This window comes from Uloborus diversus, chromosome 2 (assembly GCF_026930045.1).
Source record: "Uloborus diversus isolate 005 chromosome 2, Udiv.v.3.1, whole genome shotgun sequence".
Classification (NCBI taxonomy): Eukaryota; Metazoa; Arthropoda; class Arachnida; order Araneae; family Uloboridae; genus Uloborus; species Uloborus diversus.
In genome coordinates this window covers 53,423,880-53,557,312 of record NC_072732.1, presented here as the reverse complement: position 1 = coordinate 53,557,312, position 133,433 = coordinate 53,423,880, and the positions used below count along the sequence as shown (strand labels likewise).

Genomic DNA, 133,433 nt, shown 5'->3' with positions numbered 1-133,433 from the left:
AATCTTTCCAATGCTGTCAAAAAGAAAACTGTGGGACAATTCCTTCACTTCTTATTGATGGATTTAATAAAGAAAGTAGTGCTTAAATTTCAGCTAAGCCTAAAAAAATTCGAGCTAAAAACGTAAAAAACTCCCGCCGCAATTAAGTTAGAGCATTGGAACAAATTGCGTAGAACGCGGAAAACTCCTCCCTTTCCAACGATATATAATATTACTATTTGCGAGTAATTTTTCACCCCCATATTCGAAAATTTGTGTGAAAATTGGGCCTAAATTAGAATAAAAAAAGAACTGTTCATCGAATTGTTTTCGAACTGTTCTGCAAACCTTCTCAGGACTTAAAGGAAAAAACTGAAAATTTCAGCAAAATCGGCCGCGTAGTTCCTGAGTTTTGCGAGTTCAAACAAACAGACGCTGTTGGGAGACTTCATTTTATACTATGTAGAGATGAGTTTTAACAATTCTTCCAACTCTGAAATTTTGTAAGTTCCGATAGATTACATCTTACAGGAAAACGAAAAATAGATCATAGATTCACACAGGTTGCTTATGGTATAGAGTAATATTTGCAGGAAAGGCGTTATTGATAATGTTGTACACTGTGCAGTAATAAATTTAAACCTGCTCACAAACAATATTGTTATTGAAGAATGTGTTTCCACTATTATATAATCAAGTGTCCACTATTATACCATCAACCCTCCCCCACACTTTTTTTTTTTTTTGGCCTTTTTTTAAGTCTTTCTTTAGGTGTAATATTATTGATGTGAAAAATATAAATCTTAATCTCTCTCTCTCAAACATTTTCGAATGATAGTTCTAGTAATAATTTTATTCATGCTATTTAAGTGCAATTACCTTAACTAAAATGAAATATCAAACTAAAGAATAAAATTGAGTTTGAAAATACAATATTACCTAACACAAAAATATGTTCCAAAACATAATTTTGCTATCAGATTATCACATTTAAATTTCAACTGTTTAATATAAAAGTCAATGTTTTTAAACTTATATCAACTTAGCAAACAAGAGCACGTGCTAGGAAGGATATTTGCATTAATAGTTGCTTGAAATAAACGAATCAGGAAATACAGAACTGGATATGGAGATCTACAAAATTTTTATTTATAAATATTCCGCTGTTTATTTGAAACGAATGAAACAATATGTCTTCTCATGCTTTTTACATTTATTTAGCAAGTCTAATCTTTTATTAAAAAGGTTAGAATAAAATAAGCAACTGTCTACATCAAGATTTCTTAAAATTGCTCTCCTTTTAAGATTTCTTCCTTGATTTTCTCTTCCTTGAAAACTATTTAGAGATATGTGACTTAACTTGTGGAGCAGGAACAAGATCTAAACCTGAAAAGATAAAATAGGAGGTTTAGGTTAGGGGTGCGACATCGATGTCGATGTTTCGGAAACATCGATGTTTTACTTTCGATGTATTTGGAACATCGATGTTTTGGGTTCGATGTTTTTTCGATGTTGATGTTTCTGTATTTTAATTAAAAATAAGAATAAAATTTCTCACAGAGAAGTGACATCGATTGAAAAACATCCATTAAAATCAATAGAACCAACCAAAAAATCGATGTTTTAAAACATCGATATTTGAAAACATCGATGTTTTTTCGTCGATGTATCAATACCATCGATGTTTTAATTTCTTACATCGATGTTTTGCCACCGATGTCGCACCTCTAGTTTAGATGTTAGCAATTGGCAATTGTACGTTAAAAATCAAGGTCGTGTTATTATTTGTGTGGTAGTTTACTCAACTAAAAGATAAAGGGTCACGTGATTGGTTTGATCAATCAGAAATACGATAGAAAAACATGAAATATTAACGTCCGGTTAGGTTGAAGTGAGGTCAAAAAGCAATGTAACTGATTGCTCAAAAAAGAAAAAAGGAAGAATAGCAATTTTGAAGTCTTATAAACATATGAAGGAAATAACTCAAAATTGATCATTTTCATTAACTAATCAGATATTGATGTAGACTACTGTGCAGCTGAGTCAGTCTGTGAAATGTAAGACAAATATACTAAAAGTAAAATGTACCACGTCGAAAAATTTCGAACTTTTAAAATGACAATAATATTGTTTATAAACCTTTGAATTTTACGTCTGCCTTAAAATTACAAAAGTCGTGTATGCAGCTTTCATGACAAATTTGTGCCAGGTAGCTTTAAATTTTCTAGTATGTGCTTCTCACAGAACCCTAAAATGCACCGAAGTAAATAATCAGATTAATTATTTCTTGAAATGAGTTGCATAGTTTTTCAATTCCCTAGAAATTTCTAATAGTTCCAAAAATATATCAAAAAATATATCGATTGATCCAGAAAACATCTCTTTTGATGTATCCGAAAAATGGCTTTTTAGTTTTTAGTCGAGAATAATTATGAAGGCAGCTCTTTTTAGAAATAACATCTTTTTTCCGATTGTGTAAAAAACTAACATTGCTGGCATAGAATGTAGAATAGGGTACATATTGGCGATATAATGGGTTGATCGCTTTTAGAAACTCATATTTGGCAGCAAGTTGGCAACATGGCTATGGCTGCCCTAGTATTAGGCGCCACGTTCGACCAAAATTACATGGTAACCTCATTCGGCGATATCACATATTATTATTTAATTATTTTTAAATAAAACAAGACATTAAATAAGGTTAATAGTTCTATTAAACTATTTTTTTAAAAATCTCATAAATAAATGGTTTTTTCCCAGTTTCGCCGACATTTCCTCCCCCCCCTTTAATATATTAAAAGGTAAGATTGAAACTGAACGAGCTGATGTGTGCATCACATGACTTCCTTTTACACCAATTTAAAGATAATAGTGTACCTTTTATACAGATAAATTTTCCCAATATTGGCAGTTTTAATGTGATTCAATGGTTAACTTTCTAAATATGGCCAAATTGAAACCAGATTTAATAAAAAAACCCGCCAAATTCGTCATTAAGTTGGCGATAAAACTTGGCGACCAAAAGCTTGGCGATATATTTGCCAAGTGTTTGCCAAATTATAGCACCGCTTGAGTTTACATTGAAATCAACATTGATTTTACCACAAAAAGGTGTAAAAGACCCACTCTGGAACATCCGAAAGCAACCAAAAAAGAAGATGCACAACTAGACCCTACTTGGAGACTATGAGCCAAATTTCAACTTTCTAGGACATACCGTTCTTGAGTTATGCGAGATACATACACACATACACACATGCGCAAATACATACGTACATACAGACTCACGAGAAAACTCGTTGTAATTAACTTGGGGATCGTCAAAATGGATTCTTCAAGTGTCTGTATGTTCTTAGGCATGTATCCACGTGTGGTCGGGTTGAAAAAAAAAATCAATATTCATTCGGGGGCGAGCAATATAGAAATTAAGGCCGATTTTTGAGTGAAATTTTTTTTGCGAATACAATACTTCCTTTTTTGTAAAAAAAAGTAAAAACGGGTATGGGGTGAGTTTACGTCGGCGGAAATGGAGAGACACCAAATAAACAAGTTAAGTCTTTACAATATGTAAAATATTCTACCAAATAATAAAATCTAGGCATTAAATAGCATTAAAATTTGCATTAGAATAAAGTATTCCGTCAATTAAATGAAACAGCATCAAAAGCTCCGTAAAAAGAAGAATAAATAAGCCGCCTAAAATTTAAAATGAAAGCATGAAGAATAATCATGGGGCCAGTGTTGCCAGATTGGGGGAAATTTCCCCATTTTGGGGAAATCTGATGCTCTCTGGGAAAATTTTGGGGAAATGGGTTTTGAAGGGAATTCTTTGGAGGAAAATTTTTTCCTTGGGGAAAACCTGGGGAAAAAATATTTTTTTTCGTATTTAAATTCGCGTCTTGACATCTGGTAGTTACATTGTTTGTATCAAACAGCGTTGATTTAGCTTTGCTCAACTTTATGGAATTCGCATTTCGCATTATGTGGAATATTATGCTGCGGAATTCGCATTAATAGTTCTGCGTGAGTAACTAGTTGATATGTGAAACAGGCAAAAATAAGTGTGATGAAGAAATTCTTAGATAAATATATACAAAAATCGTAGTTTAAATGTACATACAGAAGCAGAGTAAATAAATGCGAGTAGAAAAAAAATATTTGGTTATTTCTTATGTCTCGGTCAAGCGCTTGTATTTATGACTAGTGGCACTCGCACAGCTTTGGCCGTAGTAGAAAATTAAAAGTTATTTTGGTTCCCCTATATATTTACAAATAATGCATGATGAATTTCTCGCCAATTGGTTTGCCCACGTCACGGTTCCGCATTATGATAACTTGGTAATTTAGTCGTCCATCTTTTGATAATTTTGCTCGGGAAAATGTTGTTAAAATTGGAATAGAAAAAGAACAAAATCAAATTTTCGAAAAATCGCTTAAAGGTCCACACCCCCGTGCTACAAACTAATTCTTTGCAAAATTTCATGAAAATCGGTCGAACGGTATAGGTGATATGCGCGTCACAGAGATCCTGACAGAGAGAGAGAGAGAGATCCGGACAGAGAGACTTTCAGCTTTATTATTAGTAAAAATAAAAAAAGATAAAGATAAAGAAGACAAAAAAAAATATATAGCGAAAATGGGAAAAAAAAAATGTTGGGGAATTTTATAAGAAAATTTGGCTATTTGGGGGGAAAAAAATTTCAAGAGACAAAAATATCAGAGGAAGTCGACTCCTTTTATGAAAATATTAGTGGAAAAATAATTTTTGAATTTGGGAAATTTTGATAGAAAACATCGCATTTTGGGGAAAAGTTGGAAGGGAATTGGGGAAATTTGGATTTGACCATCTGGCAACACTGCATGGGGCGACATAAACGATATTTTCTAGTTTTCTCCCAGGTGGAAATAAACAAGTGGCCAATCTCCAATGTACCCATATCCTTCACTCTTATCCCATTGCTACATGCAGCAATAAAATTCACAAGTCAAGAATCGAATGCAGCTATAGTTAAAAAATAAATCTACCTGATCCTGAGATGACGCAGAAGGGCAGACGTGGGGTCCATTGGCCGGTAATTTTGCATTGATACCTCTGCTTGGCTACGGGTTGCTTGTCTTCATGTTGGTCACATGTGACGTTGCATGCCGGTGATTCAGTCGTTGTAGCTGTTATACAATCCACTGCCCCAGTACTCACTAATGATAAATTGCAGTCTATAAAAGCTGAGGAGAGGAAAAAAATATTTTTGGTGAAACTCGATATAATATGTCTGTTGTTATTTATCCTGTATTATTCTCAGTTAGTTGCAAGTAAATAAATTTTCCTACTCAGAAATATACTGTTTATCAAATTTACGAAAGTATTCCAACTCAAACCCTTGCCAATAACACGTCTTTTTTCTGAAGAACTCCCGAAAAAAATTGCAACTTTCACGAATGTTGTTGCTGATGCCCCCTTGTGTGAATTTGAGATGTAGTAAAAATAGCACCTACACACACACATACATTTATCCAACAATCCTTCATACATTAATCCTTCGATAAAAAAAAGCTATGGCATTAAGTTTCGAAACTATCAAATAACTAAAAAAAAACACCCGTCAAGGTATGATGGGTGAAAATTGCTTCTACATTTGAACGAAACAATGGGGTCGTTTCCAAGATTTGAAAAGTATTTTTTTTCTGAAAGAGCATGCTTCAAAACATAGGATCTGACCATTTTTTAAATAATTTGTTTAAGTTAAAAAAAAAAAATTACTTAAATCGGGGCGCTTTCATTGTTTACATTTCTTACCGATGACATGACAAATGATGAAATGCCTTTCAGTATTGCCATTCACACTGCAAAATATTTAATTCGCATCTTTACTCACGTGTATTGGCAACGATATGGTTGATAGCAAGCGTAGAGCGCAATATTTAATTCGCTTCTTGATTATCATAACGTGGAAATGCGGTGGAAAGATGGGACAAAAAGCATCATTTGTGACGTCATCTAGACCAAGCCTTGTTTGAAAAATCGGACATTTAAAAAAAAAATAATCAAAAAATAACTGTTGGGAAAATGAAAGAATTTTCTCATTCTATCAATTTCAGTGACTAAAAGTAGTTCTTTTGACTGAAGGGAACAACCCCATTGGCCTGTTTGGTGATATTTGATTGTTGAAATTTTAACTCTCATTCCAGTACAGTAGATTAACTCTAAACTCCAGTGGATAGCGTTAATTTTGACCACGTTTTTTAGTCTTTATTCCCCTAAAATTACAGTCTTAGCAGCAAAACAGTTAAGTGACCGGATCCAGTTCAGCTTTGTAAAAATAAAGCATTTCCCTGCATGTCAAACATTACCAAAAAATATTATATCAAATTATCATGCCGTGGCGCGAGTTTCATTGTTGGTGACGTCAGAAGCGTTGCTCGATCATTCGCTATTATGTGTATGGGAATAAGCCAGGATGCTAATTTTCCCATTCAGAGACTGCAGTTCCGTCCTTGTTATGGACTCATCGTTGTTGATATCCCATTTTAGCCTACGTTCCCAGTAAAAGTTGGAAAAAGAAGAAAAAAGCATGATAGACGGCTTAATGCATTTTAAAATATGGCGAAAAAAATAGAAAGTCAAAAATAAAAAAAAAGAAATATTTGAATAAATATTGAAAAATTTAAAATTGCAAAGTAGGGTATTGAGATGGGGAAAATGTGTACGTCGGTCTGTCCGTTCTCTCTGTCAGTCTGTCTGTGTTGCCTCCCCCCCCCCCTTAATAACTTTTGAGTGAGTCGCCCGATTCGAACCAACTTTTTTTCGGTTGAAAGATCTCAGCGAGGACACCTCATTCCATTTTTCACTTATCGATTTGAACAATTTTTCAGTCAATTTTGAACATTTCAAAAAAAAAAAAAAAAACTAACATTAGCGCTTACGGGGAAATTTAAGGCTAATATCAAACACAAACTTAGAGGCGAATATGCTTCAAAAAAACTTTGTTAGAAAAAGATCTTGATAAAGAACATGTATAGAAAATATCTTTTACATTTGAACAACGTTCCGTTCAATTCTGAACAGTTCAAATCCGTTAACATTAGTCCTTACGGTGAAACTGAAAGTCAGTATAGATCTCGAACTTATAGGCGGATTTGCTTCAGACAAATTTCGTTAGAACCAGCACTTGATGACCAACTCCCAACTCTGACTTCTAGAATTTTAGAGCCCCCGACTCCGACTCCTGTAACCGAAAATTAGCCGAGCTCTGACCAAGGCCGTAGCCAGGACATTTTTTCGGGGAGGGACATGATCGAGGCAAAGGTGGTTCCAAGACATGTAATCAAGTGGGAAAATAGCATTTAAAAATTATGTTTTATTATGTTGTTTGAAAAAATTAAACAACAATATGTATAAAAAATGTATCAAAAAATTAATTTAATTAATTACTTCATTAATATTTGATAACTAATTTATATTCCATCGGAATTATTTATTAGGGAGTTCACAGAATAAGAGGACGCTTTTACGGTATATAACACTTGATACAGTGTTTATTACATGTTTGCAATTACAAATGCATGCGTCGGGGGCTTTTAGAATGATTATTAAAATCTACAAAATTAAGCATGTAATCAAAAGTATAATAGGATTAAAAATGATAGTTTTGATCATGTAAATCTGTTACGTCTCTTGTTGAAGTGTATTTAAAGGATTGTTTTTAAAATGTTATCCGTAACAAGAGTCATTAGCAATCAGTAATGCACCAAAGTGTGAAAAAATGAGGAATTTGTATGGTGGTGTGGAGGGAGGGGCGAAAAGAAGAAGAGGTCTGAATGAAAGAAGGTTTGTATAACAAGGTCAAGTGATAGTGAAGGAGGAATCGAAGGAAGAGTTTTGATTAGATTGTCTTCGTTTCTTTATTTTTTGGAGAGAATTTAAAATTTCGGGGAGGATTTGTCCCGACGGTCCCCGCCCTTTTTACGGCCCTGGCTCTGACTCTCCGACTCCGACTCTGGTTCCGTAGCTTTGACAAAAATTTAAACACGGCGGGAAACTGACTCCGACTCTTGGAATTTTAAAGTCTCCGACTCCTCTATCCCAAAATAACTTCGACTCCGATTCCGCAAGCATTGGCAGAGTTGCGAACTTTGAGAGAAAGTGACCGATTCCAACTCCTAGTCTTTGAATTAAAAACCTTCGACCCCCGACTCTGACTTCTTAACCCCAAAATGAGATTGACTCCGACTCTGACTCCGCTGCTGTTTCTTATCTTTACAGTGAAATAATTAAAAATTTGATATGATTTTTTAAAATTTCCGCTCTAAAGTTTTGATGTATGTATTCAGTTTTTGGCGAAGAAATTCGAAGTCCTTAAGAAATTCGAAGTTCTTAATTTTTTAATGTAAAGATAAGAGCAAACGATTTTTTTTTAAATAAAAGTTATTTTTTTAAATTGACATTTTATTGTTGTTAAATTATTTTTGAAAGTTCATTTACTCTTTTTTAAATTATTTTTTGTCAGCAGTGGAAAAACAAAGGAGTTTATATATATATATATATATATATATATATAAAGTATTTGCTGTAACGAACTTATTATTTTGAATTCTTTTTGCCAAGCGATTTTAAAGATGTTTTTAATGGTAAAAAATATATTAGCTTCTTTGTTTAAAAGGTGCTACTGTTTTATTTGATCTTTTATTAATTTTTTAAGCATCTACGTCTTTAGATGAGCAAAGCATATTTTATTTCCAGAAATCAACTTAAAAGGTTAATAAGTTATGTTAGAAATAATTTGAAATTTTTGCTAGTTTTGAGAATGTTAATCAGATTCTAGAAAGTCGATATTGGTGTACAGTAGGGTGGAACGAAAAAAACAAAGTTTTTATTTTCGAATCGTAATAGTGCGGAAAAGTTGCGATTGGTGAAGACTTTCAAAACAAAAGAAAAATTTTAAAAATCGGATAATATCTTCCGATCCTGCAACGAGCCTGAATATTTGAAAAAATGGAAAATTTCGTGTTTTCTTAGTGATTTTTCAAAAATTTTGTTATAATGTTTCTTTTTAAGGCTCTAAGACGGAAAAGTTACGATTGGTAAAGCCTTCAGAAATAAAAAAAATTGAAATCGAATAATACCTTCTGATCCAGAAACAAGCCTAAAAATTCGAAAAAGTTGAGAATTTCAGGTTTTTTTCCGAATTTTTAACATTTTTGATTCAATGTACTTTTTCAGGCAACAGAACGGAGAAGTTACGTTTAGTGAAGACTTCAAAACAAAAAAAAATATCTTTTTGAAATAAAACAATATCTTCCGATCGTGCAACGAACCTACATGTTTGAAAAAATGTAAACTTTAAGCCCTTTTTCAGCTTTTTTTTTATTTTAGTTTAACGATCCTCATAAGTTCGGTATGAAATACTAATGGAAGAACGTTTGTTTATAAAAGAAATGTGATATTTTAGTATTAGCCTGCCTGTGAAATTGTCCACATGGCCCTTTAATCACGCGAGATTTATATTTGTTTATGCCGCTCAGTACAGTGTATGCATCTAATACGCCCCATTAGCGCCTCACGATCTTGAATTTATGAGTTTTACTTCCTTTTACAAAAAAGGAAGTATTGTATTCGCGAAAAAATTTTCACTCAAAAATCGCCCTTAATTTCCATTTTGCTCACCCCCAAATGAATGTTGAGTTTTTTTTTCGATTCGACCACATGCGGAAAAGTGCCTAAGAATGTATAGACACGCGAAATATCCATTTTGACCATCACCGAGGTAATTACAACGACTTTTCTCGTAACGTCTGTATGTATGTGCGTATGTGTGTATGTGCGTATGTGCGTATGTGCGTATGTGCGTATGTATCTCGCATAACTCAAAAATGGTATGTCCTAGAAAGTTGAAATTTGGTACATAGACTCGTAGTGGGGTCTAGTTGTGCACCTCCTATTTTGGTTGCATTCGGGTGTTTCTAAAGGGGTCTTTTGCACCTTTTTGGGGGGAAATCATTGTTAATTTCGATGCAAACTCAAGTGGTGTTATAATTTGGCGGTCACTTGGCGATATATCGCCAGTCTTTTGGTTGCCAAGTTTTGTCGCCAACTTGGCGAAAAATTTGGCGATTTTTTTTTTTTTTTTTAAATCTGCTTTCAATGTGGCCATTGCTAGTGATATTTAAAGAGTTAGAGAGAGAATCCCATTAAAATTGCAATAATAGGGAAATAGCATTAAATTGGTGTAAAAGGAAGTCATGTGATGCACACATCAGCTCGTTTTAGTTGGCTTGTGCCTATAGATATCTTACTTAAATGAATAAAGCAGTCGTGCTGGCATCAGTATTTCTCATTCTTTCTAATGTGCGTGTGAAGTCGATTTGCTCTGCTAAACGTGTTTCAAACATGAATCCATCTTCGCAGAAAAGAATTATGAGAAAGTCCTTTGAGTGCCCTATATTTGGCTACCCGAGAGATTTGCCAACAAATAAGCTCCCTACTTATGAAAATGTACTTCAAAGTTGCTTTCAAGAGAGATTTGAGTTACCTAGAAAAGTCAATAACACGAAAGTGAGTTTTTCCATTGTTAAGGACATAGTGGCGCAAAAAGTTAAATGTATCTTTGATAAGACCTCGATTCCTACAGTTTCCCTGAAAGGAATTGCTCAGCTCATTGATATCTTCTACAAAAAATATCTCAATTTCATGAGATCTTACAACCGAGACAAGGATAAACCAAAGTTTAAAGAAAGGATTGATGAATTTAAAAGTGAAGCAAGGAAACTCTTTGACGTCTCTGCGTGTAAGTGCGTAATGAATGTTATTTGCACTTGTAAAAAGACCCTAGACATTTGTGAATGTCCAATTTACATGAAATGTACGTGTGAAAAATCTAAAAAAATACCGATCTCTGAACAAAGATTTCTCTACCTTCAGAGGAAACATGGCATAGGAAAAATTGGAACTTTGGACCAAAAGGAAACAAAAAGGTCGAAAAAAAGATTTCAAAGAAAAGCCTATGCCTTAAAACGAAAAGTTACTGAGTGCGTTTCAGTCATGAAAGATGAATCTGATCTTTCAAATGAAGAACAACCAAGTTGTTCAGTCAAGGGAGAACCTGATAATGATTACAAGTCAACCGACCCAGAGAAGAAAACCCGGTGGCAGATGAGGATTAAGCTGAAAACTACGGCACTAAGTAGCGATCGTTACGGTGTATCTGATCGTGCAACTGCTGCCATAGCATACAGTGTGCTTCAAGACGTTGACTTAGTGACTGAAACAGATACTTCTAAAGTTGTTGGTAAACAAAAAATTTGGAAAGAAAGGAGCCAATTAGAATAGATCTGCAAAGTGGCATTAAACAAGACTCCGTTCGTGGTATTTATTTTGACGGAAGAAAAGATGATACTTTATATATAGATAAGATTGAATCAAAGCAATTTCGGCGAACAGTGAAAGAAGAGCATTATTCTATTATCAAAGAACCTGATTCCGTTTATATTGGCCACGTGTCTCCAAACTCTGGATCAGCCAAAGACATAGTGAATAGCATTGTTTCATATCTAAATGAACAAAGAATTTCACTGGATGATTTAGCCATCGTAGGTTGCGATGGTACTAAAATCAATACTGGGTGGAAAAGTGGCGCGATTCGTCAATTTGAAATTTATATTGGACGACCATTGCAATGGGCTATTTGTTTATTACATTTCATTGAGTTGCCTTTTCGCCATCTTTTTCGGTATTTGGATGGTGGAACAACTGGCCCAAATTCGTTTTCTGGACCAATAGGAGAACAACTCAGAGGTTGCGAAAAACTGCCAGTAATAGATTTTCAAGCAATTGACTGTACAATTCCAGATGTAAACAGAAAGTGCTTGAGCAAGGATCAAAGATATCTTTTAGATATATCTCAGGCAATAAAGGGTGGCAATTGCCTAAATGATTTGTCAAATCGTGACCCCGGCCCATTCTCACATTCCAGATGGCTCACTTGTGCAAATAGAGTCCTTAGACTGTACGTAAGTGTATCGATCCCATCAGGTGACTTAAAAGACATAGTGACTTTTATTTTGAGATGTTACATGCCGGTCTGGTTTGAAATAAAGAACCGCAAAAATTTCACTGACGGTGCCATTCATGTTTACAGAACAATTCAAACCTGTCGATACTTACCTGACAATCTAAAACAAGTTGTTTACCCTGTCATTGAAAGAAACTCTTTCTTTGTAAAGAATGGTAGTTTTGCATGTTTAGAAGATAACTTAAAAGTCAAGAAATAAATTAATGTTTACGTGTAATATAGTGTTTTTTAAAAGGCTTTTCCCTGTAACACCGGGGAAAAAAACAAGAACAATTTACTTTTTAATCACTATGAAATTCTCCCTTTTTTTCTACTTTTCATGCTTGTTTCTGGATCAGAAGGTATTATTTGATTTCAATATGTTTTTTTAAATTTCTGAAGGCTTCAGCAATCGTAACTTTTCCGTCTTAGAGTATTAAAAAGAAACGTTGGAGCAAAATTTTTAAAAAATCGATAAAAACACATGAAATTTTCCATTTTTTCAAATATTTAGGCTCGTTGCGAGATCGGAAGATATTATCCGATTTTAAAAATTTTTGTTTTGTTTTGAAAGTCTTAACCAATCGCAACTTTTCTGCACTATTACAATTCCAAAATAAAAACTTTGTTTTTTTTCGTTCCCCCCTAGTGTACAGGATAGCAGGCTCGGTTATTTCTGGACGGAACTTCTAGTTATTTTTTTTTCTTCTTGGCATGATCTCAAACATGGGATAGCCTTTGATCTGTATTTAAAGTTGGACGAAATTTGTTGAAATATTCTGGTGGATTTAAATGTTAATCGCTAAAAACGTCTCGAAATTCAAAATGCTGCTTAAAATCCTCTACGGTGCAGCATTACGTGCTGTAACTAAAGAGGTTCGTTGCTTTTGAATCATATTTTTGCATAAAATGTATTAGATTAATATCCCTGTACTTTTGTAAAGAGCTACTTACGATGGCATTCTTCAAAACCGATCGGCTTCCAAACATTTTCCTCACTTTTACAGCTCATTTCTCTTTTGATTCCATCTCTGAAGGTGTGTCCGAAAATACATCGCTGCTTGCATGTTCTAAAATAAAAAATTAAGTACGGAGTGTATAGATGTTTTCTAAAGCAAAAAATTGCATTAACATATTTGCCTCAAATCAAATCATTTACAGATCATATATTAAATAAATAAGCTTAAGTGATTTTTTTCGTGTTATTTTTGTGTACGATGACCCTCAATTTGACCGCTTAGTTTAGAACAAAGCCCAAATTTTATATGTTGCTAAAATATGTACTGAACCTCGTAGCTTTGTTTTTGTACTAAATGTGGACAATTTATTTTTAACTATCGGTACCCACACCCCGCACGGCTTTGTCCGTAGTAGAAAATTAAAAGGTCATTTTTTTCGCCTGTATATTTACAGATAATGGATGATGAATTTCTCTCCAATATGCTATGGTAATTTGCTCGTCCACGTTATGGTAATTTACCCGTCCATGTTATGATAACTTTCTCGTCCACGCTATGATAACTTTTTCTTCCACGTTATGATAACTTGTTCGTCGGTGCAAAGGAATTAAATCCAAAATATTATCATAGTGGAAGAACAAAATAGAGTTTTCGAAAAATCGCTTCGAGGTGCACACCCCTCATGCTACAAACTAATTTTTGGCCAAATTTCATAAAAATCGGCCGAACGGTCTAGGCGCTATGCGCGTCACAGAGATCCAGACATCCAGAGATCTAGACTTTCCGCTTTAATTTTAGTACTAGTGGTACCCCCACGACTTTGCCCGTAATAGAAAAATTAAAAGGTCTTTTGATTCGCCTGTATATTTACAAATAATGTATGGTGAATTTTCTCGCCAATTGGCTTGTATCCATGTTACGGTTTCACGTTATGATAATTTCATATCTCGCCAATTGGCTTGCGCCCATGTTACGGTTCCACGTTATGATCATTTCGTAATTTACTCGTCCATCTTATGATATTTTTGTTCATAAAATTGGAACAGAAAAAGAACCACATCGAATTTTCGAAAAATCGCTTCGAGGTGTACACCCCCATACTACAAACTAACTTTGTGCCGAATTTCATGAAAATCGGCAGAACGGTCTAGGCGCTATGCGCGTCACAGAGATCCAGACATCCAGACATCCTACAGACATCCAGACATCCTCCGGACAGAGAGACTTTCAGCTTTATAGTAAAGATAAAGAAGACGTGGCACCAGTTAAGGCCCCAATATATACGAGCCGGCGCATCAGCTTAAGACCACCCATTTTGGATCGGAGCGCGTGTTTGAATGGTTGTCTTTTCTGGCGAGTTATCGAGTTTGGTGGTTGCTCACTGCGAGCGATTATTAGCTGCACACACACGTGAATTGTTTATTAAATAAAATATTATTTACGGCAAATTTGGCGAAACACGAAACTTTGCTGTGGTATCCCTAGCTCCGGAACAATGAAAAATCCGATCCAAAATGGCTAAACTTATGCTGATGCGTCGGCCTATCTTTATAGCGGTTGTAGCACCAGTTATTCAGCAACATTTACGTTACATTAAAACTTTTTTTGTTGTCGGGCGTGTTTTAGCTCATGTTTTCACTCGTTTAAATTAACTTAGAAGCTATAAGCTTCGATCTTCCGAACAGTTTTTCTCGTGGATAGAAATATTAGTGCTTTATTATAGTATACAAAGACGGAAACTGTTTTTTGTCAATGAATTTTAAGGAAAAAAGCTGATCAGTGATTATAATTGAAGGAAGGCTTGAAAATTCCATCTAAAAACGCTCCTAACTGCTGTTTAATTAAAGTAGAAAGTTGGAACATATTTCATTGTGTGCAGAGAGCGATCTACTGGAATAGAATTTAAAAGCACAAAAAGAAAAAAAATTCATCCTCATATTAAATAATTTATGCGAGTGAAGTTGAAATATTTTTTTAATGAGTGTATAATCCTTCCATAGAAGCAAACTGAAGATTTCGGCGGAATCCATCGGGTAGTTTTCGAGTTTACCCCGAATACATACGTTTTACAAGTTCATTTTTATTTATTTTTAAAAAAATGTCCATTTCATAATATTATCAGTTGAAAAAATGTCTGCATGCACAGTTTACGTGGTCAATTGATAGCTTTATAATCATTAGATTTGATTCAAATGATTTTTTTTTCTTTTGGAATCTTGAACCTAATTTAGGTACGGATAAGCTATATTTTACCTGACTAATAATTTTCACTAAACTAAATTAGTCACAGTAGTTCATGCATTAAACTTTCTGTTAAAAGAAAAACTCAAGTGTTAAAAAGATTTCGAGTTCTTACGTGTACAAAAGAGAAAACGTAACCATATCAATATCTCAAGTGATAAACAAACTCAATAAGGTACGGCAGAGATAGCAACCGTGAGTTCATTCTATTATCCTTTGAAATATTCAAACACCTGTTCGAATTCCCGCCATTTTGTGGCACAATGTCATTTTGGACATGTATCGCTGGTTTAAACAGTTTTAGAATCCCTTGCATAATAATTAATTATTGTGCCGAGTCTAAAAACATTGCGTAGCAAGGGCGCTCACCCCCCCCCCCCCCCAAGAAAAAAAGCGCTCCCCTTTAAAAAGTGAAAATTACCCCTCAACCTCCCCCCTAAAAATTTCAATGGCTCAGTCTGCGCCATGACTCCCCCCCCCATAGGTGCGCCCCCTGTGCATAGTAATATTCATTCTCACCTAAGTCTCGAAAAACGCGTGATAAATCTCGCTATTCTAAACCGTCACAAAATGATTAAATGCAATTTGGGAGTATCAATAAATCTTGTGGAAAGCTCTCATAGACTTCAGCTGCAAATGATATTAAAAATGCGTGTTGCATGGTTGCATGGGGCTCAATCGGAGATGCTTTCTCAACTCAAGCATAATTTATTGAGTTGGTATCAATTGGAGTATTCAGTTGGAAATTTATTGAGAGAAAGTTAAACAAGGCTTGGAGGGAGGAATATACCATGTATTAAGAAAAAAAGGTTCACATAAGTGACAAAAGAGAACGTCCCAGAGGCGATTTAATTGAACTGCAGAAATCTATCTCTATTTTTTTTTTTCCTTTTTAGCCTACTTTCCCAGTAAAAGTCAGAGAAAGAAGAAAAAAGCATGAAAGAAAGCTTGATGCATCTGAAAGTATTACAAAAAACAAAAAAGAAAGTCAAAAAAAAAATTAAATAAATATCGAAAAATTGAAATTTGGAAAGTAGGGTATTGAGATGGGGGAAACTGTCTGTCGGTCAGTCTGTCTGTCCCCCCCCCCCGCCTAATAACATTTGAGTGAATAGTCCGATTTGAACAACAATTTTTTGTTCGAAAGATCTCGGCGAGAACATCTCATTCCTATATTTTACTTTTTGAATTGAACTATTTTTTGTTCAGTTTTGAACAGTTCAAAAAAACTTAACATTAGTGTCTACGGGGAAATTCAAGGCAATTCTGAACTGTGTGGCGAATTTGCTTCAAACAAACTTTGTAGGAAAAAACTTTTGATGAAAAACTTTTATATAAAATATCTTTTTGATTTGAACAATTTTCCTTTCAATTTTGAACAGTTCAAATCCCTTTACATTAGTGCCTACGGGGAAACAGAAAGTTAATGTAGATTCCGTACTTGAAGGCGGATTTACTTCAAACAAATTTTGTTGGAAATATCTGTTGACGACAAACTCCAGACTCCAATTCCGAGAATTTAGGGGCACCTGACTCCGACTCCTGTGCCTGATAATTAGTCGGACTACGACTTCCTGACTTCGACTCTGATTTCGTAGCTTTGGCAAAAATTTATACGCGGAGGAAAAATGACAAAATGACTGACTCTGATTCTTGGATATTCGACTCCTACTCCTTTATCCCAAAATGAGATTGACTCCTACTCCGGCTCTGCAGCCATGGTTTTAACTGTGAAATAATTATTGTTAATATGACTTGTTTTTATTTTCACTCTAAAGTTTTAATTTAGGTATTCAGTTTTCGGCGGATAAACTCGAAGTCATTTATGTTTCTACATAAAGACATACGAAAACGATTTTTTTTTCAATGAAAATTATTTCTTTAAGTTGACATGTTATTGTTATTATTCATTTTGGTAAGTGAATTAATTCATTTAAAAAATTATTTTTGGAAACAAGGGAAAGAGAAACGATTTTTTTTTTTTTGATATGATGTATTTATTTTAAAGAGCTTATTAATTTTAATTATTATTTTTTCGTATTGAAAGCGGTTAAAAAAAAATTTTAATGGAAAAAAGTGTGTTAGCTGCTTTGTTTAAAAGGTGCTGCTGTTTTATTTGTTCGCTTATTTATTTTTTTTTCCCGCATCTAATTTTTTAGATGAGTGAGGCATATTTTATCCCTAGAAATCAGCTTAAAATATTTAAAAAATTATGTTTGAAACAATTTGCGATTTTAGCTATTTTTGAGAATATTGATCAGGTACTAGAAAGTAGTATGGGTATACCGAAAAGTAGGCTCGTTTAGTTCTAGACGGAACTTCTTGTTTTTAAACGGATTTCTGATGATTTTCATACTTGAGTACAAATTTTAGACTTAGAAATACATAATTCTCACTTTTGAATCGTTTTAATAATGATTGCACAACATCAATGATGATTTGATCCACCAATGATAAGTTATGATATGTAAAACAAAATGGCGAATGTGCATCGGCATAGTTTCGAAGGTGTTTCGATCTCAACACACGTGACTCAAACACAAGATAAATGAACGTGACAGTGGAAGGGTGTTACTGAAACACACTTTCTTGTTAATATAGAATCAGGGATCATAAGAAAATAAAATATTTCTGCTCTTCCAAAATTAAATAAAAATAAAGACTATTTGGTTTGTGTTTATATAACTAAATCAAGAAACTTTAAATAATTATGGATAAAACAAACCAAGCAGCAAATATTCAGGATGACAAGTAAGTTTTATAAAATTATTCTCAAATCTCTTTAAGCACTTTTATTATACTTGCCATGTTTGTCCCGGAAATCAAGAGGCCTGCTTTTGCTTATATCTCAGTAATTCGACCACTTATTTAGAGTTATGACTCTAGATTAGAGTATGTGACTAGACCACTTGATAATATTATGAAACAGACATTTTTTTTCGGGATTTCACTAAATGATTTGTTTAATCTTAAGGTGTAACTAAACACTAAAGAAAATAAATTCTAAAATAAAATTATTATTTCGGTGAGGATGGAAAACAGTAAATTTCATGTAATTTCCATATTAAATAACCGGAAAGTCGGCCTTCAAGGTATGACGGATGAAAATTCCTTCTCTTCTTCTACATTTTAACTAAGCAATTGCCTGTTTGGTGATGTTTTGATAGTTGAAATTTTAACCCTAACTCCAGTGGATTAACCCTAAACTCCAGTATATAGCGCTCATAGTTGACCACTTTTTCGTTTCTTCATTCCCTTGAAATGACACAGTCTTACCAGTAAAACAGTTAAGTTACCGAATCGAGTTCAGCCTTGTCACAACAAAGCCTTTCCCTGCATGTTAAACATTTCCAAAACACATTATCAAATTATTATGCCGCGGCGCGAGTTTCATTGTTGAAACACGCGCGTTACTCGATCATTGGCTATTATATATGTGAGGATTAAATTATGTCCCCACTGGATGGCGCTGACGGTTTCGGCCTTGGGGAATTTTTGACTTTATGACGTGTTAAACTGATGCAACTTATACATCCACCAGTCAAGGTCAACGTTTCAAATTTTGTTTATTTTTAATTGGACGTCGACCATTTTGACCGCAAGAGGCGCTGATAGGAACCCTTGCATCCATCAATCAATGACAACATAATGGAAACAGGGGTTCCCAGTCACGCCCTCTTTGTTGCCATTTCATCGACTGTCACGGCCTTTCAGAATAAGTGGGGCCATGATTAAATAAAAATCCAGTGTTGCAAAAATTCATTGCCTCACAACAGAAATATTAATGGTAATCATAATGAAATTTTTGAATCAAGGCCTCTGGAGCATGCATGAAATGTATTCACTATCATTGCACTCGTAGGATATTTATCCTCATCAATGTGTCTATCCCAGTAATAGAAAACAGGGATAAGTAAAGAGATAGCATCTTTATCACGAGTAACTCAGAGACTTTCACTAAAGGATTTGCTTCATCTTAAAGTACAACTTTATGCCACAAAAAAAAAAAAATGCCTAAAATAAGATTTTTTTTGAAAACCAAAAACTTTAAAATATTGTTTATGAGCTTTTTAAGAAATATTTTGGGGGTAGGAGGGGGGCAATGAGACAGTTTTCCTCTTTCCCGCTTCTCACCAACTGTCAAAATTTCATGTCCCCCAATCAAAGCGGGACATTATCTGTGGACGACCCTTTGTGGATTTGAGCTTGCTCAGCTCTATGTTAATTGGTTACAATAAGCAATTCAAAAAAAAAAGATTGAATCGAATGACTCGAAAAATGATGTACAGGCGTCCCTTGTATAACACACGCTACTTGTACAACACGGTTTCGATATTACACGGTACGAAACTTGAATTTAATACTTCATGGTTTTGATATAAAACGAAAGTTGTTTTTAAAAAAGATGGAATTTCATTTTTTTAATACATTCTGTTAACGTCTGATAATAACTGTGATAAGTTTTTACTTTGCTTTATGAAACTTGGTTTCGATATACCACGGTGCACATCCCTTGATTCACATTATTTCTAAGTCTCATATAACACTGTTCTGACATAACACTAAACAGGGTTTCGATACAACACGATACATATTGACATGACTTTTACTATGCACACGATTAATTAGTGTAAAAAATAAGTTAAAAAGTTGTTTTTAAAAAAGTTTCGTATAACACGGTTTCGATACTACACAGAACGAATTAATCGTGTTATACGAAGGACGCCTGTATTTTAATTGTTTCTTTAAACTTATTTACAAACTCTGGTTAAAAATTAACTTGGGAGGGAAAAGGAGGTGTCATACAATGCGTGCACAACGTCCTTTGTACGTTGAAATCATACCTTCATTCTAACGAGAAATTCATTGAAAATTTTGAATTTTAGAAGGATAACTTTTAACATGCGGACATAAGTACATGCACCCGTACCCCTTATCCTTCATTTTTAAAAATTATTTAACCATTTTTTCCCCCACACTAATTGTCCCCTTATTCAAAAGTTAACTTAACGTTTGTTTTTGTATTATGACGAGCTTCAGGTTCTTCAAGTATTTTCATTACTATTTTGAAGTTCTTCATTTAAAATGACTCCATTAAGTTGTTTTGTCCGGTTTTGTGGTTGTTCTAACTGTTTCGTGTGGTTTTTAAAATTTTATGATTATTCAATATTTGATTGGTGGTTACAAATTTCTAAAGTTAGTTTATTGTTAAAGATTAAATAATTTGACTGGTAAAGATAGTTAAAGTTAACGATTTCCGTATAAATTTTTAAACTTTTCCGGAAGTAAAATGTCTTGTTTGGAACAATGCGCATTTTCAGTGAAGTTTTTGTCCTCCTTGTTTTTTTCTTTGCAATAGTTACAAACTTTTTAACCGACTTCAAAAAGGAAGCGGTTATCAGTTCATACCGTATGTATGTTTTTTTTTTTTTTTTTTGTTTGTTTGTTTGTCCACTCACAGCGTCTCACCTAGTGAGCCGATTTTGATGATTCTTTTTTTAATAGATAGGGGATGGCTCAACTTAGGTCCCATTACTTTGTTTGAGCATATTTGTTCTTTCGAAAAAAAGTTATGGTCAAAAAACAGTAAATTTCAGGCAATTTCCATATAAAATGATTTAATATAAAACCCATTGTTACATAAAAAGTTTGGTGCCATACAACAGTTATTTTAATAGAAATTGTACTGATAATTTTGAATGGAGGCTTCTCTATTAAGCAAGCATTAAGTTTCTTCACTGTCAATGCCCTATAGTGGGGGCAAACCTACCTGGAAGCGAGGTAATGCAGTGATTAGGATCTGCTCAGCCTTCACAATGCTACCAGGTTAGGTTTGCTTCAACTATATAGTAGTATTTTTATCGTTACCATCTATGCCAATAACAAATGATCGTGGCTAAGTAAGGAGATACAGGATTGCATCACAAGCAACTTGTATGCTGTGAAATGTAAATTACTCAGGGACAGCGTAATATTTAAATGGCTATAAATAAATTAACACACAAATGAATTCCAGAAATTAACAAAGATAAATGTTTAGTGCCAAACGCTTAAAGTTTAAAGCGTGTTCATAATTCTTTTTTTTGTTTGGAATATTTTTATGAAAAAAATAAGGTGAAGTTTCGTGATGGTAACTTTTTACTATTTCTGAAATACATTTACACTAAAAAGAATGAAATAAAAAAATTTTGGAAAAAAAATAGAACCGACTTCAAAATTGCTCTAAAAAGTAAAACATAATTTTATTCTTTAAACTACTGCGATAATACTTTTAAACATAATTTTTGAAGTTGGCGCAAAAGCGAGCCATATACTACCACATACATTATGCATTGATTACAGCATATGTGAGTAACTATATGAATGCTTCGTTCCTAACTTTGGATGATTTTCTGAAAAAAATATGAACGAAGCATGGTTACATTGGATTTTACTTTTAGTTTTTGCTCCAACTTCAAAAATTATGTTTAAAAGTATTATCGCTGGTGTTTAAAGAATAAAATTATTTTTCACTTTTTAGAGTAATTTTGAAGTCGGTTCTATTTTTTTTCCAAAATTTTTTTATTATGGGAAACAGTAAACACGTTTTTTCGTTTTTATTTTTTTTGTTTTTTTGTTTTTTTTTATCATTTCAAACTGATTGTAGTTGGTTATTTTAAGTGGTTATTTAGCTTAATTTTGTGGAGTTATTCTTTCTCTAGTCTAAATTATATTTCCGAACGAACTTATTAATTTCCCATCAACGTCACTAATTAAGTTGCGCTAATCAAATTAATAATCAAATTAGCAGGAGCAGGTAAAAAATTAACAAGTGGATGGTCCCCCTATTTGGCAGCACTTTTTCACACAAAATGTATTTTTTTTTCCAAATGAATCATCAGTTTCATTCTAAGCAATGATTATGAGTAACTAAAATGCTTACATGAAGTTTGGATAAGACGTACAGGCAATATCGGCCGTTTTCAAAGTTGATGGATACGAACATGTACCTGGAAGAGAGCGCTCAGAGCGGGATGCAATTGAGCCAACTGAAAGAGAGAGAGAGACATGAAAATACAGTTGTCACGATTTTATAAACCTTTAACTTGAGAATGCTCTCGATATTACGTAAAATTTACTGATTATGTAAAGTTTATTGTCGAAAAAAAAGTAAAATATTTTATGAAAAAAGGGAGAAAAATAATTAGGTATTTTATAGTAAAAATAGTACTAGCTGAAATGTTTTCGAAGTTGATGTTGCTTGTATATGTATTCAGGGGTGGACTGGCCCGCTAGCTCATCGGCTCGTGGGCCAATGAGCGTCCCACCTATACGCCCTTGTGTTTCCCAGCCAGAACACCTTTTTTTTAATTTATTTTTTGTTAAATTTAAATAATTAATTATTTTATTTTTTGGTGTACATTTTCTTACTTTTTAAATTAAAAAAAATGTATCATATATTTTTTATTTTTTGATGCAACTTCCTTATTTATTATTATTGCTATTATTATTGTTATTTTTTATTATTTTATTATTATTTTTTTTTCCGCTCACAAACCTGTGATTTCATTTCGCTTTTTTTTTTCTTTTTTTAAACTCGTAAACGATTGTACCGTCTTTTTCCCCTTTTATTTATTTTAATTATTTATTTATTTTTTATTTATTTATTTATTTATTTATTTATTTATTTATTATTTATTTATTTATTTGCACTTTTTTTTGCGCATTTTGAAGGCCAAGGTGGCGTCCTCTTGCGGGACCCAGTCCACCCCTGTCTGTATTATAACGTTACCTTTAATCTAAAATTGTAAAGCAACAGTTTTTGTAATGGGTTTCTGGAATAAAACTAGGTTATACCATGAAAAACGTAATTTGAAAGACTATATTACTAACTTCAGCTTTGTATTTTGCTTTGAAAAGCAAAATACAAAGTTAGAAATTATAATTATCTATGTGCGTATAATAGGAAAAATCAAAATGTGACTTTTATTATTTTTCATACAGAATGCAGATTTATATGTTTGATGTACCATTAATTTTTTACAAACTATTGATAGTTAACACAATACTACTGCTAATGATTAAAGGACTTGTAAATACAGCCATGGTTTTATTGAAACATTAAATCAAAAAAAAAAAAAAAAAAAACATCAAAAAGGAAAATGTACTGTAGGTGGGAAGCTCTTAGCTTTAGGAACTGATTATATTCTTGTTTCCTACTTACGCGTTAAACAATCCATTTGATTTCTGCAGTTGGCCACCACTTGTTGTAGAAATTTTAATGACGTGAATTGAACTAGTAGCTAAACGTAACCAGGTCACAAACATTTTTTGTCCGTTGACAACTAGTGAGCTCAGATATCTTTGTTTCAAAATCAGCAAGGTAATGTTTATTCCTCCAACAAACCTCTAAAATATTGGATTCAAAGTAATGAAGAAGCCTATCCCGTATCGATCCATGTAGACGTGATTATTTAAAAAAGATATCCTTTTCAATTTTTTACCAGGTTGAAGAGAGCTCGCGTCCCATCCTTTGCATGCTCCAGAAAGAAGTTTTTCCTCTCTACAGTAAAATTATCATAGTGTGACTTACTTTCCTCTGGCTCTGAGGTACAGAAATTAGGATGATAATTCGAACTTAAAGACATTTTCAGAATCAGGAGAAACTGATAAAATCAGGAAGTCTAGGCATCCTATTGATAAAGTACTACCTTTCCATAAGAATAGACTCTAGCTTCCCGTACCTCAGCTCTTCCTGAACTTTTAAGGATGAATTTGGAAGAAGAAAATCACCAATGAAACACTTAACATGAATTTTTCTTTGTTAGTATCATTAACACTTTTGAATGGAACCTTTTAGTTTCTGGGCACATCTCTTCTAATTGTTTCATTAGAATTCACAAGCTTTTTATTAAGGGGTCTAAGGACCTTTAACCTTCAAAATTTTCGACTTTCTGGAAAAAATATTTGTTATGCATAATTTAATTCTGAACAATTTGATACCTTATTTATTACCATACGCAAAAAACTTTTCAAGTTATCGTAGAAATGCGTATTCTTTCCCCATAGATATTTACGTTAACAGCAGTTGTTTAAAAGACTCTTTTCCTCAGGTGCTGTTTTCGCTGGTTTCTCGTTTTGCGTGTGTGATACCTCAAAATGTTTCTTATATATATTTACTTAAAACTTTAAATGCATGTTTGTCTGGTTTATTTTTACGATCTGAACCTAAATTTATTTATTTATTTTAAATTATTTATTTATTTTTCTTTTTGAAGTGTTATAAGTTGATATCAAAATTTTCCAAAATTTTGGGCGAAAAAAAAAATATTTTTTTTTTACATTAACTTTTATTTTTAGTTAAAATTTGGGTTCAGATCATAAAAATAAACCGGACAAACATGCATGAAAAGTTTTATGGAAATATGTAAGAAACTCTTTGAGATATCACGCACGCAAAACAAGAAACCGGCACTTGAGAAAAAGAGGCTTAAACAGCTGCTGTTAACATAAATCTCTATGGGGAAAGTTTACGCATTTTTACGATAACTTAAAAAGGTTTTGCGTATTGTAATAAGGTGGGGTAAAATGGGTATAAAATAGCCTACTTTTGGATTTTGACTCAAATATTTTTGTCAAAATATTTTGTTCCTAATTTTTTTTTGTTTTATGTATACATTACATATGTTGAGAGTAGAATTAAATGATTTTCACACATAATTTGATACAAATTTATTTTTGAGAGGAGTGTTTATGACTATATGTTTTCCATACCCATTTTACCCCATGCAGGTGAAAATGGGTAGCCTGTGGGGTAAAATGGGTATTGAAGTCTAAGAAGTGATAAAAAAGAATACTATTGTTCAATACAGTGTGATAATATAGACTTAAGAGTCAGTTAACAAATTTTTACAATTTAATTTAAAAAATAGTGCAAACAGTAAATTTGACAAAATATTAATGAGGTTTCTTTTAATGCATGATAGCCATACTTGTCATTCTTTAAAAAAAGTAACGCCCTCTATTGTTAAATTGTGGCTTATTAATTTTTTTTATTATTTGATGTTTTTCAATGTAATCCATGTCTTCTATATCAGGAAAAATAAAAATCCCCCACCTCGGATTTTTTTTAAATATTTCATCTCATAATATTTCCCTCAACAGCCATATATTTGCCAATAAATTTTTTCTTGCTTGTTACCTCTAAGTATAATATTTATACCCAGGCACCTGTGGTTAAACTTTGCTTCATAAGCATATTTTTAGCAGTTTCTATTTCAGATACTTCCTCTGAATGGAAACTTTCTTTTTCCACTATTTTTTATTTTCTTGTTTTTTAATTCATTATTTTTTTCACTTTCAATTCTTAGCCTTCCTGAAACATCTGTGTCAATACTTCCTGTATTTGCCAGCATACATTTAAATTGTTTTAAATAACTCATGCAGGTAATTGTCAAATCTGAAGCTCTTGTTGAAACTGCAGACAATATTGCACTTTTCAAATCTTTATAAGGTGACGAAATCGTGCTTTGTGATGTAAAATTTTCGGATTGAAATGAGGATGTGTTCTGAGAATTTAAAGGTACATTAGAGAAATTGGTAGCATCTGATTGCAATCAAATACAAATATGACGACCAGCAACAGGCTGGGCCCAGCACATTCTGATGAAATTGTTATTTTGTGCGCAAGCGCACAAAAACTCTAAAATAAGTATACCGCTGGCTTCTTACTATTTGTTATGATGGAGCGAAATTTATTTTATAAAGTCATGGCATTGCATACTTTTATGTTTCAATCATTTTAAATTAACTACAAATGAATTAATATTCATTTAAAGGAAAATATGCTGTTGTATCTTTTAAAACAACTTGCTGGAATGATAAGCCTAACCATATACCCATTTTAACCCATTTTCAAAATATGAGATTAAAAATAGAAAAAAAAAAAATTTCTTCTCTGTAAGTGAAGCAGCAACAAAAATGTCCAACTAAAGATATTATGACACAGTAATAAAAATTTCTCAAAAATCAGGAGCTGGGGATAAAAGTTTAAGCAGACAACATGCGGCTTGAATTTATCTACTTCAATTTAAAGTGTCACCTCTCACTAAAAAATAATCTATTGGAAAAATATATTTTGTGAAACAGAATTCAGAACAGCCAAGTATAATGTCCCACTCAAAAAATGCAAATTTAATTTAAAATAATTTGTTTTTAAAACCATATATTTTGACTACCCATTTTACCCCACTACCCATTTTACCCCACTGACCCTATCAAATTGCTCAGAATTAAATTATGCATGATGTATATTTTTTCCAAAAAGACAAAAAAAATTGAAGGTTAAAGGTCCTTAGACCTCTTAAACTGAATCCATCTAGACTGAAGATCTCATTTAGTTGCCTATTAGGCAAACTAAACGTTCAATTTTACTTGTTTCAAACACGCGATAAAAATGAATGTCCTCTTTCTGAGAAGTAGGATGTAATGGTATGAAAATCTCCTCTTCCCCATGAGTTAAAAGTCGCGTAACGTTATTTTGTATTGAAAACAGAAGTGAAACATAACCCCTTTTTGATTTCATTTGACGGGTTCTTCCCTAAACTCAATATTTGCTTCTGATAGTAAGAATAACACAAAAGAGACAATGGCAGTTGACTATTTATTTTACTGAAATGTGTTGTAGATTACAATATGAGTTATTAATTCCTTAAAAAAATAATGGAACAAATTTAAAAGATTAAAATAAAAAATAAATATGTAAAATGAAATAAAATAATATTAAAAGCAAAAGCATCGGGAAAGAATGTCAGCTTATAGTTTTCTCAAATAAACGATTCAATTTCTTTGTGTCTTATTTTTGAAATAAAGACTCCAAAACTAGATATTTTATTTCATTAAATAGATAGACAGTTGGCAAGTACTAAAATCTAGGATATGTATTATAGACAGAAGGTTCCCATGGCTATGATGTGTACGTTTAAAGAAATATTTATGCATGAATATATATATCATAAAATCGTCAAAAAATATTGTGAAGTTATGATTAAGAAACGTGAATCAAAAAACGAAAGAAATTTTGTTTGTACATTTCAAGAAAACATTGCGTTTTAATTTTACAAATATGATAGAATCAAACAATAGCAAATAATTGAATAGAATACGTATGTTTTTTGCTAAGCGCTTCAAATGTTACAGAATCTAACCTTTTTTTTACAGCAATGAATGCCAGCAATTGAATTTCAGATAGAAATTACAACCTTTTTTTGATAGCAAAATACTGAAGCACATTTGCTTTTGAAATTTGAGCACCAACCAATAAGGTACAAAAAAGGAAGTACACTATACCTGATAGCTTTGGATGCGGGAGTTCGTTCGCTGGTTGAGCTTTAAAACTGAATGTACCTTAGAAGTAAATCATATAGGAATATAAGTAAAAGTCAATTAAAGTTGATTCAAACAAAATATAATTTCAAATTGTACAAGTGATAAAGGTATTTATCGAAATCAGGAATAATAGAATCTTACTATAAAAAATTTAAAATAGGTTTCATTTAAACCATTTAAGGGACCAACTTGAAACACCGTCTATCTCAGGTTGTTGATAAACCTAAATACGTTTTGCAAAATCTGTGGGGGGGGGGAACACATTTGGGGAAAAAAAGAATTGAGGTACCTACTTCTGCAGCTTCAGGCTTCCATCACAACCCATGCATGACAGTATTTGTTTCATCATTGTGTTATCAGTTTTATTTTTATACTAAACATATTTATAACTCTTTTCACAAATGTAAAAGTGAAAAAAAAGTTGTTAAATGAGATTAAACGTGTTATTTTCTCATATTATACTTGAAAAAAGTTCTGTCCTCTTGGAGACTTACCTCTTTTTTCCATTATTTGTATTTTTGAGCAATCACGAATTGCTAATTATCCTCACTTAACCTAAGTTGATGTCGTTCTGATTTTTCAGATTGCCATGACGATGGTTGTTTTTAGTAAAGCGAGAGAAATTTTCGTCGTAATAGCTACAAAAGGTCTGCGATTTACTTTTATTCATTTTTTTTTTCAGAGCTTGCTTAAACAGACTTTGCGTTAAAAAAGGGAGGGGGGGTGTAAAATTAAGTTTCTTCGGAGAAAAACACCGATGTAAATGAACTTAAGCAGCAAAACTTCATCGAAGTACAAAATTTCCAGATCACTAATTCCCATCATTTAAGTTTGATAAGAAAGAAAAATACATAACGTGAAACGTTGCAAATAATCTTTATGATAAGTAGTGGTGGTTATCGGACATAAAGTCTTTATCTTTATTACCGCATCATAACCACCATTTCTTTTTTTATGGATATGCCACGCATTGCCTATTCTAGAAAATCACCACTAATAATGTGAAAGTGGCAAGTTTCTTTGCCATTTCCATTCCATTCCAATTGCGGAAACAAGAAAACCAACGAGTAGGGTCCTATCGCAATTCATGATTGCGAAAAACATAATTTGAATACAAGACATTAAAATTCAAATGAATGTTTTGTAGATATGAGTTTTATTTCCAAAAATTCGTGACACTGAAGCTATAAAACAAAATTGTTGCAATGAAAAAATAGTGAGAGCAAGTTTTAAACCCTTCATACTAGTTTCATTTAGCTTTTCACTTATAATTTAATGAATGACATGCTTATTAATTTGAAACTATAAATATAAAAATCCCACTCCAAAGCTAAAAGTAATTGCTATTTATGGCAGAAATCCAGACAGAAGCGAGACGACATTATTAGTTCAGAGAAGGAAAAGCTGTACATTAAATCGATTTTTCTCGTTGACTAAAAGTTTTAAAGAGCTGTATGAAAAGAATGAAAAATCAATATATGCACTTTAAGTCTGTTCTCACAATGTTAACCAACTGCAGTTACGGTTTGCTGTTTCGTAGTTAAATGGCGTCGCATTTGTCAAAAGCTAGTAAATAAAGAGAAACGAAGCTCCTACCTAAGCAACGAATCACGTTAATGCCCTATTGTATTTAAAAATTTATTACAAAAGATTTTCGTCGGATGTCTTTTCATCCACAAGCTCATTTCTTTTGCATTGAAAACGGTGCTCCTTGAAACGGAAACACGTATCTGTAGTAATCTGCAATTTGTTCTTTTTGACGTTGTTATTTCTTACTTTAATTGTCAAGGTTTTAATTTATAACTCTAAAGATTAATTTCGAAACAATGGCAAACCTTTAAATTTGAACTACTTATGACACATTGTTTGAGCTTGTTTATTAATTGTTGCGCCAAATTGGTTCAATATATTTGGATGTAGGTGCGTGTGAAGGCTGGACTTTTATCATACGGCAAAGTGCGGAGTTTTATTCCGCAAATTGAGTATTTCCGTAATTTGAGGATTCTCTCCTCAACCAAATATAAAGTTCGAAGTGTTCCTGTGAGCAAAGTTATTCGCGTCCGAGCCACCCTTCAGTTACGCGGGCGTCAGTGGATGGTGCTAAATAATGGATAACGACTACAGACAAAAGTAATAGTCCTAAAAAAAATGACAATTTTAAAAAAAAAAACGAAAGAAAAGATAATTAAAAGAAAAAAAAATAACTTGAACTTTGACATCTTGAATTCAAATTATGTTTTTTGCAATCACGAGTGCGTGTGTGTATGTAGATGTGTGTGTTTGTGTGCGGGGGGATGTGTGTGTGTGTTGTTGTGTATATGTGTGGGGGTATGTTTATGTGTAGGTAGTTGTGTGTGTAGGCGTGTGTGTGTATGTGTACGTGTCTGTGCGTATGCGTGTGTGTAGGTGTATGTGGTTTATGTGTGTGTGGCTGGGTAGTTAAGTGTATATGTGTTTGTTGTGGGGGGGGTATGTGCTTGTGTGGGTAGTTGTGTGTATGTGTTTGTGTCTGTATGTATGCGTAGTAGTAGTGTAGGCAAGTAAGTGACGCAACCTGGAGACTGTTTTCGCTAGAGGAGCAGAATGGTGAGGCGGCCGGCCGACGGTGGTGCTGCAGAGGGAGGCGGGGGGGGGGGGGGAATAAAATCATAAGACGGTAAAAACAGTCAAGTGAGAGCAATAAGCAATCGTGATTGCTCAAAAATAAATTGAGGCCTAAGTCAGAGTGGAAAATATTTCGTGATTACAATACTTCCCTTATTTCGTACAAGGAAGTAAAAAGTTTTAAAACTCAGATGAAAAAATAATTGTTGTTGCTGTTGTCGTGTGCCAGTTGTTGGGGTGCGCTGCTGTACTTCTCCAACTGTACCATGATTTGGTGTGAAGTCCGACTTCTACAGTACGCACATGCCATAAGGACTCGTTTATAGGGCAGGCAACCATTCACAGCATAACAACACATTCACACAAAGAAAGGACAATGACAGGAGATAGAAAGCACGTCCATGCCCAAGCCGGGATTCAAACCCGGACCTTCCTGTCTCAATCAGACTTATCTGACCACTAGACAAAGCAAGCGGCAAAAATAGTTGTAAAAGTCACAAAACCCCAAAATGCATCACTATTTACATTGCAAGGGCAAATGAGGAAATTAAAATCATCTGAAGCAGCAATTATACAATGAGATCGTTTCCGAAATTTTCAAAGTATTTTTTCTGAAAGATCATGTTTAAAAACATAGGATTTGACCATTTTTAAAATAATTTGACAAAGTTTACATTTTTTTATAAATTATTTAAATTAGTGCGCAGACTCGATTTTATTTTTTACGCTTCTGTGCATGACATCACAAATGATGAACTGCCATTCACTGTTGCCATTAGCTCAGAGCGCAATATTTAAGTCACTTCTTTACTCATATGTAAGTGGCCACGATATGGTTGATAGCAAGCGTAGAGCTCAATATTTAAATCGCTTGTGAATTATCATAACGTGAAAACGCATTAGACAGCAAGGGTAAGCATTCAGTGCGCCAGTCGAATACACCAAAGTACATCATTTGTGACGTCACGCTTTGTTTGAAAAATCGGGCATTTAACAAAATTAATTTTAAAAAAATAACTGTTGGGGAAAATCAAAAAAATTCTGGATCCATGTTTTTTTTTTTTTTTTGGACTCATTCTATCAACTTCAGTGGCTAAAAGTAGTACTTTTGACTGAAGGAAACAACCCCATATTTTCAGATAAAATCATGTGGAATTTTCTTCGTTAACTTTAAAAAGAGTATAAAAAAGTAAACTTCCACTAACGGCACAACTACAAATCTTATTGAAGGTCATTTGGCGTTAGCATAAGCATGATTCCTATGAAAGGAAATAGTACAACAGTGCTATTATTTAAGGGGAACGTATGTGTTTATAGAAAATGTAAGAAAAGCGCAGCAGAACTTTTTTTTTTAAAGCAAGAACTTTTAGAAACTGATTGTTTGGGGGAAATGGAAGCAGTTGCCACCCCTGGAATGCCAATATTTCTGAACCTTTCTGCAATTATATGAAATTTAGAAGTGCCAGTTTTATGAAGGACGTCAAAAACATACTACATACCGAAAAATCTAAAACTGAGAACTCCTTACTTGATTTAGATTCTTTACTGTAAGAATAAAGTGAATTGAAGTGATTACTAATTTATAGAGAAATTAGTTTATCTTACTTACTTTTGACGCAAAATCCAGCTTTGTCACTTGCAGTGCATTGATTACTGTCAATTGTACACATTTCACAACTTTTCATCAAATCGCAAAATATTTTGTTTGTGCCAAGGTCACAGGTCGAATCAGCAAAATCAGAGATTATTTTGAAGTCTTTACTTACGACCCTATTCAATAAAACAAAAATCAGAACTGAAAAATTAACCAATTATAATTTATATGAAATATTTTTCACTACATATTTTAAGCTGCTAAAATTATCGATGAATACTAAGCTTGTTTAATTCAAAACAAGATTCCACAACTGAACAAGATCAAGATTGAGCAATCGTCAAGTTCACCCGCATGCTTAGAGGAGAATCTTTGTTTGTAACTACTATGTCTGAACAGAAGACGAAATTTTCTCCAGACAGTAAACTATAAAATTTCCTGATTTAGCTCAAGAAACAGTCAAGCACGAACATATGCACCTGTAATTTGTTCGTTCAAGACTCAGAGCAAAACAGTACCGGGGAATGAAAATCCAGAAGAATGGCGCTATAGTCTATCAAAACTCTAGGAACTGTCCAGATTACAAACTAAATCCAGAACATATTTTACCCTTCCCCAACATCCGGAGAAAGCTCCAGCAGAGCAACGAAAACTCACACACTGGTCTCTATCAAGACAACTGCATTGTGATTGCCGGAGTTGTATTTGGTCCAATTTAGACCACAAGAATAATAAAACAACAACATTGAAGCAGTAAGTTACAGCATTTAAGCCACAGCTACAGCTTACTCCCAATATACAGTGAATTCTCTTTGTTCTGAACACTCATGAGACCAAATAAAAGTGTTCAGATTAATGGGGGTGTCATTTTAGAGGGAGACCGCATCATTCGTGCATATGTGCGTAAATCTATTGCGTAATGGACTATGTTCAGTACTTTGCTTAGTGAGCTACACCAGTTACTGAGATAGAGGTGCTGAATTTTGGATTAGTGGCTAGTGCAATGTCTAATTCAAGTCAGTAGATCCTAATCCTCAAATGGAATTAATCACTATTTTTTTTAAATTATTGAGTAGGATTTTGTGAAATACATAAAAGCACGGAAAGGCATTATAACTGTAAAAGTGTATTGTAAGTTTTTGGAGGAAAGCGGCGAACAAAGCATAGTTGAAATAATAGGTAAAAATTCAGTTACTTTCTTCATAACTATTAGACCTTTTTACTACTTAGTGCTGACTAATATACTTTTAGCAGAAGATATGACACTTTAGTCAAAATTATTTGAAAATGAACATTGTTAGTAAATACATATTTATTCGCTCACTCTATTGTTGATAAAAGTTGGCACAGGGAATTCTAAACATTATTATAGTGTCATGATAAAAACATTATAATACTGTCATGTTCCATCCTTGGAAATCAAAATTTTGTTACTGTAACTAAGGGTATTATATTTTTTTTCCTCAAAATCAGGATTTAAGCTTCCTTATACAGTGGACTCTCTCTATTCTGAACACTCATGGGGCATAACAAAAGTGTTCAGATAATGGGGGTGTTCATTATAGAGGGAGACCGAATAATGCATGTATATGTATTTTATAGCGTTAATGGACTATTATACTACAGTATCTGAGATAAAAGTGCTAAATTTTGGATTGGTGGTTAGTGCAATGTCTAATTCAATGTCGGAAAGACCTAAACTCTTGCTTTTATTTATTTCTTCTTTAATTTAAAACATTTTTCATAAAATTCAACAATAAAATATTACAATACAGCTATCGGTACCATAACTGAAAAAAAGAAAATTTTAAATCTGTCTTTACACACTTTATTTTATTTTGCACTTTAAATCTGTCTTCACTCACGCCAGATACGTGTTATCATCCAAGTGAAAATGTTACCTGATGATCAGTGGCATTTTGCTTGAAGGTAATCATACTTTAAAAATCTTGAATACTACTTGATAGAATGGTTGCATTCTTAAAATGTAGTTCAATGGCAGAAGCTTTAGGTTCACATTGTTCAGCTGAGTTATTTTATGAGATGCAGTAATATCCAGGAAAAATTAATTTTTCTTCCTCTCTCCATCTTCCCTTTAATTCCCATCAATCATTGGGATAAAATTTTGAATGTATTTCAGGCTTTACAATTTGATTCATATGAATTCCTGCGTACAAATCGTGAACTGACATCCAAAGACGGCAGTTTCGTCTTTAGTATGGACCAGATGTCATCCAAGCTTCAATCAGATGACATCTATCTCTAAGTCGAATTCGGGTCAAATGGCAAAAAAAGCACATCCTCGGTGCATAAGGAATGTCTGTCAAGTTTCAGCTCGATCTCTTTTCTCGTCTTGGACTGTAGCCCTGTCAAAGAAGAACTCGAAAAAATCTGAAAAAATAGCGATTTTATAACTTTTATTACTCCTCTCCCTGATGATCCCGGGAATTGAATTTCAGTATTCGTCGGCAGGGATCACTGGAGATTGAGTTTACCAAAATACAGCCTCGGGGGTCTTTATGGGGCTGAGATACGGAGGGGTGAAAACCAAATTTGTTCTGTCGTGTAAACTATCCTCAGTCGCGTATTTCTTTTCTTTCGTTTTTCTTGGCGACAGACATTTGGTTTTCTTGGCGGCAGGCATTAGATGTTCTTGGCGGGTAGGTTGCTCCCGTGTCTTTGATCTATACCAGAGTTTCCCAAAGTGTGTTCTGCGTAACCCTTAGGTTCCGCCGAAGTATGAGAAGGGTTCCGCCGCAAGCTAGCCGTTGCATAAATTTATTTTCTACTAGTTTCAAGAAAAATGAAATAATCAATAGTAAGGACCTAAAATGTCGTTCCAGATTGCATAGCCACGCTAGCGTGATCAAGTAACTACCGTAGAAGGAAAGTTCTCGAAGTCTCAGAAATAGTTTATTTTGTTAAATATCGTTTTCTCCAGTCAAGACTATTTAGAAAAATTTATGAATACATGGGTAGGCAGCAAAAACCACTAATTTTCCGTAAGGTTGTATGAACTTCCAGATGAAATGAGGGTTTTTCATTGGAGCAGAAGGCATCAGAAAAGGTTGATTAATATTTTGTCGGCATTTTTAGTGAACTGAACGAAGTGGCTATTTTCACTCAAAGGGAAACAGTAACCATATTTGTTGTGAAAGAAAAAAATAACACCATTACAAAGAACGCACAAGTTTCGTGTTCACTTCCTAATCTCTATGGAGAAAATGCAAGACAACTATTTTGCGATACTAACACTAGAACGACTGAAGTTTGCCTTTTTTCTCGAAAGACTGAAGGGGCCAATGTGTCCCCTGCCTGATCTTCGAGTGAGTTCTTAATAAAATTGTTCCTGTGTGAGTCCACATGCCGCATGCATCTTCTCTAATGACTAAACAAGAACTGATTCCGTAATAATTTCTGTGACGTTATTTCTACGAGCCGAATTGTTCAGTGATAGTTTCTCTTTGGAAAAGTTATCCCTACAGTCTGCTGGTGAGCAGTCACCAGTAAATCGCTTTTGGAGTACCATACGACTGCTAGAATAGGAAGATAAACGAGAAACTAGAGTGAAAAACACCTTTTCATGCTACAGTAAGTTCCTTCATCTTCAGTGAGTTGGAAAAAGGAATAGTTCCTCTTTTTGGTTGTAAAATACCTCAGGGCCACTATAGCCCCTCTCGTAATTTACAAATTTGTGCTTCTACTTACGTTGTTTTGTCTTACTTTACTGTTCAGCACAAAGGTATTTATTTATCTTATAAGGTTCAATATTTGCACTTATATGAGGCCAACGACTAAGTGATCAAATAAGCACTCAAATAGGGTCATACAAATGAAAAGTCAGAAACTTCCATTGCGTTCAGTTGATCTTTTGATTTATTGAAAAGTAGTGGTACCCGCACGGCTTTGCCCGTAGTAGAAAATTAAAAGGTCTCTTGTTCCGCCTCAATTAATGAATGATGAGTTTCTCGCCAATTGGCTATGTTCATTTGCTCGCCCATGTTACGGTTCCACGTTATGATAATTTCGTAATCTACTCTTCCACGTTATGATAATTTGCTAGGTAAAATGTTCTTAAAATTGGAATTGAAAAAGAACAAAATCGAATTTTCGAAAAATCGCTTCGAATTGCACACCCCCATGCTACAAACTAACTTTGTGCCAAACTTCATGAAAATCAGCCGAACGGTCTAGGCGCTACGCGCGTCACAAAAATCCAGAGAGACAGACAGACAGAGATCCAGATATGCAGACAGAGAGACTTTCAGCTTTATCTTAAACTAGTGGTACCCGCACGCCTTTGCCCGTAATAGAAAATTAAAACGTCTTTTGGTTCGCCTGTATATTTACAAATAATGTATGGTGAATTTCCTCGCCAATTGGCTTGTGCCCATGTTACGGTTCCACGTTATAATAATTTCGTAATTTACTCGTCCATCTTAAAATAATTTTGTTCTTAAAATTGCAATAGAAAAAGAACCACATCGAATTTTCGAAAAATCGCTTCGAGGTGCACACCCCATGCTACAAACTAACTTTGTGCCAAATTTCATGAAAATCGGCCGAACGGTCTAGGCGCTATGCGCGTCACAGAGATCCTGATAGACAGAGATCCGGGCAGACAGAGAGACTTTCAGCTTTATTATTAGTAAAGAATATATAAAAATCTTCTGTGCGGACCTTTGTCACCATAAGGCTTTTAAACGGCTGGACCGATTTTGATCAAATTTTTTGTTTGTAATTAAGTTGTGGCAAGCGAAGCGCGATGGATCGAATCGGAAACGTTTTTGATAATTAATTTAAACATTGGATGGTTTTGGCAATTTCTTTCTGATATTTTCTGATAATAGATTTTTGAATTATGTTATTTAATTATATCGTTTTAAATGCTTAAATACGATCATCATTAAGAATATTTCTCCAAATAATTTTTATTTATTTTTTCCCCTTTTTCAATTTCTTTCCTATTCGTCATTGTTTTAACTTTAACTTTGAATATACTATACTTATGTGCAGTAACTCTTTGAGTTGAGAATTATCTAAACTAAACGTATTTAAATGAATCCATTTGCAAATGTTTTTTTATTTCGATTTTAGTATGAATGAAAAACCTTAAAGGATAGTCGAAATGCATGCAAAATTACAATTTTCAGAAACACGGATTAATATCGTTTATCTGTACTACTTGAATTCAAAAACTAATGTGCCCGAAGCAGATCTCAGTTATAATTCGTTTAAATAAATTTTGAAGCATAAACATTCGGTGACTCCAATTTATTTGCTATGTCCAAAGGTAAATGGAATGCTATACACCTTATCCACTGCAGACTGAAATGCATGTAAAACTTCTGGCGTTTCTTATGCTGACATCGAAAGTTATTTTCCCTCTCTCGTGTTTATATCCCTCATCATTCAACTCAAAGAAAACCTTTAGCAAACTGCTATTGCAAATGCAGTACAACCGGTGTTTGTTTTTACATTTATAAGAGATAAACGGTTTGAAACATAAACTGGTAGCGAAGACAAACTATTGTTTTAAAAAATTAGTATACATACATATATGCATAGATTATAGCCTATGTCACTCAGTAAGAAAAAGAATGCATCTTTCATGTAGTGAAAGAATTTTTCAAATAATTGCAATGATTCCGGAGATTAACTCGAAAATATAAACACACAAAATTCTGCTCTTTCTCTTTATAATATTAGTATAGATTTTATTTATTTATTTATTTATTTTTTGGTTAATTAATTTTTTGCAAAATAATCCTTCATTTTTGTAACATTTTACTATAAAGTTATTTAAGCCACTTCCGCATGTAGCGTTAAAATGAAAAATGCTCTACAATTTTGAGGAATTGATAACCCACATGGGATTGATCTCTAAATAATTCGAGTGATAGATTTTCCAACTTAATTAATATGAATTGAACGAAAAAAAAAACTTCACTATATATATTTTTTTCTTTTATTTTTTTTCAAAGAAGTATTAAAAACCCTCAGCTTTCAACTTGCCATATGATGGTTTAATACTGAATAGTTTATATACTACAAAAACATGTCAAAAGTTTTAAAAATGTACTTATCGATTTATTAAATGCTTTAAGACTGGTTTTATAGTTGCTGAAAATTTGAACATAATTCGACATTAAACACCAGAAAATATTGTTTTCAATAATTAAATTCAGGTTAGTTTACAAAAACATCCAAAATTGAGAAGAAATGAATATTTTAATTATTTACTCTCTTCAGAAACGTTGAAAAATGAATAAATACATAAAATGAAAAACAGAACAATAATTACATTTTTTGCATTCCAGCGCATTTGCAGGTCATGACAGTCATACTGCTATTTTCTTTTACTTGGACATCACGACGTACCACCGAATATATCCCCTTTTCTCCGCAAACAACGCCAAAGAATGCAATCAAAACACACGTAAATAAACCTACAAAAGGGAAGCAAAATATGAAACAGATTAAAATTGAAAACGGATCGTCCGTAAATATTGTCACGCTGTAAGGAGGAGGGGGTTTGTAAGATTGTAGCAGTTTGTGACTAGGCAGGAGGGGGTAGCAAGAAGTGTGGCATCAAATTTCCTTTATATAACAATTTACTTTTGAAAACCAATGTGGCCATGATCGTAGCCAGAGGGGGGTAGAGAGAGGCACGTGCCCCGCCCTAGAACAGAGTCTCTGAATCCCTGCTTCTTCCTAATTCCCGAAACGTAATTTAAAATTTCATTTCAAAGATTTCAATTTCGAAAAATGTTTTGGAGGAGAACCACATATTGTCTCTCCTGCTCTCAAATAGCGTAAAATATTTTAAGAGAGGGGGGAGGGGGCTTGAACTTCAAACAATTCCTGGGGTCCAGCAAGGGGGGGGGGTGCGGGGGCAACTAAAAACGACTATCTTGTGACACCTATACTTCTGTACTTGTCTTTCCCTAACGGGGATCTTGGTTAGCCCATGAGTGCGACTGTGACAGTGAGAGAAAGGGGTAAGGAGAAGTGTGACATTTTCTGACAAAGGGAGGGAGGAGGTCAAACTGATTGAAAAAAAGAGTGACATCATTTATGGACAGCTCCTTACGTAGCAATATATTAGCAAATTTGAGCAATCTTATATAATTAAAAACATTGCGTATGTACCTATGTATCTATGTATGTATGTATATCCAAGTTACTTCGCCTGAACGACAGTGAACTCACCATTGAACCAGATATCGATGGATTCGTAATCTTCCCGTTTTTGTGTTTGGCTATTTAACATAATCCTCCAATAATAAGTAGCGGAGATATCAATTAAAAACTATTAATTATGACACTTAGATTTCGACATAAATTCCCTATTTTTCGAAAGTTTTTCTCCATTCAAATTATTATTCAGTGCTTCATCTCAACTTTCCGTAACAATGCTTTTATTTAAATTTGCAGCGTGAAAAAAATCATTGAGAAAAAAGATCTGTTGCCATTTTTTTCCTCGTTTATGAACAAATACAATTCTGCGTTTTGTTTTGAGGCTTTTCCTGTAGTTGAGGGATTTAAAATGTTACCATTTTGAACATTTTTCCACAATCTGTTTAGAAATTTCACGATTTTCTCTTTTTTTTCTTTCAAGCCTGATTGTTGAACACCCGTCACTTGACATAACTTCTATTTTCGAGGTAGACCGTGCAAAGCCGGGCGACGCAGCTAGTTAGTATTATATTGCTTTAAGTATAAAATCTTTCATACTTTAAATATTGGCTGTATTAATAACATAGCCACAATAATTTTAATAATATGAGCTCTATTTGTCTCTTTTTTAAAGGGGGTTGGGGGCAAAATTTTCTAGAAAATACTATCACTTTAAAAGAAAACTCCTGTACTGGTTTTATAAACACCAATACAAAGCAACTTGGTTGCTGTTCGGAAAAAAATCCTTTCATTCTGACCATGAAGTGTAATTTTCAAAACCTCGGTTTGAATTCTTGAAAAATATAGAAGTTCCTTACATACTATATTTAAAATACTTTCGATCAGCTCCCCCTCTTCCTTCTTTTCGCACATTCAAAATATTGCATCATAGACGAAAAAAATAACTATTCAAATTATGAATTAAAATTTATTTGTAATTTTAAAAAACTAATATCTTACTTACATTGAAATCCAAGAAATATTTTCATCTTATAATCCACAAGTGACGCCTTAAGGTTCCAAATTCTGCTTTTAGCTATTGGCAGCCATGTATTGCGTAGAATAATTGTCGAAGATGAACCTATTATCACGGATCAGTTCATGTTTTTGACATCGTGCACAGTTCTAATTGGTTGATTTTTTACGTCGAAAATGAGCTCTTTGCTCCATAAAAGCACAAAACTTTTCAAAACATATTGGAATACGCAGTACTATTGTATAGTGAGTAATTTTTTTCCGCTGTGAAAGATTTGGCCTGAGTCGTGAAACAAAATTAACAATGTAAAATGACTCAAGAGCTTGGTTTGAAAAAAACGTTTTAACTGATTACACTTAATTGTGCTTCTTCCTTTTCCTTTAAAAAAAAAAAAAAAAAAATTGATCAATATAGCTATCGATCTGCTAGCTCTTCGACGTCATTCAAATAGCTCTATTTTTGTCCTTTTTTTTTTTATCAGTCACGAATTGCTTATTTATTTATTGCGTGTTTTTGTGTACATTCTAAGAGTGAACCAAGTTGAAAATCATTACCAAGTGTGTTACATTCTTTTTCAGAAGTGCACTTTTTAGCGTCGTTTTAAGTTCAGATAGAAATTTAACTGCTACAATGTCATTTTTCTTGTGTTTTAATCGCAGTTAAATATTACAGAATTTCTTATGAGCCTCGAATTACACAAGATCCACTTAAAGAAATCGTTGAGATCATCATTGTTCCAACATAATCTGATAATTTAGTCAATAATTATTGCAATTGAACTCAGTTAATACGAAACGCCAAAAATTCAAAAACTTGGTCGTATTAGCCGTTATTCGTCAATATCAATAAACACGTGAAAATGAGGGATGGAATGGCATACAAAAGTTTAAAGACGGATTAATACAACTTATTTACTATTATTACTATTACGTAGGGTTGGGTTTTTACCGGGGAAAACTGGTTTTTGCCAGAACATAGGAAAAATTACATTTTTACCGGTTAAAATCGTGGTAAAAACCTACGACATACTAATATAACTATTCCTTGCTTGCTGGTAGGAAGTGATACATTATTTTTAATAGTAGGCCGCCTTCTATATATTTGATACTATAGTTTACTATCATGCATTATTTTGCATATTAGCAAGCAGCCATTGGACCGATGGGCAAGTAATAAGATAACAGCTATCTCATGGAAAAAATTAATTAAAGGGAAGAATGGAAAGCAAGTTTTGTTTTACAAAAAACTTAAAACTTGTATTTTACTGCAGACTGTTAAGAGGACACAAAGATTTAGTAAATTCATGTTTTGTCTTTTAATTGGATTGGTAAATTTATACTTGTTTTTTTGTTTTAAAAACTTCATTCGGAAGAAAAAAAATTAATTGCGCTTATTTTACTGTGTGTGAATAAGCTCAAGGCCATAGTTTAAAAAAATTAATTATTTTAATGAAATTACCGAAAAAAAATTTTAAAGCATGAGAACTTATGCGATAATGTATTTATTATGAGTTGATGTAATAATTATTCCAAAAAATGTCTATACTATCCAGTCATAGGAAAAATTGTTTTGTTTTACCAAATCTTGGCAAAAATGTTCAATCATTCTTCAGTATATATATTATCAAAAATACATAGATGCAAAAAATTTTTAGAGTCAATTTTTTCCCTTTAAGATGATCATATCGTCGCCTTGCAAAAATCAGCTAAATAAGTTAAAAATTCACATTTCATTGTAACCAAGAAAAAAAATTGTTGCCCTTATTTACAAGTCCCCCGCCCCTCAAGTCCAAAACTCATTTTAAGGCCCGAGGAGTATAAAATTATATCGCTGTTGTAAATTATGTAATGACTTTTAAAATGAATAAGATACTGCCGCTGAAAATTGATTTCAATATAAATTAAAATAGTAGCTGTTCATGTTTACAACCTATAATAATAAAGTAATAACCTTAATTAACTTTAAAAAAATTATATTAATTTGAATTTTTGGCATCTTGAATTCAAATTATGTTTTTCGCAATCACGAGTGTGTGTGTGTGTGTATGAATGCGCGTGTGTGTTTGTGTAGGCACATGTGTGTGTGTTTGTGTAGGCGCATGTGTGTGGGTGCGTGTGTGTGTGTATGCATGTGTGTGCGTGTTGTGTATGTATGCATGTGTGTGCGTGTTGTGTATGCAGTGCTGTGTGTGTAGGCGCGTGTGTGTGTAGGCTTTCATGTGTATGTGTGTATGTAGGCATATGTTTGTGTCTGTGTGCAGGCATGAGTGTGTGTATGTGTGTGTGTGTGTAGGAGTGTGTGTTTGTGTCTGTGCGCAGGCATGAGTGTTTGTATGTGTGTGTAGGCGGTGGTGTGTATGCCTGTGGGTGTGTAGGATATGGACGCAACCTGGAGATGGTTTTCGCAAGAGGAGCAGCATCGTGAGGCCGGTCGACGCGACGGTGGTGCTGGCAGAGGGTGCTGGTGGGAAAATAAAATGATAGGAATTCAAAACAGTCAAATGAGAACAATAAGCTATCGTGATTGCTCAAAAAAAACATGTGTACAGAAATATTTATAACAACAAAAAATACCCTGTTTTTTTTCAGCTCCAAGATAGTAAAAACCATGGAGAAAACAGGTTTTTTCACTCGCGGTAAAAACCATAGTAAAAACCGGCAAACACCACAGACGGTAAAAAGCATGCCAACCCTGCACGCACACTGTAATCTGTTTACTACCTATACATGGAAGATTTTAACTTACTTCTTAGCGTCTTGGGAAAACATTTTTGGAAAAACAGGATAATGATCAATATTGGAGGGATAGGTGATAGGGAATCCATAATAACAAGATAGACCGTAACAAGAAAACTGAAAATTATCAATGGTAAATAAGAATGTGGGATTTATTCTTTACTAGTGGTAGCCGCACGGCTTTGCATGTACAGTGGCTCCCAAAAGTGTTCGTACACCTACGATTTTCAATGAAATAGGCCATTATCCATTGGTTAGAATTAATATTTCGGAATAGGTATTTTATTATAAGATCTATGATCTATATTTAACAAAACTACATGAAAATTTTTAATAAAACATTAAAACATAATTTTTAAAAAATCAAAAACCAAAAATTGCCGGACATTTTATCTCACAAAAGTTTTCGTACACTTTGAAAAAATGTCAAAAAATTAGTAAATAATCTAACTTTTTACAAAGTTATTATTTAATAGAACATCATGCAGTATCAACAAGAGCTTTTAAACGCCTGGGAATAGATTTCATTGTTTTTTCTTTCTGTTTTTGCGTAATTTCTGAGTAAGTGTTCAACCCCAGTTTGAGTCTTACTGTTTCTAGCTCTATTTTCGTTTCAAAGCTGTATTTTCGTAATCTAGCCCCCAGATATCTCTAAATATGTTACATTAAGTTCAAATCTGGAGATTGAGGGGGTATTTCTAAGATTAAGGACAATTTTTGAGGCACCAAACGCAAACGTGTGCTTCTTATCGTTATCTCGATAAAAAACAAAGTTGTTTCCGATTACCAAATTTTGGGCTAATAGTTTGAAATTGCTTTTTAAAATATTTAAATGAACAGCATTATTCATTATTTAATCAAAAAATTCCAAATTTCCAAGTCCTGATGTTGTAATGCACCCTCACATTAAAACACTTTCACCGTCCTGATTAACTGATCCAACTAAGTTCTTCAGATTAAATTCCTCATTTTTTCTTTTATTTACAATTATACAACAATTTAACCGAAAATGTTAAATTTATTTTCATCTATAAGTAAGACGTTGTTCCAAAACGTTTTGAGCTTATTTATCATTGATTTTGCGACGGAAAGCGTAAGCTTACTGTTATTCGCACGAACAAGAAAATTTCTGCAGGAAGAGGTCCCATTTAATCCAGTTAATCAGAGAACTTGGCGAACAATTTTAGGTGAAAATTAAACGTAAAATGTTTCATTCAATTCTGCAGAAATTTTTTCAGCACTCAAATGTGTATTTTTCATAATTTTTTTAACTGTAAACCTCCGATCACGCATTGTTAACTTTGCCAGTTGACCTTTTCTTACCGTGTTTTCGATCCTATTCTTGTCTTTAAAGCATTTTATCAAGCACTTCACTATATAATGGTGTAAATTACCTAATTTAGAGACATTTCAAACCAATTTACCGCTACTGTGAGTAAACAATTCAAATTTCGAATGGTGTTTGTGGTGTTTTTCAAATACCAGTCATTTTAAAGTAATAAGCACAATATTAAGGAATAAATAAACAAAAAATTAAAGCCAAATGACTTTTAAGGGTCAACACAATGCAAAAATAATAAAAAAATGACATATGATAGTTTTAATCATGAATTTATTCGAAAAAATTTGAGTGTACGACGACTTTTGTGGCGTATTATTTCTCTGTCTCTTCATTTTTTGACAAATTTCAAAAATAAAATCTGGCAATATTGAAAAAAACTACTGAGTTTTATTTAGAATGGCATTAGAATGGTGTGAAAAAAAAATTGGACTTCATATTCAAATTCAGTTTTGCGTTATTTTGGTTTTACTACAAAATTTCAAGGTGTACGAACACTTTTGGGAGCCACTGTATTAGAAAATTGAAAGGTCATTTGGTTAGCCTGTTTATTTACAAATAATGGATGACGAATTTCTCGCCAATTTGCTACGTTAAATGGCTCGCCCATGTTACGGTTCCACGTTATGACAATTTCGTAATTTACTATTCCACGTTGTGATAATTTGCTCCATAAAATTTTCTTAAAATTGGAATAAAAAGAGAACAAAATCGAATTTTCGAAAAATCGCTTCGAGATGCAGACCCCCATGCTACAAACTAACTTTGTGCCAGACTTCATGAAAATTAGTCGAACGGTCTAGACGCTGTGCGCGTCGCAGACAGACAGATATCCAGATATCCAGACAGAGAGACTTTCAGCTTTGTTATTAGTAAAGATATAAAGAGATTCAACATATGTTTATCGATACAGTGCAGGCACCATACAAAATGGTGAAACATTTCTGAAAGAGAAAGTTATAGTACTCAACTACAAAAATTTTCACTGAAGAGGTCTGAAATTATTGTTCATCTTTGCCGATACTTTGACTGCAATGAACGTATTGTGCGTGAGATTTCTACCGCAATTAAATAGCAAACCAAACTGAACCAACAAAATGCTCGTTTTAACCGTGATTTCGCATTAACCGTGGTCGTACTAAGAGAGCTCGATAGTACTTACTTATGACGAAAAATGGGATATTCATCTTCAGACTGATCAGTTGGAACTAATTCTTCTAGAGATATCCTATTCTGCTTCAACTTCGCAGTTAGAAATTGAAAGCTAAAAGCTCAGTAGCTGTAATAAAAGTCCCAAGGGAGAGCTTATAAATGCATATTTGTTTTCCCGTTATAAGCTATTCCAATGTCCCTTTTTTTTCATGTTAATTTCCTTCTAAAAATCTTACACTTGCAGGAAAACGTCACAATTTTCGGAATAAATTTATTTGACACTTAAAGTTATCAAGAAATTGAAAATCTGATGACTCGAAAAGTTTCATTTTTTAAATTTTGATTTAAAAGAAAAAAGTTCTGAGCAAAAGCATTAATTTTAGTTAAAAGAATGTATCATAACATTTCGAAATATTCTTGGAAATTATTGGTAATCCTTTATACGCAGTGTTCTTTATTTTCCTTTAAAAAAAAAACAGACGATTTATTTCTTGTTACGATGGGGTTGTTTCCAAAATTTTAAAAGTATTTTTTTTCTGAAAGAGCATGCTTAAAAACAGAGTAGTATCTGACCATTTTTTAAATAATTTGACTAAGTTTAATATTTTTAAAAAATCGGTGCGCATTTATTGTTTAACGCTTCTGCCGATGACATCACAAATGATGAAATGCCATTCAGTGTTGCCATTCACAGCTCAAAATATTTAATTCACATCTTTACTCACGTGTATTGGCAACGATATGGTTGATAGCAAGCGTAGAGCGCAATTTTAATTCGCTTCTTGATTATCATAACGTGGAAACGCAGTGAAAAATGCGCCAAAGGACATCATTTGTGACGTCATCAAGACCAGGCCTTGTTTTCAAAATCGGGCATTTTAAAAAATTAATTAAAGAATAGCTGTTGGGAAAATGAAAGTATTCTCTGGGTTCATGTTATTTTTTTTACTCATTCTATCAATTTCAGTGACTAACAGTGGTACTTTTGACTAAAGGAAACAACCCCATTGAAAACTAATACGCTATTTAAGATAATTAATTACCAATTCGCAACTCCAATAAACTATAGGGGGCGCTGCAGCCACTGTCTAACGGCGGATGAAAAAGGTAAAACAAACGCATGCCGTAACTTAAAACTTACTTTGACGCTTAGTGAATGACAGTAGTTTTTCATTGTGTTTGTGGGAAGCTTTCTTTTCTATTCTTCTGAAATTACATTACACCATAAACTGTCTGAAGTCTGTAATTTATCCCAAAGAAAACACGTGGAATGGAATGTTTTACCTTTTTCTTTAGTATTGTTAATCAGCGCAAGGTAGCGTGTTCGAGCTCTGGAGTTGCGAATGACTATACAAGGAAGTTTCATAAGCGTTGCATAGCTATATCTAGACTCATCGGGAGGGGACGCCACGTGTTAACAAACATCCACTCCGCTGCTGCTTTTTGTTTACCCTCGGTGGCCGGGACACAACATTGAAATATGAAATTTATACACGATATTTGAATGGGGTGTATCTCAAAAACAAGAAAACTACGAAATATTAGAACCCTACCATCGAATTCAGTGCCCTCGATAAGAACCACGTTTATTTTTTTTATTCTGGAAAACCAAATCCGTACTTTAACGGGGTAGCTAAAAGTCAAAAGTTGAGAATACGGGACAGGCTAACAGTAGCAATGGGGGGGGGGAGGAAAACACTTGTTTGTCATGAAACTCATAGCTGCGTAACCGTTTTGAGTATTTATACACACAGGCAATTGAGGGTTTATCAACTGAACAAAACTTATTTCTGGCCAATATTTTTTTTAAATGCTTAGTTTTGAATTTAATAATTGATAATCATTAGCTTTCAAGCTAACAAAGCTTAACGGTTAACAAAAATTTGAAAATTCAGAAAAACTTTGAATAATTCTTCTGTTACACTTTCCACGAATTCGTTAATTTGATAAATGGCCGAATGTTTTCTTTAATGCTCTGTGAGACTCAGAGTTCATGTTCGACAAAGCGACTGGGGCACGTTGTACCCCTTTGGTACAATGAATGTATGCTAGCGCCTCTTCACTATGAAAGAAAGCACGATATAAACACACAGAACAGTGAATTTGTCAGGGGTGCCCCCCCCATTCCTAAGATCAAGGGCGAACCCCCCCCCCGCCCCCCTAAATATCACGACCTCCCCAAAAGCAAGAACCCGGCTAAAAACGAGAAAAATACCAGTCAACCCCCCCCCCCCACATAAAATTTCAATGGCGCAATCTGCACCACGCCCCTCCCCCCTGCATTTGCACACCTGCATTTGCGCTCACTCCCCCTCCCCCGAATGTTTCAGCAAAAATACGGGACTTTTTCCGTCCCGTACCGAAATTCTCCGGGATACAGGACAATGTCACAAAATACGGGACTATAACTTAAAATTAGGGACGTTTAGCAACCCTGCTCGAAGTGTAAGATAATATAAGAATTTGTTCGTTATAATCGAGTGCTCGGAAAAAACGGATTCGTGAAAAAAATCAGAAAAATTTATACATATTGCTTTTATGTATACATATAAAAAAAATTCTGTACAGTTCGATAGAAGTAGACTGATATGCTTTGAACTATTTCATTGTCTCTCTCTCTCTTGAGTTTCTTGTGTTTCGCAGTCAAAAAAACATCGTCATTTACACCCCTGGGTTTGAAAGAAGTAAGGAGTTTTTATGCACATAAAAAGCTATTGAATCTATTGAGGTGCAGTTTCCTGTTTGCTGTTGGGGCATTCCAAGGTATTTTTGACATTTATGTAGAGTCCGTAACGTGACCTTTTTTGCCATAACTTTTTAATTTACTGTTTGATTAGCATATTATTTTATTTTGATCTTTTCCTACCAACACACCAGTTTAAATTAAAATAATTTGCAAATCAAACGGTAAATTAAAAAGTTATGGCAAAAAAAGGTCACGTTACGGACTCTACATAATTTTAAAAATACCGTGGAATGCCCCTGTTATAGTCATCGAGTTTTTTTTTTTTTTTTTTTTTTTCTCTCTCTCTTTTTCCATCTGCATTTGAGTTACAATATCCTCGGAAGTATCTCGGAAGTGATATCTTTGGGGTCAGCCAAAGTAATCTTCAAATATTTTTCTACTTCACAGTTCGTTAAAAAATATATATAGTTTTTAAAAAAAAAACGTTTCTGTAACTATATGAACAAAAACGTAAAGAAGAATCTTTGCATGTAAAGTATAATCAGCAGCTACAGAATGTCCCGCAACTAAGTATAACTTAATTTTTTGATCGAGCTTAAAATCTATATAAATAAAACAATGAATATATATGTGTGCATACATGTTTTCTATGTGTATGTTCCCCATACAAATCCCCAATTTATGTCGGATCTCGCCCAAATTTAGCAAGGAGGTACTTGGGCACCCGAGAAGGAACGTTAGGGGGATTTTTAAAGCCAAAAAAGAACCGAATAGTTCGATTTTTTATTTTAGAACCCGAAAGTGGCATTAAATTGCTTTTGCCCGAAATAAGTATCCGATTTTCTTGATTTAAGTCTCATCCGAAAGCTCGCAAAAAATACTTCTGAAGTCGATTTACTTCCTTCGGATTTCAAAAAACCCAAGGCTGTAAAATCGCCTGGAAAAAAGTTATAAGTATTTTTTAGCCAAATGGAACATCCAAATAAAATCGATTTTTTTTTTTTTTTTTTTTTTTTTGAAATCGATTGTGAACAAAAAAAAAATTCTTGCTCTTACTTTGAGCTATAATTTTACCCTGTTGATTATTTCTGGCTTTTTTTTCTTTTTTTGCCTACCAGTAGATGATAGTTAAGGATTTTAATTGCATCAATGGAGGGTTGCGTTTAATTTAGTCAGGACTTTTCCGTTGCAACAGTTAAGAAACATTATTTTGACGGTAAATTTTATGTTTTTTTCCCCCCTATTATTTAAGTCTGATTGTTGAACACACGTCACTTGACGTAATTTTCGTTTTTGAGGTAGAACACGCTACGCTGAGGCCTCTATATATACGGCTCTAGACCACGCGAAGTCGGGCGATGCAGTTAATGAGAATAAAATAATGGAGCAAATAAATAACTTTAATGAAAAAAAGCGTGGGGTGCGCTCTTTATTTATGTTTTCGCCCGGATTCATCATCAACGACTAGATAGCGATAATAAATTTAAGGCAACTGATATCAAGCGCACCACTCCTTTTTTTATGCATTAAAGTTAATTGTTTTGCCAATTATTTTATCCTTAGGCTTTTTACTTTCGTAGCCCGGATCTATAAATTTTATAGATTCGCCCCTAAACCTCTATCCAGACACCACCAGAGAAACGATTCACCGGTTACATCACGTAGTTAGACCGAGGGTTAAACCGGTGTGGTTATGACGTACAGTAAAACCTGTGAAGTTGACCACCCTTGTAAGTTGACCACCTGTCTAAGTTGACCGCTTTTTTCAGGCACGGATTTAGTCCTGATCATATAAATCAACCTCTGTGAGTTGACTACCTGCTTAAGATGACCACTAAAGTAGTGCACCGCAAGTGGTCAACTTACACAGGTTTCACTGTATTTGGAATTTCTCTAGGAAGCGTGGTAGGACAGCTGTGTTTCCGAACGCTCGTAGTTACACCGCGGTAGTTCTAGTTCAGCAGCAAACGAAGCTCCAATCAAAGTGTAACTTTCGTGATGGGGAAAGTCACGTGCGATACGATGAAAACATGAAACACGACCTGATTGACCTAAGGCCCCTATATATACGAGCCGAAGCATCAGCTTAAGATTAGCCATTTTGGATCGGAGCGCGTGTTTGAATGGTTGTCTTTTCTGTAGCATTTGGTGATTGCTCACTGCAGGCGATTATTAGTGGCACGTGAATTGTTTATTAAATAAAGTCAAATTTGGCGAAACCCGAAACTTTATCGTGGTAACCGTAACAGCGCAACAATGAAAAATCCGATCCAAAATGGCTAAACTTAAGCTGATGCGTCGGCTTATCTATATATCGGCTCTAGATTGGCCAACACAGACTTTTTGACGTTTGTTACCTCGCTAACCACTTCCATACTGCGGTACGACAGGTTGCCACCAAGTCGGCTGACAAAAAACGACCGCAGCGGTTCCGAACGCGGTTAAGCATTGGTTTCCTAGGAGGGAATCGCCGACTTTCGGCGTCGCTTCTCGCCGAGAGGAAAACTTGATTCTTCTGCGCATGCGCGCCCGAGCAAAATCGACGTTGTAAGTGGCACGCCGGAATCACTTGACTTTGATTTCAGCGTCACGCCGAGTTTCGACGCCAAAGCTCGGTGATTTGCAGGGCCGGATTTAGCTTTTGAACCACTCCGTGCAAAAGGGAAAAATTGCGCCCCTTTTGAACTGCATGTATAAAGAGCCTCCCCTCCCCCCCCCCCCCCAACAAATGAAAAAAACACATGATCTTTTTTACATTTTTTGGCAAACACATAAAATGTGTCAAAGTAACTTGGCAATTAATGTAAATTGTAAATAACAATTTTCAAATCGGTTGACAGATTTGATTCTGGTGATTTCAAACTCTACATTCATAAGACAGCGATCTGAGAGAGAGAGAGAGAGAGTAGATCTAACGTCTGTGGCTTAAGTGGGAGTAAAAAAGCCAAACGCTGCGGCACGACAGTCCATGAGGGCCGAGGCCTACTGTGCCCAACTCAGTTTTCCTGACCAGGGGCTCTGGGTTGCAAGGCATACGACCCGGTTAGGTGGTCAGCCTAACGCGGAACCCCCAGTGTTTGGTTTCCAAGTGCACTTGGTACTCATTTTATCGACCCACTGAAGGGATGAACGGCTGAGTTCAGCCATGCTCCACCCGGGAATAGAAATCCGGGCCTGTGGCGTGGGGGCGCGAAGCGCTATGAGCTCACAAATCAGGGGACTTGTGTTATCTATGTGGAATCTAGAATTAGTAGAATTATGCTTATGTGTTACATGCATATTACTAATCCTTTTTCTATGTGCAAATAAATAAATAAAACAGTTTGAATTTTGAGATTTTGAAATCAGATTATGTTTTCTGCGATCACGAATTGCGATAGGACTCTACTCCTTGGGTTCTACTAATGGCTCTTATCGCAACAAAAATTAGAATTTAAGACTTTAAAATTCAAATGAATGCCAGGGGCTGGTTGTTATGTGCTGAATGTTGTGTGCTGGATACTTTTTTCGCGAAAAAAAGATTGTGTACAATCGGCGGTCGTTTCTAAATAATTCGATTCCGAGGCACATGGACGCCTGCATTATAATAGAAAAATAAAATCAAGGGACGGGACGTCGTTCAACGGTCAAGTGAAAACAATAAGCAATTCGTGATTGCTCAAAAAACAAAGCAATGTGAACATTGCGTCATGGGTAAATTTTGCGCCTAAATAGGGAGTCTAGGGGTTACACCCTGGAAAGTTTTCTGAATAGTAGCTCTGAAAACGCTATTTTAGACAATCTTTGATGATTTGATGATGGAAGAGAAGGAATGTTAAGGGGACCTTAGTTTGGAATTTTTCGAACTTGAGGCTCAAAACAAAATTTTAAACGATTCAAAATTTTGATTCTGTACACAAAATTTGAAAAAGAGAAGGGAAGAAGAGGTTGTCAAAGTGTCTAGAGAGGAAAATTTTCCAAAAAAAAAAATGCAGTTGTTAGCAATCTTTGTCTTTTTTTATTTATTTCTAATGGGACTGTGTTAGAGGCTTTGACTTTTGTAGACCTAGTGCGATCTCCCGATGTAGCATCCGTATCAGATGGAGGTACCTGGGCTCTTACAATGCGAAACTGAGCTGGGAATTTAATTTTCCCGTGAGTACTTCAAGCCAAACGAATAATCGAAGGATCTTTCACATGCCGCAAAATCATACGACCCGGGCGCTGTCTATTTTATTCATCTTGAAAATCCATCGATTAAAGCCAGGTTTGAACCTTTGTCTTCAGGCGTAAGATGCCAACGCCTAACCATTACACCACTCGGTCGGCAGGCAACACTTGTTAAAGTAAGGGAACGGAATAGGATCTGGGATCATCCCCCATACATTTTTCGTCCAAAATACGTAATTGTAAGTAATTGTAAGAGAAGGGATGGGATTGGAGAAATCTACATTAGTAAATTGTCAGAAGTTTTAATTTCCAAAATTGCAGTTTTAGACGATCTTCGGGATGTTAGGAGGAGGAGAATTTAGTGCCTCTCCCCTCGGAATTTTTCGAAATTGAAATCGTTTAAACAAAAGTCGACCTTTAATGGTGGAAAGGGAAGGTTGCAAAAACTTCCGCGAAAACTTTTCAAAATTGAAATTATAATTACGCAAATTGTAAGCAATCTTTGATGACGTTAGGGTAAAGGGTAAGATTTGCGGAGACTTCCTCGGAAATTTTTCAAAATTAAAGTTTCGAAAACAACTTTAGACAATCTTTGATGATATTATAGGGATCAGGTTTTAGGGTTCTGGGGTTTCACCTAACCCTGGGAACTCTTTCAGAATACAGTCCTAAACCCGGAAATATTAAAACTTTTAATTTTCACCCTTACCTTACATTTTAACATGTTTGAATTCAAACGCTTACAGCCCCAGAAGTATATTTTATTGATTTGGACGGAGGTGTTTTTATTTATTTATTATTTTATTTTATTTTTGACTTTTGTGTGATAACTATGGTCATTTTTCTACTATGTTTCATTTTAAATATCGTGTCTCCTTAATCTCCTGCAGAGTTCTTGTTTTAACCTTCGTTTTTTCCCTTCAACCATTTAACAACTTCTAGTGCGACTTTTCATATCAATCGTTAAATCTCACTTCTCTCTATCTCTCTCTACTTTGATTTATCTGTTTAAACCATATTTTAACGCCATATACATTTTTCAGCATTCAGCTTTGAGATTTTCATGGTAAGAAAAAAATGAAAGTAAGAAAAACAGAAACAAAAAAACATCAGCACCCCAGACGCTATCTTGTTTATTTATAAATTTATATATTTTTTAGTCTAAAGCGTGCCATGAGTTTCCAAATTGCACTAAATACTGTAAGAGCATTTTTTTCGCGATAATTTTCGCAACCCCGTCATAATAAAAAATTTTAAACCTTGTAAAAAATCTTTTTACGTCGGATTTTTCAATTTTCGCTTCTGTTTGCAAAAAAAAAAAAAAAAAAACCCGCAAAATTTTGTTTTCCGATGGGAAGTCACTGTAATCTTCCAAAAATTTCATAATTCGGGACATTTTGCCTGATGATTCTGAAAATTTGGAGACATAATCTTTACTAATAATAAAGCTGAAAGTCTCTCTGTCTGGATATCCGGAGGATGTCTGGACCTCTGTGACGCGCAAAGCGCCTAGACCATTCGGCCGATTTTCATGAAATTTGGCACAAAGTTAGTTTGTAGCATGGAGGTGTGCACCTCAAAGCGATTTTTCGAAAATTCGATGTGGTCTTTTTCTATTCCAATTTTAAGAACAAAAGTATCATAAGATAGACGAGTAAATTTCGAAATTATCATAACGTGGAACCGTAACATGGACACAAGCCAATTGGCGAGATACTAAATTATAACGTGGAACCGTAACATGGGTGCAAGCCAAGTGGCGAGAAAATTCACCATACATTATTTGTAAATATACAGGCGAACCAAAATACCTTTTAATTTTTCTATTACAGGCAAAGCCGTGCGGGTACCACTAGTTGAAATAATAAAATGCCTAAATGTAATTATTTACTAAAGATGTAAGCACATGTGTGAATATCCATAATTTATCATTCTGCAAAGTTTAGAGCTCCGTTCGGCAGAAAAGTTCTCTCCTCTTAAAAATTTAAGTTCGAGGCGCCCCTGCTGGTGTTGATCCTACTTATGACAAAATGATTTTAAAGTCTCTGTAATTAGTATAAAAGAACTAACACCTTTTACTTCAAACTTGTGCAGACTACGGTTATAGAATATATAAAGGGATATCGCGATGCGCCCTCTTCATTTGTAGGTGGTGCCAGTATTTTTTTCCAGAGAACTTAGTTTTTTGTTTTTTTTCCAGCAGCTCAGTTGCAAATATTTTTCATATTTTGATTTGGCAATTTTGCGCCCCTCAAAAATCTTTACTCCGTGCCGGGGCACGGACTGACGGAGTATTAGTCCGGCCCTGCTTCTAGGAAACCAGGGCTTTAAGTGACGTCACCGGTTCGACCGCAAGCTTTTCCGAACGGTTGCGGTGATACCGACCGATCCTTGTTTCCGAATGCACCCTTTGTAACGTTAATAAGTCTTAATGCTATTTTTTTTTCTTTTTCAATTGCTTGGGCCGTTGTGCCCCTTAAGGACGAGGGATCCTGCACTGCTGGAAAAAAGTACGACAAATGTATATGTTTTGACTTCAAGCAGCTAGAAAAATAATCGAGTTAAATGCATCTTTTTGAACTGAATAAACTCATACGCAATCTGTGCGTTGAGTAACCACAGGATCTTTTCAAGTTTTTATCAACCAGCAGCTATTATAAGATTACGTTTGACGAGCTCAACCGGTAGCTACTGGTAGATTGATCACATGACAGCAAGTGACGTCAGCTAATGCTAAAGCATTGGAGGATACGTACATTGGAGGTGGCATTGGTTGTGACACCATTATTTGACGTCATTATTTTAACCGGTGAGCTACCGGTCGCTCATAAAACGCAACCTTAGTAGGGACTCTAAGTAAAACGCCCCTGGTTGATCAGCTGTTAACCGGTCAACTTCTTCGAACAAACCATGGTCTCAAAGCCTAAAATCTATTTTTCAGGAAGGAAACCACTCAACAGTACTCAGTTGCATTCTGCATTGCAATTTCCGCCTTTCCCCTTCCCCCTGCCTGTTCGTCAATCGTCATATCGGTCATTTGTTTTTGATTCGACGTATCATTCATACTCAGATGTTTTCATGTCAATTCGCGTGTACTTGACTTGTAAATTTTCATATTTGGTTCCTTGACTGTTTATAACTCAAAATATAGTATATAATTTGATTCTCACGTTTGACATCGCAATACTTCTTACAGCTTGTTATTTATCTTTTCTCGTTTGTGAAGGTAAAAATGTTTGACGCTTCAAATAAGCAATGTCAAAATTTAAAATCATGTTCATTTATTGCATACATTATGAAAAGAAAGTTTTTCAATTTGCTTTAAATACAATTTTTTATTCTAAAGATTTTATAATTCCTTTTTGCGTCGAGAATTAAAATGATCAATTTTCTATTTTACAGTCGTTCTCTTATTGACATTTATTGCATTTAGTGCTGTATTGAAGGGTCTATTTACTTGTACCTTATAGTTTGTTTCGAAAAGTGGCAGTATCCTCTGCTTTTGAGTAGGATATCATGTTTAAAAACATCATTAAAAAATATCTCCGCCCAGCAGGATTGGCAAGGTTTTGGGCACTACGGTAAAACCCCTTGGTTTTTACAGTTCTGTCCAAAACACTTGTGCCCGAAAGTGTCCAAAACTATATTTTTAGAAAACTTGTATTCTGTGAGAAAACATCAAAAACAGAATAAAATGTATCAAAGTAATGTCTAATATTGAACATTCATTCAATGAGAACATTCAACTTATTTAAACAGCCGATTTTAATCTAATTACATAGAAGTTGAATTCTTGATTAAAATTTCAATTTGTATGCATGAAGTTTATTTATTTTATTACTATTTTATTTATTTATTTATTTATTTTGAGAATAGTAACCAAACTTCTGTATGATTTTGCATAATGCAAATGAAAGCTCGGTTGAGAAATTTTTTACCATCCTGTTCGAAACTCTTGTGTCCGAAGGTGTCTAAAACTATTTATTGAGAAACTATATTTTGTGAGAAAATATCAAAAACAGAACAAAATGTGTAAAATAATTTTTTGGGGCCTTCTAATATACGTTCATTCAATGTGAACATTCAAGTGTAAATATATATGTAACTTATTTATGCAGCTGATTTTGACCCAGTTACGTAGAAATTAAATTATCCATTAAAAGTTTCAATTTGTATGCAGGATTTTTTTTTAAATCCATAATCCAATTTTTTTGACATTTATGCACGTTTGCAAAAGAAAGTGTTCAAAATATAGTGCAATAATTGACCTAAATACAATAAATTACAATTTTTTGTAGTTACAGAATGTATTAGGATTAAAAATATGAACTATAAAAAGAATAAACACAAGTTTTATATAAGTGTTTAATCAGGCATTTCTTGTTCTTTTATCTATTACTTAAAAAATAATTTTTGTCAAAACATTATGCAAAACTTATTTGCAAAAAAATTTAAAAAATTAAGCTTTTTTTTTTTTTTTTTTTTTTTTTTTTTTTTTTTGCACCTAAATATTGCATTTTATTACATTAATTCTTTTGAGTTATAATGTTATAAATGAAACTGAAATTAGTTGTCTTGGTAGTGTTGTGAATTTCCTTTCACAACTCTACCAATTGTTACATCATAAAGACGTTTTTATGCAATAGTTATTGGCAATTTTTTAAGTAAAATATTTTTTAAATGAACATTTTGGAGAAAATACTATCAAATACTCATTATATATATATATATTATATATATATATATATATATATATATATATATATAAATTAAACCTCATCAATATCTATACTTTTGCATTATGAATATTGCAGTAAATACAAATTGATTAGATTACACCCCTTTAGCATTGTATAGTTTTGGACAATTTAAAACTGTTTTGGACTGTAAAAACCACCTGTCCTGTCCTAAACCAGTTTTGGACAGTCCGAAACCCAACCCTGCCATCCAGTTTTCCAAAGTAATTCTCATCATTTATTTTTCATTGCATGTTAGAAGTTAATTCTGAGTTTATGGATGAAAATAAATCTGCATTTTCAGAAAAATGAATTCTTAATACCTGTTTTGTATATTTTAATCTAATTTACTGATAATCTTTAGACCAGGTTTCTCCCTGATCAAGAGACGGCAGAGTGCTTCAGGATATAAAAGCATTTCAAATCAATTAAAAAGGCAATTTTTCAAATAGAAAAGGTATTTGACAGAAAAAGTTTAGCAGGCCTGTCATTTAAAAATTTCTCCGGAGTGGGGGGAGATGTGCAATGGGAGTATATAGGGTTAGGTGGTGTGGAATAGGTAATAAGCCAAGCGTGACATTGTGTTTAAAGCTGTTTTTTTATTTTTATGCCAGTGCTTAAAATGATTATAAAAGCTCAAAAATAATTTTAAAATTTTATGCATAATATCGAACTGCTCTGTAAAATTTCAAAATGTTCCTCAAAATCACCATAGATGCTCCTCAAATTGTTTCTCCAAGGTTGGCAACCCTGAAGTACTTGAATTTATTGCTATTTTTAAAATTGTACCAAGACAACTCTATGAAAAGTTAGTTTGGTGTATTATAACATTTGCATAGTTTGAACTTTGGTATTATTTATTGAACAAATACACGTAGGTGATATTTTTGACAATATAATTTAAAATATTGCATAAGGTAATTATTTTGTAAATTGTGTTCAAATCCATATTGTTAAAGTTGCTATGAGGGTCCTCTTTGATTCGGAATTTTCAATTAACCAAAGGAGTTTCAGTCCTGATCACTTTGGTTAATCAAATATCATATTCGACTGTAGTCAAATATGTTTTTTGGTTCTGAGCATCTTGCATTTATAACAAAAGCTGAAAAATATGCATGTATTGTGCATTGATCCAAAATTAGTTCAACAATCCATGACCGTGTTCCTAACAACAACATTATCTTTTATAGTACCTTTATGTGCGATGAACTATTTTTTGATTTCTTTTCAATTTCAGGACGTCACCAATCCCATCAGACAACATGAAATCGGACTATGATGCACCTCCTTATTCTGACATGGAGTTTGGTGGTAGCTTCTCGGAGAAAGCCATCAGGATGGGTAATTTTGCATTTTATAAAATTGTTTATTTTTTCAACTAAAACATGACAAACATTGATTACTTAAAATTTAATGTAATCAGTTTAATTTTTCTATATTTAAGTATTTTTTATAACCTACCGAAAAATTTCTTTTCAGAGTATCATTAAACAGAGAACCAACTGCATAGCATATCATAAGTTAAATTTTGTGTACCCTGTACTTTTCCAATATTTTAATTGGTTATTTGATTTCTGCATATTACTACAGTGAAGCTTGATTTCAAGGATATTGCTGACGCACTATAGCGTGTCAAAAATGTATATGTCGATAGGACCCAATTTTTTCAAAACATAATGCGTCCGGACACGCTATTTCCCCCTTCTGATATTTTTTCCAAAATTCTTTTAAGTTAAATGAGAGTAGTGCAAGTAAGTTTTCTTCTAAAAAGATTATATAAAGAGGTCTATCAGCCATTCTGTTGTATTGCAGGTGAAATGTTTACTGCTTGGATGGTTAAGGAATAATCCCAGCTACCCCTATCCCAAAGATAAAATCGCCTAAGCAGTTGCTTTCTTTTTAATTGGGAAATTCCTTCATCACCATGAATTAAACAGGAGCTGCCCTCCAATCAACCTTGATGATCACAGGCATGGTCATATGTTCCCGGATACATGGAAAATGTATTTGCATGAAAGGAAACGTTTTTTTTTACTTTTCATGCAACAAGACATGAAGCAAACTCGTTGCATAATTGTTCTGTGCACTTTATAAAAAATATAAGGATAGTTTTCCAAAAAAGTTTTTTTCCTAAAATCCCACTGAATAAATATCTTTGTGTGCTGTTCCCACTGTTCACCCTTATCAGAAATATGCTAAAAAGATCGCATAATTTCTCATCTAGAACTTTTCTATTTTTCAAATTTACTTTAAGAAAATACCCTGTATAAATAGAATGGCTGATAATTTTCGACTGTCATCTTATTGTTATCAATGAACAGAAGAATCTAGGTATCTAGCCACAGAGAAACGAGAAGAAAAGATCGAGAGTAGCGTTACGCTCTTGCTTTATTGAACACTCAAACACCTTTGAAACTTTGAGCTTATCTTTTGCTCCTAGTTACACCAAACAAAACTTATTTTTAAATCCATTCAATGCCAAAGTTGTTCCAAAATGCATTCTTTGTCAAGATCATCTTTTTTTTTTTTTGAAGCATTGATATACATTTTTTAAGAGCAATTGAGAATACTTCATTAGCACTCTATTTTGTAAATAACTGCTTAAAAGAAGAATGCTGCTTATGTAACAGACATTGAAAGAATGTTAATTGGGCCGTTAACTTGCTACTGTAAAAATGTGCTCATTAAACACTTGCTCATCAAACAAATTTTGTGCCAAATAATAAGCGTTAACTTGCTACTGTAAAAATTTGCACATTAAACACTTGCTCATCAAACAAATTTTGTGTGAAATAATAAGCGTGTATTTTGTTCAAAACATTTTTATTTAAGATGTTAAAGCAATGAACTAAACTGTCAAAAAAGAAAAGTTTTTTTGTAAAAGTGGAGTATATATCTTTTGACTTAATAGTACGTAGCAATAGTTTTTGCAAGCTCCATTATGTTATTCATAGTTTTAAATATCTTACCGACAAATATTTGAGTTAGTGTGATAAAGTGGTATGTTTAAATTACACATAAATTTTGAATTGTGTAATAGGAATATCAATCCCAAGTTCAGTTTTAACTTGTTTCTAGTAATAACTTTTTAATAATTGACTTATTTATTTTGTATAATGTTAAAGATGTTTTTTGTTTAAAATTTAATAAACATAATCAAGACAGTTCCAGAAGCATAAAGGGGCATTGATCGTTTCTTCAAATTCATGTTAATTAATCGCCTTATCTCCATGTTTACTTCATTCAACTCAGATTTTTAAAAATGACTCAAAATTTGACAATAAAAGGCAGAAAAAACTTTACGAGTAAAAATCTGAAAATTATCTATTTTTCTGATTAGAGATGCAACGAATACCATATTTTGCCAAATACCAAACATTCACTTCAAATGCCATCCAGATATTTGGCCGAATGTCGAGTATTAGGTTATTTTTTTTAATGTGATATTTTATTTTATGTCAATGTAATATAGACATGTATAATGTTTCTGTCTTTTGGTGCATTCTGAATGCATTTTCATTTAATTCCTAAATTTATCCACATTGAGTATGATTATTAATTTAAAATAAAACGTGAAACCAACTATTCCAAAAACAATCCAATATAGTAATTGGTTAATTTGGTTTGTGTTTATTAGCAATAATGCTTAAATTGATAATTAATTTCTTGCCAAATATGTAATTTGATAATTAATAATTATCACAACAGGCTATGGTCTGAATATTCTGGTGCTCATGACCCCCCCCCCCCCCCCACCCCCTTTTCAAGACAGTAGACAATATTATCTAACCACGTTGGTCTCAATTTCTTTATCAATAAAGTGTAAACAGTTGCAGAATATTTTCAATTCATTATTTGTTTATTAAAAGAAATATCTTAAATACTTCCTTTCACTGCTCATGAAATTAGTAACCTTTATGCCATCTTGGTTCCTTATTCGTGGCCAATTTCATGCATTTTATTGACACCCAAGGAATTTCAGAAATTCTTCGTTACTCAAAGCCCTATATTTTCCAGCAAGAGACCATGATCCCCTAAAATGATAGTCTGCCCCTGCTTTTATCTTACATACAAATGCAAACCAAAGTTGCTTAAAACATCATAATTTATGCTAACTTATTTTAACAATATTTAACATTGCGTATGGTGTAAGACTTTGGAAATTAAGGTATTACAAGATTCCTTTATGTATTTTCAATCTCCTTCGTTAGTATTTGTAAAATGATAATTATAGTACTTGCAAAATGATATTTTATTTTACACAATATATTGTGCTGAAAAGTTTTTTTATTTTTTAGCTTTTATAAGGAAGGTCTATGCTATCCTTATGGCACAACTGGCTATCACAGTGGCATTTATATGTTTGTTTCTTTTCAGGTAAAATTTTTTTATCTTTTGTGCTACTTTTAAGATTTGTATTGTATTATCTCTATATCTTGTTCAATCAAGATTTTTTTATTAGCATAAATAATTCAATCCTGAGAATGAGCTAAATGCTTTTGTAAATAAATGAGTACTAAGCAGCTGCCGTTGTCTTTTTGCTTGATATTGTTGACGAATCCAGGAAACTGCAAACAATTCTATTCGGGTTGCTTCATGATCTGAGCGAGTACGGTAAACTTGCCAGATAATACTACATTGTAGTTGATCACAGAGGTGTCAATTTGTAGGATTCTTCTTTACAAATTTGATGAGATTGTACAACTGTACTATTAGTTTTGAATGTTTGGTATATTTCTTGATTAAAGTTGGTCAATCTTCAACTATAATTTCACCAGCCTTTTATAACAGTTTTAATAACTTTAAAGAAGTTGCACCACTATCATATATCAAAAAGTAAGAGTGTTGGCCTTTTGCACACACGACAACTATGCTGTGCTATTTCATAGTATTTTTTTATGCATAATGTGACTGCTGAAGTCAAAATAGTCGAGACATTTTTGCAAGACTTTCAGTTTGTAATTAAGTCTAAGAAGAGACAGAATTTTGCCTCATGTTCCTTATTCGAAATCAATATTGCTTACGGAGGGATAGTCTGCTACCTCAAATTACTTAATATGCTAAAGTAAACTACCTAATGCTCATTAAGAATGGTCTACATTTTCGTTTTCGAGGAATAAAAAGGAGAAAAAATATATCAATCATTCAATAATTGAATAACTATTCGAGTACATGTTAATTCTTGGTAGAATATATACTAATTTTCACCTAGTTGTAGAATTTTTAGAAGTGACTTGTTCTATTGCTCAACTTGATAGATTGGCAGCTATGGGTCATCTAGTGTTTTAAGTATCTGCTTTTAAGCAGTAATCAACCCAAAAATAGATTGCAGTCAGATTTTAAGTAAAAACCAATGTTTAAAGTATGCAATGAAAAAAAGATGAAATTTTTGCCAAAAGTAAGCAACATGTTTATTTCAAAAATAATCTCATTTTTACAATAATGTGTCACATATAAACCCAGCAGCATGTGTGTTTAATTGTTTGTATGATTCCTCATCGACTTAATGCCTACAATTTTAGAAAAGAAAAAAGCATTATTTCCTAAAGCAGCATTTCTTGAATTGTGTTCCACAAAACCCCGATATTCCACAAAGCTCAATCAATTATTTCGCATCCTTTTTCTAAATTGAGAATTGTTACTAAAAATTCGGCTGATATAAGGTGTGAGGGAAGCATTTATCATTGTTTTTTGAATAAGCAGCAGACAAAAAATCAAAATACGTTGTGGATTGAAAACTCAACTTCATATGTCAATGTATGTTAACTATGTTACTAAAAGTACAAAAATGCGTAACTTTATTAATTTTCGAAATGTGGTAGTTTTTGATGACAACGAGTATTATTTGGAACATTTTTTCGTTTTTATTGCAAGTAAGTCGTTTTTGAATGCTGCATCCAATATATATTATTGACTATAATCCAGGGGTTCCGTGAAAAAAGTGGATAGGGTAAAAAAGGTTCGTTTATCAAAGAAATTATGAAATATGATCCTAAAGCGATAAATGCTCTGTTCAATTACTCTTCACCATATTTACATGTAATTAATATTTAGGAATGTAAATTTGACAATATTTGGATTCAAGAATTTCTTTTTTTCTAGTCTTCTTATCTTTTTGGAAATATTGTGAAAGGTTTAATTTTAGGATGGGAAATTTTGTGAAGTCGCCACTTTTACGATATAGAATTTTGTGAAGGAGCCGCAAAGTGGACCCTATTCGCGTCTGAAAACCCTGCAGACTAATTGTAAAACAGAAAAGCAGTTTTGTTTTGTACAAAAGTGGCTACTAAACCATTCCAGTTACTCAAAATCTTGTTTTACTGACTTACATCCCTTTTGCTCTCAATAACTCTTAAAAATGCTTTTTTACTTTGGCAATTTTCAGCATTTTTAAGCACAGATCATAGATGATATTGATGTGTCAAATTATTAATCCTAAAATTCAAAAACTTTGGATTGTCTTGATACTCTAACTAGTAATACCATTTAATAAGCTTTCCTTTTGCCGCATCAAGATTGAGATCATTGGTTTGTTTTAAAACAGTACTAAACATAGTATGTTTATTCTAGTGAACCTGTCATGAAATACACAATGGAACACACTGAAATGCTAATAATAGCTGTGTAAGTATGAAAAACTTTTCAGATCATTTTTTTTTTTATCACTTCATTCAACGGCATATACTTTGTATGCTGGTTTTAAAAGTTTCACTTACGATTTCCCACAAATTCATCATGTATCATACTTTTCATTTTAGTGTATTGTCTTTTGTTCTGATCATTGCTATGAGTTGTTGTTCTAATGTTCGACGTACCTACCCTCTGAACATGATTTGTCTTTTCTTATTTGTAAGTATTCTTTCTTGAAATTTTCCCTATTTTGCTTCAATCTTAAAGCAGGGTTGGCAAGGTTTTGGACACTATGGTAAAATGATGTAAAAACACAATAAAAACCATGGTTTTACCATTCTGTCCAAAACCCTTGTGTCCAAAACTGTCCGAGAGTGTCCAAAACTATATTTTTAGAAAAATTGTTTTTTGTGAGAAAACATCAAAAACAATAAAATGTATCAAAGTAATGTTTTATATTGAACATTTATTCAATGAAAACATTCAACTTATTTATGCAGCTGATTTTATCTAATTACATAGAAGTTGAATTATTGATTAAAATTTCAATTTGTATACATGAGTTTATTTTTATTTATATTTTTATATTAGTAACCAAATTTCCCTATGTTTATGCCTGTGTGCAAATGAAAGCAGGGTTGACAAGGTTTTTACCATCCTGTTCAAAATCCTTGTGTCTAAAAGTGTCCAAAACTACTTTTTGAGAAACTATATTTTGTGAAAAAATATCAAAAACAGAACAAAGTGTGTCAAAAATATTTTTTTGACTATTTAATATCAATATTTAGTTCTTCATATATTAGTGTGACTATATATGAACAATAATAGAACACGATAAATATACTGTTGAGTCAGAAAAAAACTTTTTTTTTAATTTGATATCCCCTTTTGATAAATGTTTCAAGGATCAAAAGGATTTTCCCACACACAGGGAAGCAAATTAAATGCTGAACATAAAGTAAGATTGAAACTGTCAGATATTTGAGTCAAACTTTGAGATACTTGAATTCCACAACTATTGCAGTAAGTAGCATTTAGATATTCTGTGTGCTTAGAGCTGTTTATGTTTACCTGTTTTAGTAAGAAAAATGGAAGATAAGTGTAGTGTGGGAGAGTTGACATTAACTCATTATCACAAATTTAGTCATGGAGCACACAAGTTATAGAAAATGTTAATGATTTGTCTGAAGATGAACAAACCTTCCTAAAGCTACGAACTGAATCAGAACAAGAATTCAAACTATTTGTCTGCATCACAAAATATTTCTGAAAAAGTTTGAATTTCTGCAAAAGGTAATAAAATATTAATCATCATAGTACATAAAGAAGTTGGAAAAACATTTAAGTTGAATCAATATTTCAGAGAAAAATAAAAAAATATCTTGTAAATAATAGGAATAACAGGCTAGTTTGATAGATGCTAAATGTTTAATAAAATAATACATTAAAAATTGAGTTTATAGGCTCTTTATTCTAGCAAATAATACAGCTATGTAAACAAATTGGGTAATGAAAATTTTTCGAAAATATTTTTTTAAATATATACATACATAAAAAGAAATGGAATATCCATTAATTTTATTTTTTAAATGGCAGATCACACTTTTAAGATTCTCCCAAAAGCATTGGTTTTAACATATGTGCATATTCTAATACAGTAGTTTCTGCATATGAAAGGACTGTTTTGATGAAAAAATCCCCTTTCAGAAGATATTTTTGATCAAGAAATCCCCTTCAGAAAGTATGGTTAATCAAAAAACCCCTTTCAGAAGGTATTTTTGGTCCGAAACCCCTTCCAGCAGGTATTTTTTGTCCAAAAACCCCTTCCAGTAGGTATTTTTGGTCCGAAAACCCCCTTCAGAAGGTATTTCTGGCTACACTAGTGTACTATGTAAATGAAATTTGTAAAAAAAATAGCATTTTTGTGATTAAAATAAAAATTAAGAGTATTTCATGTGCAAATTACAGAGATATTTATATTTTTAAATACATTCATTTTTTGATAATAGTGTGGGAAAATAAATTAATAAATAAATTAATAATTAATAAAAAAATTTACATGTTTGCATTTAGCAAAAAGTTTCGTTTGGACTTGTTTTATTATTTTGAAGAATCATAGTCTTACTTATTAATTAGTTAATTTCAGTTTCATTTGTCTGCTTGAATTGTATTGCATTAATTTTTAAATTGGGAATTCAGACTTTTGATCAAATTGTGTAGAGCAAATGCTATTAGATGTTAAAAAATATTGTACCCTACGTTCTTAATTTATAACTTCTTCCACCCCTAGCTTACTGAATCCCCCCCCCCACACACACACACTATAAAAGGGGAAAGAACTTACTGAAAAAATTTAAATCATTTAATTTTTAGTTGAGGAATCTTTAAATCTCTAAAGTATTTTGTTAACATTAATTCAAACTCAATAGTTTTTAACAACATTAATTTTCTATGTTTATTGTATTTATTTCTGGGGTGTTTTTCATAAACATTTTTGGAGGCAATCATGGTTTTTAATAAAATGTTTACTTTTTAGACCATTGTTGAATCTTTTATGCTTGGAACTATTGCTGGGTGAGTTGTTTTAACTTGACTTATGTCATATAGAATTAGTATTGTATTAGTAGTATATTGTTTAGTAGTAATGAAAAGAATAGTAAATTTTGTTGGATATTAAAATGTTGATATTGTATTTATTGAAAATGTTCAAGCTAATTTAAATTTTTTTCAAACCAAAACTGATTTCTGTGTTTATACATATATCGGCAGTGTATCACTAGACTGCCTTTATATCTCTACTAAAAGAAGTCAACGTCTGTCTGTGTACCATGTCCAGACAAAGCGACAGCACTTAGACTTGAAATTAGACATATAGATAGTTTGAAATCCTGGATGTTGCACCTCAAAGCCTTTTTTTTTTTAATTATATTTTTTGCTGTCTCGAAATTTCCTTCAATTCTTGTGCAATATGCATGTGCAGAAGGCCTGAAAAACCGAATGAACTGTTGAACTACAGTGGTTCCTTACATAATTAAAAAATTCTGTTCTCTAAGTTGGTCCCTGAATTATGTCTGAAGAACAAAAAACGAGAGATTTGAAACATCTAACTTTGACTGAATTAAGCTAAGCAAGAAAAGTCCTCCGTGAAAAGGCCTATATTTAACAAAATGAAGTTATAGGCACAAAAAGCTTGAATTGCACATTACCTGGTCATAAAATAGTAACATTTGTAAGCATTTCCAACAGAACCAAACAAAAACAAACCTTTCAACAGTAGGTGTATCATTCTGAAAGAGGGGCATCGTCTGCTTAGGGCTCCGAACACAAAAGTTAAAACGCTGCCAAGAAAAGAGAAAAAATCTATCGGAGCAATCAAATGAAGCAATTTTCACACAAATGTTTTTTTATTTGCTAATTTCATGTAATGATTGTAATGTAACTGTTTCACTTTACTGCATTGCATATAGCTGCTATTTTTTAAGGAAAATCTCCATAATTACAGTTTATTTAAGAAGATTTTTCACATTAGTGCAATAATGTTCAGAATTAGTTTCCAGGTATTTGTTTTAAATATGTAATGGGGAAATCAATATGCAACTTTATTTTTTATGCTTTTAAAAACAAGAAAATCTGTATAGCATATTGTTTTTTAAACGTCTCTAATTTTTATCCACAAATTGTTTTAAGAAATGCCTTCATAAGAGTTTAATTATCCAAAAAGAAAGACAGGAATTTCAGATCTTGATAATGAAAAATTTTGCACTTATAATATTCATTTTGTTTCTGAAATAAATTTCAATCTGCAGTACATTTTGAAAAAAAAGCTATTTTACCGAGATAGTGGGATTTTTCAAGTTTATCAACCTAAAAAGACCTGGGTGTGCTTTGGGTTTGTGTTTTCGACCTGGGCCCAGTTTGGCAAACCCAAATTCGTATGGTTAGATTATGAATTTGTGAATATTTCGTAAGGTTCATTTGGTTGATGGAACCGACAAGTTTTTTATAGTTAGTGTACTCAAGTACTACTTCAGTACATTAGTGTACGTAAGTTAGTGTACTTAAAGAAATTATCTCGCTGATGCTAAAGAATCTTTTTACTCCGTAACTTCAAAGGTAATCTTATTTTGAAATGTTTCCATTTTTAAAATTAAACCTGTCATATAGCAAGTTTTCTCTTAGTTTTGATTTTATGATTTTTCCTGTTGGCAGGGTGGCATGACGGTAAGGCTTTGACCTTCTTTGACTTAGTCCCGGGCCCTGACCCATGGCGCCAGTGGGTGGATTTTTGAGATGCAGAAAATCATCGGCCCCCATGTCAAATGATTCTTTGGCGATAAAAGAGCCCTTGGTTATTTGTTCAACTTGAATACTCTTGGCAAAATTAAATCCCTAGTGCAGTTTTGCTTCGAAAAGAGTTCAGTTGCCGCCTTCTGGTGGAAACTGGGTATCAAAATTATCTGTGCCATTGACACCTGTGTCTTAAAGATGGAACATGAAATGCTGGATGTCATATCCGGGGATCACACTTGGTCTACAAAAACTTAGGTGCGTGAGGCAGCCCCATTAGAAAAAAAGAAATAATATCTACCTACTATTAAATGAACTAGTGTAACTTTTATTTATTTCCCCAAAATCAAATCTTAGGATTATGCCTAACAATATTCTCAAAAAAAAAAAAAAAAAAAATTTTCTCCCCCAAAACCAAATCTTTTGCACTAGACTGAGCAATTTTCTTGAAAATGTTTGTTGAACAATGAAAAAGCCGCGATACGGAATCTTTCTATTACTCCCACTCCCTCCCCCCTTGCCTAAATTTTATACAAAATGTGGAAAGGGGTGGGGGTAATTAACCAAGACAAAATATTGTTCACAGTACTACCGATACAGTTCGATGAATTTTTAGAAATCTGTTAATAAACTGAAAACACTCTGAAATTCATTCACCAGTTGATGAATTTGATTTGGTATTGTTAAGCTCTAATTCTCCATCCCTGACCATCAGTGAGAGATATAGTCCATCTTTAATTGTTTTTTCTAAAATGTTAATCTTGTCTGACTTTTGTATTGCCTTTAAATATTTAATTTTATTTTTATGTAACAGCTCTTATAAAGTGGATGAAGTTTTATGGGCTGTTGGAATTTGTGCTGTAAGTATCTTTTTTCTCTTGTACTGCTTTTTGTGCTAAAAATATACATGCATAGACAAATATATTAAAAGATAAATTTTTCAGTTTTTTTTTTAATTTTATTTGTAATTTGCAGTAAATCAATTTTTATATTTTAGGTAATCTGCTTGGGACTAACTATATTTGCATTTCAAACTAAAGTATGTATATATTGCAGTTCCTTACCTACATTAGCTTACTGTTACTAATATTTTTTAAAGAATAACATCACATTGTTACTGTGTAAAAAAAACATTGTTAAATAGGATTTAAAGCTCTTTTCTGCTGCACCACTCAACATAAAGAACACAAGTCTGACACACAAAGAATCAAACTGAAAAATTTAGGCTAAAAAATAACAAAGTCACACAGAGCTAGATCTGGAAAATAAGGTAGATTTCCTACCACTTAAATTTGTTTTTGTTCAAGAAACTCATCTGTTAATTCAGCTGAATGGGAAGATACATTGTTGTGGTGAAGCATGAGTTCACTTCTTGGAGAATTTCCTGAAGACGTTTAGTGGTAAACCAGGTTAGCCGTTTCTGTCTTCTGTCCTTTCAGCTTTATTGCTTTGACCACTGTTTCCTGTACTTTTGAAGAAAATAGTATATATTTATTTTCAAAGACCCATACTTTACTTTCTTGAGGAGCTGGAACGTCAAAAAACTATGTACGTTCAGGGGTGCAAACCCCAAGGACGCAACCCCTCCCCCCAGAATCATGATAATCCTCCCCCCTACTAAAAGCAAGAGCCCCCCCCCCCCCCGAAAAAAAGAGAAAAATAACCCTCAAAACAACCCCCCTAAAAATTTCCGATTTTAGAAATGATGCAATGACCACTTCAGCAATTTAAGGGTTTCTTTGCTGATTTTTGACACGTTCCCATTTTTGGTGCTTAATCTAGTCACTATGGGGCTCCGCCTTCTGCTCCCTTTGCACCAGTCCCTGTTTGCCACCTGCTGTGGGTGACAGTTGATGATTTTTATGATTTTACCCCTAGATATTCTCAGAAAGAATACTTAGGACTGGATGTCTATCCCTTTAAGGTTTAAAGCAGAAGGTGCCCATTTCCAGTTTTGTCTAGCTGGAAATATATATCATGGTTCCTAAGCTTTTAATGAACCTTGACAACTGCTTGAAACAAATAGCTTCATTTTCAAGTGCTAGAAAAAAAACATCAAAATGTGTCTTTAGTCTTTTAAACGTGATTTATTTTTAAAAGTTTAATTTGAAGAAGTCTAATTTTTTTCACGAAGTTTCTCCATTTTTATTTGTATACTTCGTTAATCCAATTTTTTTTTAAAGAAGTCTAATTATTTTAAGATTTTTTTTTTTTTTTTGAAAACCTGATGTCAAATTTTGTGCTCTGAAAGAATTGAGGTGTTTCAAAGACTTCCACTTCACTGAATTTTTACAATTAATAATTCATTTAATAAAAATCTTTTTTTTTTTTTTTTGATAACTTCCCAACATTGAGCTCGTGCTTTGCGAAAAATTGTATGCAATGTTTCGGATTTCAATCCTTTTGTTTCTTTTAAGTTTTTCAATTATTTTAAAAGTTGGAATTTCATTCAACACATGCTACCTTAATTCTTCTTTATTTTTAATTTTAACAGCTAATTTATTTTATTAAGTTCATTTTAAGTAGTTAAATGATTACAGCAATTCGTGCTATTATTTGCCGAACCTTCAGGTTCAAATATTGTAACTCTTGAATCTCATGTGAATAAAAATGATTAGGTGCCAATCTTTCCTGCATATGCATGTCAAAAAACATGGCTTGTATAAAGCGAACAATTATTGGGATAATAACTCGGCATTCGTTTTTTATTTCAATTGGAGCAAAATTTTGTACTGATTGTACTACATTAATCTTTAATTTTTAAATATTTTTATTGTTATTTTTTTATTAATTAGAACTTAATTAACACTTATTATTTTATTATTGTAGAAAAGTTCAGGCTTTCAAATAGCACTAATTAGTTTTTGAAAAAAGCTCATTTTATCCTTGAAGTGCTTGGAAAAAAATTCAATTCTGTGTACATACCATGTATTTAGAAACAGAAGTTTCAATCTTGCTATTTTCATCCTGGGTCTCATTGCTGTTGTACACCTTAGTGTCCTTGTCGCACCACTAATACGGTACCAAATTACACCGCAAAGTGTGATATAACAAAAGTTGATCTTAATAATACCTACGTACAAATTCATGCAATTTGGTTAATTTCTAAACAAGTGGTTTCCCTTATGCAAGCCTCCAGCCAGCATCATCCTGATAAAATTCTGAATTGAGTTTTACGGTTGCTTCATGTATTTAAAATGTTATGGTTAGTTCATATTTTGACTATTTTGACACTGTACATTTTGTTTCTTATTTCAAACAGTTATGCACAATGATGTTTATTAATATGTTTTTGTCATTTCAGTATGATTTTACAATGATGGGTGGCATGCTGTTTGTTACTTTGTTGATTTTTGTAATATTTGGATTTCTAACTATATTTCTTTACAATGAGGTATGTAATTTTTCTTTTGTAAATCAGTTGGTATGTAAATCAGTCATTTTGTATATACAATATAACTTTGATTTAACAATACCCAATTTAACAATTTTCTCAATTTAATGATACATTTTACTGGTTCGGGTTTGACAGCATTGAATGCTTGCTTATGCACCTTGATTTAACGATAACCTTTTTGAAGCCTCTTTACAGTCATTAAAACGATGTCATAACCCTGGATAACATAATATATAACCTCCTGGGGAATATTGACCTTATTCATAAGTTAAAAGCTCTTTTTATTTATTTCTCCAAATCAGCTTCCTGAAACAGGAAAGCATTGTGTGTATTTATTGTTTGGAGCACTGCTGGAAGATTTTTCAAATTTAATTTCCATCATTTGACTCATTTCAAAAAAGTGTTAGATTTTCACAGGGTTTTAACAGAACAGTTTGTGCTTGAAACCTTTGCCCTGAAAAAAGGCAGATATGATTATGTTTTAAAATTTTGCAATTCAGTGTTTAAAATATAACTAGTTTCTACATTAAAGGCATTGAATGTGTTCTTAGCTGTAAGCTATAGGCTGAAACAAGTTAAAACTTGTTTCAGGTAAAATCACAGAATTTTTTTTATACATTAAAAAATAAACTTTGAAGGCACTTTTATAGATTATGCTGAAGTATATTTTTTCTTGATCAATTCTGATTGATTTTGGTTAGTGTTTTATTATTGAATTGATTTTGGCTAGTTTTATCGTCAAAATGACTGCAGTTGTCTCCTTATTCCATGGCAGTAAACCCCCCCCCCCCAAAAAAAAAAGGCAGAAAACTGTGAGATTGAAACATAAAAATGAAATTCAATTTGATTTTAGATAAAGGCAAAAAGCTGAAAAAATCTAAGAAGAGTAGCATTTGTGTTTTATTGAATTAATTTTCCAAAGAAGACAATCAACATTAATGTTTACCCACCGTATTACCCTGCATTAACCGGCATGCCGCAAAATTCGGAAGTCACCAGGTTTTCAATACCACTCGCCTGTCCGGAAAGATAGAGGTTAGGGGAAAAAATCCTTGATACTATAAAAAATATATATATGATATGCTTAAAAAATATAAGTTCTATACATATATTTTTAGTATTAATAAACAGTTTAATTTTGTAAAAATATTAACTAAAAGTGTTATTTGTTATTTTAACAAGAAAAATATTTAATAATGAATAATTTGATAACATTAAATTAAAACTAAGCAAACATTTAAGCAGTAAGTTATCTCTCCTAAGCCAGTGTTAAATTACTTACTATAGCTATTCAATAAATAAAAATTAAACTTGCCTCTAAAAAGAACCAAAAATAATATATTTAAAAAAATTATGAACGAATCTCAGTAACAATGGTTTGCTTTCTGATTGGAACTGAATGGAGAAATTTACTTTTGTTTTGTTGCAAAATAAATCTTGAATTCTCCGGCGTGCCGTAAAATTCGAATTTCTCAGTATGCTGGTCAACCTCTCTCTTTCCTGGCATTCCTGCTAATGCAGGGTAAAACGATATTTGTTGTGATTCTTAAAGCATACACTTTTATTTTGATCTATAAACTTAAGGTTACATAAATTTTGTCAGATTCTCGCATTAGCTGCCTTCAACAAACAGCTGTTTCACAAAATAGAGTACAATGTCAATTTTGTGGATTTTTATCCATTTTTAGCATCATACAAATAAAGAAAAAGGGAACTAAGTGTTAATTTAACAGATGTCTTAACGTAGGGCTCATAACATTGAGCCCAAATATCTAGAAATCTTTACAATTGGGGGAAAAAAAAGTCTGCCCCTACAGTTGAAAAATGGAAAAATTGTTGATTTATGGATGATTATACAAAGTCTTGCTCCAAGTAAATATTAAATTATTAATGCACATATATTTAGATGAAATTTCAGCTGATACTCAAGGGAACAAAACATGCATAAAATCTTTCTGAAAATGTTAAAATTAATTTTTTTCCCCTTCATATTTATCGAATGCCACCCACTTATGCGTTTCAAAAAAATATGCTATCCGTAATGAACTATAAAACTAATAACTTGTTACAACTTATTGGAAAAATTTTTAACTTTAATTATAAAATTATTAAGAGAAAAACTGAAATTCTGTACAGTTGAAATGTAAGTAAAAAATCTGGCATTAAATAGAGCAGTAATTTTGTAAGAACAAATATGGCTAGAAAAATCCACTTAAAATGTTCAAAGTTCAAAAAAAAAAAACTTTGACGTGCATTTTAACCTTGCTCTTAACTAATTTTATGCTTAATTCCTCAAAATTTGTTGAGTGGTCTCTGCCCCCTGCAAAGAACTGACATCCAGATGGATTTACTTTTGATTTTGTTCTAGTAAAGATTTTAAATATATTGTTTAAATATCTTCTCCGTGCATATAGGTTTTTTTTTTTTAATTTCTATAGGTTGTTAGACTGATATATGCTTGCATTGGTGCTTTGATCTTTTCTCTGGTAAGTATAGTATGAAGCAAATTACTTTTTCCAATGTATATTTTTCTTAGGAAATTGAGTCTTTAAAATCAAATGACTGAAGTGAAGTTAGAATATTCTCCAAACACATTACAAGTGCGCCTAGGAACAAAATTTTTGGGAGAGGGGAATGCTCAATATATCAAATGGAATTCTGAATTTTCCCGGTGATTTTTTAAAAAGTTCGTTCATGCATACCAGCTTCTAATGCGAAGAGACATTAGTTAAATTTTTTTTTTTTTTAAATTATGCAATACTGTCTCCAAATTTTATGAACTGTCGATCAAAATTTGCCAAATAACAAAATTTTTGGGAGTTGGCAATTTCCTCCCAGGATCTTCCATCAAGGCACCCCTGAGCTCATAGTCCTATGATACAACTTAAATTCGTTTAGCACTAGCCATCTTAGTACAGCTGAGAAACTGAATTTTTAGTTTGTTGCCAGTGTCGGGTACACTTATAGTTTAATTGAAAGTTAAGCTCTTTTAAAAATATTTGCATATCAGACAAATACAATTTCGTTCATTTGCAATTCTTTCTTTTTTCCCCCTACCTACAAGGTACGTTGAAACATTTTAACAAGACGGAACAATTCACGATTATTTTTAATTTCATCAAAAAAAAATTTCTATTTAAACCTTTCAACAATTTTTTAATGATAATTTTTTACTATATTTTTGGTTCACAACATGTGTGAATTCTCACCTCCATGGCATGTCACACACCTGGTGTGGCTGTTTATGTTGCTCAATAACTTACTTGATTAAAAGTATATACTTATTTCTTTATTATTCCTTTCACAAGTGTCTCAAATACTAATTGTTTAAGTATACTTATTTTTTTTAATATTGTGTTGTAGTTCATTTTAGAAGGACAAGAAGTCGTCACACGAATGCTCACCTCCATTACCTAAACATAAAACGCTATTCCTCATTAACACGTGGCAGTAATGACGTCAAATTTTATTTTACAGGATATAAGGGAGCTAGCTCCCTTGTTTATTTTCTGCCATAGTTGAGGTTGTGTTATTTTTGTCAAAAAACAAGAAGATATAGATTTTGCTTTAAAAATTTAGTGTGGTTATTCTGACTTCTCACCTCCGTGAACTTGAATTTCAGGGATGTAAATTAATGTAAAAAAATAAAAGAACATGTTTTCATATGCTTAACATGTGCAGAATGTAGCAGCGAAGAAAAAAAAAATTCCATGAAAAATGTATCTATTTGGCCTATATTAATAGAAAGATCCTCACCTCCGTGACAGACCTTATCACTGTCATTATTTCTGAGATGAAAATAACTGATGGAGGGGAAATAGAGAATTTAAAATTAATTATTCACTCAGATCGAGCACCACAGACAGAACACCAAGGCAGATATAATGCTCCAACTGTTAACGAGGTGGCTGTTCTCTTAGTTGATGAAGAAAAACGTCCTAGGGATGTTGTGCTGCATGGCAAAGACGGCCAACTAAAAAGGGTATCTGAATTGCACCGTGCCTATGATCCATTACAATATCCTTTAATGTTTATAACAGGTGAAGATGGTTACTATCTGACTATTTCCCAGCAAAATTCTGCAAGAAATAAGACTGTTTCGTGTATGGCAATTCTATGACTACAGATTAATGATTAGAGCTAACTGCTTTAATTCTTTGCATTTTTACAGAGATTTATTTAATCAGTACTGTGTTGATATGATGGCAAAAATGATTTTAGAAAGGTTAAATTTTATGTATCAAAACCAACAGAAACTTGGAGCAGATAACTATATCCATTTAAGAGATACTTTAAACCAAGACAGAAATGTTAATGCTGCTAATGTCGTACAGCATGTCATCTTACCGGCAACTTTTGCCAACTCTCCAAGATAGCTTCATGAAAAAACGCAAGACTCTATGACTTACATGCGGAACTATGGCAGACCTGATTTGTTTCTGACCTTTACCTGCAACCCTGAATGGGAAGAAATCAAGCAAGAACTCTACCCTGACCAGCGTTCCTTCGACCGTCATGATATAATAGCGAGAGTTTTGCATTTAAAAATAAAAAATATCGTTAAATTGATTACAAAATACGAGATCTTTGGCACAATTAAATGTCACATGCTCAGTGTAAAGTGGCAAAAATGAGGTTTGCCACACTGCCATATGTTGTTTTGTTTAGGAAGGAAAATACAGCCCGATGAAATTGATGACGTGATGGTAGCCGAACTACCCAATAAAGAGGAGGATCCAACGCTGTTTGAAATAGTCATAAAAAAATATGATACATGGGCCATGCGGGGAAGAAAACTTCTTGTCACCGTGTATGAAAAACGGCATATGCTCCAAAAAATATCCGCGGCGATTTGTTAATGAAACTGAGACCGATGAGGATGGATATCTCGTTTATTGACGCCGAGATATTAATAACGGTGGACAAGTTGTGACATTGAATAGTCGAGGAAGGGCAGTTACAATAGACAATATATGGGTAGTTCCTTATTCTCCGATATTATGTAGATCTTTCAAGGCCCATATAAACGCTGAATATTGTCATTCCATCCAAGTCATTAAATAAATATGCAAATACATTAATAAGGGCTCTGATCAAGCAACTTTCAGTGTAGGAAATGTTCATAATGAGGTCGAGAATTATGTGAACGGCCGATATCTCATCACATCTGAGGCCGTATGGAGATTATTAGAATTTCCTATACACGATAGAAATCCTACTGTCGTACATTTAGCTGTTAATTTAGAAAATAGTCAACGTGTCTACTTTTCAGCTGAAAATGTACAACAAATAGTCAATAACCTGTCAAAAACTACATTAACAGCATTTTTTTTTATCTGTAATAATGATGAATTCGGAGGTTATGTTCTTTTATAACTAGTATCTATGTAAAAAAAGCGGTTCTCATGACTGGTGTTCTCCTGCTGTTACCCCTTAAATGCAACAAAATACTATAATGAAATTACTATAATGAATTGAATTACTATCTATTACTATAGTAATGAATTACTATAATGAATGAAAATTACTATAATGAAATGCAACAAAAACCTTAGCCACAGTAATGCGTGACCGGGTCAGCTAGTATACATATAAAGAGGTTAAGAGATTCGTACTCTGGTTGTCTATAGGTAAGAGGCAGGACATGTAATCTTGACAAAGAATAATTTTTGAAAATTTCAACGCTAATATTGTAAGCACTGGAGGAATTTTCTGCCAATGTGCTGAGTTTCATTGGTAAATGTTTATTTTAATAGAAAGCTTTATAGAAAATGCTTTGCTTCTATATCATTATTTAAGGACCTCAATAAGTACTTTTACTAGAAGGAGAAAAGCTTTCGAAATGTGCTTGTTTCTAGTGTGGTTCTGAATGAATTTAATTTTATCTTTGTTTACATCAATTTTTTTCCTTTATGTGGTTACTATTTCTTGTATATTTTGAGTACATTTATCAACAGCATGCAAATATTTTGTTGTGAATTTGTCGAAAGTTTGATGCCTTAAATACATTGTATAATGTAATTTTTATACATAGTATTTTTCCTTTTAAGTTTCAAATAACATCCTTTTATTCAGTAACATCTATGATATTTAGCAAGCAAATGGAAATAATTTTGTGTATTATGAGTAGTCTTTGAGAAGAAGATCTTTGCCAGTTAACAATTGTTTGGTTGAATAATTTTAATTTCTTAACATTGCATCATTTCTCAACATTCATTCATTTGCTGATTTGCATTATTGCAGCTGAATTTGAAAAAAATTTTGTTAAACTATTTTCCCTTGATTTATTGATCATTTCTTGCTAATGAATATGACCAGTAATGATTGTGTATGACAAGTGTCAAATGATAATTTAGCTGCTATATTTTATGTTATTTTTCTTTACTAGTATCTGGTTTATGACACTCAGCTGCTGATTGGCGGAAATCATAAATATACCATTTCACCAGAAGAATACATATTTGCTGCTCTCAATCTATACCTGGATGTCATCAATCTTTTTATCTACATCCTTCAAATAATTGGATCTCGCAACTAATTTTTTTTAATATTTTTAATTTTTTTTCTACATAATTAACATAACTTTACGAAGAAGTAGACTGCAAGATATCCTACTTGAAAGAACTTTATTATATTCTAGTGAAATACTTTGACCGTGTATGAAGAAATCCTGAGCTTATGCAAGTTTTACATGTTGATGTTTTGTATCTTATTAATGTAAAATCACTGCTTTAGGTTCCTGTAGGATTTTTTAATCATGTACTAAGTTATGCCCAAATCAACCGGTTGTTTTGTAATTTACTTGTCTACTTGATGTTATGTAAGTGCATTTTAAATTTGGGAGGATGTTGAACTTATTTTTGGTACCTTCAAAGAACCATTTTGTTTCTGATGGGGGAGAGTTTACGTTACAAAAATTTAAGGCAAGCAGCTTGTTCTTAACAGCATAAGTAATGCTGTTAAGTATTTTTTTTCTTTAATTTTAATTTATTTATCAATCTGAGGAAGTAGTGTGTAGTTTTCTTCTGTAACCATATAATTTTATTCATAACATGCCAAAGCCATAAGATTGTTCTAAAGTAATTTATTTAAATCTATTGCGTATAAAAAAAAAATATATTGCAGTCTTTTCAGATAATATTGTATCAAAACATCCTGTTTCTCATAGAATCTTATGGCAATTTTATGAGTAATATTGTGTAATGTTAAGCTTCGATTGTTGTACAACTAGCTGCTGTTGAAGCTTTTTGATGTAAATTTTCGTATGTTGTGGCCGAAATAAAACTTTTTAAAAATAAATTAGTCCAGGCATGTCTTTAATTTCATGTGCATACAAGAATTTAGCTGGCACAATTTTGGACATTTTTGCTTGTTTTATCAAGACTTAAAGACATTGAATGCATTTAAGATTTCAGTAAGGTGAGTTCCGGTAACTGCATATCCTAATTTTCAAAGATCAGCTTCTGAAGGATAGTGCTCTGTTGAAAAATCTTAAGTTTCATTTTCAGGACCTTAAGGTTTTCAAGCATATACTGTGTCAATTAAACCAAGTGGGGTTTTTAAAAATCCATTTTTTTTTAAATTTTATTGATTTTCTCTCAAATGTTTTTATAAATTTTACATATTATTGCAAAGAGTAGAATCTAATTAATGCAAAGTAACTATCAAACCTTTGTAGATAAGATACAGATTTAATAAATTTAGAAACTTATATTTTTAAGGTAATGCGAGTTTGCTAAATAGTTTTTATTTATTTATTTATTTTTTTATTTACTTTTTTAAATCTATGCAGCTTTTTTAGTAGGTACATAAATATACAAGGCAGACCAACTTAGTTTTTCTAAAATTACATGGAAAACAAATCCAAGTAGCTCTTTTATAATTTTTTAATTATTATTTCTCAGTCTTTTGCATTTGAAAGTAGTTCAAAAGGCATATTTCAACCAAAAATTCATATACTACCTAATTTGCTTTATTGCTTAAGATTTATTGAGGCATAATATGTACCATTGAAGCAGTGCATAGTGTAAATATATCTTAACACTAGAATATTTAAATTACAAGAGAAAAAAAAAACTAAAGTCCAAGAACACATAGAGTAGGCAAAAAATTACTCTTATACCTGCACACTTTTTGCATCCTCAATAGACGATGCAATCGGAGCAACAAAATATATATATATATATATATATATATATATATATATATATATATATATATAATTATGAAAATAGATATAAGATATTCATGTAACTCTGGTGCTCTTATAAAAAATATAAAAAGCCAAATTTTCGCCTTTTAAAGAATTTTTTTGATCCCAATGTAAAAAAAAGTCTCATGTATGAATGGTGGAAGAATCAATAAACAATTTTTATGACAGTCTTCATTATTAAAATATGTTAAGAGTATTTTCAAAGTTTGTTCTGAGGCTTGTATAATTAACATGATTTTTTTTTTCTTTGATAAAAAAAAATGTATTCCTAAATGCATTAAACCAAGAGAAATAATGTCTACAATGTAAAATATAATGATTTTCTTAAAACCTACTTGTCCTGTTTCTATGATTGTTATCACTGATACATTAAGGGGCATTCCACGGTATTTTTGACATTTATGTAGAGTCCGTAACGTGACCTTTTTTGCCATAACATTTTCATTTACTGTTTGATTAGCATATTATTTTATTTTGATCTTTTCCTACCAACTCACCAGCTCAAGTTAAAAATAATTTGCAAATCAAACGGTAAATTAAAAAGTTATGGCAAAAAAAGGTCTCGTTACGGACTCTACATAATGTCAAAAATACCGTGGAATGCCCCTTAAGTAAATAAATTACATGATTTGTAACTTTTTTTTAAATCTTTAAACAAAATATTCGTTGATCTTTTTTTTTTAAGTTGTATAGTATGCATCAGACTTATGAATCATTTGTAGATACTGCAAAATACTTTGTGTGATTTAAATTTTATTTTTATTTTTTTATTTATAGTAGATAGCTATGATTATGAGGAAATTAATTTGCAAGAATTTATTCTTGGTTGTTTGTAATTAATAATGTCTGAACTATCACAGTAAATTATTTCTTTGATTATTGATACCAGCACTAATTTACATATTGTATTTTTTATAAGAGTTAAAGATTTTCAAACAGTATTCTCCTGTAGAAATCTCTAAGTATGAGGAAATGAAATTACAAGATTTTGCTCTTGATTTATTAATTATGAAGAAATTAGGTACAATTATAAATATTAATCATTCTTAAACAATTAATTCATAAAATCTTTATGATTTTCCTTAAATAAAATTGTTTTTCTTACGAAAAGTAATAAAAACCTAATAAACCCGGTTTAAACAAAAAAAAATCGTTTTGGGGTTTTAAAAAAAAACGGTTTTTATACCAACTCTGAATTAAATCACAAGCAAAAGATTTAAGATCTCTTTTAAAGCACTTCTTAGGTCGCACTTGTCAATTTTCATCCTGCATTTATATTTACATCGAATTGGGCATAAATATCAATGTGTATTAATGAACCTCAAAGTATATTTCTGTTAGAAACTTATGTGTATAGTTTTTGTATATAATTATGATTCATGCTAATTTAAACGTGAAACCAAATGAGATATGGAGCCGATTGGAACACTAATGTAAGAAGCAGACACTTTGTGTATTTTGAAACAAAGAAGTATCTGCATGAAAAAAAGATTTAAAAAAAAAAGTATGTAATGAAAAACTATGACACTGCCTTAAAACTTGTGAATATGAAAGAAAAATGGAACTGTCTTCCTTTGACTCAATTGTGTGGAGAATGCAGTGAATTTGAATTCAACTATTTCTCATTCATTCTATTTTTTATATGTCGATTGATACACCAGAAACATTACTTTTAGTTTTTTGAATGTATTTATAGAAAGCGAACTCATGTATGTAGTAGTTACTGATTTAACTTTAAGATAGCACAATTGAAATTATCCTGCGTTAGTAATGTGCGCAGGTATTCGGCGTTAGTAATACGAGGCACGTTTTTAAAGTAAGTACCGTTTTGAAATAAAAAAAGAACAATTACAGATAGAGCAAAGAAATTTATTGGACAAAAATCTACCACACTTACGCTATTTTTCGATATTGCTCCTGGATTTTTCAAGCGTTTGTCAAAGTGTGGTACAGGTTTTTGCATACCCTATTCGTAGAAAATTGCCGCCTGTGAAGACAACCATGAGGACTATTACAGGACTTTGGCTGGGAAGTTTTTGAACATCCACCGGAACTGCCCGCCCTCGTTCGCAGCAACTTTCATTTGTTTCGGCATCTAAAGTCTCTCCTTGGCGGCCGATGGCACAACATCAATGATGATCTCAGAGAAAATGTTACCCCATATTTGACTAGACAGGCGGCAACTTCCTACGAATAGGTGTACAAAAACCTGTACCACACTTTGACAAACGCTTGGAAAATCATTGGAGCAATGTCGAAAAATAGCGTAAGGGTGGTAGATTTTTGTGCAACAAATTTCTTTGCTCTATCTGTACCTGTTCTTTTTTTATTTCAAAATGGTACTTACTTTAAAAACATGCCTCGTATTATGCCATCTGCAATCTAACAAATTAACTATACCTAGGTTCGCTTAATAAATAAACCGACATACAAAATATGTTTTCAGAGTTTGTGTCGTTATGATTAATTATCATTCAACCTTCAATACAGATTCTTTCACAACTGATTCAAAAAAATGTTGATCCCGTGTCACGGACGATCAAAAATAAGTTAAGCGTTATGTACTTCACTTATTGTTTCCACCAGTTTTTTTTTAACTCTACATTTTGATACATAAATTGAAAATGTTTTATCATCGCCGTGCTCGGATTTCGAGGGTGTAATTAAATATGTGGATGAAAACAAATGTGTCGTGCCTGCATGGATTCACAAAATTTGGCCAGGATAAGGAAATTTTGGTGATCATGGAATTATTTTTCTAATCAAGGTTGTCTAAAAAGTCTCTGACTTTAGACTTCCTGTAGTCTTCTCCGTTTTTTTTTTTTTTTTTTCTTAGGGCAGGTATTGTTTTATATATATTTCTTTACTCAGAATCGGATAAAACCATAACTAAATTTCAAAAGCTTTTGCGTCAAAAAAAAGTTTTAAAAAATAAGGGTTAGCTGCAAAAAAAGGAGAAATTTCATTTTTAAATATTGTTACGGATCCTGTGCGACTTCCAACTTTCTTGAAAGGAAGACACAGTTCTTGAGAAAAACACAGGAGATTTATTTACACTATGTACAGAAAAGATAGTCAACAACTGCTAAATTAATCATCAGCAATGAAGCAAATATCAATCAACACCGTAAACTCAACGGTTACACACGTATTTACATTCAAATACGCAAAACAAAACAGCGAAATGCCTCGCAATACACAGAGCAAAATAAATGCTCTCAGCCCAACGGTTCAGTCAAGACTGACTCTTTATCAAACGGGACGCTATTTATAGACATCAAAAGAGAACTCTCAAATATTCCACAAGATTCCCAAACATCGTAGACCGTTATTTTATTTCTTTCCATTCACAAATTTTATCATTCAGAAATGAAGGGACCGTATACTTCGGCCGAATGTACGGTGGCTGTATATTCATTACAAGAAACTATTTACAGGTTACGTTACTACAACAATTTTAGATGAAAGATAATTTAATAAACGCCAAATTTAGCTTGATTACGACAAATTAATCACAAAAATAATTACTATTTACAGAATTTGTAGCAATATTTTGAAAGGTCTGCATTAGGGCTTGAAATACCAACCCACCTTTCTTTATTATATATTTTAATAACTCCCCGTGTATGCTCCTAAGTACAGTTATACAGGAGAAGTCATCAGAGCTTTTTTAAGAAGATGTGGTGTTTTAAGCTTTAAGTCAGGAATGCCCACCTGGGGGAGGAGGTAATGGCGCAGACTGCGCCATTGAGGGGTATTTTTCTTATTTTTTTGAGGGGGGGGCACCTCTGTTTAAGTTCAACCTTTTGAAAATTGAAATTTAGAGCTACCCTCTTTCGCAGCTAACCCTTCAATTTCAATTGAAGCTTGTGTGCAGAAATCCCTTTTCTATCAAGGTATGCACGTGAAAGGATGACACTTCGGTGGGTTGTCACAACGAATGAGTGCATGAAATGACGAACGTTAAGCTTAAAATTTTAAACATTAAGTTAGTAGCTAGTGCCCAGTTGACACTTGTAAAAATATTTTTTTAATTTTTAGTAGCCACTTTAATGAAAACAATAAGTCTATCTTAAGGCACTTAACTATAAGGTATTTGGCAGTGAAAAGTATTGTTGTGCCGTGTGAGACTTGTTACTACATTGTATGTAAACGGAAAGAAAAGTTTAGAATTTAATGTTATTTAAAATATGCTAAAAAAAAGCTTTAAAAATACTTATCCAGTGAAGAAGTTGAAAGTTGAACGCTAATGGTGAAATGTATATTACACTTGTTCATCATTGGAACCCCCCCCCCCCCCCAAAAAAAAACACATTGTTTTATTCAAAGAATTTCCCAAAAACGTTTTTTAGGAGGAGGGGGCAACAGACATCTGCTTAAAACCAATTTTATTATTAAATACTGTTACAAATTTTGTAAATAGTATTTTTTTTCACGTTTATGTATGCTTAATTTGTTGTAATCTGGCTAAGTTTGGGGTTTATTCCATAAATTTTCGCTCAAAATTATCTCAAGTCACATTACCTGTGTGTTGACTTCGCCTGCTATGCACCATTTAACATTGTGTATTGTATGGGATTGGTGAGAAATTTTAAGATGCATTGCCAAGTTAGCATCATTGTTGGCAACATACTGTTGTAGCCAAATTTGGCGAGAAAGCGCCAAATGTCGTCAAGTTTGGTGGCATTTTGAATCTAACATGCAAATAGTACATTCAGTGTTATAAATAATAACTCAATGAATCGCCCCTTTAACCTCCATAGTGTAGTTGAATATTCTCAAATAGAAAATACTAGAATATTTCTAAATGGTAAATGCTAGGAGTTTATTCAACGTGATATAAGAGAAATGCCTTGAATGGAAGTATAGTCTCCATTTTCACTCGATTGTGAAGGTGCTTAGCTCTGTGTGCTGGTTTTTCCCCCATAGAGTGTATTGAACACAACCCTTTGCTGCCCCCCCCCCCCTCCCCTCCGTCGGAAATTTTGAAATTACGGGCCTGTATACTGAATGCGTGAGGAATGCTGCAAACATAATATAATATCTCAAAATAAATATAATGAAAAATTGTTAAGTTTGGTTGAATATTCTTTCAAGATGAGTTCAAGTTTATTACGAGCACTGCTCTACAGTAGACTCTTGGTACTTGGTGTTAATTCGAAAAGTCTTAGCAATCATTCAGATGACCAAAGCAAGAACAGAGCTCAATTTTTTTATTTCAAGAAATCAATTATATACAACAGTTCCCAATAAGTACATCGTAGATGATATGTAATAACCTTGGCCAGATAAGAAAGATAGTAACACAAAAATGCCGAAAACATATTTACATTTTAATACAAAAAAAATCATTCTTGAATGGTCAGTAAAAATGCTTTTGAATTGTTTTCAGAAAATTATTACTCTTGTAACTTAGTATGATGTAATTTTGTTCAAACAAAATGCAATGTTTACCTCCGTTTTCAAGAATAAAACTTAAACTTCCATTAAGTAGAATTTGATGCTGCATAGATGACGATGAAACAGAACTAATTAGACGTGAAATATTTACAATGGATTTGATGTTCGATGTTTTCACAGCGGATGTTAAAATTAAAATTAAAAATAAACAAAGCTAATCACTGTTCTGTAAATAACGTCATTTCGTGATTGATGTCTCGATTAAAAATCGAATGGACTAAAATGGTTCCTTTTGCACTAAACAAAGTTCACAATTCTAAACCCGATTTACTCTAGTATTCCATGAGCTAATTACGTCATTTTAATAATAAGCTCAGGAGAAACAAAATTGTCACAAATTATGAACAACTGATGCTAAAAACAAGGTGCTGCATTTGAAAATCTTGCCTCAAGTAGATCACCAAGCTTCTTATAGTATAGTCCAGACGCAAACTAATGTCGGCATTCGACTTTTTGGACAGTATCACAGCAAGTCGACAGCATCCTCGTGTCTTTCAAATCACGAAAACAGGTTCATCCTCAATATTTCTTTGAAATATTCTGTCCTTGTTGCACTGATTATGTGAAACATTTCTTCTAAATCGATTTTTGAACTGTTTTCAAATAGTTATTTTTTCTACCTTTTGAACCCAGGTTGGTACACATCTGTACCTGCCTTTTTGTTAACCTTTGGGACCAGGAATTTCTCTAAAATGTGCAAGACATAAATTCCTAAGAGATGCCAGTTCCAAAGACCATTAATCTACATCAGCTGGCGTTTAAATCTGAGAACAAAATATTTACAATACAAATGCTGATCACTCGTGAGCGCAAACACCAAGTTCTTCTCAGCCATAAATAACAAAAATCATTGATGGTGATCACATCAGTTCTTCTTGTGCTTAGAAGGGAAAAGGTTTGATACCACATTTGGAACCACGGCAATCATCGCATACGCTAGCACCGCATTCAGAGCGAAGGATTCGATGTAAAATAGCGTCATGTTGTCTTTTGGGAAGCTAATTTTTTCTGACACTTTGCAGACACCGACCGAAAGCACAGCGCAAATGATCCTCATTGTCAATGGGACTTTGTTGGAGGAAAAGCGTCTGAAGCTTTCGCTGTTGAATCCGAATCCCATGCCAAACATGAAGCCACAGTAACGCATCATGGAAAAGAAGGGAGATGTATCCAAATGGACGTATTCCGGCTTGGCGCACCACTTGATGGCTCTGCTCACAGACCACATGGGATCGACTCCAATCGCTTTCAGGAAACTGTACATGGATAAAGCACTAGCTAGCATTCCCGCTGTAATTGCACAATATCGTAGCGTATTCGTCTTCTTTTGATTGATGTCATCTAAACCTAAAGCCACAAGCCATCCTATTGGAGTAAAAAGAAAAAGTTTAATCATTTATATAGTACATTTTTATAAAATTATGTTTACATATTTATTTACTTATTCATTGTATTTTAGATACTGTCGGTCAGCTTATACGAATACCGTTGGTCTTCACATAATATTCAATAAAGCGGGATGTTTGTAAGGAAATGTTTTTTACCTTACTAAACTGAAAACACTTGTCAAAAATAGTATATTTACTAGAAAGTCAAGGTATGACAAGTGAGAATTGCTTCTACTCTTCTACATGTTAACGAAGCAATTGTCTGTTTGGTGATATTTTGACAGTTGAAATTTTAACCCTAATTCCAGTGGATTAACCCTAAACTCTAGTAGATAGCGTAATAGTTAACCACTTTTTTGTTTCTTCACTGTTCTAAAATGACAGCCTTACCAGTAAAGCAGTTGAGTGACCGGGTTCAGTTCAGCCTTGTGAAAATAAAGCATGTCAAACATTACCAAAAAATAGTATCAAATTATCATGGCGTGGCGCGAGTTTCATTGTTGATGACGTCAAGAGCGTTACTCGATCATTCGCTATTATGTCAATGATAATTAGTAGCTATTTTAAAAGAATAGTGAATGTTTGTGGTAAAAAGTTTTTGAAATAAACTCAATAAATAAAATAAATAATAATTACACTTTTATAACCCAAGTACAAACGGAATTTTTTAAAAATATGAGTAACTTAGAACTCAAATTACAAAATCTTTGTTCGGCATCCCTTTCCCTACATTACCGTTTGAAAAAGTCCATAATAGAGCATTATTTGCCCTTTGCCCTAAGTGTTTTTGTGTCTCCTTTTTCGAACTATTATGATCATTACAATCCCCATTTACAGCATCGATTTCATTATTCATCTATGAATAAGTAAGTGACAGAAGAATCTTGGTATTAAAACTCATTATCAGAGTCAGATTTTTTTTTTTTTAGCACTTTTGTTGTTTTGTTGAGATGAAAATTATTGGATTACAAAGCATTATGGGTCATGGGGGAAAAGATGAGGTATGAAACACACGCACTTACCCACTGCCATTCCTAGGAAGCATTGGTGGGGAAAGTGTGCAGCAATGAAAATTCGAGAAGCACCAACTATTGCCAGCATTGCAAGGTAGACCAACCACACAAACTTGGCAATTAAATTTGTACTGAAACAAATATTTATACAATCAATTTCACATTGAATGTGTGTACTTGTTAAATAAAATCGAAATAATTTTGAAAAATACAATGTTTTTTCAAACTTTTTAAGAACTTCATTTTATTTCGTTATAAAATCAGCCTATTTATTTGTTTTATTAACTTATGGGGGGGGGGGGTACATGATATATCATTATTATGAACTTTCTCATAAAAAGTTTTTAACAAAAATTAAAGTAAAATTAAGAGGCGAATATTTCAATGATTAAACAAGGTGGCATGTAGGTGGCATGTTTTTTTTTTTCTTTTTTACTTAATGCTAAAAATTTTAAGGAAGATCTGCTTGTAGTATCACAACGTTTTTAAGGAGTCCCTTTTTGAGTCATGAATTTGTTCAATGTTCGTTTCAAGCTCATAAATTTTATGTTATAGGCTTATTTGCAGTGCAAAAGCCCTAAGCAACGCCCAGTCAATAAAACATTTACTCAACTTTAAGGTGAGTAGTTTATGCACCTACCTACCATTATGCCTAAGAACGTACTCCGAGATGTTCTGTTTCTGTTGTTTTATAATACACGAACAAGATAAAACAACGAATGCACCAGTTTCCGAGTTCACGGATTTTTAGAATGCACTGTTTTCATGAATTTTGTAAAGAGTGAGTTTTTGGCCTCAAAGAAAGAGACTAAAAGGGAGACTAAAGAAAAAATTTTAGGGGGTTGTTTTGGGAGGTATCTTTCACTTTTGAGGGGTTTTGCGATATTTAGAGGGGTGGGCACCCCTGTATTTATTTATATTTGGTATCTTCAAACTATCCCAAAGTTTTCCAACCTCATGACAACCGTCGCGATACATCCCAGCTCACTTTTTGGAGGGTTAAGTATACATTTACACACATGTTACCATGAACGGTCAAGATTGGAGATTGCCGACTTTCACCGGTGAACTATGGAAAATATTCGGTTTTTCGCCGACATCTTTGGTATGCAAATGTTGATATTCGTCAGGTAATGTCGACATCACTCTAAAATGTGAGGTATGAAAACTATTAACATACCTGTTTTTCTTGACGAACCCAAACTTTTTCAGGTAGGAGTCTAATATCACATAGAATACTGCTGCAGTGACCATAGAATGGCCGGATGGACTACCTGTTGAGCAAAAAGTAAGATTTAATTTCTTATTTAAAACATAATGCAAATCAAACGGGCAAAATTAGCGGTCACCTGCTACAGGGCACCTAAATGAAAAAAAAAAATAATAATGGCGATCAAGAGATCGCTATCCGCTCTAAAAATCACAAAATAAATAAATTTCTTCAAATTGAAAAAAAAATGGTAATATGAAATTGATAAAATCTTTTCCAGCAAAATCAACGTGCAACCTTTATGAATAAACGTATTACTTACATTAATAATTTTATTTACGATTATTGATTTTAACAAATTGGGGAAAAAATATCGTTTACCACTTTGAGTAAAGATTAGCGTCCGTTATTTCAAAAGAGTTCTAATGAAATTGTAGCTGCCGGTCAATGGTGACTAAAGATTTTCCTCAATTTGGCACTTTATGCAAATCAGTGACAATTGCAGAAAGTATTTGTTTGTGACACCACTCAGAGAAACAGAGAACAAAAAGTTGTTTTATTACACAATAAGTATTGAACTCATAAATATATCTCATTCATTCAGATTCATATTTCATACAACACGAGACAAAAATAAAAACCGAGATTCATTACTGAATTACCTATTATAGTTGTGAAAATAGTTTGATGGAATCATTACATTTTGATGAGAAGAAGAAAAATAATAACACCAAGCATGGTTACCTGCTGTTGAGAATAATTGTGAGTAAAATCACTAATTAACTAACCGCGCCAATTAATAAAAGTATCGAGCACAAACCTGTTCAGATCTAAAAACTGTACAGATAAATTGTTTACACAAAACAGCGAGAACTGTTTTTGAAAAATCAGATCCAGTATTTTTCGGCAAATTTTTCACTCAGCTAACACTCCACTCCCTAAGTTAACCATATTGTAAAACCAGCCAACATACGTGATGCAAAAAAAATTCTCTTTCATTTAGTGACAAATTTTTAAAAAGTAATTACCCACATTTTGCCAGACTGCCAAGAAATTTTCTCGCTTTTTGAAGCAACCATTTTTATGTTATGGCAAGCAGGGCTGTGGAGTCGGAGTCGAAGAGTTGGAGTCGGACTGATTTCGGTGTAAAAAAGTCGGAGTCGTTCGAAAGCATGCCAACTCCGACTCCGGGTTTCTGTTTTTTTTTCCTTTAATTTTCACCGATTCTTCTTGCATTAAAAAAAAGAAAAAAAACTGACTACCAATTAATTTGATTACATGTACGAAGGCCTACTAATAAGAAAATAACTCATTATGGGCTTGATTGTTAATCGAACTTTCTGTAACAGCTACCTACGCCGTCTCCTGGTTTGCTTATTTTCTAATTTCATTTAACTGATGGCAACTATCAGCAAACAGTTTTGTTGCCTAATATTTTATTTTCCAAGTAATCACTTTCAAATAAAAATATTATATTTTTTCCTCGATCTCAGTTATAAAATAGTAAAAGAAATGTATGTGTCGATTGAGCAAATCGGGAAACTTCTGAGGATGCTTGGTAAATTCAAATAAGTGTTGGCACAAAAACGCAAATCCAAAATATCCGATAAAATATAAATGTTTTTTTTTTTTTTAATCTTAAGACTTGATCTAAGAAAGCTTGATTATCACTGAGAAGTACAAAATAAAATTAGTACACGGCTCAACACTCAATAATTGTAGTATACCCTAAAATCTTCGTATTAAGGTTGATTCTGAAGATGCCGATACAATTAAAATTAAAAATTGAGCCAAGAAATGTAGGTATAAGAAAAGCTATTTGTACAAAGCTGCATACCGCTTTGTAAAATTTGCTCTAGACGTACATGTACCCGACCTCTTTCCGAAATATAGTGCAATATTTTTGTTGAATTTTTTTAAATGAAATTTGAGATTTATTTTTGGAGAAATTTTTTAGATTAAAATATTTTAATTTTTATAAACTATGAAATTAGGTTGAGGTGTCACCCACCAGATGGGTGTCACCCGGGAGAGGTGGGGGACCGTTCCCCCTCAAAAGTTTTTGGACTTAGCAAAAAAGGTTTTTTTCTCTGAAAACTCTTTCTCTCCCTCTTTTCTGTGCTTTCAAAAGTTGAACGCACAGGATTTGATCAACATCTATTTGTTAAACATTAAACGGGAGCAAATTAATCCTTTTCAATTTTTTTAAAAATGTGATTCTTAAGGAATCTTACTTTAGAAATCGCAACTATTGGATAATTTGATTTTCAAATGGAATTTCTATCGTTGTATGGCATCTTAGATTTACAGTAAAATACTATGCGAAAATTTCATACAAAGGAATTAATATTTAAATCTCTGTTTAGGGATTCTCCCTCCTTCCCATGAGGAGGGGCGGGGGTGATTTGAAAAAATTCATAAAAAAAATAATAAAAAGCCGCACTCGGAGTCGGACGTTTCAAAATCCTGGAGATAGAGTCGGCCATTTTTCTACCGACTCCGCAGCCCTGATGGCAAGCACGAAGCTAATAGTAAGAAAAACAACATCAGAAGCGTAAATTTGTAAAAAGTTTCAGACACGTGTTTGGGGGTTTTAAGAAATTTCTTTTCCTTAAACGCAGGAAGGTGTGAACTAATAGATATAAAGTCACCGAAGATTGGTTGACTTTAGAGATAAAATAACAGTAAATTTTTAGAAATGAAAGGCATTTGGAGCTTTTCGACAAGTCAATAACAAAATAAAACCAATCGCCAACATTTTTAAATTTAATTCAATACCTATCAACAGTATTTACTTTTTTTCATGTACAGTAAAGTCCTAAAAACTCGACCTAATGTGAACCGAAAGGGTGGCCAATGTGGGAAAATGCCAGGTTACTGAGGATGCTCGCGCAATTGGTTGGAGGAGTTTTTTCGCTCACCCTTCCTACATACGGCAGAGTTTTCAGGACAGGGAGCCAAATCCCGAGTTTTCGGGACTCTACTGTAGAAAAGTATATTTATAATTAACGGTAGATACAGAGATTATTTAACATGCAGGGTGAAAACCAAGAGAAAAAAAAAATACCTGGCCCAGTTTCACATGTCATGAAATATTGTTGTATGTCTGGCGTCGTAACTCCAGTTTTGTTGTACACTTGAGTTTCATGTATCCACCAATACGGACGTTCACCATGAAGTGCCCTGCGGAAGATCCATTTTTACTTTAAAACATGCACCTTTTTAACGCTAAATAGTTGCCCAATGAAATAGGCTCTATTTTCCTTTTTTCTAATGCCCATTTTGCCTACTTGATAATAATTAGAATCATAGAATCTCCTCGAAGCACCCAGAGTAAATTTCGAACCCGAATGACACAATATTCTGCTAAATAAAATGGAATAACTTAACAATTCCTTATCTGAGATGCATTTTTCTAATGCACTAACACAACAGTTGAAACTGAGTTGTAAACACGTGGTTTTTAGGGAAAACTATTTCAAGTTTCATTCAAAATGAATAAAATTTTTATACATTTTACACGCTATATAAAATATGTAAAATGATTTACAAAAATGAAAATTCAGGCATGGTTAAAAGCGAAAATCTGTATTTAAAAATTAGACTTTTGTCCCATGCAAACTTGCTAACTATTTATGAAATATTTTTTCCTACCCTTCTACCCTGTTGCCTTGGTTCCCACGATGAAATAGATGCTTCGCATCTGTCCCATTGTACAGCCTTTTCTGCAGAAGTAACAGAAAATGCTGCCATGCCAGAGAACTTTTTTTTTATTTTCATATTTGTATTTTATATATTAGTATTTGCTATTCGTTGGAAATAATAATTTCTTTAAAAAAAATCTGAAATATCACATTCTAAAGTAGAGGGGAAAAAATTTGGGTAAAGCAAAGTAACATGCCGAGTACAGTAAACATAAGAGTCATCTTTATCTTTTCTTTATCTTTACTAATAATAAAGCTAAAAGTCTCTCTGTCTGGATTTCTGTCCGGATCTCTGTGACGCACATAGCGCCTAGACCGTTCGGCCGATTTTCATGACATTTGGCACAAAACTAGTTTGTAGCATGGGGGTGTGCACCTCGAAGCGAGTTTTCAAAAATTCGATTTCGTTCTTTTTCTATTCCAATTTTAAGAACATTTTCCAGAGCAAAATTATCATAAAATGGACTAGTAAATTGCCAAATTATCATAACGTGGAACCGTGACATAGGCAAGACAATTGGCGAGAAATTCATCATACATTATTTGTAAATATACAGGTGACCCAAAAGACCTTTTAATTTCCTACTACGGGCAAAGCCGTGCGGGTGCCACTAGTTATATATTAAAAACGGCATTTCAATTACACGTTTTAGAAATTTATAAACGAAATGTTCTGAGGATAAATAACGCATACCTAAAAATATCAAATTCGCTTCGGAAATTAGTAGAATAATTAAAAAGTCAACTGGTGTGATATATAATTCTTGTATAATTAGTGGGAAAAGATCCAGAAGTTATGACAAAAAAGTTAACGGAAAATCCACATTTAACAAGTGCTAAATAGCTTTCATCAAAAATCGGCCACAGTTCAGAGAGAAGATTTATGCAGATTATCATTTCTACCTATTACTGGAAGAATTGGTTAATTTTACATTTTGTACGAAGCTTATGGTAACTAAAAATGAAGCCTTCTCACAAGTTGAATTTCTGCTGAGTTTTGATTCCTTTAGAAGACTCTTCCAACCTGCTACCAACTGATTGGACAAACCACATTTATTTTACTTTCATCAGAAAAATGACATTCTTCTTATTGCCGGTCGCTGCCATTTACTTCTCGCAATACTGCAAACACATCTTGCCTGTGTTAACGAAGTGTTTTGAGAGAAGTCTTCATTTTCGACTATCTCAAACTTTGTTGGAGAATCTATAACTAACCGAACTCTGCTGTCTGCTTAGAAGGAATAGGAAGTGACAAATTTGCACTGATCTTCGCTGAACTAAGGAGAAATTCAATGAACGTATTAATATTATTATCATTAGTATTAACGTCATCATTGTTAGAGTAATATTACTTATACATATATCTCTGGGTCATCATGTACCATCAAAATATAACAAAAGAAGGTAAACAAAATGTAAAGCATACAGGAACTTCGGGAAAAAAATAATCAACAAAGCTGTGTTCATTTGTCCTCATCAAATTGCTCATCATTCAGCTTTAGTGAATGTTGAAGAATCTCAATTTTTTCCCTCTTAGACAAACGAGAATATCTGCTCAAATTTCTTCAAGTTAGTTACTGTATTTTTGTGTTTTATTTATTTACTAGCTGCATTCCCGGCTTTGCATGGTCTACCTCGGAAATAAAAGTTTTGTCAGATGACGCATGTTCAACAATCAGGCTTCAATTAGAGAAAAAAAAACGACACAAGTTTCCGTCAAAATAATCATTCTCAAAAAAAAGATAACGGCAAATCAAAAGCTTCCGAAAAAATTAAACGCAACCCTCCATAAATGCAACTAAAATCCTTAAAAAAAAAGAAAGAAAGAGAGAGAGAGAGAGAAGATAAATCGCCAAATAATAATGAGAAGGAGAAATTTTTACCTCTAAACAAAAACAAAATTTTATTCAGTCACAGCCGAGAAAAAAAAAAAAAAAAAAGTGGCAACCCTCTGAAACGCTAATATAAAATGAAATCGTGCAAACGATAATTTTCCGATTTAAAATTTCTGTTCCATTAGGCTTAACAGTGCTTTTTAATTTTTTCGCGGTGATTTTACAGCCTTTTTTTTTTTTTTTTTTGAAATTCGAAGGAAATGAATGCACTCTATGGGTGTTTTTCTCGAGCTTTCGAATGGGACATAAATCAAAGAAATCGGATAATTATTTCGGGTAGAGAGAGCCATTTAATGCCATTTTCGGGTCCTAAATTTAAAATTCGAAAGGTTCGGTTCTTTTTTGGCATTCGAAAAACCTCCTACGTTCCTTCTCGGGTGCACAACTACCTCCCTGCCAAATTTGGTCGAGATTCGACGTAAACTGGATTTGTATTGGGAACATACACACACATACAAATTTTTTAGTAAAACCAAAATAACGCGAAACTGAATTCGAATATGAAGTCCAATATTTTTTCACATCATTCTTATATCATTCTAAATAAAACCCTGTAGTTTTTTCAAAATATTGACGGATTTTCTTTTTGAAATGTGTCAAAAAACGAAGAGACAGAAAATAATACGCCACAAGAGTCATCGTACACTCAAATATTTTCGAAAAATTCATGATTGAAATTATCATGTGTCGTTTTTTTTATTACTTTTGCATTGTGTTGACCCTTAAAAGTAATTTGGCTTTAATTTTTTGTTTATTTATGCTTATTACTTTAAAATGGCTGGTATTCGTAAAAAAAACAAAACAAAAAAAAAACCACAAATACCATATGAAATTTGAATTTGTTCCTCATAGTAATGGTAAATTGGTTTGAAATGTCTCTAAATTAGTTAATTTATTCTATTCTATAGTAAAGTGCTTGATAAAATGCTTTAAAAAAAGAATCGAATCGAAAACAAGGTAAGAAAAGGTCAACCAGCAAAGTTGACAAAGCGTGATCAAAAATTTACAGTTAAAAAATTATAAAAATACACATTTCAGCGCCGTAAACGTTTCTGCAGAGCTAAATGAAAATTTTTACATTTAATTTTCATTTAAAATTGTTCGCCAAGTTCTCTGATAAGATGGATTAAATAGGACCTCTTCCTGCAGAAATTTTCTTGGCCGTGCGAAAAACAGAAAGCTTACGCTTTTCAGCGCGAAATCAATGATAAATAAACTCAAAACGTTTTGGAATTACGTCTTACTTACAGACAAAAATGAATTCAACATTTTTGGTTAAATTGTTGTCTAATTGTAAATAGAAGAAAAAATTAGGAACTTAATCTTAAGATCTTAGTTGGACCAGTTAATCAGGACGGTGAAGGTGTTCTTGTGTGAGGATGCATATCAGCATTAGGGCTTGATAGTTTGGAATTTTTTTATGAAATAATGAATCATGCTATTAATTTAAATATTTTAAAAACCAATTTTAAACTCTTAGCCAAAAATTTGGCTATCGGAAACAACTTTTTTTTTTAAATCATGAAAACGATAAGAAGCACACGGTTTTCAACGTTTGCGTCTAGTGCCTCAAAAAGTGTCCTAAAGTGCAGAACATACCCCCTCAATCTCCAGATTTGAACTTAATGTAACATATTTAGAGATATCTGGAGGCTAGATTACGAAAATGCGGCTTTGAAACGAAAATAGAGTTAGAAGCAGTAAGGCTCGAAGTGTGGTTGAACATTTAGTCGGAAATTACGCAAAAAAAGAGAAAAAAAGAAGATAGAAATCTATTCCCAGACGTTTAAAATGTGTTGATACTGTATGATGTTCTACTAAATAATAACTTAATAAAAGTTAGATTATTCAATAATATATAGACATTTTAAAAAATGTACAATGATTTTGTGACATGCAATTTTCGGCACGTTTTGGTTTTTGATTTTTAAAAAATTAAATTTCAATATTAAAAAAAAACATGTAGTTTTGTTGAAAATTGATCATAGATCTTATAATTAAATACCTTTTCCGAAATATTAATTCTAATCAATGAATGGGGTCCTATTTCATTGAAAGTCGTAGATGTACGAACACTTTTGGGAGCCACTGTACATACACACATATTCTTTGTTTTATTTATATAGATTTTTTTTGTGCATTATTTTATTGCTGTTTTTATTAGTGTACTTATTTCCTTAAGAGATTTGCTACCAATACCTTTACTGAACTATCTTGAGATATATATTAGTACTTTCTCTACTTGTTTTATTTCTTAATATTTAAACATTTATTTGTTTTTCAGTAAGTTACCGCCCTATAGCCAGGGATAAGGCAGAAATACATGAAGTACACCTCTAACTCAATCATTCCAGTCGAGGACTGCAGTTTCGTGCTTATTAGCACTCATTAGCCCAGCTTAGGAAGTGACTGAGCTGGCCAGTGCTAAGTCTATCTTAGCTACCAGTTTGTTTGGCACTCTTGGCTTCCTTAAGAGGTTTTCCACCTCCAGCTCAGTCACTTCCTAAGCCGGACTGATGAGTGCTAATAAGCACGAAACTGCAATCCTCGGCTGGAATGACTGAGTTGGTGGTGTATTTCATGTATTTATTTGTTTATATATCTATCTTACTGATTGTCTACCGTACTATTAACGTAGGAAGACATTTTATCGTTTATCCTCTCTTAAAAACGCATACCTACATTCTTCCCTATAAAAAAAAAATTACAGTCTCTTACCATTAAATGCAAAACAAAAACGTGAATGGGAAAAAATTCATTTTAAAAGAATTGATCTTAGAAATTTTCTTACCACTTCAGCATCTGATTCAGCCATTCCGCCACAACAGTCACCCACATTATCTTTTTACCGACGGTCCAGTCCAACGAAAGGAAGAAGGGGGAATAGAATAGAAAAGCGTATCTGGGATCGAACACGTTGGATACCATGAAGAAAACATCACTCTGTTGGTGAAACCTGGAAGATACATAAGCGGCTTTGCATAAGAAAGATTCTAGTAGAAAATAAATTGTAGTTTGTTAGGACAATAGCTCTGTTATTGCTGACATTAAAAGCTGGTAACATGCTTAGATTATTGGAACACGACCATGTGTACGAATTTAATCGTATCTTACTGATCCTTTAAAGATCACTGTTTAATAAATATCAACTTTTTTTTTTTTTTTTTGTGAGAACTGATTACAACACATTAACTGAAAATGAATGGTATCTAACGAAGATAGTGATTTGTATCAAAGGACTGTTGTAGTTAGGACATTTCAGTAAGAGTTTGAATATGTTGCCTTAATTGTTGCTCTAGAAATACGATATTCATTTTCATCGAATTGGCAATACTGTTAAAAAATAAAAAGTCCGATGTTCATATATTTTAGAAATAAAATTAACTTGTCAAGAGGTGCAGAATATTTAATTTTTACTGTGCTTTTGTTAACTTTGAAGGAAATGAGACATACAGGAGCAAAATATATCATTTCATTCATTTGCATATATAAAATCGAAAAAATTTTCATACTTGATTGCTACTTTATTCAATTGTAACTTTATTGAAACTCATTCTTACGCGATTAAATTTCATCTTAACTACAAAAATTTTGAAACGCATCAAACACTTGTTTGACCCTTTTGGGAATTGCATTTTGGTGATCAAAATCATGAGCTGTAACATAATAAGTCATTTTTTCTGGCTTAATTTCACTATTTTTCATTTCTATTAGATTAAAGTGTGATATCTATGATATTTAAAATTTAGATTCGCAAAATGTTTTCGAACTTAGATGAATTTACACCTTTATATATATGCTAAATCGGTTTTGGCCGCCTTTTTTTGCCTTGACTAGTGGTCAGAGAACTCTGATTGAAACAGGACATGGACGTACTTTCTTTCTCCTGTCCTTGTCCTTTCTTTGTGTGAATGTGCTGTTATGCTGTGAATGATTGCCTACCCTATAAACGGGACCTTATTGCATGTGTGTACTGTAGAAGTCGGACTTCAGACCAAATATTGTTAGTTTTTAGAAGTGAAGCAGCACACCCCAAATTGCCAGCCCAGCTGACACACGACAACGACAACAACAAATCAATTTTGACCATTTTTCGCAAAGGTCTGTATGTCTGTGCATATTCGTGTTTGTATGTATGGATATGAGCGATTCTTCGTGGCCACTCCAAGTCAAAACATAATGCATGGAATCAAACAAATTGGATTCCCATCATGTATCTCCTTGATAATTTAAATGCTAAATAATTTTTCACGCCAACCATTTCAAGAAGGGGAAGTGAGCCAATCGAATGATTTTTTCTCCTTAATTGTTATTGATTATTTCACGAAGCAAAGTGGTGATTCAGACAAAATCTGGTATACAGGTCCAGCTTGGGGACAGGGGGTGGTTTAATTTTGGTGTCTACAACAGCTTACTTCAATTTGGCGCCAATATATTCTGAGGAAGTGGCGCAATCGAACGTGTTTTTGTTTTTTGTTTTTGTTTTTTTCGTTAATCTTGATTACTATATATCGGGAAGTTATAGAAAGGTTCGCACAAAAGTTACGATGTAGACGAAACTCCCATAGCTTCGAAAGTGTTTCTGTTAGCTATTTATTTCGTATAAATGTTTTTATTTATTTCTTCATTTTATTTTTATTTATTCATTTTTGATTATATTTTTATTTTGTTTTATTTATATATTTATTTTTGAGAAACTCCATTGTTAACTGTGGAGGAAGAGGAAGTAAAAGACAAAGTGAAAAGCATACTTTAACCATCTATAAAAATGCACAACGAAAATTCAACCCACCTTGCTTGTAAACCCTCAATTGCAGATACGCTATTTTCATAAAGAATATCCATTGCTCCCGTTAAAACAGCTGCCATAGCTGAAAGAGAAAAAAATTATGTCATTAAATTCTTGAAAACTAAGTTAATTTCGGGGATTTTCCATTACTTCGCAAACTACACTTGGCGGATATTTATCCTTCGCTGTTTTTAATTTTATTTACTGCCACAATGCTTGGTCAAAGTTCTTACTTGTTGATGATGCAGAATCTACTTGTTGGGAGACAAGTCTTTTTTTTTTTATTAATGGACTTTTAAACAGAACAAGTCATTAAACAAGACACAAAGTTCCATTAAAGTAAAAAATAATCCGACAAATAATTAAGTTAAGCCATTAAAAAGTGAAACAATTCATTACATGGAAAAAAAACCGTTAAATAACATGAAAAGTTCTGTTAAAATACTCCACCATCTAACTAAAACAGTACAAAACTCTTAAAAAAGTTATCCAAATGCATCAAGTTGAAATAAAATATTTAAAATTTTCATTAAGATGTGAGGTTGACGGATGAGGAGCAAATATGGCGGCAATGTAAACGATATTTTACTGTGATGTCATCAAGACCACGCCTTGTTTGAAAAATCGGACATTTAAAAAAATTAATTAAGAAATAACTGTTGGTAAAATGAAAGTATTTTCTGTGTCTATGTTATTTCTTTTTGCTTATTCTATCAATTTCAAGGACAAAAAGTATTACTTTTGACTGAAGAAAAACAACCCCATTAAGAAACAGTCTGAAGACGTTCTTAAAAATCTGCTATGAGCGTCGCAGCGTCAGGTTGTTTCTGATACCGGGCTCGAAACAAGCCTTTGCTCTCAGCAAGAAACAGACTTCGTTTCTTTTACTCCTTCTCTAATATTTTTAAGCATAAATAAAATACAAGAAATAAGGAAATGCTTATATACATAAAATAAAAAATACATATAACAACGTTAAATCGCACAACGAGCAACGAACATCAGCTTTTCTTCATCAATGCTTTCCGCGGATATCTTTTCATTTATAGCCCACGCCTTTCTTTCTTTTCTTTTTTTTTCATTGAAAAAGGAGTTCCTTGCAACCCCAAAACACGTGTCCATAGTCCTTTGTAAATCTGTGATTTAGCGTTGTTACATTTTCTTTTTCTTTCTTAAATAAAATGTGTTTCAAGAACTCCTCTTACGAGGTAAGACACAGAAATATTCAATTAACATATATGTGTTTTTGAGTTAGAAAATAATGCAATTAATGAAGTTAGCAAACCTGAAACACGTACATACAATCTTTATCTTCGTTATTATTTTGCCATATTTTTATTTTTTTACTATCACTAGACATATCGTCAACGATACAATGCACACAATGAAACTTATTGGCAACCTTTGGCTACAACAACACAAAATGACTAATACTAAGAAAAAGATGATGCACATGCAAAATCATAGCATATATATGCAGCTTCAATTGAGAAAGACTTTTCAAACATCTTTAAATATAATCGTACTGTTTTTTCTTATACACATTTTAAATTAATTTTTTAAAGCAAGATTTCAATAAAAGTTTTAAAACATCAAGATTCCCCTTTTAAAAATTATTATTATTATTATTATTATCTCATACGAAGCTACAATTCAACATCATCGACATGTATTCGACAATACAGTAGGAGTAACCGCTCAGTTTTCTTTATTTTTTCCATTTATTACATGCAATTGAAAGAGAAGAATTATTTTTGAATGTGGGCCAATATCTGTAAATTCGTTTTCTCCTAAACATGAATGTACGGGCAGAAAAAATAACTTTAGTGGAACAGTATTCTCTGCTGAGTTAGTGTCTATAGTTCGTTTCAAGATCGATTGAAAAAATAAATAAAACATAGTCTTCTTCCTTTTTGAAACGTAGTGGGAGGGGAAGGGAGATGACCAAGGATTCCCAGCAAAACGTTTAAAATCTATTGAAATTAATTTAATATAAGCCTATAATTTGTTATAATTCGTCACTGTATCCAATGGGGTCGTTTCCAAAATTTTAAAAGCATTTTTTCTGAAAGAGCATGCTTAAAAACATAGAATCTGACCATTTTTTAAATAATTTCTTTAAGTTTATTTTTAAAAAATTACTTAAATCGGTGCTCTTTCATCGTTTAACGCTTCTGCCGATGACATCACAAATGATGAAATGCCATTCAGTGTTGCCATTCACGGTCCAAAATATTTAATTTGCATCTTTACTCACGTGTATTGGCAACGATATGGTTCATAGCAAGCTTAGCGCGCAATTGTAATTCGCTTCTTGATTATCATAACGTGGAAATGCGGTAGAAAGATGCTCCATAGTGCATCATTTGCGACGTCATAAAGACCATGCGTTGTTTGAAGAATCGGACATTTTAAAAAATTAATTAAAAAATAACTGTTGGGAAAATGAAAGTATTTTCTACAATTTCTTAAATAAAGAACTGAACTTGTACCGTATTTAAAAAATAAAAAAAAAAACTTTTATTCAACATGAAATATTTTAAATGCTCAAAATGAATGGGAGATATAGACATAAAATAAAACAACACGGTACGCAAAGTATGTATTAATAATAAAATGCTGAACTATAACAGTACTGTACAGTAGATACAGTAATAATATTTATGAATTAAAAAATGAAGGTAATGGTGATTTATGCTCCATGATCAGATCGTTATTCTCATCTAATGCATTTTTAAATACGGTTGCTTCGCCTTTTTTTTATAACGTTTCAATTTGGGGCAACAGCCCCTCTTTCTTATCTCTTTAATAAACAATACAAGAGCAGCTTCTATTTTAATAATATTTACTTTGCTAGACTGCTCTGCAAGCTCCAATATTGAAACTAAGTTCTGAACTTTTACGGATATCTTTTTGTTTTGACTTTTAATTGTACGTATGGAAGATTCACTCATATTAATGTCGTGCTACCGTCGACGTTTTGTAGTTGTTCAAGCATATCGAGAATCTAAGGCTTTTTTTTTTTTTAAATCAGAAACTTTCTTTTTCTTCCCATCTTCACAAACTTTAGATAAAGGTGCCACTGAGGTGCCAGAAATTTCATACACTTTTAGAATGAAAAAAATGAATAAATGAAAGATGCTGAGTGGTTTTTTGATGCACTAACAACGCGATGCGTAGATTAGTTTGGTGTGAGAACTTTCGCTGTCAGTGATGCTTAAAGGGTTGTAATAACATTTACGAAATAAATATTTTGTAGCCAATAACGAAGCAGATACTTCCTTCCAAAAAAATTCGTGTTGTGGACGAAAGTTTCGCGTTAGCTCTAAAATTCGTTACCTGGAAAAAATTCGCGCTGTAGCCATTTCGCGTAAGTCGAATCGCGTTGTAGCGGGAGTCGACTGTATACATTTTTATTTATGTAGCATTAAAGTATGTTAGCAGAGAACCTCAAGAAATAAGATGAAATATTTGTTTTAACAGAATTTTTAAATGTAGGAATAATTTTGGAAAGTCAGCATTATGATTTTTAAGTTTTCTCACTGCAATCAGCACACTTTGCATGTTGTTGGCCTATTGTAAAAATACTATATAATATAATTTTTTTACTTTTAAATGTGTCTACATTATGTTCCTTTTCATGAATAAAAGAAAAAAATAATAAATATTGATATAACATTTTTCAAAAAAGGAGAACTTTTTTTGAACAAAAATTTGATGTCCCGTGCGTAACACAAAAACATGATCTTTTTTGTTTTTTAAGCTTAATTTTCACGAACAATAGAAACTGCTTTGAACATACTTTTATTTTCCTATTAAATTTCATTCCTGAAAGATTTTTTAATGAAGGTTTAATATTAAAAGAAATATGAGCATTTGTTTTCATGTCCCGTGCATAACGCGAATTTCTCTAAAAATCTCCACAAGCATTTATAATTGCAAAGGGAATGAAGAATTTCAAAAACTTCAGTTATGATCTAGAATACTTGATTATCTCGCGTAGGCCATTAAAAAAAAAAAAATAAAAAAAAATCTTACTTTTCTATTGTAGAAACCTCTATATTGTAACCCAAAACTTCGTAACTTCTACCGCATACTAACTCTTGTCATACTTCACCACTACCTAATTTTTGCAGCAACATTTTCAGTGCTCTTGTCAATATTTTTATTAACTGGTGTAATAGAATGAAAATAATAATAATAATAATAATAATAGTAATAAAAAACTATTTTTCAAATCATTAATCTGTTATTTTTTTTCTGAAGCTTTGCTGGTTACTTTGCATTAATTGGATTTCACATTTTCAAACAATAAAAAATTTTGAAAACATTTGTTTAAAATTTTTTTAAAAACTAGCTTGTGTTTGTTAATACCCTACATGTTTTTTTCCCACGGTTTAAATTATTATTTCTCAACAGATGAGATATGTTTTGGAACCTTAATTTTCACAACCTACAACTTGTTTTCTCAAGAGCAAAGATATTAACTAAGTCATCTAGCAAAATACAAGGGGTTGACTTTGGACGGCCCGAACGTGAAGCATACAAGTAAATTAAATTTCAAAAAGCAAAATTATTTAATAAAAATATAACTGTCTCAGTAGTATCTTTGAATCAAATGTAAAGATTAAAAAATATGCTTACTTCTGTGTAATTAAAATATTGAGATTTATTTCAAAATGTTGGTTAAGCTTTGCGTCTGATTATAACCGCACGTGACGGTGGAATGGAAGTATTTGGTTTAACACTATAGCCTTCATTTATTATACAAAAGGAAAGTGTTTCTATAGTTTTCCAACTGTTTAATACTTGAATTTGTTAACTATTTGGTTGCTGAATATAGTATTCGACCGAACCGATTATTCCGTTTATCTGTCTAATAGGCAGTATACCGAATACCAACCAATTGTTCGGTGCATACCTGGTTTTTGAGAACAGACGCGAAAAAAGATTACTTCCAAAAAGCTTTGAAATTTTTTTTAATGATTTAGTTGAAGAAAGATGTTTTCATATATCATGCATTTGCATTGATCTTCTGGCGTGAGACACATAAGAAAACATTTTCCGGTCGCAGTATGCAAAAAATTTAAAAGCTGATAACAGTTTGGATTTTCATGTTTAAAAATAGAATACAGTAGACTCCCGATTATCCGCGAGCGGTTTATCCGCGGGGCGGATTATCCGCGAATCAATCAACAATCACGAACATGTATTTTCGCAGTAAAAAGCGAATACCAGTGGCTGTTTTTTTTTTTTTTTTTGAAAAAATGTAAATTTACACTCAGTTGTTTTTGCTTGCTTGATTGATTTGATTTAATTTAATTATTATAATTATTATTATTATTGTGCGTTCTTCGTCGTACATACACTTGTTTGTTATTGATGTTAAGTTCGGTTGTGCAAAAATACAAAACATTTATACTGTACTCTATATATATTTTCACTGTTTGCAGAAAGTGTTATGCATCAATACAGTTAAGAATTTGAGATAGGACAATTTTTACCTTATTTGTCCCCCATTTTAGTCTTTTTGCGGTTATCCGCGATTTTTATTATCCGCTGTACTTGTGCCACCCAATTCCGCGGATATTCGGGAGTTTACTGTATGCTTCTTTCAGCTAGGTAACTAGTAAATAAAATTTTATTAATTTCATTTTTTGACCACTTTTACAAATAGTGATCTCAATCTAATCTTTCGTCTCTGATGTTGCAAATACAATATCAGGGTAGAAAAAAAACTGAAGCAAATGTTGCATAGAATTTTACAATTTAGGAAGAGCACTTTCAATAATTTCAAAAATGGCTTCAAAACAGTAACTTTACAGTTATTTAATGTTACAACTAGCTATGTGCCACATTGCCAACTTTCCTTCTTTCTTCTTTTCCTTTCTTTCTTTCTTTTTCTTTTTTTTTTGTCATGCACAAAAATAAAGAAACAAAATTATAGACATGTAAATCAATTATGAGACTAAGAATGTTAATGGATAACAAAGAGAGACTGCAAACACACAGATAAATTTCAAATTTAAAATCTAACGAAAAAAACCCTAAAAATTTCAATCTACGTTCTATAAAATATCGTTAGATGTTTTGAGAAAGAAAAATAGTGTTATAGATCTGTAAAATAGTACTGAAACAGGAACTCAAAGCTAAATACTTCAGAATATAATGATATTTCTAAGTAATGGAATAAATAAAAGAACATTTGAAAAATTTAGTGATAAAATTATTAAAATTTAAAACATTGCCAATAATTCTCCGAACGAAAAAACTTAGGAGTAAGACCACTTTCTAATTTTAAAAATTATGCATTGATATTCAACATAAACAGATTTTTAAAATCCAAATATTATGTATGAATTTCCACTAAAAACATTTGAAAATAAATATTCTTGTATGTTATACACACAGGTACAAAATGTAAATCAATATTCACTGATACAAATCAACAAAATATTGGCTAGTTGTAATAAGAAAACTGAAAAATAAACTTACCTCTTTGTCGTATAGAAGAATTAAATTCGAATCAAAAAGAGCGCATAAAGCGCAAAATCCTCTGCTCGTTCTGTTGACAACAGTTCATATAAATTTCCTCTACCCTAGCAATATCATTCGGAACAAAATGCTCGTCAGAAGCGAGTTACAGGTTTATATACTCCACCACTCCACAGCTGTTTACGCCGGGCGAATATTATTACGTCACTTTCCTCTCAAGAGATAGAACTTCCTTTCTGTTTCTTTTATTATTTTTTTAGAACCGAAGATAAGAAGAAAAGTCTTGTTTACAATTTATTCAGATATCTCTCTATTGGTAATATGCCTCAAACTTATTTTTTCATTATGTATATATGTTTTCATTATGTGTGCAAACTTATTTTTTCATTATGTATGTATATTCTCAAACTTATTTTCATTCTCAGTCATTTCGTAGACAAAGACAGTTTTACTTACTTCCTGTGTAACTGCAGGGGTGCCCACCTGGGGGGGGGAGGGGTCATGACGTAGACCAGCGTTTCTTAAATTGTGTTCCGCGGAACCCAGGGGTTCCATGGAGGTCAATCAAGGATTCTACGAAATTCTCAATCTTTATTTTCCTTGCTTTTTGGAAAACATAAAAAAATCTATTAAAATAGTGAATTTTCAAAACTTGAACTTTTTCTTTAAACTTTAAAATTTTGTTTGTGTCTGCATTTTTTTTTTCCAAAGTTGTTAACAGATTTTACTTTTCGTTGATTTTTGAAATTATGTAATTACGTTTTGGCATTAAAAATTTTTATTTGAAATATTTTTCACTTTGACCGCAAATAAAACATTTCAAGAATGTTGCTTCAAACTATACTACTTATCAAAAAAAGGGGGGGGGGGTTCCACGGAAAAAGAGGTTATTTAAAAGGGCTCCACTAATTAAAAAAATTAAGAAATGCTGGCGTAGACTGTACCATTGAAATTTTTAGGGGGAGTGTATTAAGAGGTATTTTTTTTTCTTGCGAAGGGCGCTCCCGATTTTGAGGGATCTTCGTGGTATTTGGAGGGGGTACGCCCTTGCTTTTGGGAGAATGAGCACCCTGGAACTGTATTCGTAGTTTCGGATATTGACACTTTAAATTGAAGTTTTTGTTGTAATTAAAATTTAACAAATTGGCATCTATGTACCTCTTCCTGGGGGGTGACGTTCATGTCCCCCAGACTTGACTTTGTTTATACCCGATTCTCCCGACTTTGCACTACATTCTTTTGACAAAAGTAACATCTACAACATGCATCCATCCCCTGGGATTAACTTGGATTCCGACGTCTTGGATTCAAATCATGTTTTTCACAATTTTGAATGCGAGAGGAGCAATTTGTAGAAACGAGAAACCCAACGAGTAGAGTCCCACCGCAATTCTTGATTGCGAAAAACATAATTTGAAATTGAAGATATCAAAATACAAATTTAAGCCAGGAGCTTTTTTCTGTATGTTTTGCGTTTTAGGCCCTTTTTTTCCTTTACATAATACTGTTCAAGAATTAGAAGTCACAATTCGTGAAGTGTAATCACGAAAACGTTCTTATGCGAAAAAGGTTTTTACACTTTAACTTACCTGAAGAACAAGTTCACTGAAACTTTAATGAGGATGATAAGGTTACTGTTGTATTTTACCAAGCTGGGGCAAAACATAGATTAACTTTGTGGGGGGGGGGGGGACCGAAGCCGAGCGTCCCCACTAATTATTTCAAGAAAATATTGCAGGTCATGTCTGATTTATGTAACTTTTGAATAAATTGTCCATTAGGATAAATTTTCTTGTTTTTAATTTAAATAATCTATCCGTAATTAACCTAATTAAACTTTAAAAATTCAAGTTTAACGAAGGAACATCTTTTTAATAAGTTTTTTGTTGGAGTTTGCACAGGCATGATAAAGAAAAAGGATAGGTGGATTGAGAAAGATTTAGAACTCCTGCTATGGTTGTCACCATTAAAAAGAAATGCCTTGCCGCGAATGCAGGGAGGGAAATTCTGTTCATTCTGTTAGTTGGCGTGTTGACGTTCAGCATAGTGAGAAGCAAAGGGATGCAAGTGGACATTTTCAAGCTTTGAGTAAAACACGTATAAAGATTACGTCCTAGGTAGGCTTTCATCGAAATTTTTTTTCTAAATCATGCTATACAGCAGCACCTACCAGGGCTCTTAGTACAATCTTTTGCTCCAAGACTGAGGAGAGGTTCACCTACTATGTGTACTGGTTATCTCCAAATTTTTAATTTTGCCACTTGCATCCCTTTGCTTCTTACTGCCTCATATGATCGATACATTAAGTAATTTCTTTTATAGTATTTAATTCTAGTATCGAGGTTTTATTATTTTTTTCCTTGATTCTATCAGCCAGAAATTTCCCGAAGCGGTGATTACTCTTCAGATCGTAAAACTTAGTTCTAGAAAATTGACCTCGTGCACATGCTAATGTTTACAAACAATCATCCGAGTTGCAGCACCTTCACGATAGAAATGGACTCCATAATAGTCAAAAAGGCTAATGACTTGAAAATTTCATACCAGAGTGAATTCCATGTTGATGCTGTGGTTTATTACACCAACTGAGGAGGGAGATGAATCTCAAAGTTGTTTTAAGAAAAACGATTTGGCGTTTTTGGAAAAAACGATTGATCCCACAAAGAACATCGAAGCTACTTAGGTTCGATAAAAATGGTAGTTACACGAAATAGTGTTGAGAAGAGAGGATCATTAAGGACAATTCGATGAAAATTCATTGAACTTTCTAGCAATCAAGGGGTTCTCTATACAATGAAACCGGTCTATAACAATAACCTGTCTATAACGATATTTTCCTTGGTCTATAACGATAACCTGTCTACAACAATATTTTTGTCCAACAACAATGAGTCCCAACAGTATCGTTTCAGACAGGTTTTACTGTATCTGTACAGATCAATATAGTATATGGGTTTGTGCATGTGTGTGTGCGTACAAGGGCTCACATATGAGGGAAAGTGGGGGCTCAAGCCCCCCCCCCCCCCCTTTGAAAGTAGAATTTCCTTGCTTTTAATACTTGTTTCCTTGCAAAAATGTAAAAACATTTCTTCTTCAACCATTAATGAATAAGTTATTAAAAATGCCAAATTTTAATAACTCTAATCTGTACTAAAATCGGTTTCTATGGGGGAAATATCCTGCTAAACCATGGGGAAAATACCTGAGCCCCCCCCCCCCTTAAAATTTTGCATATGAGCGCCCTTGTGTGTGTACAAATCCAATTTGAGATGGATCTTCGTCAAGTTTATTACAAAGATACCTCGATACCCAGGAATTCAAAAGGTTTTTTTTTTTTTTTTAAGTTTTAAATCGTTGTAAATTTTTATTTGCAGCTATAAAATACATCTTTACTGCACGAACAAATTTACTTATCATTTCAAAAATTGTACCATGTTAAGGCTCGTAAAAGACCTACCAAATGAAGTTTTTCCAGAATCAGAATACTAACTGGAACACAGTTGGAAACTTAGCATTTAACTAATTAACTTGAAAAGGCCCGGCTCAAGTTGCCTCACACTATCAACGCGACTAAGAAAAATGAATTGTTATGGAAAAAATGAATTTTATTATGCCAAAGTACAATCTTTCAGTCCTATTAAAAAACTATTTCGAGTTCGTACCTAGAAGATGAGAATGACGCTTCTCACTTCCCCAAAGAGGAAGGGAGTTAAATATCTTTTAATTGTCTGCGTGAAATGTGTTTTTCGTTTAGGTACCCGAGCGACTGACGCCGGGTAATAAACAAAAATTCTGTAAAAAACTAATTTGAATTAAAATGCCACATATTTCTCCTTCTTTTTATTTAGTAAAGGAGAGGGGGAAGGGGTGGACTTGGTATCAGATATCTTAATGTTGTCATCGCTAGTAAGTCATTGTTGCAGAATCCTTCCAAAAATGTAAATGGAGAGCATCACATGTTTTTTTTTTAAGTTCATTCAAAAAATTAAGTTATGATTAGTAGTGGGACATCTACTCACTGCTGAACGTGCTTTAAATTCAAGAATAATATTTTACTTCTTAGTTCATATTAATACAAAAGCGTGTTTATTATTATTATTATTATTATTATTATTTATTATTATTATTATTATTATTTAATTTGTTTTAGTGTTTTAAACTATTGATTTATGTTTCTTATCATAGACAAGGGCAAAGGAAATGAACAGAAATATTATCATCCGGATGTTAGCACGGATGGAATAACACCGAAAGCATCCTTAATCATCCTTCAAGGACGTTGAAAAACTCCGATCGTTTAAAAAAAAAACTCTGTCTGGGTGACAAAAACAGATGAGCTTGAAAACATGGTGACACTTGTTGTGTAATGTTGATTGCATAATACTCTAACGCAGGAAAAAAGTATCTATTGAATTTGGATTCAAATGAATAGTTCAAAACTTTTGCTTCAAATGTTTAACAGATCTGGGTTAAATATAACAAATTTAAACACATACACACACGCACACACAACATATATGTGAAAACATGCATTCATAAAAGCTCAACACCTGCACATATATATATATATATATATATCAACGCACAGCCAATACCGCTGATGCCTCAGTCTTGAAATTTGGCAGGCATGTCCACATGATTACGAAAGTATCCACTAAGAAAGGATTTTTTGAAATATCAATTAGTTCAGGAGAAATTAATTAAAACCCCTTAATTTCTGTGAAATTAAAACCTGTCATTGAAATTTAAATCCCTTATTTTCGGTGCTTTCCTCCATTCAAATCATTATTCAGTACTTCTTCTCAACTTTTGCTCGATAGCGAATTTTAAATTTGATATTGTTTTTACTTCTCACGTGATTCTCGGGGCTTTTCTCAAGTCAAATAATGATGTTTCTGTCTTTTGCTTTCATTTTTTCAAAACTAGAAACGAAGTTTTTAAGAACATCATCACAGGTGGACTATCCTTTTTAATTTATAAGAGTGTAGTTTCCTGTAAAAGTTTGCTTTGCAATAACCGTTAATAAGTCACAAGGACAGACATTAAAAGTAGCAGGGATCGATTTAAGAGAGAACTTTTTTTCACACGACCAATTTTATGTAACTTGCTCGAAAGTCAGTTCATCAAGCAGCTTAATAATTTCAGCACCAGGAAAAAAAACTAAATATGTTGTATACAAAGAAGTTTCTGCTTAAACATAGGTATAACAATAAAATATGGATGGCCTGTGTTTGCAAAGATAATCAATACTTTAAAAGGAGCGTTAATAACAGTTGAAGATCGGTAAAGGACAAGCGCATATATATAAGGAGTCCAGGGGCCCCGGGATCCTCAAAAAATTAGAAAAGATTATAGGTGATAAGTAATTATTATAGGGGATTTTCGAAACAAGGTGCACCAAGCACTGTTAACCCTGCACCCGCACGGCGATCCCCGCGCTAATAATTTAAAGGAAGTCAATTGAATTAAAAAAAACCTGCGCCCCCTCCCCCTCCCACTGATGTGAAATGATCATTTTTCTTTAACTAAAATGCGTAAACACCTTTTTTTAAAAAAAACCTATTACTGTTTCTTTGGTATTTAAAACTACTCGCAAAAACATTGAATTAGATTTACTGCAGTTTTGAAACTTAAAATAATCATTCAACTGTATAGTTCATCGCTTAACGCGCCAAGCAACCGCTCTACCATAACCGTGCCCTTTAGCGAGAAAAGCGATTTTTTTCTGCAATTAAATTGTTTCGCCAAATAAACAAAAAGGGCATCATATAGCATCTTACAGATGTAAAATAATTCCGCAACTCTATTGTTTATCGTCAAGCTACCACGCTACCGTAACCCAGCTGTTAGCGAACGAAGCGAACTGCGGCTGATTAGCTATCTCGTCTGTCTAACTAAAAAAGCAAAAAAAAAAAAACCTCCATGTGGGACATTCGAAAATCGTCGTCAGAAAAAAGAAAAAGAAAAATAGTATACTTTGTTCGGTTAAAAACAAATCAAACGTTTCTTTGGATTTCAAAGAAATTCGCCAAAACATTAAATTAAACATACAGCTGCTTTAAAATAATCCTCCAACTATTGTTGTCACCTAACTCCCAAAGCGACCACGCTACCGGAACCCAGCCCTTTTGCAAGTGAAGTGAGTGGTTTTTTTTTTTTTTTTTTCAAATTAAAAATGTTTTACCAAATAAACAAATCACGTTTCAAATTACATTAACAGCAGTTTTCAAAAGTAAATAGTTCCGCAAATCTATTGTGTATCGCAAAACTCGCCATATAACCCCCCCCCCCCCTGCCGTAACCCAACCGATTAGCGAGTGATGCGAACTATGATCGATTAGCGATCCGTTTAAAGAAAAAAAAATCCCTTTATTAAAAAGAATCCCACCTTCCTCTCTGACATAAAATAGTCATTTTCTTTTTCTAAAATGCGTAAACACCCTTTAAAATCCTAACAACATTTACTTGCAATTTAAACTTTTTCCAAATAGACAAAAAAGACATAAAATTACATCAACAGTAGCTTTCAAATTGTAAAATAATCCCACAACTCTATTGTTTATCGCCAAGCGACCGCGCTATAGTAACCCGCCCAATTAGCGAGCGAAGCGAACTCCGACCGATTAGGAATCCAATCTTTCTAATGAAAACGTTTAAACGAAATTTCCCTAGCAGAAAAATAACGTAATTAAAAAAACGTGATACAACGGAGACAAAAAAGGAAATCCCGTACCCGTAAAATGTTAGACATGTAAGAATTTTTTTTTTAAATATGCTTACATCGAAGACTTTTCTAATTTCTATTTTAAAGGAACGTTCGCATTTAATGATGACTCATTTGACATTTAGCAAATAATTTTATACGTCAAAGGATCATTCAAAGTTTATTTGGAAAATTACTTTAATTGGATTTTTTATTTGGCAGGCTTTTTTACTTTCAATGGCTTGGTTTAATTATTTGGAAAATTACTTATTAGTCTTGTTTCTTGTTCAAAAAAAAAAAAAAGTACGGTGACAAAATAATGCATGGTTTTGCCAAATAAGTAGTTTCTATGTAGGTTTAATCAATCATGCTAACAATAAGCTAAACAAAAATAATCGCCATGAATAATAACGTGCCGTAACGTACTATAACAGAAAAAACAGACACCCCAATGACAGTTCCCAAATTGACCAACGACTGACTATTGGTGTCTTTTCGGACCTTTTCCGTTCAAGTTAATGCTGATAAAATTATTATTATTATCATTTTTTTTTTTTTTGGCATTGCATAAACATGTAGTGTGAGACATTGTTTTACATTAAATTCATTGCATTCAGTGCTTTTTTTCATGGTAGTAAATTAATAAGCTTTTTCTACTACTTTAGTTAACTAGTAATGGAAATTCCGTTGTCCTGACTAGAAAGTTCACATTTTCTTTATCTTTTTTATATGCTTTAAAGCAGATTTGTTAGTTTTACACAAGTAAAATTGATTTTACTGAACTGCTCATCCAACACAGTGTGTGTCCTTAACTGCAACTCATGAGTGTTACCCCGAGGAATTAAATATTTTTTTATGTTCAAAATATTTCTTTATCGTAGCAACAGTGGAGGAAACGATATTTATTTCTTTTTAGAAGGTGTAAGACTAAACATGGATACATTTATTCCTCGTATAATATATTTTAAAATGTACAATTCAATGTGCAGAGTATTTTAATCATCTCTCTTGAGTATTACTCATTTATTTTATTTGTACTTCATCTCAAACGTTTTGTGAAACAAATACACAGTTGTTACTGCATATGTAATTAAGGTTGGATGACTGATTTATTGTATACTCTAGTGATACTCGCACGGCTTTGCTCGTAATAGAAAAATTAAAAGGTCTTTTGGTTCGCCTGTATATTTACAAATAATGTATGGTGAATTTTCTCACCAATTGGCTTGTACCCATGTAACGGTTCCACGTTATGATAATTTCGTATCTCGCCAATTGGCTTGTGCCCATGTTACGGTTCCACGTTATGATAATTTCGTAATTTACTCGTCCAACTTATGATAATTGTGTTCTTAAAATTGGAATAGAAAAAGAACCACATCGAATTTTCGAAAAATCGCTTCGAGGTGCACACACCCATGCTACAAACTAACTTCGTGCCAAATTTCACGAAAACCGGCTGAAGGGTGTAGGAACTATGCGCGTCACAGAGATCCTGACAGACAAAGAGAAATCCGCACAGAGATCCTGACAGAGAGAGAGACTTTCAGCTTTATTATTAGTAATAATAATAAAGATAAAGATATTAATATTACTTTTAAAGCTTTGGCCTATTAATGTTTCTTTCGTATCATATTTTGTGCGAAAAATAAAATCTGAAAACATAATCTGAAATTTCAGGGGCATGGAGTGATCAATAAAATAGCCGAAAACCCAAAAAAAAAAGAAAAAGAACGTTTCAAAATAATAATGACGCGTATGATAGTAAGAAATATTATGTTTCAAAACCTGCTACCATTAATCGCGTAAAATTTAATTTGTCTTTAACGAATTTAACTTTTTATTTGCATAGGTTTACAATGTTAATGGATTATTTATCTATTTATTTATTACTTTTAATGAGCACATGGCGGAAAATTTGCATCCAGAGCCGAATGTGTCTTATAACACGATGTGGAATGGATCCCCAGGGCTATCAAAATAATGGGGCTGATTCCGAAGCTTTAAAAGTATTTTTTCTGAAAGAGCATGCTTCAAAACATAAAATTTGACCGTTTTTTTTAAATTTGACAAAAGTTTAATTTTTTTAACAGTTATTTTAATCGGTGCGCAGATTGAAAATATTTTTTAAGCTTCTACAAGTTATTTTATAAGAGCCTGACTGTCACTTTTCCTTCACACATGTACCATTTAAGTTTCTCAAAAAAAATCCGAAACAATTTTTCTTTTCAATCATAAAAAAACATAACATTTTTCTAAAAAACGAATCAGAGATACCTTGAGATAAATTAAGCGACAAAAAATTAAATTGAGTTGTTTCCATCAGTCAAAAGTTCTACTTTTATTCACTGAAATTGATAGAAATGAGCAAAAAAAAAAACATGGAGCGAAGAAAATTTTTTATTTTCAAAACGCTTAATTTTTAATTATTTTTTTAAATGTCCGATTTTTCAAACAAGGCGTGGTCTTTATGACGTCACAAGTGATGCACTTAGGCGCGTAATCCAATGCGCGTGAATACTTAAGCTAGCTGTGTACCGAGTTTACACGTTAGGGTAATTCAGAAGCGAAATAAATATTGCGCTCTTCGTTTGCAATCAACTGTATCGTTGCCAGTATACGTGAATAAAGATGTGAATTAAATATTGCGTTCTGTGCTGATGGCATCAGTGAATGGCATTTCATCATTTATAATGTCGTGTTTAGAAGTATGAAAAGTGAAATTAAATCTGCTCACCGAATAAAATATTTTTTTTAATGTTAAACTGTGTCAAATTATTTAAAATTCGACCTGATTCTATGTTTTTAAGCATGCTCTTTCAGAAAAAAATACTTCTAAATTTTCGGAAACGATCTCTTTGCGATTTCATGCGAGTAGAATAATATATTTCCATAAACATTCAGAGATTGCTGTGTAGCAGTATTTAAAAAAATAAATAAATAAATAAAACCTGGTAGATCTAATGTCAGGTAAATATGTTAGGAAGCCAAAGATCTCATTTCTAGACTTCGATCTTTCTTGTACATTCGGTTCTGCCTTATCATCTTGGAGTAAACACAGAAATCAAAAGTCAGGTCGAACTTAATATCCCAATGACATATCCCGTAAAGAATCCCCCTTGAAAATCTAGAACGGTTATGATACTTTATCTTTTAGAGCGAGCCATGAATTTTATTCTAAATTCTTATCTGTTTTTACGCTATCTATATACCCAGGTGAAGCTTTATTCGAAATATTTGGTTGAGTTTTCATCAGGAAGAGGCGCGTTTTTAATTTCATATCGAATATTTACACCATAATAAATGGCAGATTTCTAGAAAATCGTAATTTACCCCTATTTTATGTATTTATTTTCCTTGTTCTTGATATTTTTAGATATTTTTTTCGTTAAAATATAAAACTTCTACTTCATTACAGATTTGAAAATCGGTGTACTATGATCAAATTTGAAATAAAAGACTGTACTATCACATTACTTCAAACCTATAACGGAAAACATTTTAGTTAGTGATTGCAATACCTGTGCCCAGTGATGTTACCCATCAATTTTCCTGAGGGTATACGTACTTCGAGTCAGGGCCCGATTAACCTATCAAATTGGGGAAAGCTCGCCCTCATTTTGGGGTCCCCCACTTTTTGTTTGGAGAAATTTTTCTGAACATTCTGATTCCTCTGAACATCTGAACTGAGCAGTATTGATTCAGCACTGAATAATGCTACGTGACCCAGTAGAATTCAGAGTTAAGTTTATTCCACCTTACCGACTGACAGAAAGTTTGTTTATTGCCATATGTTGCACTTAAATTCTGAGCTTTGGGCAGTAACATTTTGAATTATATTTGACACTTCATAAAGGAAATTAAACGTCATAAAAGTTCATTGTGACAGAGTCGAATGAAATCCCACAATTGAAAATCTAGTTTGTAGCTACACTTTGTCAATTGTGTCCTGACTTTCAATAACTTAATTATTTTAAGCATTTTTGTTTATCGAGTTCAAATGTTTATAATCTCTTTAAAAAACGTAGTTAAAATCAGGAACTGGATTTGTTAAGCACAGTTTTACAGTGATATTTGGGCCCCCTGAAAATTCTGAGGCGAAGCTTAAGCTTCTCAAGCCTTTTGGGTAATCAGGCCCTGCTCCCAGTTATCCATTTCGCACATGTGTATGCGATTATATCTTCTCTACATAGTATAAAATGAAGTCCCCAAAAAGCGTCTGTGTGTTTGAACTCGCAAAACTCGAGAACTACCCGGCCGATTGCGCTTAAATTTTCACAGTTTGTTCCTGAGAAGGTTTGCAGACTAGTTCGAAAAAAATTCGATGAATAGTTCTTTTTTTATTCCAATTTACGTCCATTTTTCACATAAATTCTCAAATATGGGGGTGAAAAATTACTTGCACATATTAATATTACATATCGTTAGAAAAGGTAGAATTTTCCGCGTTCTACGCAATTTGTTTCAATGCTCTAACTTTATTGCGGCGGGAGTTATTTGTGCTTTTAGCTCGAATTTTTTTAGGCTTGGCTGAAATTTAGGCACGACTTCTTTCATTAAATAAATCAATAAAAAGTGAAGGAATTGTCCCACAGCTTTCTTTTTGACGCCAATGGAAAAAGCGACCTTTTTTACTCCAGATCTAACTCGACCTATGGTTGAAAAAATAAGCTTTTATCTCGAAAGGAAAAAAAGTTACAAGTCTTTTTAAATCAAGTTTAAGAAATCTCGATTCCATTCAAATTGTAAACCATTTTCTTTCACATTTTAATTCCTTAAACTTATTTTATTTTGTGTTTCCATGGTTACGCATTTTAAATCCATCTTTCTGGATTTAATTTCTTAAAAGTATTTTATTATCTGTCGTCATTGTGTGGAAGGAAAATCATGATGTTTTTTTATTTATTTTTTACGTCTGATTGTTGAATATATACGTCACTTGACACAATTTTTATTTTCAAGGTAGACCGGGCAAAGCCAGGCAACGCAGCTAGTACATAATATGTCATAATATGAACATTCTTTTGAAGCTTGAGGCAAGGCTTCACTTGATACGCGTCTGATCGAGCGAAGCCTTGCTTGAGGGTATACGCTATATGTTTAAACCATGTTTGAGAGTATATGACGTATATGGAGAACGTATATGACCCTATGGATGGTAATATCCTTGCGTGTGCACCGGCGTACCGAATGCCGATATTTAATAAGATAAAACATCGGTACCCGATGAAAGATTTATATATTTTTTTAATTAAAGTTCAACTTATGAGTCACTCATTGTTACTTGAATTTGATGTATGTTTTTTTTCCCGATAGATATGATAATACCAACATCTTGTTGTTGTTGTCCCGCTACTTGAGTTCCAATCCTTTCTATGACCTCACTGAATACACTGGTTATCTTATCACAAAAATAACCATACATCCCGTTTTGAGCGGGACAAATTCATGCACCCTGTCCCATATTGTTCCTGCAAGCAGATGATACTGCAAAGTTCAACTCTGGTTCTACTAAAAAAATCTGTACTGCTCTTTACAGGTTTAGGAGTGACCACCTATTGGAAATGAAATTTTAAGCAGGACATAAGACCTCTCCTCTCTACCTTAAGTGCAGCTCTTCTCAGGCTACCTTTTCAGTTACTGTATACCGCTTAGGGGTCCATCAAGATTGCCTATTTTCAAGACCAGATTTGATTTACTTTATGTAGGGTAGACCGGGGCATGTTTACGCAGTGCCCTTTTTTCCGAAACAGGTTATAACTGGAGTCATACCAGATTGATGCTACTCCTTAGAGAATATTCTCACAAGTTTTTGAGCATCCGTCGAGCTTCGGTTTAGCATGCGGATAGAAAAATCTGTTTTCTACCAGTTGAGTAAATTTTATGTATAACATTTAGAAGCTTATTGTGAATAAATAATACACAGTTAAGAACAAATAAATATATAAAAATTAGCAGAATTTTATCCTTTGTTGAGAAGTGTATTTGTATGGACAGAAAAATTATTAAATTTTGTTTCACGTTAAGAATAAATCCAAACTTTTCGACTGGGCACGCTTACGCATTTTCAGCAGGGCACATTTATACGCACCTTCTTTCTGTGTCTTATTACTCTGTCTTACTTCTAAACGGGGCCCGGACGCTTTTTTCGCTCTGTACTGTTTCAAACCTTTAATATTTTTATGTTATTTAGTTTTGAAAATCACCATTCATTTCTAATTAAGTAACAGATTCGTATCTTGTAGCTTACAATCATATAGTGTTGTCTTTATACCTATAAAATGTTCTTTAATTAATTGTGTGCAATTTTCTTATTATTAAAGTGTTTTGAGATAAATAAAACATTTAAATTTGGTTAAATATTTCATACACTCACTCCTTGCTAGGATTTTTACTATGCGTAAACTTGTCCCGTGTTCGGGGCAAACAACACAAGCTGCGCATCAACTGAATACAGTCGACTCCCGCTACAACGCGATTCGACTTACGTGAAAAGGCTACAACGCGAATTTTTCACGAGTAACGAATTTTAGAGCTAACGCAAATTCCTCGTCTACAACACGATTATTTTTTTAAAGGAAGAATCGGCTTCATTATTGGCCACTAAATATTGATTTCAATGAATATTATTACATCCCTTTAGCATCACTGACAGGAAATTTTTTTATCCCATTCCAAATATTAAAGTTCATGAAATATAATGGCACCTTAGTGCGCTGTTTCATCCAAAGTTTGGAGATGGGAAGAAGAAGAAAGTATCTGACAAAAAAAAAAGGTTAAGATTCTTGATATGCTTGAACAATTACAAAACGTCGACGGTAGCACGACAATAAGTATAAGTGAAACCTCCATACGTACAATTACGTCAAAACAAAAGTCAAAACAAAAAGATATCCGCAAAAGTTCAGAACTTGGGTTCAATATTGAAACTTGCAAAGTAATGTCTAAGCAATGTAAATATTAAAATGGAAGCTGCTCTTGTATCATGGATTAAAGAGATCAGGAAGAGGTAGCCATAAATGGAAACATTATAAAAGAAAAAGTGAATCAAATGTATTTAAAAATGTACTAGATAAGAATAACCATCTGACCATGGAGCGTAAAACATCATCTTTATTTTTTAACTCATAAATGTTATTACTGTATCTACTGTACAGTATAATTATGGTGCAGCATTTTATTATTACTACATACTGTGAGTGCCGTGTTGTTTTATTTCATGTCTTTCCCTTTCATTGATCATTTTGTGCATCTTAAAGAATTTTATACTGAATAAAACAGCTTTTTTTATTTTTTTAAATACGGTAAAAGTTCAGTTCTTTGCGTAAAAGTATTGTTGAGGAATATTATATATATATATATATATATATATATATATATATATATATATATATAACGCAGTTTAATGGGTATTTATAAGTGCCTAAAAGAATTTGGTATGTTAAAAAATAGTATACATCCCTTTTTCTACCACGCGAAATTTCGACTTACGCGAGGGGTCTTGGAACCCATCCCTCGCGTAAGTCGGGACTCGACTGTATACGAATTTTGACTTCATTAACTGTTTCATACAACCACAATGCTTACAATTTCCTAGGTTAAAACATAAAAATTAGAAAATTCATTGAAAAAAATCCTCATAAACGTGCCCCGGTCCATCCTACTGTGAGGATCATAGACTAATAATAACTTTTATCATTAGCTTATGGTGAGGATACTGTTCAGTCTAACAAGAGAGCAGCAACAACATCAACAAATTTCTGAAAACACGCCACGACCACACCATCTTAACTTTTCAGTGCATTGTGATAAAATAATTATGATAAAAAAGCAAGCATAACGATTCTCATATATTCTAAAGTAACCCCTAACTTCAATTGATAATGCTGGTTGTACCATCTTTTCCGTGTTATTTGAAACTAGACAGTCTGACCAATCAGTTCACTTTTTGGATTAGTTCAGCCCTGACAAAACATATCACTTCTGTGCTTGCCAAACGTTGCCAAAAATATCATTAAATTATAAATTAAATTGCTGATTTTTTTTTTCCTCTAACGCTCTATCATGCCGTCTCGCATGCCATGGCGCGAGTTTCATTGTTCTTAAGGTCTGACCTTTTCCACCACCTCCTTTTATAGGAGGTGGTGGCTTTACCCGATCACAGTAGAGCCTCTATATAAATAGTCCGACATTATCAGCTTAAGTTTAACCATTCCGGATTGGATTTTTCACTGTTGCGCAGCTAGGTTTACCACAGCAAAGTTACGGGATTTACCAAATTGGCCAAAAATAATGTTTTATTTAATAAACAATCCACGTGCCGCTAATGATTGCTCGCAGTGAAAAATCGCCAAACACGATAACTTGCCAGAAAAGACAACCACTCAAACACGCGCTCCGATCCAAAATGGCTGATCTTAAGCTGATGCGCCTACACTTATACAGAAATGTGAAAATTATTAAAATAATTTTGATTTTTATTAACACGCTTTTATTAGCTTCACCTGTATGTATGTATGTATGTATGTATGTATCTTGTAACGGAATCTTGCAGCTCAAATTTCGCCCACTTCCTGCGATCGGATTCTTTTGAAATTTGGCACGCGGCCTCAGATCCGATGACAATGCAGTATTCTATAATCAAATTAATTAATTAACTCTTTTAGTTGTTAGTTTCCTCCAATTTTAATCAATATTTTGGCATAAATTCAACAATGTGAAAAAGGAAAAATTTAAAAAAATACATTAAAAAATGCTCGCAAAAATTATTTAAAAATATCTACAAAAACCTTTAATTTTTCTGCATCAGACAAAATTTGTTCCAATGTTTTAAGGTAATTAGAACATGAAATATAATTGTTTTTAGCTAATTTCATGCCAAAATTTACGTGAGCCTTTAACTGGAAATTCATTGCTGATCAGACCATTGTTGAACAAAACTTTTATTCAAATGCATTTCAAATTTTCAAAGTAATATAAATATGATTTCCGCAAACATACATCGATGACTCACAGTAGCTTCCCATCGGGGTGCCCTTGTCTTAACTTTAAGATATTCCCTCGCACTCGTTTTATAAATAATTTCATCGCCTGATAATTCTCCAACATAAGACTAAAAACAGAAAAATAAAATAATGGTTTAAAAAACTAAAAAAAAACACGCTTTTGTAGCAAAATGAACTAAAAATTTAAAAATAATGTTTGGATGATAGTAGTTGACCAATCACTTAATTTTTATGTAATACGAAAAAGGGTTGATGGGCTTCTTATCAGTTGTCTTGAATTTCTTTCATTTGTTGCCCAAACAAAAATGTAAATAGACAGCACCCCATGCTTTTTTGTATTACATTAAAATAAAGTGATTGGTCAACTACTATCATCCAAACATTATTTTTCACTTTTTAGTTCATTTTGATACGAAAGCGTGTTTTTTTAGTTTTTTAAACTATTATTTTATTCAGTTTTTCTTGAATAATTTTGTATATACTTGCAATAATTCATGAAGGAAAATTTATTTTGCTATTCCAATCATTTTTTCACTCCTTTAGAATAGTTTTAGGGACATTACTTCGTTAAAAAAAAGAAATAAAAACATTTAATCTAAAGTAATGAAATTGTTTGCATTGCATAAAGAATATGTTTGATCAACAATTGAACATAAAATAAAATTTAAAAACTGTCTGCTTGCTATGTTAGTATTTTATTCTTCCCTTGGGCTGGCATCAATATTATTTTATTCTTTAAGCAATTCTTTTCGCTACTTTAATTAGTTTATAATCGAGAGCTTGTTTTTTCTTTTGTTTATGAACTCTTGCGTGATCATGAGTGAAGCAAGTGATATTTTTCCTAGAAAACTAGCTGTTATAAAGTAAATCATACAAGAAAATCACTATACACAACAAGAAATCGCTAAAAAAAACTAAAAATTTAACACGCGTCTGTGTGTAGAATTAAAAGATCTTCGAAATTCAAATGTAAATATACAAATTTCAGAGTAAATAAATGCAGCAGGAAAGTAAATTTATTACAAAAAAAAGGGGAATTAATTCATATTGCCAAACCTAACAGTAAAACAACTGATTATGAACTAAAAATATCTCTATAAAAGCATGGAGGAAATGTATATGATTCTTCTATTCGGTAAAATGCTCATCTCAGTTGAACTCGGTGCTTGTTGTCCTCGTAAAGATGGCTAAAATCACATTTGCTATGGCAAAGAGACTAGCTTGAGAAAAAATTGTACATGAACTATTTGTAAGTAATTGGAGCAAGGTGAGAAATATTAATTTTCCTTTAATTATTCAGTTAAACTCACGTTGGTCAGTTTTTTTCCTAAAATTAAATTTATTGCCTACTGAAGAAATATGCAGAACTGTTAATAAATATGGCTAACACTTTCTTCATCAGAATATTTCCCGACAAATTACATGCATTAAGGTGCTTTTTACCTCTTTGGTATAGTTTTCTGATAAATCAATCCTCAACATTCCAAAAGAGAGCAGTCAGTATGTCAGGAGAAGTACCAGCAAAGTATTTTCCCGAGTCGCATTATGCAAACGGTTAAAAACTCCAACTAAGTTATGGATTGGAGTGTAATTTTCGCTCATGGTGCTGGATTTTTAAGCATCGCAAAAGGCATGAGAACCCAATATTAGCATGAAAAAGTTATTGAACAAAGGATTTATGGTTAAAGGTTTATTTTCCACATGAAGACTTCATATTCATGTATGATGGAATTCTGTATCTTGAAGCTTTATCTGTAACCAAAATTTTGAATGAAAAAAAAATGTAAAAAACACTTCCATGGCATGGAAACAGTCCAGATATGGGCCCAATAGAGAATATTTGAACCATTATAAAGAAAAAAATAAAGAAATAGAAATTCACAAACAAGAATTGTCTGACAGAAAGGCTCATTCAAATTTGGCACCCTGACGAGGAAACAGAAATTAATTGCCAAAAACTTATAAAAAGAATGCCAAGAGGGATCGAAACTTCAATAAAAAATAAGAGGATCCCCTCTCAATATTAAATGTATGAATATTTTTTAAATAAAGTATTATTTCTTTGATACAACAAGATTTTACTGTAAATTTCGCAATTATTCTAATAATTTTCACACCTCTGTACATATATAGGGGCCTTAGATCACAGATTAGGGCAATTTAGACGAATGCGGTGGCAACAGAAAAACTATAAACAACAAATTTGAAAACATTGAGTTACTACACATCGATGTTTGAAAAACTTATGTTCCTGTATTTAATCAATACCCTCTTAATTTCAATATCCTCTTGAAAATAGACATTTGGTTTACTTTTACTGAATAAGGTCAATCAGTAAAAATAAAGCGACGCAGAATTTAATTTCGTGTTGAATTATTGATGTTTTACGTCTTCCTGAATAATGGAATTCAAGTACTAAAATTTCCGGCGAGTTAACTAATGCAGTAAGTAAATAAAAAAAAAACATCGATCATTTGGGTATAACTTTGATATACACCCCCAAAAATTACGCGCCAAATCTGGCATTTCCTGCGGACTTTTTAGGGTTGCTGTTTCTTATTTTGGTGTTGCCAATTTAGGTTTTTTCAGCTTTTAGGTTTTTGCTGTTGCCAAATTTAGTATTTTCTTGTATTTTGTACCATTTTTTGAGTTTTTTTTTAAAGTTTTGTGACAATAATTTTTGTGGCAACAAAGTTTTGTGTCAACAAAAACAAAAAAAGTCGCCAAATTTCCGATTTGGGGGGGTATATCAAAGTAGTTCCATCATTTGTAATCAAGATAAATATTATTTAGATACGTGGGGGGTTTGTAAAATTTGAAGGTAGCTTTGGAGGAGGTTTTCAGGGTCTAAAAAACATTTATCTTGACAATGCCGCAAGATTATTTATTAACTGATTTTTTCCAGTGGCTGTGGAAAAAAATGAACTATTTTACTTTGCCCGATCCACTTTGCCCCGAAAGCATTTGACTGATTGTAAAAAATATTTAAAGTACAAATAAGCTTAATATTAACTAAATGAATACTGTCCCGAATATTAGTAGGTCTCAATTAATATTTAAAATGTTAATTACAAGAACTTTATCACTTGATAATAGCAAAAATTATTCTTGACTTACAGCAAAATATTGAAATTTGAGTACAAATTTTTGAAAACTGCTTGTATTATCATATGATTTGATCGTCAGAGGTAATTTCTTCCTGACTGGAATAAACTACATGTGTTACTACATAGTTAATATATTTCCAACAAGTTGGTGCTAAAAACAGAGCAAATATTTCACCATTTCACTTTAACCCGCTATTTCACTTTGCCCCAAATTCCCCAACTTTGTAAAATGATCTGTATTTTCCTACTTCTCAAAAGCAGTGTACTGTTAAATTTAGCTTCATGAACACTCTATTACTTCACGTTTTAAAAACTATTTCTTCAATTAAAATAAATGCTTTAATGTTGATTTATGAAACTTACATTATTTTCATCTGTTTAGATGATTGATTTTGAAATTTATCTTTTACTTCTGGAACATATAATATTTCCTCTTCTGTTTTTCTGGTCATTTGCATCTATTGTCATCGGATTAGAATATATTTCCAACCGGGATATTCGAAGGTAAGTGTAATGAAGATTTCAGGGTACTTACGTATTAACTCCACCGCAGCTACAGATTTGGTGGTTTTTATAATATTTGGCGGTTTTCCATTATTGCCAGAACAAGACGACAATAAGGTCGTTTCCATGGACACTTTCGACCCCGGAAAAAAACTGCTTTTCACCGCATTCCCGGTATTTGCGGGGTTTATGTGCAATTTTTCTCCTCTTGCTTGTGGAGTGAAGGTGGAGTTTTTACCCAGAATGCATTACGCGAAAAGAGTTCGCCTACTAGCCGCTAAGGATGCTGGGTAAAAACCGCTTTCTCTGGTACAGTGGGAAACCTCTTTTTACATGGAAACCGGGAATTTTCCAATTTTTTTTTTTTTTTTTTTTTTTTTTTTTTTTTTTTTTGCGGAGCCAGAGCGGGGATTTACCGGGAAGAAAAGTGTGTTGTGAACTCGGCTAATGAGAGATAAGTACGTGCGCGTGTCTTCCGTCTCATCGGTGGTGGTCAGACTATAATCAGGGGGCATGCACGGAAATTTTGGGGTCCCTCACAAATGACTTTTAATGGCCCCTCTTCATATTGTTTACCCCTACGTACATAGACTTTACCCCTTATTTTATAAATCTCGGGCACCCTTCAAGCTCAGGCCGGGGCCAACAATTGTCTCTTCTCCCCCCTGACTATAGTACAAAATGGATTAGGTCTGTCACAGGGGAGACTTGAAAACTTTGATTCTTGGAATGTTAATTTCAGCTGTTCTATTTAACTGAAAAGCTTTGAAATAATTCATTCTTGGTTTGAAAAATTAAGATCTTATTATCAGCGTAAAAATTTAAGATGTGGAGGCTTTATTTTCGGAAAGACCCACAAAATGAAGAATTTAAATAAAAATTGCCTTAAAACAAAAATGAAAAAAAATCGAATTTCGAAATATAGATGTTGGGTGCTCGTCCCATGATCCTATGCAATTTTGTGTCAAATTTTGACTAGTGAACTTGGTAAAAACCGAGCAAGTGACATAACCCCCTAGTAGTTTCACTAAACTCTGTAATTTAAATGTACTTCAGCTTGCTTTATACGACAATATTTCAATTTCAGACATCTTACAGAATTCTTCCAGAAAACCGATTTCGTCGCCAACCCTTCAGCCAACCTTCATGATAGTAGAAATAATTTAACCAATGAAAGCATTGTCCCGAACGCCTTGGACATCGACAGACCTTCAGTTTCCGGCTGTTCTTCTGTTTTCGGAAGGTCTTCAGTTTCAACATCGGCTGCGGCGCAGCAAAGAGCACGATCACGCAAGAAAAGGTCCCGATGGAACGTGAATGCTCTTTGGACTAGAAAGTAACAAACGTTATGTACAAACTCTGAACAAATGGTTTCGAAATTAGATATTCTTAGCGAAACTATTACAGTTGAAACACAATCAGAAATATTCCTGTAGTTGGAGCAAACCTAACCTGCCACCGTTGTGGAGGCTACGCAGATGCTAATCACAGCATTACGACGCTGCTGGGTTACGTTTGGTTTACCCCAACTATAGTCATTGCTAAAAGGTTGGACAGTAGGTTGAGAAGCTATTGTCTATACCAATGATTCTCAACCTGTCGTCCGCAGACCACTAGTGGTCTACGAACGATTTTCATTTGATCCGCGAACAGTTAGAGAAAATTAAGTTTGGATCGAGGGGGGGGGGGGGGGAAATTAATGCACGAATGCACTTTTGGATTTATCTAATTTCATTTAGTATAATTGCTGGGAAATTATTATTTCTATCGAATGTGTTCTGTTTCGAATGGGTACCAAGTGGTCCTCACCAGTTAACCACACGAATAGTGTAACAATGGAAAAATGTGAAATGAGTAGCAATCGAAAGAACATATTGGAATTTTTTTTTCAAAGTTAATTGCCCTTGTGTCCCCGTTATCTATATATAAAGTCTTAAAGTCTGCCAAAATTTTAAGAAAAGCACCAAATTTAAGGACTTGGCGAGAAATGGCCCGCCACTTCACCGTCTGTATGTTACAGTGCATACTTCTGCAAAGCGTGTGAAAGATGTCATCCATTACTCACTGGAACTCGCTAAACTTTGGCGACTTCTCTTGAAATTTCATCAAACTTTAAGACCTCATATTTCAATAACGGCGATACGAGGGCAAGCAATTTATGCGTTTTTAAACATGTTTTAGTATGCTCTTTCAATTGCTACATATTTATATAAAAAAAAAAACATAATTAGCCGCCTGTCTTATGGTTTGGTCAATACTGAAAAGGTTGTAAACCACTGGTCCACGTTTGCCATGGAATTGGCAAGCAGCGAATTAAAATAATTTTCTCTGAACAAGGGGAAAAGAAAAAACTTTGGTGCACGTGTTTTGTTCATTTCATTGTGACTTTCTTTAACTTAGAGTTAACACATCTGCAACGGGCGACAGGCAAGCATTCCTGCAAACTAATAGATGCTGTAGACGGATATTCACATTTCCATCTCTTCGGTTGTCAAACAATGCGGTTCCTTTGCCGGGTGAAAGTTTTGCCTAAAAATTGCATTTTCTCCCTCGGTGACCAAATTATTCTGCCCTTTAACCAAGAAAATGTCTTAATTTTTTTGAGTAGCTTTTTTTCCTTTTTTTCTTTTTCTTTCTTTTTTAAAAAATTTATTTATTTATTTATTTATTTGGCACGATGTAGGTAACATTTCAACACAAAGTGAAAGCAATGAAACTGAAGATTAAAAAACTGGCGACGATTTAGCAACAACTTAGGGCAAAATTTTTGTGCCAAAAATGAGACGCCGAATCTACTTCAATTTGACGATATTAGTCGAGATTGCCATAGAACTCCATGTTAAAACAATATCGAGACTTTTCTTGGCAATCTCTGTAAAACCTTTTTTCCCCTCATTGGTTCGCAACATCACAGGTTATTTCACACTTCAGCATGAATGTCTTTTCTACCCCGTTTAATATAAAAACTAATGGGTTAAGTAATTAAATAGCAAAATATTTACATGTAAATCATAATTTGCAGTAGTACTGTTTTATTTTTATGTATCTTTCGCTTTTAGCAGTTATTCGCTGAAAGTTTGTTACTCTCTTATTTGCAGCATATAAAATGGATTGCTCAAAACATTTCTTGAACCAACAGCAATATAATGTTATCCTGATAGACCAGAAAAATTCAATTTAAAATATAAAAATTTTAGAAGCATCATATCTCACACGCTTACATAAGTACAAGTAGTTATTTTGCTCTTGGAACAATTTTAATTTATTTAAGAACTAGAAAATGGCCCGTCAATGTATGACGGGTGAAAATTGCTTCGACATTTGAACGAAGCCATTGCCTGTTTGGTGATATTTTGACTGTTGAAATATTAACCCTAACTCCAGTGGATTAACCCTAAACAGCAGTAGATAACGTTCATTGTTGACCACTTTTTTTTTTTTTTTTTCTTCATTCTCCTTAAACGAGTTTTACCAGTAAAACAGTTAAAATACCGGATCCAGTTCAGTCTCGTCAAAAAAAGCATTTCCCAGCGTGTCAAACGTAACCAAAACATATCATCAAATTATCATGCCGTGGAGCGAGTTTCATTGTTGATGACGCAAGAAGCGCTACTCGATCATTCGCTATTATATATATGAGGATTGCTTATTCGGCTTACAATACAGTTTAGTCTTGACAAAGCAGATATTCAAATGCTGGAAAACCCGCATATAGCTGAAAATTGGCACAAAACTTAAATACATCTCTATGAATGAAATGTCAAAAGTCCCCAACCTTTACAACACCAATTATCTTGTTTGCATTTATATATTTTTCTTTTTAACGCGATTTTTTTAATGTACTAAGTTCATAGTTTTTGATTTTTTTTTCTTCGAAATTGATGACATTTGAAGTGTACACTGTCAAGTTCCTATATTATCTTTAAAACAAGAAAGGAAAAAATTTTACACATCGTATCTAATAGTTGCCGCATAATAGCCAAATCGGGCTCCACAAACTGATATTCGAACTACCGAATGTAATATCGTCTGATAAAAAGAATTTTCTAAAATGCTAAATTCTATTGCTGCTTAATTTTCAAATTACAAATATTTCTATTATTTTAATGTGACGAAAATTTTTAATATAAATTTTAAAATTCATAACTTTCTTCAGAACGAGACGGCGAACAAGAAGACGCGGTAGTGCGCAAGAAGCTGACTCGTCAGCAGACAGCAGCTAAATCCTCAAAGAATGGAGCTTTTTCCAAATGTAAGTGAAAACACTAAATAGTTATGAAGGCTTGCTACCATTTCAGTTAGAGTATCTTTAGTTTTCTGTTTAAAATAGGTCACCATCGTAAACTGGTTGCTTTTGTGCACGTACTTTATAGCAAAAATATTTTTTCTCTTTCTGCTACACCGTACAATATGCACCTACATTTTACGAGCACCTGTTTGGGGTTGACGAAGAAGTAAATATTATTTATTTCTGTCTATTTTTGTGTATGTTATTGACGCTTCCATGCTAGAAATTTTTTGTTGAAACAGCAACTATTTCTGCTTCCATTAAGTACGACTTACCGAATGTTCCTCTCATTAAAAAATTCATGGAGCCTGGTTCTATGTCATAATACTGGAAAAAAAGGATAAAAATTAACCAATTCTCCGTACGTTTCTGACCCTTTTTCGTCAAGTTTAATTGAAATCTCTCTGAGCCAAAGAACGGACCCAGCACATCGTTTTGGAGGGGGAGGAGGGGGTCATAAGTGTTATTTTCGGGCATGAGGACTAGGGCAATTTTTTCCAAATTTACGTTCCCAAAACACAGCTTTAAGCTATCTTTGGACATTTAAGGGAAGGAAGGTCGTGCCCTCCTCCCTCTGGATCCGCACCTGATCTGAGCCTTAACAAGTCGTTCATTTTTTACGTTTTCACAAAGACCATGTCTTTGAGTTTAATAACATAGCTTCTAAAAACATTGAAATAAAGTGATTAATAGTAAAACAATGATTCCACATTTAAAACCGAAAGCTTGATAATTTCATAGATGTAGTATTAGCTAGATACACAACGAGAAACCGGTTCATGAGCAATCGAGACCTTCCAGTAAACGGACAAGCGTCCGAAAAGCGCATCCTCGTAGGCTACATTTTTGCCCGTTTACTTCAAGATTCGCGCGGCCAGTGGCTGCAGCTACGAAGTACAGTGAAGTAAACCTGTGTAAGTTGACCACTTGCGGTGCACTACTTTAGTGGTCAACTTAAACAGGTGGTCAACTTATAGAGGTTGAATTATATAATATAGATCTGATTCTGTGCCCGAAAATAGCGGTCAGCTTAGACAGATGATCAACTTACAAGGGTGATCAGGTTTTACTGTAGTGCATCTACCCATTTTTATTTCAGAGCATCACAAGATTACTATATTTTCTTTTTTATTACATAGAATAATGAAATCTAGGTTTTAACAATTTCAAAAAAGCACCCCCCCCCCCCCGCAAGAGTAGCTTCCAAACAGTGACCTCACCACAAAACCTTATGTATAGTGTAATGAAAAAGGAAGTTCAAATATGCAGAAATCGAAAGAGCATATTGAGATTTTTTTGACGCAAAAATAATTTGCCCTCATGCCCCTGTAATCGAGACATAAAGTCTAAAAGTTCGCCGAAACGCTAAGAAAAGCGCTCAAATTTTAAAACTTGGCGACAAATTTAAACAACCACGCAATTTCCCTGTCTGCGTGTGGCAAGCAAAGCGTGAGAATGATTACGTTACTCAACGAAACTCGCTGAATTTGGTGGCTTACTTTCAATTTCGGTAGATTTTAAGACCTTATATTTCGGTTAAGGAGAGCACATGGACAAATAATTTATGTGTCCGTGAACCCGTTTTATTACCCTCTTTCAATAGCTAATTAGGCACTTTTTTTTTCCTTTTCATTTTTACACTATAGTATGGTTTCCTGGTCAAAGTATTGGACTATAACTGTGCACAATGCATATGCCCGAAATGGTAAATTCTATCTTAATCTTAAAAAAATCAACCATACCTCTTTAAAATTGATCCCCAGTTACCGTCCCGCATTACGGATTGAACCATAGATGCAGTATTAACTGGATGCTCAACGAGAAATAGGTTCTATGAGCAACCGAGCCCTACTAGTATACAGGCATGCGTCTAAAAAGCGAATGCGCGCAAACAACTTTGGCTACAGCCTACTTACTAGAATGCAAACGGCGTTTCGTCCTCATAGGCTACACTTTTGCCCGCTTACTTCAAGTTTCGTGCGTCAATTGTGGCCAGTGACTCTCGCTACGGAGTTGTGCATTTAGTTATACTACATTTTTGGTTTAAATATGTTTTAAATTTTTAAGACTTACCAGAAGTCTCTTTCGTTGCATTTCTAACATTATTATTTCAATTCATTTATTTACGTTTAGGGTTGCCAAAGATGTCAACAGGCTGATGGCAAAATGGACAATTACTTTCATCGGAAGAAACAAAGAATGTGACAGAGCATTGTCGATGACTGTATGACTGTAAAGCAATTTTTAAAGTTGTTAAATATATTTAACTGTCAGCGAAACTAATAAACTAATTATTTTCAAACAAAAAAGAATCAAAGCATCAATAATTCAACAATGGAAAAAAAACTTAATTGTTCTTAATTTTATTGCTGATTAACATTTATGTGAGAAAAAGAACTATATTTCGCCCATCGAGACATGCGATACTGAAAAAAGAACTGCTTTAAAATACAAAATTATTCATTTATTTACTCGCGTTATTTAAAGTACCCAGCGCAGTGACCAAAGATTTTTCTTTTGCATTTCAACATCTGTAATGTCGAAATTATATCCATGTGTAATTCATTTCGTAACGTTTTATTTCTATCATATTGTTGAGTAAGCGAACAATAAACTCTAACTGCAATTTTCTTGACTCTGAAGCTCAAAGGACCAGTTTTTATCTGATTAACTCAGCGATGATAGGATTTAAAACAGATATGAAAAGAACGTAATGGTCATAAAATACAACTTTCTCTTATCTCAAGACAATTTTCAAGTTCACATAACTGAACTCATGTATTTTGTCTGGATAAATGAATCTTGTGACACAGGGATATTAAACTTTTACAGATCATTTGAGTTTGGCCAAAGCGGATAGTTAAGTGCTGGTACCAAAAACACAACACATAAGGAGGCATGCTAACCTCAAATCAATCTACAGCTTGCAAAACCTGGAACTATCAGTGTAAAAGCATCATTAACAACAATGCACCTACATAAAATATCCCTTATTCCGAGCCAGGTGACATGAAAAATCTGTATCTCAGAGATAGACTGACGTAAGTCGAAAAATTGCGATTTTCCGTTTGTTAGTACATTGTATGTAGAAGCCTATTCCGCGTCAAGCCATGTGAACGTAGTTCTTAAAAATTTTGAAAAAAAATAGAACCGACTTCAAAATTGCTCTAAAAAGTGAAAAATAATTTTATTCTTTAAACACCATCGATAATACTTTTAAACATAATTTTTGAAGTTGGCGCAAAAACGATCGATAAAAACATTCACAGCCATAACTCAACTACAAGTATAAATTTAACCACGTCCAGTTTCTTCACGCATTGATGACAGCATATTTGAGTAACGATATAAATGTTTCGTTCCTAAGTTCGGATCATTTTTTGATAAAAATGTGAACGAAGCATGGTTACAATGGATTTTACTTTTTGCTTTTGCGCCAACTTCAAAAATTATGTTTAAAAGTATTATCGATGGTGTTTAAAGAATAAAATTATTTTTCACTTTTTAGAGCAATTTTGAAGTCGGTTCTATTTTTTTTCAAAATTTTTTTTATTTCATTCTTTTTAGTGTAAATGTAGATATTTCAGTAAAAGTAAGACGTTACCTAGTAAGAAGTGCGGCTCTATATCACTGTATTGCTTTAGAGAAGCCTTTATTCAAAATTATCATTACAATTACTATTAATGTTACAGTTATATGGCACCAAACTTTTATAACAATGAGTTTTATATTGTCGCGTAGATGAAGATAGCGAAGACAATGTGAAAGCCAAATGAAGCGAATACTCCTTACCAGGAAACATCACGATCAAGGAAATTCAAAAAAATTCCAAATTGGTGGCATTCGAAAGAGCATTGCAAAACATGTTTATGGCACTGAAACTACGTGCCCTCGTGACCACGTTATCGAAATATGATGTCTTAAAAATTGCCGAAATTTTTAGTAAAGTCGCCAAATTTAGCGACTTTTGTTCAGAAATGGAAGGTACGGCGCGAAGTCAACATCTGCATCTGACAAGACATTTCACTTCCATATTTGGTCACCACCAAAGCGGGTGAGAAATATCGCATTAATTCTTTACTCGGGGTGACTATCATGGCGTGGGGTGTCGTGGCACCGACTGCGGCATTGAAATTTTTAGGGGCTTGTGTTCCGGGATATTAACGTGCAACTGTATAGGGGAAAACGCCACAGCCCGAAATATTTGTTTTATTTTATTGTAAAAACAATGGAATTTTTTGTTATTCTTAAGACTGTTAAAAAACTGATGTTTAAAACTTTTATGCTTCTGCGGGTGAAATATTTCCACTGAAAGAGTTTATTCAATGATGAAACTGTTTTGAAAAAAATATGATAACCGTAGAGAAACGGTAAACACACTTTAAAGTTTTTTTTTTTTTTTTTGAAAAGTCGTAAATCTGAAGTCTTCAACAGTATCTAAATACGAAGAAAAAGACATTTTTAAAGATTTCAAACCATGTTCTCAAATTTAAAAAAAAAAAAAACGATTTTTGTCAGTTATTTTCAGTGTGTTTTTCGTTATGTGTATCGTTTTCAAGTTATGTGTAAACCCTCTAACAAGTCAAATAAAAAAAAAACTGTATTAA

The 133,433-nt window shown here is 33.0% G+C and overlaps 2 protein-coding genes and 1 long non-coding RNA gene across 4 annotated transcripts; 2 read left to right on the top strand and 1 right to left on the bottom strand.

Annotated features, from left to right (window-relative positions):
- Window positions 1–17,833: 17,833 nt before the first annotated feature.
- LOC129217043 (protein lifeguard 1-like) lies at window positions 17,834–78,352 on the top strand. Of its 2 annotated transcripts, none has more exons than XM_054851280.1 (11): window positions 17,834–17,974; window positions 57,977–58,080; window positions 61,038–61,116; window positions 63,310–63,363; window positions 63,498–63,588; window positions 65,906–65,943; window positions 68,471–68,516; window positions 68,654–68,695; window positions 70,961–71,050; window positions 73,492–73,539; window positions 77,442–78,352. In XM_054851280.1, exons 1-11 carry the CDS (start codon window positions 17,934–17,936, stop codon window positions 77,589–77,591), a joined length of 783 nt encoding a protein of 260 aa, XP_054707255.1. In that variant the 5' UTR covers window positions 17,834–17,933; the 3' UTR covers window positions 77,592–78,352. The 2 variants fall into 2 exon arrangements, with proteins under 2 accessions (XP_054707255.1, XP_054707256.1); XM_054851281.1 differs by lacking the exon at window positions 17,834–17,974 and adding an exon at window positions 54,998–55,229.
- Window positions 78,353–84,461: 6,109 nt separating this feature from the next.
- Window positions 84,462–105,341, bottom strand: LOC129235142 (glucose-6-phosphatase catalytic subunit 1-like). Its single transcript, XM_054868832.1, has 7 exons — window positions 105,220–105,341; window positions 98,728–98,806; window positions 96,727–96,891; window positions 91,404–91,519; window positions 88,307–88,400; window positions 87,136–87,257; window positions 84,462–86,090 (listed from the first exon to the last, which is right to left on the bottom strand). The coding sequence occupies exons 2-7, from the start codon at window positions 98,802–98,804 to the stop codon at window positions 85,591–85,593; spliced, it is 1,074 nt and encodes a 357-aa protein (XP_054724807.1). The 5' UTR covers window positions 98,805–98,806; window positions 105,220–105,341; the 3' UTR covers window positions 84,462–85,590.
- Window positions 105,342–125,668: 20,327 nt separating this feature from the next.
- Window positions 125,669–131,092, top strand: LOC129216066 (uncharacterized). Its single transcript, XR_008580166.1, has 3 exons — window positions 125,669–125,874; window positions 128,695–128,790; window positions 130,960–131,092. It is a non-coding gene; the product is annotated as an uncharacterized LOC129216066 (long non-coding RNA).
- Window positions 131,093–133,433: the final 2,341 nt, after the last annotated feature.

Coding starts and splice junctions, on each gene's coding strand:
- LOC129217043 (XM_054851280.1), top strand. CDS start 17,934: ATGGATAAAACAAACCAAGCAGCAAATATTCAGGATGACAA. Junction 17,975..57,976: donor GCAAATATTCAGGATGACAA/GTAAGTTTTATA, acceptor TTTCAATTTCAG/GACGTCACCAATCCCATCAG. Junction 68,517..68,653: donor GGGCTGTTGGAATTTGTGCT/GTAAGTATCTTT, acceptor TTTATATTTTAG/GTAATCTGCTTGGGACTAAC.
- LOC129235142 (XM_054868832.1), bottom strand. CDS start 98,804: ATGGCAGCTGTTTTAACGGGAGCAATGGATATTCTTTATGAAAATAGC. Junction 96,892..98,727: donor ATTGAGGGTTTACAAGCAAG/GTGGGTTGAATT, acceptor TGTATCTTCCAG/GTTTCACCAACAGAGTGATG. Junction 88,401..91,403: donor GACATGTGAAACTGGGCCAG/GTATTTTTTTTT, acceptor TTTGCTCAACAG/GTAGTCCATCCGGCCATTCT.